The following is a 144179-nucleotide window of genomic DNA, read 5'->3' on the forward strand; positions in this document are numbered from 1 at the left end:
TATCTCTCCTTGCTATTCTTTGGAACTCTGCATTCAAATGGGTGTATCTTTCCCTTTGCTTTTCACGTCCCTTCTTTTCACAGCTATTTGTAAGGCCTCCCCAGACAGCCATTTTGCTTTTTTGCATTTCTTTTCCATGGGGATGGTCTTGATCCCTGTCTCCTGTACTCTGTCCATAGTTCATCAGGCACTCTGTCTATCAGATCTAGTCCCTTAAATCTATTTCTACTTCCACTGTATAATCATAAGGGATTTGATTTAAGTCATACCTGAATGGTCTAGTGGTTTTCTCCACTTTCTTCAATTTCAGTCTGAATTTGGCAATAAGGAGTTCATGATCTGAGCTACAGTCAGCTCCTGGTCTTGTTTTTGCTGACTGTATAGAGCTTCTCCATCTTTGACTGCAAAGAATGTAATCAATCTGATTTCAGTGTCGACTATCTGGTGATGTCCATGTGTAGAGTCTTCTCTTGTGTTGTTGGAAGGCACTATGACCAGTGTGTTCTCTTGGCTGAACTCTATTAGCCTTTGCCCTGCTTCATTCTGTACTCCAAGGCCAAAGTTGCCTGTTACTCCAGGTATTTCTTGACTTCCTACTTTTGCATTCCAGTCCCCTATAATGAAAAGGACATCTCTTTTGGGTGTTAGTTCTAGAAGGTCTTGTAGGTCTTCATAGAACTGTTCAACTTCAGCTTCTTCAGCGTTACTGGTCGCTGTGTAGTGGAGACACACTAGTGGAACTATCTGGAAATCTGCCCTCTGAAAGTTGCTGGAAATCTTTCTCTGAGGTGACTGGCAATGTTGTACATGAGCAAGTGTCTTACTAGAAACACTCTGATATAGTGGGTTTGCCAAAAAGTTCATCCAGGTTTTTCCATCATAGCTTACAGACAGAATCGAAGGAACTTTTTGGCCAACCCAAATAATACTGCCTGAGGGAAGTCTAAAGGAAGCTTCTGGCTATGGAGTGCTGTTGGCCACATTGCTCTGCACCAGTCGGGCCCTATAGAAGCCATGTGAGGGGCAGAGCCTGGCGCTGGAGAAGCCTGGTGCCCTGCACAAGATGGCTGTGCCCCCAACCCAGAACCAGAAGAGAATCTCTTGCTTTTTACTGTCTCTGGCGCTCTCCAGTGGTAAACTTTAGTAACAACTGCCACAGGGAAAAAATGGCAAGGGCCCAAAACATTTTCACAGAGCAGGACGAAAAGGGGAATTGGGAGCTTACAGGCAATTGAACCATCACACTTTATTGACAGTTTAAAAGAGGAAAGTCATAAGATTAGCCTAGTAAATGCAGACAGCACATGGGATGAGATGCAACAACTTATCATAAAGAAAAATTTGAAAGCATTTGCTAAGAAGGTTACACATCAGAAATCCATAGCATACTGTATTTCTATGTGAATAACTGGAAATATTCTTCTTAAGATAAAAAACAAGACAAGGATGCCCACCATCACCCCTTCCATTCACTGCAGGAGCTGCTATAAGGCACCTCTCAGTACTCTCATGCCCACTGATTAAAGTCAATGGAAACTGCTGCTGCTGCTGCTGCTGCTAAGTCGCTTCAGTCGTGTCCGACTCTGTGCGACCCATAGACAGCAGCCCACCAGGCTCCCCTGTCCCTGGGATTCTCCAGGCAAGAACACTGGAGTGGGTTGCCATTTCCTTCTCCAATGCATGAAAGTGAAAAGTGAAAGTGAAGTTGCTTAGTCGTGTCCGACTCTTCGCGATCCCATGGACTGCAGCCCACCAGGCTCCTCCGCCCATAGGATTTTCCAGGCAAGAGTACTGGAGTGGGGTGCCATTGCCTTCTCCGTGAATGGAAACTACACCACCCTAATTCATTTAGGAGCGCTAATGGCCATGAACCTCAAGAGTGAGAGGTTGGGTCACTTCATCATGGAAAGGACAATCACCAGGGAAAGGACTTGTGAGGGTAAGAAAATGTGGAACGGGATGTAGAAGTAACCACATAACCATATGCAGAAACAAGGACTGTAATGATTATGAGTATCATTTATTTTTGTATAAATCGACTCACATATACATTAACCAAATAATTTCTAACACAAGATGTGTTATTAGTTAATTTTATTTTTCAGTTTTTAAGGTACACAATATTAAACTGGGGTGTGAATCAGGTAAAGAATGAATAAGACTTAAAAGATATGACTTTGTGCCCTCTTTCAGAGATGTGTTAGTGTTCTCTTGGTTGTAGGTGGGAGAAATGTATCCGGTTAGGCAGAATCACGTCTTTGTTGTTTCTATTTAAAGATGAAGTATGGTTTAGAGAGATGTTCATAAGTAGTAAGATGACAAGAGGTGCCCGTTGTAAAGTGTCACTTTGGTTAGGTGACTCACATCACAGACACTTCTACTTCCTGCATGTTTTCGGTCAGAGGGTGCCACAGAGGGACTCTGGGAGGTTGGAGACTGTGGTGGAAGAGAAGCAGCCACCATTTTGCAGCTCCCACATCTTGTTGCTGATCTGCAGGTTCACCTTTTGGCATGAAGCAGCAGCTGGGTCTGCAATTTCTTTGTCTTCCCCCAGATTCACTCTCGGTATCTCTATCTTTTGGACCAGGTGTTTATGTTTAACTCCGTGAAGTAGAGCCTTGGTTTCTGCAGATATTTTGTCACCAGGATCAGAGGCCACAATAACGGAGATGTATTTGTCTGTCCTTACGTGGTTCTAGGTCATGTTTGTGGTTTTAGTTTTCCTCCCTACCTCTGTTGAGGTGACAGCACCCTTTTAGTTTTATTTTTTGATCATGCCGTGGCTTGCAGGATTTTAGTTACTTGACCAAGGATCAAACCTAGGACCCTGGCAGTGGAAGCATGGAATCCTAACCACTAGGCAGCCAGGAAATTCCCTAAAGTTTACCATTTTAAAATGTACAACTCAATGGCATAAAGTACCTTCACAATGCTGTGCAACCATTACAGAACTATCTTATCCTAAAACTGTTTTACTATTTTAAGACACAGATGAAAGAAATCAAAGATGACATAAACAAATGGAGAGATATTCCATGTTCCTGTGCTGAAAGAATCAATATTGTGAAAATGACTATACTACCAAAAGCAATCCACAGATTCAAGGCAATCCCTATCAAATTACTAATGGTATTTTTCACAGAACTAGAATAAAAAATTTCACAATTCATATGGAAACATAAAAGACCCTGAATAGCCAAAGCTATTTTGAGAAAGAAGAATGGAGTTGGAGGAATCAACCTTCCTGACTTCAGACTATACTACAAAGCTACAGTTATCAAGACAGTATGGTACTGGCACAAAAACAGAAATATAGACCAATGGAGCAAGATAGAAAGCCCAGAGATAAACCCACGCACCTATGGGCACCTTATCTTTGACAAAGGAGGCAAGACTATACAATGAAGAAAAGATAGTGTCTTTAATAAGTGGTACTGGGAAAACTGGACAGCTAAGTGTGAAAGAATTAAATTAGAACCCCTTCTAACACCATACACAAAGATAAACTCAAAATGGATGAACAGCCTAAATGTAGGACCATAAACTATATAACTCTTAGAGGAAAACATAGGCAGAACACTATATGACATAAATCACAGCAAGATCCTCTATGACCCACCTCCCAGAGTAATGGAAATAAAAACAAAAATAAAGTGGGACCTAATTAAACTTAAGAGCTTTTGCACAGCAAAGAAAACTATAAACAAGGTGAAAACAAATGAAACAGCTGACAAAGGATTAGTCTTCAAAATATACAAGCAGCTCATGTAACTCAATACCAGAAAAACAAACAACCCAATCAAAAAGTGGGCAGAAGACCTAAAAAGACATATCTCCAAAGAAGACATACAGATGACTAATAAACACATGAAAAGATGCTCAATATCACTCATTATTAAAGAAATGCAAATCAAAACTACAATGAGATATCACCTCACACCAGTCAGAATGGCTATCATCAAAAAGTCTACAAACAATAAATGCTGGAGAGGATGTGGAGAAAAGGGAATCCTCTTGCACTGTTGATGGGAATGTAAATTGATACAGCCACTATAGAGGACAGTGTGGAGATTCCTTAAAAAACTAGGAATAAAACTACCATAAGACCCAATGACTCCACTACTGGGCATATACCCTGAGAAAATCATAATTGAAAAAGACACATGTACACCAATGTTCACTCCAGCACTATTTGCAATAGCTAGGACATGTTAGCAAATTAGATGCCCATCGACAGATGAATGGATAAAGAAGCTGTGGTACATATATACAATGGAATATTAGCCATATAAAGGAACACATTCGAGTCAGTTCTAATGAGGTGAATGAACCTCGAGCTTATTATATAGAGTGAAGCAAGTCAGAAAGAGATAAACAAATATCACATATTAACTTATATATATGAAATCTAAGATGTGTATGTGCTCAGTCATGTCCAATTCTTTGTGACTCCATGAACTGTAGCCTGCCAGGCTCCTCTGTCCATGGAATTTTCCAGGCAAGAATACTGGAGTGGGTTACCATTTCCTACGCCAGTGGATCTTCCCAACCCAGGGCTCGAACCTGTGTCTCTTGCATCTCCTGCACTGGCAGGCAGATTCTTTACCACTAGTGCCAGGTGGGAAGAAAAGCTATGACAAACTCAGACAGCATATTAAAAAGCAGAGGCATCACTTTATTGACATAGATCCATATTGTCAAAGCTATGGTTTTTCCAGTAGTCATGTACCGATGTGAGAGTTGGACCATAAAGAAGGCTAAGTGCTGAAGAATTGGTGCTTTCTAATTGTGGTGCTGAAGAAGACCTCTAGAGAGTCCCTAGGACTGCAAGGAGATCAAACCAGTCAGTCCTGAAGGAAATCAACCCTGAATATTCTTGGAAGGTCTGATGCTGAAGTTGAAGCTCCAATACTTTGGCCACCTGATGTGAAGAGCTGACTCCTTGGAAAAGCCCCTGATGTTGGGAAAGATTGAGTGCAGGAAGAGAAGGGGACGACAGAGGATGAGATGGTTGGATGGCATCACCAACTCAGTGGACATGAGTTTGAGCAAACTCTGGGAGATAGTGAAGGACAAAGCAGCCTGGCATGCTGGAGGTCATGGGGTCGCAAAGAGTTGGACAAGACTTAGCAGCTGAACAAAAACCACCATCATGACTGAGGAACTAACACTTTACTTGCCATAAGCATCAGGAGCTTATTCACTTGCCTTTTTTCTTTTTTTTTTTTTTTTTAGGAGCATGTGCTCTAGGTACTCGGGCTTCAGTGGTTGTGGCTCCTGGGCTCTAGAGTGCTGGCTCAGTAGTTGTGGCACACGGATTTAGCTGCTCTGTGGCATGTGGACTTCTCCTGTACCGGGGACTGAATCCTTGTCCCCTGCATTAGCTGGTGGATTCCTAACCACTGGACCATCAGGGAAGCCCCTTACTTGCCTTTCAATGTTTTTGAGGAACAACCTTCACATAGCTGCTTCTCTACTATAACAGTTTATTTTTAAAGTTAAAAAAAAATTTTTTTTTGGCTGTACCACATGGCATGAGGGATCTTAGTTCCTGCATCAGGAATCAAACCTGTGTTCCTTGCAGTGGAAGTACAGTCTTAACCACTGGACTGCCAAGGAAGTCCTTATAAGAGAGTTTAGAGTTAGACAAAAGAAAAGCAATCAATCCCATTGGTCAGTCCTTCAGGGAGGCCTTTGGACAGGTTTAAACAAACACAATTCCTTGGGAATAAGGTCTATCCTCCTCCCTCTTGAGCCAGGAACCCTCAGTTGGAATGCAGGCTGACATCTTCAAGACCACTGTTATACTGGGGAGGAGAATGAGGCAAGAATAAGTTAAAATGCTACCAGATTCTCCTATCACATTTCAATGGGTCTTCTTCTGACTCAACATTCACTTGGTTGCTGTAAACCTCTATCTTCCAGAGTCCCAGTAAACTTGATTCCAATCATTTTCCCCAGTGTTTTCGGTGTTTCTGGAGTACCCCACTCCACCAGTTTCACCAGTATCAGTTCGGTGAGTGACATTTTGAAGTTTACATCATTCTGCTAACATCTTAATTACAGTGGGCATTTTTTTATGAAAGGAGTTACAAATCAGAAGAAAGACAAAACTAGAAATTTCTCAAGCGTCAATGACCTTGTGAAAAATCAATAAAATGATTTATTTTATATATGAAAAGTCAAAATCTCTTTGTACACTTAAATTTCTGCAAATACAAACATAACAATACTGCTCCATAAAAACTTTTGTATAAACATTAAAGGAAATATCTACATTATTTTTTTTTAGTGCTTCTGAAGCACAGAATGCACAAGTCCACCTGAAGCCTTTCTGGCATCACATGCAAGAACAAACGTCAGGGGTGGGGGTGGCCTCAGGCGTACTTTGTAATGTCTCTAGACAAAATAGAAGACAGTTGGAGGTAGATCATTTGGTGACTCTCCCTGCCCCCTCCCATGGAGAAATAAGTTACCCAAATAGCAGCTTTCTCACTCTTTGATCCAAACTGTCCTGAATATTGCATGGTTTTAAAGGCACAACTAGGAATTGTTGAAAACTTCGTTCAGAACACACACAATTAGCAGGTGGACTCTGAACCCCTCTTCTTTCTAAATGACATAGTAAGAGCATCAGGTAGTGCTCTGCCTGCAGGTGGCCCCTAGTCACTCTGGACATGCCCAGGATGACCGAACTCAAGAGTGAACCCTTGTCACTTGTGTGTGTTCACTGAACTTAACCTGCTGGATTAATCATATCACCTTCCTCAATTGGGAAAAGTAACAAAAAAAAAAAAAAAACAACTAGTTAGTACTTTCAAAGAAAACAGGGCAAAGCCAGCTTTTACTGCCAGAGAGTCAGAAAATGAAAGCTGTCATTGCTTTTTCTTAACCTCTGGAAGCCAGTTCCCTTGAGTAAAACATCCTGGGATGTTCAACAATATCCCGCTCTGTCCTACAACACAGAGAACTTGTTCTTTTCTCCTTCTTGGTCTCTGCGGTAATATCATGATCTGCTGTTGATGTGATTAACATTGTTGAGAAGGTGATAGGATTCTATTTTTTCTAGTACCTTCTCAAGGTACTGAATTAAGACTCGTCTTTTGAACCTAAAAAAGAAAGAGGAATTTTATTAACCAAAAGGTCCTTAAAGCACTGTGTGGGGTACCAGGTGGAACTGACAATCTACATGGGAAATAGAAAATGTATCTTCATGTAAAGATGGGGCTTAGCTAATACCAAGAGTACCAACTGAGAGCCCAAGCCCGCCTCAGACTGTGAAGAGTCCAGAAAGCTCCCATAGACTTGGGTGAATGAGTTGGACTCGGATAATAGCAATCTAAATGCCTCTGGAGATAGCTGTAACTATGCATGAAGGCCAGGGCTTACAAAAGAAAGGCAGGCTCAATCCCTCTGCCTGTCTTACATTGGGTCCTTACGCTCACAGAAACACGCAAGTGACTTCCCTGGTTGTCTAGTGGAATCTGCTCTGCAGTGCAGGGGACACAGGTTTGATCCCTGGTCCAAGAACTAAGATTCCACATGCCTCAGGGCAACTACGCCCACACACCCAAACTACTGAGCCTGTGCTCTAGAGCCCAGGAGCTGCAACTACTGAACCCAGATGCCGCAACTGCTGAAGCCTGCACACCCTAGAGCCCGTGCTCCACAACAAGAGAAGCTACTGAAATGACAAGCCTGTGTGCCGCAACTAGAGAAAGCCTGAGCACAGAAAGAAGACCCCGCGTAACCAAAAATAATTAAATAAACAAAAAACACAATGAAGAGTTCCTCTTCACACCCACCTTGCAGCTTCCTTGATGGTAAATTCAACAAATTGTTTCTTGACTGCAAGAGGTCCTTGTACTCCTTCAAGCAAAGTGAAAATTCTCTCATACTCTGAAGATATTAAAAATATTATTATTGTTAAAAATGTGGATGAAAAATAAAATGCAATATTTATACATCCTCAACAATCATCAAGACATCTGCACTATCTGCTAGGGAAACCTGTAAACACTAATCAAATGTGGTCAGCTGAATGATGCCCCACCCCTCAAGTTGTCCATGTCCTAATTCTCAGAAACTGTCAACATATTACCTTATCTTGCAAAAGAGACTCTACTTTGTAGATGGGATTAAGTTACGGATCTGGAGCTGGGGAGATTATCCAGGTTTATACATGGAGGCCCAATATAATCACAAATATCCTTAGGAAACGGAGGCAGTAGAGCTGGTCGGGGAGAAAAGATGTAAGGGTGGGGGCAGAGGTTAGAGAGGAGCTACATTGCTGGCTTAAGAAGGGGCTACATTGCTGGTTTAAGATGGAGGAAGAGGCCATGAGTCAAGGAACACAGGCAGCCTGTGGAAGCTGGAAGAGGTAAGGAAACAGACTCCCCCTGAGCATTCAGAAGGAATGCTAGCCTGCCAACACCTTCATGTTAGCCCAATGAAAAGAAGTTCAAATCTCACTTCCACAACTCTAAGAAAATTCAGTTTTGAGCTACAAAATTTGTGATAACTTGTTACAGCAGCAAAAGGAGATTATTACAATAAGTAAGGGGGGAAAACCAGAAAGGTGTGTTGAGTTGTTTAGGTAAAACAAGAGGAATCATTTTCAATTATGTGAAAGTCCAATATTTCCCAAAAATGCACCTTAAGAGTTATCCTGAATCTATTTTGAATCTTAAAATGAAAGGGATCTCCCCATTATATTACTGATAGATGTTCTTCTACTACTTACTTCGTCCAAATTTTCGAACTTCCTTCATTAACTGGTGCTTTATATCAGCATTGATTCCTTGTGCCATAGCAGGAGTTATCTGCAATGTACTTGGCACAGTCTCCAAAGCAGATGTTACTGAGACTTTCTGATCATCCACAGAGACGCTGCAGTTCTTGGTTTCTCCTGGAAGTGCATTACTCCCAGGTTTGTGCATCGGGCCATCTTCCCTGAGACTAGTGAAATCGTCAGATAGAGAATCCACTTGGTCAGGTGGGATACCATCTCCTGCCATATTCATAAGCTCTGGTGAAGCAGATTTTGACAAGAAGCCATCAGGTGAGATTTGACCATTTTCCATCTTCTCCTCATGAACATCGTGAGTGACAGTAACACCTGGAAACCAAAATGAGAAGTTGAGCTGTGGGGTAGGTGTGTTATAGTAACCCCAAAGGGATATCATGGGGCTCCTCAGTTTTGAGGAAATGGTTTCATAAAGCAAGAGGATGTACCAGAGGGAGCTCAAGACCCCTCAAGTTGAGCTCAGGAAGGTAATCTCCATGGCACCAAGAATATATATGGAAACAAGACAGAACAACTAATAAACAGTCTCAGATCCCTGGCACTGAGGGCTTAGCTGCAGCTTGTGCTTTCCAAGCTGAAAAGCAGCAAGTCTCACATGATGTCATGGTTTCTGTCATTTATATGAAATGAAATGAAATTTTATTTCATTATATGAAATGCCATGCTCTACTGAGCTTGACACCAGACTACGTGTGCCCCCCCCCCCTCAAACTCCATCCTCTCTTCCTTAAAAGTTCTGAGGAAACAGAGGTGGTGACCACTAGATCTGAAAGCTCTATATGTACTTCATCACCCCAATTCTCTGCCAGTACATGATTCTCCTCATTCATCTTTTCTGTCTCAGAAAAGTGAATTTCTTTTTCCTCCAGGTCTGACACCTCTCCTCCATTGACTCATCGTCCTCTGTGCTGGGCACCATGCCAGGAGCTGGGGGCAGCCTCCAACAGCACACATAGAAACAATCCCCACCCTAATGGAATGTCCGTGCTCATGGGAAGGCCAGGCAGGAAGTGTACTATGATCCAACAAAACAATTACAGTTCATATTCGTGTTTGGGGAGAAGCAAGCAGGGAGGGGACAGAGAGCAGGAGGGGGAGCCCCAGTGGATCACAAGGTCAGGCAGATCCCTTCTGAGCAGGTGTCCTTTGGGCAGAGGCTGGAGGAGGAGGGAGAGCCGGCCTGTGCCCATGCAGAGGACACATGTTAGGAGAGGATGGTGGGCCCAGGTCGTGCAGAGCCAGTGGACCAGAGTCAGGAGCTCATATTGTGCTCTGAGTGCCTAGGAAAGGTAATGAGGCATTTTCAGCATGGATGTGGTGTGATCTGATTTCTATGTTGATATGATCACTCTGGCTGCAGGTCAGAAAATGAGTTAGATGAGAAGGTTGGAAAGTAGAAAAATAAACTATTGGAGTATCTTGGTGACACGATGGCAGCATAGATCAGAGGAATGGAGAAGAATGGTGGGGTGTGGGATTTATACTTGGCACCATCCAGTGGAGTGGAGGAGGCTGGGCCAGACTGCGCTGGGCTGGAGTAAGGAGAGGAGATGAGCACACAGACAGCACCAGCCTTTACTGACCCAGTGCAGACCCAGCCATACTGAGCCCATTTGCTCCTACTGACTTCTGCAGCAACTCCAAATTGATGCACCTTCTTCAGCCTTGACTTGACAAAGTCAACAGGCACATCTTCCAACATTTCTCCATCTTGTGTTAACTACTATGTAAGTAGGGATCTTCCTCCCCTCATATAGATGGAGATCCTTGAAACAAGGTCTCTCCTCTCACAGGGTGCTTTGTACCTACCACATGGATGATTAAAAATAATGGCTTACTTAATGAACAAAAACTGAATACAAAAGAAATGAATATAAAAGAAAATTGTTTAGTGTCTTAGTCCTCTAGGGGCCATAAGGAAATCACAACCACTACTCTATACCTGTATATACAAGGGTGGGTTTTATGAGGTTTGAATAAGATGGGAACCACGAGGCTGAGGGTGGTCCCTTTCCGCCCACATGGTTAGTTACAGTAGGTGGTGTTTGTGGTTTCCTCAACAGCAGGGACATACTCCGCCTTCTCTTAGATGACAAAGCACTGTTGACTTCTCCAGGACGTTTCACTTTCTTTTGCGGCCCTGCTACAAACTCATCTGCTTCATCGATCATCATTCCCTAGAAAACATCAATGAACATATTCCATTAAAGAGAACACTGCACACACTCTTCACATGCATATATGATCATGCATTATGTCAACAATATAGATCTTAATCATGGGCCAAAGATTTGCCATGCCTCACATAGACTTTTCAGAAAACACTACTCAATTTTAATCCAGTCTAAGTGGAACAAGGAGGAAACTTGTTTTACGGTCAAACATAACACAATCATGATTAACCTGAAAGCCTGGGGAATAAGAAACTCTCATCAACCAAAATGGAAATTAACCCACAGTTACCCTTCTGAAGAAGCTACAAACCATTTTGCATCAACCCTTGGTAAGGAAATCATTCCCTTTTGTGTGATTTAAATGCATCCTTAAGAAATATTGATAATCACTATACAGAATGCTGCATGTAAATGGTGACAGATAGGTAGATGGAAAATGTCATTCCCTCAGTAGCAACCTCACAGAGATTTATATATATTCACCTTGGTGCTGGATACAAATGAAGGAGGGGGCTTTTTACCCCTGGGAATAAAAGATGAGAGACAGCAGTACAGAAGGTTAACTAAAAGCTGTTTTCATCCAAGGATAACCTAGGAAGATGCACTCCCATTATTTGAATAAAACCACGATAAATGACTTTTCCAAAGTATTCCCCATAGCAAAACAGTACAGAAAGAGGAAAACATATTCACTGAGCATGTACCACATGTCAGGTAATGTTCTAACTGATGTACAATTCTCCACAGAGCTCTATTAGTTAGATGTCATAGTTATCGCCAGTGCTACCAGTGACAAAAACCAAGACACAGAAGATTAAGAACTCTAGTTAACTGAGGATTCAGGTAAAGTAGAACACTTTTGGTCCAGTTTTGTTCCAGAAGACATTATTGCATGCTCTGCACCTTTGTAACAATGGTTTCTTCCATGATTGCAGATATAATTCTTATTTGTCTTCACGCTTATATCATCAAGTCAGCATATCTCTCACATACACACACAGTGATACATACACACACACACATGTGTGTGCACACACATCTCATGTTTATATCTCTTGTAGGACAAGCCAATAGAGCAACATCACTTAGTACTTCATATTTCAAGAAGAACACTTAATAACTATCTAGATAGAGCACTAAAGATCTGAATAATGTAAACAAAGGAAATAAATGGTGATTTCAATATTGAAGGAATTAGTGTGTGGAGCTGGGAGTAAATACAGACTCTGGAGCTGGAAAGATGGAGGTTCAAATCTTGGCTCTAACTGGCTATGTCACTCAGGGTGAATCATTTGACCACAGTGAGCTCTGATTTCTTCATATTATAGGGCAGACAGTTATACTCATCTGCAGAATGGTTGTGTGCATTCAATGTTATCATTTAAAACATCAGCTCCTACTACATATGCAGTAAATGCCAGCTACCATTTTTTAACCAACATACTCTTCCATCAGGAGGCTCCCACTTTCCATTCACAAAGAGCCCTGGAGACATATTTTATCTTTTAAACAAACAGAAGGCCTCTGACTTATATACACCTTGCCAAAAAGGAAGGAGTTATTCCAAGAATATCATGATTTATGCAGACATAGAACTGGGTATCCCACCTTCTTATCTTGTTTAAATGGATTGCCAAAAGTATGTAGTCTTTTTGGTTGATCTGGATCAATCTCTCGAAGTGGAGAAGCCAATGTCTTTAGATATTCTTGATAGTTACCCATTTGTGCGACTGGAACACTATGAAGAGAATCTGCAAAATCACCAGAAGACAAACAGATGCTCTATACATGTTCTATAGTTGAAGTGTGTGTGGTTCTTCTGAGAGGACATGATCATAGTCTGGTTTAGCATTGCATATCTCAGCAACCGATAGGCTAAAATCTTGAATCTAGCATTCTAGGATCTAAAATCATCTCTCTTCATCCCATTCATCACTCAGTCTAACATCACCACGGCCTACAAGCTCAAATCCCTAGACCAAGAACAACTCCCTCACTCTTCATCACAGGTTTGAGAATGGGCTGACATTCCCTATACCACATCCCAACTCAAAACCCAAAATTTTGTGTTTTGAAGAGCCTAGGCTCTCTGGCTTTCTCTTATCATCTAAAGAATCTTGGTTAGTGGGCCATACCCTTTTGGAAAACTTGATTAGATCTACAGGCTTTCTAAGCACCCCCCCAAAAAAAGATCTTACCCCCCACCTCAAAAAAAAATACTGACATAATTTCAGGAGGTTGGCCAGGCTAAGATTTGCTCATTTTAATGGACAAATGACACTGTTTAAAATGAACAAAATGGAATCAAGGGTAATTGTACATCACCATCAATTATCCTCGACAGTATCAGGTTCATTCTTTTCCTGTAAAGGAGGAATCTGGATTGAACTTATCAGAGCAGGCTAGGTGGTACAGTGTCAGGGTGTACAATTTCCGAATTCTGATAGACCTAGTTTCTGCTGCTTTCCAGCTCACTAGAACTGGGGAAGCTATTAAAACGCTCATTCTGAGTTCCAATGTCCATAAAAATGGGCATAAAAACAGTATCTGTCTCATGGGGTTGTTTTGAGACTTACAAGAGCTAAAGCATGTGTAGTGTAATATACATGCCAATTAATGCCCAGTTCCCCTTAAACCCAAGAACAATAAACTTGTGCTAGTAGATGAAGGGATTTAGAGAAAATAGGTATTATAAATATTAAAGTACTACAAAATAATGTATGCTTTATGCAATAAACACCTTCATGTTAGTCAGACTTGACATTTTATCAACAAAAAGTACTTCTTTGTTCACTTACCTTCATCTTGTCCAACAATAAACTTGTGTGTTTTCAGCAGATTGGATCGCATTCTGGTTAACTGGTCTAAAAGATCTCTACGTGGAATATCATAAGCATTTCTATATGTCTGAGGTTTCAAATCCTATTTGAAATGAAACAATTTCAGTTACTCCTGAGGCTTTTAATATAGAAATGTAATTCCTAATCCTCTTAAAATCTTAGCAAAGAGAGGGATATTCATTATAACTGACTTCAGTACAATTTTGCAGTGGAAAATTTGCCTTTGCTGGCCATGTTCTGAATTCTACTACATCCACGTAGCTTTAAAGCCATTGTGTACATCCTTTTTCAAGTATACCATTTAAAACATCAGATCCTGAGATCTGTGCCTGTGGCAGCCTTGCAGGCCCACTATTCATAATCTAGATGCCCTCCCCTGGCAGCCATGGAGAGGAGCTGATGGGATGTCCGTCCAGGAAGCAATGGCTGATCCACAAGGGGTATAGTGATCTGAGCACCTCCAGCCACAGTGCCTTCAGGATCTGGGGCAGCGCTGGGACAGAGGCTGTGCTCTTTCCAGACTGCCCCCAGCCAGTGACTGAGAATGACGGGGGATGTTCAGGCCTGGCCAGTTCTGCCAATATGGACCTCCTCTATGGGATCTTGTGGTGCCAGGGTTCCCTGTTGGGCTGGCCAAGACTTTCTACAAGCTATACTGATGCCTGAAGCTCTTTATACCCATTCCTCCTTCCTTTCCCCATCCTCTCACAAATGTTAGTTCAGCACTGTGATCTGAAGTTTAGCAGACATTTGGTCCTCCCCAAGGATCCTTGATATTTGGTTATACTTGGTGCTGTCCAAAATGTTCATAAGACATGTAGTACATACCAAGAGGTCCTTGATACTTGGTTCTGTCCATTTGGCATGAACCAAATATGATTGGACCAGATTCCAAGGGCCTTTTCATGTGGACTACATGTCATCCGGGTGCCCCCTTCTGATGTTCCATTTGGGCTTCCCTGGTGGCTCAGACGGTAAAGTGTATGCCTGCAATGCAGGGGACCCAGGTTCGATTCCTGGGTCGGGAAGATCCCCTGGAGAAGGAAATGGCAATACACTCCAGCACTCTTGCCTGGAAAATCCCATGGATGGAGGAGCCTGATAGGATACAGTCCATGGGGTCTCAAAGAGTCAGACACGACTGAGCGACTTCACTTTCACTTTCACATGTCTTATGGATATTTTGGATAGGACCAAAGGTTCTGCAAGGGATCTGAAAGCTCTCCTTGTTTGTTCCCATTCCTTCTCCCCTTTGTCTTTCACAGACCTTATTTTCCCCCCACCACTCCCAACAAGCTATTTATGTCACAATTTACCTTGTTTAAGAGTCCTACTTGGAAGCCGGCAAATTCTTTGGTGTTCAATTCTGTCAGTCTCGGTGCGGTATCCCCAATGATTTCTTTCAATAGTTTTCTAAAGTTTTTATTGTGAGTCAAGGAAACACCACCTCCAGAATGATTTTTCACTTTGATTCCAATTTCCTGGGGAGGTTTCTTCCCCACGGATGCTAGTATTCGTTCTGACTCTAGTTTGGTCTAAAATGAAAGTATATAGTATGTTATAAAAAGAGCTATATTATCACTGTTGTTTTTACTACTTAAGAAAGATGATACTTTAAGAACCCCACTGAACAAATTTAAATTACAAATCACAGAAAAACAGATAATTAAACATTTTCCTGTGCTTCTCTGTACTACCACAAAGAACAGAGGGGGCTAGAAAGACCAATAATACATTTTTTTCCTCTTCTCTATAGTGTCAAAATTATGACAGAATCATGGAAAGAATGAAAACAGTGGGTAAGAATTATATTCATAGATATTTAAAATCACATTTTGTTACTGTAAAATTTAGTCTAAGTCAACATACTCATTTCGAACCCAGTTATAAAAGGTAAAAGTCTGCATTTATAAAATTGCACTAGTGCTGAAATTCAGATTACATAGATTGGCACTATATCTGAAAAAACTTATAGTGTTTATTTCTAATATCAGACCACTCACAAAAATGTGATACTTAATTTAACAAATATTAACAAGTAAATAATTTATAATAGTACTCAAGTTTATAATTCACAACAAAAAATTCTCTTAATAGATACTATTATATCATTATTGATAAATATTGCTTGAGAGTGTATTATAGCAGTATATTGGGCATATTTTCTGATTTACATACATCTGAGATGGTTCAAAGAACACTGGTGACATAGAATTATTAAATTAGTAAGTAAATTAGTAATTAGAGCTAGTATAAATTAGTAATGATCTTTTTTTTTCTAAAAGGTAGAATTCCACCAATGTCTTATAAGCCCAAATTAATTCTGAATTTCTTGTGATTTGGTCGGAGATATTCATTAATTTTCTTTAATTATTAGAATGAGGTATATTTATTATCTGTTTAAAAATTTAGTCATGAAATAGGGGATAAGAGCAAATGAAGAGTCTGTTTCCACAAAGGGTCCTAAAAGCCCATTTGTAAAACTATACAAGCAATGTGTCCCAGAAGGTCCCAGAACTTGCATGAGTTTCAAGTCTGTTCACTATTCTTCCTTCTGGCCATACCTTGCTGACCCAGCCTTAAAGGCCTAAGGCAAACATCAAATAAAAAAATATAAATCAAGAGATCAATCAATAAATAACCAAAACAAAACATTAACACCACCAACAAAAATCTATTAGCAGAGAGGAACGGAGTTAAGGGGATGCTTGGTAGATCAGAAATCTGGGTTTGCTTTACTCTCTTTTGCATGTATAAGCACACTGGACTGGTAGGAGCTGGTAAACTCCAGACTATACTTAAGTTTTTGCCAGTTCCTAGCAAGGTGTGTCAGCATCCCAAACTGCAGAGTCATCTATGTTCTCTGGTGTCAGAAATCTGACACTTATTTACTTACTACTCTCTGTTTTCTAAAGGCCCAGCTTTGAAACATATCCAACTTGAAGTATTATTGTCACTGCAAATGCTACTACTAGTCCCTACCTGGGAATACATTTGTGCATAAGAACAAAGTTAAGCTGCTGCATTAATTTGTCATATAACATAACACATTTGTATGGCAGTAAAGCTCTAACTCAGTAGTTCTCAAGCATTTTCACCTTGCAAGAATGGGCTAAGTAGAGGTGAGAAGTATGATAAGTAGGGGTGAGTGGAGGATGAGGTACTAATAGAGAGGGGCAGGCAAGGGACAAGGTGAATAATGGTAAATGAGGTGGGGGTGTAAAGGAACAGAGGGAGGGCCTGCCACCCTCCAGTGTGAGGTACACTGGTCTCATCTCCCCCTCTCCAAGAAAAAGCATGCTGATATTTATTGCCTAAAAACGAAGTTCAGGCAAGTCATTTAATCACACCATGCCTCAGTGTGCTGACCTAAAACGGGGGATGCTCTAGCCCAATGTGATTTGAGGAGAAACTAGGTTGAGGATAGACAAAATGTGACCCATGAGATAAATCTATTAAGCCTCTGCCCCTCTTAGGCCACAAAGTATCAACCAGCTTGGGGTAAAACAAACTGGCAAGCAAAAGGAGAAATGGCACAGCATCCAATGATACTGACAGACCCTTAACTGCAGTTTAATGGTGAAGCCAGAAGCCATAGAGAATCACATTACTACTAATTCATAAAGTGTAGAAATATATACACATTTAATTTGAAAATTACAGTTACACTAAAGAATAAGGAAATGCACTTCTGAGGGCAAAGGATTTTTGTTTGTTTGTTTTTACCAATACTACCTGTTGGCTGAGTTTTTTAAGGTAAGAGATAACACTGTAACTAAGTCCACAATCTAAATTATCTGATATCAGATTTGGAGCTCCCATCATCCTTAGTGCTTTCTTTAATGGCTATAAGGAAACAAAATACACAACAGTAAGAATAGAATAAATCTTAAAATACTCAAAGTTCAGTTATAAGGGGCAAAGGGACATGATTCATTTCTTAGAAGTCAAGGTGCTGCACATAAAACCAAACATGGAACATTAAAAAGTGGCAATGAAAATAGCAGAGAGGTAAGGAGCAGAGAGCAAAAAAATCAGAAGAGAGTGGGATAAGAAGAGCAAGTAACAGCAAATTCAAACAGGCAAATTGCTTTCAGTCTTAATTTCCAAGTCATAAAATCATTTCACATTACATTTAATTGTGCACCCCGTTCCTGCCATGGTAAATAATAACACACCCCAATTTCTCCTCCCAGTGACACAAATGGTACCACTTGAGATTCTACCTTTTCACCTCTAGAAACTTGGCTTACAGTTGACCACATCCACCTCTGAAACGATTTTGATAATCTCGATTTAGATTATATGACCAGTTCAAAATCATTATGAATATTTTTCTCAAATTGTAAAAATCCAAATGACACCAAGTCACTTTTTACTTTTTTGGGATTCCCCTCAATCAGTGCATCTGTTTCATGCTGTGTCTAGGACACGTTTAACAAGCAATAAGTAAATATAATGTCGTCAGGTTTTGTTTTGTTTTTTCCAGAGGAAAACCCCATACTTCGAATTTCTAGAGTTAAAAAGGGAGGCTAATATAATACATGAATCCAATTCATTTTTCTTAAATTCCAAAATTATAATATCATAAAGTTAATTTTTATAAGAGAAATATAGATGTGTTTTATAACAATAACCATGGCAGTTAAAGGAAATAAAATAAGCAGTTCTCTTTTGTGCCGCCCTGACATCTCCAGGCTCTTAGGCATAATTTGAAAAGACAATGGCGACTCAAATTTATAAATTAAAGAAAATCTTATTTCAGGGGTGAAGTTTTTGATTCATTGACATTTTTTTGTGACAGGAATCATCATGGATAGAGTTAATACATATATATATACAGAAATACATACTAATAAGTAGTATGGAGGCAGAGTTTTTAAGTAGCTGTCAAAAGCCTGTCGCCACTTCAGATTTGGCTTAAGCTTGTGAACTTTAAACAAGTCATCTGCAAGAGAAAATCCAAGAAAATATTACATTATTCCAGTTCTAAATTCCAAGATCTAAATCAAGCAACACACATCTATTATACCATTCCCTAGAAATTTCTAGTTTCAACTACATTAGATGACTATTTCATTCGAGTTTATTTGATTTGGGGGGTATTGTGTACCAAAATTATATATAGTAATTTTCTAGAAAATGATATAAATTCTCAGGTTACATATTTATCTTTCATCTGTGAAGCCACATAGCATAATATTAAAACACTGACTCTGATTTATGTGAAATATTTCTCTGACCTCTTGTTGTTTAGTTGCCAAGTCGTGTCTGATTCTTTTGCAACCCCATGGACTGTAGCCCTCCATGCTCCTCTGTTCAGGGGTTTCCCAGGCAAAAATACTGGAGTGGGTTGCCATGCCCTCCTGCAGGGGATCCTTCCAATCCAGGGATCAAACCTGCATCTCATGCACTGGCAGGCAGATTCTTTATCACTGAGCCACCAGGGAAGCCCTTCTGGCCTCTTACGTATTGGTAATTCTACTGTAGTAATTTTCACCTAAGGATGAATCTATGGTCACTGGTTGCTAGAATATCTCTTTATTTTTTTAAAATAGAGAATGTTAAAACAACAACAAAACAAACTCATAGACACAGAGAACAGATTGGTGGTTGCCTGAGGTGAGGGGTGGAGGGGTTGAAATGTTTGAAGGGGTTTAAATACAGACTTCCAGTTATAAGAGAAATAAGTCATGGGGATGTAATGTACAGCATGATTATAGTTAACTACACTGTATTGCATATTTGAAAGTTACTAAGAGAGTAAATCTTAATTTTTTCATCACAAGAAAAAAACTGGAACTATGTACAGTGACAGATATTAAGTAGATTTATTGTGATGATCATTTTGCAATATATACAAATATCGCATCATTATTGCACATATATACAACTATTGCATCAATATTGCACACCTGAAGCTAACAGAATGTCAATTACACCTCAATAAATATGGTTCTTAAATATCATGTGCATTATTAATAGAACTAAAGATATTCTTTAAATAAGCAGATATTCCCTATATTTTCACACTCAAATTTAATAATTTAAATAACTTAAATGCATTATGTACACTACATGAAAAATTCCCAAAATGTCTCATTATTTCCTTCCAAGGGTAAGAAATTTTTAATATAATAATTCAAAGTTGATATTCCCAGACATCAACAAACATGAACCTGCTACACTTATTATAAATATTATAAATTCATTCTCTATATTGTTTCTTCAGGTTTATTGGCTTTTATCCAAAAAACAAATGCTTTACTTCTAGGAACAAAACCATTTCTATGCTGTATGCATAATTTCTCTACAAATAGGGGTATTCTTTGAAATTATGAATTACTCTGGTTAAGAAAGGCAACTACATATTTTCTTCCTTTTACTGCTATAGTAAATTATTCACTCCTGCTGAAGCTAATTTAAATGAATTTACAAAGCCATAAACCGTAGGTCTTTTCTTCTTTTGGTACAGGGTGGAAAGAACAAAGGGAAAAAGATCTGAAGAGATTTCTGGCTCATTGCAGCATGCAGGTCCTTAAAGACCATTCACATCTTGACAGAAAGGAATGATAGACCGTGGAAGTATCCTGTTATACCATGTCTTTGTGTGAAGTCTGTGGGGAATTTGGCAGATTTTGGAAACTGACAAATTTAAATACCACCAGACTGAAGAGACATTTAGTATAAATAGATTAGATAATGAGAGTCAATAATAGTCTTAATATTTCTAACAATGCCAATTACAATGATTCTACCCAGGAGCTAATTTAGTCTAGTTATTTCTTGTTGGATTTATTTTTTAATGGGGGTGAGAGGAAGAAAATCTTCCACTGACTAGGTCAAGGGTAGAGAGCAGTTAGGGTGACACTGCTTTTGTGACCCCATAGACTGTAGCCTACCAGGCTCTTCCGTCCATGGAATTTTCCAGGCAACAGTACTGGAGTGGGTTGCCATTTCCTTCTCCAGAGGATCTTCTTCCCAACCCAGGGGTCGAACCCGGTTCTCCCGCATTGCAGGCAGACGCTTTACCATCTGAGCCACCAGGGAAGCTTACACTGCTTTAGTCACTATCTTTGCTGCTCAGAAAATGATTTCCATGGTATTAGATTTCCATTCACTTGGAGTCTGCAGAGTGGTAAAGATACCATGAACAATTAGCTCATCCACATTCGAAAGATGAGGAGGTGAGAGTGTGGAAGAAGAGTAAAATGACACTGTCAGCACCTCAAAAACTACAGATATTTTCTCTTCCAGTTCCTTTCTCCCCATTTCCTGCTCCAAAAAGGTGGGGTTTGAGTCCAAGCTCAGACACATGCTATGTACTTAGCTCAGTGAGCTTCAGGAAATCACTTCACCATTTTGTGCCTCCATTTCATCCATAAAATGAGTTTAATGATCATCACCTTACCCCATAGGATTGTTCTGAGTAACTAGATTATGGATGTGAAAACAATATCCAAAATTTATAAATAGCATAAACTGAAAAGCACTGGATATATAGTGATAAATAAATATCAAATTATCCTTTTCCAATTATTCTCTTTTCCTCTTCCTAATAATAACTGGTCTTAAGATGGAGATGAACTTTATTCTTTACACAAGTTCCCAGTTCTTAATTTTTTCAAAATAAGTGACTGAATGTGGCATATTTAAGAAGGGGACAAAAAGACAAGTTGCTACAAATGCTTTAGTTAATGACCCTCAATAGAAAAAAAAATTCCTAATTTCTCAATTGAGAGAGAATCTTTCCATCTGTAATAATCCGGTTACCACCCTACTGACATGATTCTTATGGTAGCTCATTGATCCAATTAAGCCTCACCCAGGTAAATTTTGGTGCTTAAATAATTAAACTTTTCTTAAATACTTTTGATGAAAATCTTTAATTAATAAACAGGAAACAGGGGTCACTTTTATGGACAGTTATTGTACTCTGCAGAACCACAGGGATGTTCCAGACATCAAAGTGTACATGACTTAAATTCACGACTTTTTACTAAATGCCCTGGTGATGGAATCCCAGTTGAGCTATCTCAAATCCTAAAAGAAAGTGCTGTACTCAATACGTCAGCAAATTTGGAAAACCCAGCAGTGGCCACAGGACTGGAAAAGGTCAGTTTTCATTTTAATCCCAAGGAAAGGAAATGCCAAAAAATGCTTAAACTACTGCACAATTGCACTCATCTCACACGCTAGTAAAGTAACGCTCAAAATTCTCCAAGCCAGGCTTCAGCAATACGTGAACCGTAAACTTCCAGATGTTCAAGCTGGTTTTAGAAAAGGCAGAGGAACCAGAGATCAAATCGCCAACATCTGCTGGATCATGGAAAAAGCAAGAGAGTTCCGGAAAAACATCTATTTCTGCTTTATTGACTATGCCAAAGCCTTTGACTGTGTGGATCACAATCAACTGTGGAAAATTCTGAAAGAGATGGGAATACCAGACCACCTGATCTGCCTCTTGAGAAATCTGTATGCAGGTCAGGAAGCAACAGTCAGAACTGGACATGGAACAACAGGCTGGTTCCAAATAGGAAAAGGAGTACGTCAAAGCTGTATATTGTCACCCTGCTTATTTAACTCATATGCAGAGTACATCATGAGATACGCTGGGCTGGAAGAAACACAAGCTGGAATCAAGATTGCTGGGAGAAAGATCAATAACCTCAGATATGCAGATGACACCACCCTTATGGCAGAAAGTGAAGAGGAACTCAAAAGCCTCTTGATGAAAGTGAAAGAGGAGAGTGAAAAAGTTGGCTTAAAGTTCAACATTCAGAAAACTAAGATCATGGCATCCGGTCCCATCACTTCATGGGAAATAGGTGGGGAAACAGTGGAAACAGTGGCTGACTTTATTTTTTGGGGCTCCAAAATCACTGCAGATGGTGACTGCAGCCATGAAATTAAAAGACGCTTACTCCTTGGAAGAAAAGTTATGACCAACCTAGACAGCATAATCAGAGAAGGCGATGGCACCCCACTCCAGTACTCTTGCCTGGAAAATCCCATGGATGGAGGAGCCTGGTAGGCTGCAGTCCATGGGGTCGCAAAGAGTCGGACACGACTGCACGACTTCACTTTCACTTTTCACCTTCATGCACTGGAGAAGGAAATGGCAACCCACTCCAGTATTCTTGCCTGGAGAATCCCAGGGACGGGGGAGCCTGGTAGGCTGCCGTCTATGGGGTCGCACAGAGTCAGACACGACTGAAGTGACTTAGCAGCAGCAGTAGCAGACAGCATATTAAAAAGTAGAGACATTAATTTGCCAACAAAGGTCCGTCTCATCAAGGCTATGGTTTTTCCAGTAGTCATTTATGGATGTGAGAGTTGAACTATAAAGAAAGCTGAGCACCGAAGAATTGATGCTTTTGAAGTGTGGTGTTGGAGAAGACTCTTGAGAGTCCCTTGGACTGCGAGGAGATCCAACCAGTCCATTCTGAAGATCAGTCCTGGGTGTTCTTTGGAAGGACTGATGCTAAAGCTGAAACTCCAGTACTTTGGCCACCTCATGCGAAGAGCTGCCTCATTGGAAAAGACCCTGATGCTGGGAAAGATTGAGGGCAGGAGGACAAGAGGATGAGATGGTTGGATGGCATCACCAACTCAATGGACATGAATTTGAGTAAACTCTCGGAGTTGGTGATGGACAGAGAGGCCTGGTGTGCTGCAGTTCATGGGGTTGCAAAGAGTCGGACATGACCGCACGACTGAACTGAACTGAACTGCCTACTAAAACTACAAAACTGTTCTATATCTTTATATTATATCCTTATACATAATTAAAATATATAATTATATTATATGGAATATCAGGGACTTCAAGAGCTACTAAGATAACATAGATATTAATAATGAGAACAGTATTATTAATCAGACAATAATGACTGAAAGCATTATTGAACACTTACTTTTTGCCAGGTGAGTTCAATGCAATTTAACTGTATTAAGGGCTTCCCTGGTGGCTCAGACAGTAAAGAATCTGCCTGCAATGTGGGACACATGAATTCAATCCCTGGGTCAGGAAGGTCCCCTGGAGAAGGGAATGGCTACCCATTCCAGTGTTCTTGCCTGGAGAATTCCATGGACAGAGGAGCCTTGGCAGGCTATAGTCCATGGGATCGCAGAGAGTCAGACATGACTGAGCGACTAACACAATTCATTTAACACCAATGAAATCCCTTTCAGGTAGGTGCTATTATTATCCCCACTTTATAGATGAAATAGTTGAGGCACATAGAGGTTAAGTATCTTAACCAGGGTCATGAAGCTAACAAACAAACAGCAGAGCCAGGATTCATTATCAGGGCAGCTATACCCTACAGTTCAGACTCCAAATCTCTATGGAAACCACACAACCCAGAAAGCGAAGTAATGGCAGAAGTATGGCTGGAAACTATTGCAGAACCTCAACATGAAACCCAACTTAGGGATTCAAGGGCACAAGGACCTCAGCCTCAAAGGGTGTATGCTCCTTGGAAGACACAGGTTATAAAAAAGCCTGTGTCTTCAAATGGATATTTGAAGCCAAAGAGAAGAATACGAACTGAGTCAAGAATGAGGTGAAACTCAAATGGATGTGTGGGATCAGGGAAGGGGAAGAAATCAAAGATGCCTCTGGGGTTTCTGGTTTGGAATGTTTGCAAAGGGATAATGATGGTCTAGGCAGGGTTGGGGAGAAGGCAATAGCACCCCACTCCAGTACTCTTGCCTGGCAAATCCCATGGACGGAGGAGCCTGGTGGGCTGCAGTCCATGAGGTCGCTAAGAATCGGACACGACTGAGCGACTTCACTTTCACTTTTCACTTTCATGCATTGGAGAAGGAAATGGCAACCCACTCCAGTGTTCTTGCCTGGAGAATCCCAGGGACGGGGGAGCCTGGTGGGCTGCCGTCTATGGGGTCACACAGAGTTGGACACGACTGAAGTGACTTAGCAGCAGCAACAGCAGCAGCAGGCAGGGTTGGATAGAGCCCTCCCCCAAATGATCAGGTAGACGATTTGCATTTTTTTTTCCCATTTCATAGGTTTCCTTTTGCTCTCTACTGTATCCTTTGATCCACAAAAGTCTTTAAGTTTGATGTAGTCCCATGTGTTTATTTTCGCTTCTGTTGTCTGCACTTTTGGTGTTGTCTCTTTTTTATCATTTCTTACAATTGCATGTGAATCCACAATTATCTCAAAATAAAAAGTGTACTTAAAAAACAGAAAAATAATATTCTTAACAGTTTAAGTGAAGATTAGCTAGTTTGATCCTTCATTTTATAGATGTGAAAACCAGAGGTCATAAAGGTATATTTAATAAGACAGGGTAAATAAATAAACCCACAAAATACCTTTTATTGGTAGTATTATTAATATCAAAGACATAATCTATATTTTATATAAGTGACAATCACCTCTTAGAGGATATTTTTAGAGTAGACAAAGAAATAAAGTAAATAGGCTAGCCAAAACAATCATTTATGATGACCCACTCTTAATTTTCTTCATTTGCAACATTTAAAAGAACTGCTTTATCAGGACATTTGATACATAGACTATTTATAGCACTAAAAAATCTTACGCTTTTAATGACTATATTAAAACTTGGTAAAGGTTTGATCCTTTTTGCAAAAATTAAGAAACCTCAGCAACTAAAAATGTTCGTAACTTTACAAGGAGGAGGATACCGTGCGGTACTATATTACTCTAAACAGACGTGGCTCCTTAAATGAGAGGAAAAAAAATCTCCATACACATTTTCAGTGATGTCTGAGTAACAGCTTCTGGAGTTGTTCCTTTTAGAATTTTGCCATGGAAACCACAGCTTCTACAACTGCAGAAGTCACTATTGTATCTATTACTTTAACTTGCTACCTTGCTTAAAACAGATGCCTCAAGAGCGTTTCCTATTCTTTTGTAGAGGAACTAACTGCAATCCAGTAATGCCATGGAAGCCCTATTTTCTGAAAAAGCCATCAGATTCTTGAAGTGTCAACCACAATCAATTTTGGGGGTGCCCAAACTAGTTTACCAAAAGCCAAGTGCACTTAAAACCAGAGAAAAGTGGGAATTCCCTGGCCGTCCAGTGGTTAGGACTCTGTACTTCCGATGCAGGGGCCACAGGTTTGATCTTGCATGCCTTGTGGCATAGCCAAAAATAAAATAAATGTAAATAAATGAAACAAAAATAAAACAAGGAAGTGTGTACACACACATATTAAAAAAAAAAAAAAAGAAAAGGGGTGACAACACTAGAGCTTGCAAACCAAAGAGCAGCATAAGAATCACACCCCCACCCCCAGGAGAAGGGAACGGCAACCCACTCCAGTATTCTTGCCTGGAGAATCCCATGGACAGAAGAACCTGGTGGGCTACAGTCCATGGGGTCACAAAGAGTCGGACAGGACTAAGTGACTAATACTTCCACTTTCCCAGGTGAAGAGTCTTTTCTGTCTGATGCAAAAACAACAAAAGGAAAACGAACACAACAGAAAGCAGGATGCCAATTCTATCTTTCTTAATCAGTTTTTAGACTTTTATATATCCTGACACCCATTACTCTTTGGATACATTTAAAATGCTTAGTTCATCATCAACTTTTCTTTTTTGCTGTATTTTAAAGATGACTAAGGGCTTCCCTGGTGGCTCAGTGGTAAAGAATCTGCCTGCAATGCAGGAGGCCCGGCTTTAATCCCTGGGCAGGGAAGATCCCCTGGAGAAGGGAATGGCAACCCACTCCAGTATTCTTGCCTGGGAAATTCCATGGACAGAGGAGGTGGGTTATAGTCCCTAGGGTCACAAAGAGTCAGACCCAACTTAGCAACTAAACTACCACCACACTGAAAAGATGACTGAATGGCACATACTTGACTTACCTAAAAGAGGGAGTAAAACTGGGTAGTTGTACGGCATCACAAAGAGGTTTACACAAGTTAAAGTCGTACTGGCTTTTAAATAACCAAATGGATATCCAAGTTCATTGTATTTTCCACTGCTAGTAACAAATACCTGAGAAGATCATGAAGTAATGTACAGTTATGACAATAAGGATTTTATGTCAAACCAAACTCACAGCAACATGCTATACCAGCATCTCTGGCACAATTGTAATTTTAAAATGGGAATACTGCTTTCTCTATATTTATGTCAAAAAATAGAATGTTCAGATTGCAATTCTTTAATAACCATTTGGAGACCACAGGCTGCAACAACAATACCCAAATATTTACTTAGTTAGCACAATGGAAAATTAGGCTGAAATACCACTAAGTGATACCAGCCATTAAAACAAATTGACTACTCAAAAGAACAAGTGGTGACCAGAGTGGAGACTTTAGGAAAATGGAACATGGCCCCATGCCTAAAGCATGCAATTACAAAAACAAAGCCCATTTAAAGGATTATGCTAACACTCCTTATGTGAACTACTATTAAGTCTTGCTCTACTTCCCTTTGATGCCCCATTTCCCTACCCATTTATTCATTTTTCATCCAATAAATATTTATGAGGAGTCTATTACAAGCCAGGCACTGGTGCTAATTATTTTGAGACAATTATATTGAGCAAGGAGATGCTTTGGTTCAATCTGGAAGGCATTTTCTCTTGTAAATAATCCTGGTGGAACAAACATTCAATAAAAATGAGAACATTAATCTTTATTACATATGACTAGCATCTTATTCCTTATTCCTGACTTGATAGATATGATATTTTCAGGTCCCATTCACCTGATATGCTATTCTGGAGTCCTCTAGCTATCATGATTTCTCTGTGTTCCATGTTCACTCTTTGGCCAAATCAGGACATTAGTATATAATTTTATGGACCTAGACCTTTACCTTTTCTAACATCCTTCAGCAGGATATTTAAGACAGAAGTCACATCCTGATGGTGAACAGAACCCACTTACTTTGCTAATTCTTGTTCAACCAGCAACATCACCTACCAGTTCACTGAATTCTTTCTATACTAAGCTGTAGCTTAAAATAAATCTTTCCTATGTAATGGATGCCTCCACAAAACAATGGATTGTGTTAAAACATGACTCATCTACTAGATTTCATCTCTTAATTTGAACCTTAATAGAAACAGACAATTGTAATAAAACATGTTGGACCCAGGCTTCCCTGGTAGCTCAGCCGGTAAAGAATCTGCCTGCAATACAGGAGAACTGGGTTCCATCTCTGGGTTGGGAAGATCCCCTGGAGAAGGGAAAGGCTACCCACTCCAGTATTCTGGCTTGGAGAATTCCATGGACTGTACAGTCCATGGGGTCACAAAGAGTCGGACACGACTGAGCGACTTTCACCACATGTTGGATTTCCTCCTGTTTCCTAAGTGTGTATAATAGAAAGAGGGGAAATCATCACAAAGGATAAAAAAGTTACAGCCAGCAAGGATCATACCTATAACTCTTCTGAAAGGAGAAGCACTGTTTTTTTTGTTCCTTGCTCACTCTCTTTCTGTCTTTATTCCCTCCCTTCCCACCCTCATACCTTCCTTCCTTCCCGTAAGCCCATTGAGTTTTTCCAAATTCTTTATCACCTGCAGATTCACAGAATTTGGAGGTTCAAAGGGATCATTAGAGATCATCTAGTCTAGAGAAAGTGTCTGGTCCAAAAGCCACATAGTTGGTGGGAAAGCTGGGGTTAGAATCCAGTTTCCATTATGACTTTCCAAAATTTCCTGGCTCCTGGTTCATCTTATTCTTTTTCATTCCCACTAATTCATCACATTAAACTACTCTAAACCAAAGTAACATAAGATGCAAGAGAAAGACATATGGCAAATTTAAGCGGTGCTGCAAGGATTGAGGACAGGATTTCTTAAGTTCCTTTGGAGAAGATTTACAAGGAAGATGCTATATAGAATAAAGGGTTTATTTGGGGGGAAAACTGTAATTTGTAATTTTATATGCTTGTATTCCAAAATGTTTTTCAATTCATAAATTCAAGCTTTTACCTTGATTTTAACTTAGCATGCTCTCATCCCTATATCTACATTTCTAGCACATTTTGGTGTATTTTATTGAAATATAAACATACATTCAAAATTGCATGAATTATAAGTATACAGTTCAATGAATGCTCAAAAAATGAACGTATATGTGTCATCAGCACCTGGATCAAGAAATAGAACCTGACCAGAAAACCCTTCGTGTCTTTTTCTGGTCACCATTCTGTACCCCCAAGAGAAATCACTCTCCTGACTTTGAACAAAATAAAAGGCAATCTTACATCTTTTTGAACTATATAAAGTTGAATCATATGATATGTGATCTTTTATGTCTGGCTTCTTTCGCTCAGTATTATATTTATGAGATCACTCTGTTTCTTGCACTTTTACATCCTTGCTTTACACCTGTTTCTTTTTTGTCTACCCAATTTTAGCATCTTTGTAGAATTTAAGTAGTTTAAAGACAACTAGTAGCAATGATTTCACATTGTAGGTTGAAACAGATGGTGGTCTGAAAGTGTCCCTTGTGTAAGTAAAATGTAACAATTACTGATTGCTGTAGTTTAGAAATAGAACAAACATTCTTACAGTGTAGGACTTCCTTATTATATTCAAATAAAATAGCTGTGATTACCATATATGGATTTTCACAAATTAAAATCCAAAGGTGAGTCTATTAACAAATAAGCAAGCCCTCCTGGCTGAAGTGTACCTCTTGGAAGGGTCAGTGTTGTACATCTGCCTATGCATCTCCTTCATCCAAGGAAAATCCATACCACACACACCAGTGTGGTTTGTACTACAAGAAGAGCTTGATTACATTACACTAATACATAAAGTAATTTCAGGTTTATGTTTTTGTTTTGTTTTGTTTGTCAAAAATGTCTTGTACTGGGAATTCCCTGGCAGTCCAGTGGTTAGGGCTCTACATTTTTACTGCAGAGGGCGTGAGTTTGATCCCTGGTTGGGGAACTAAGATCCTGCAAGTCATGTGGTTTGACCAAAAAAAAAACCAAAACAAAAAAACCTTTGTCCAATCTGTTAAGTTCACAATAAGGACTGAGAACATTGCTTCAGCTGCAGAAGCCATAGCCATAGCCTTTAACCTGGGGTCCCTGGATAGGCTTCAGGGGAGTCCTCCAAATATGTAGGTTTCATCAGGTTCCTTAAATGGCAATGTGTATGGTAGGCTAACTTCAGCCTGAAGTTATTTGCTTAGCCATGTTGCTTACTTGATAGCATTTGTGAGAAACATTATTAATAGACTCAGCCCAACTATTCCCAGATTAACCTTTGAAAGTTCTTTAAACAATTCCCAGATCTCTGAGTGGTTCCAGACATTTGGCTAACAACAAAGGGGAAGTACCTGCCAGCAAGTATGGGGCGACTTTCGTTCCAGGATGTACTGAGTTAAGGGTGAAGGTTCAAGTTCATATTTGTCAAAGGGAAGTTTGTCTATTACCATTGGCTCACAATCTATACAGGAGAACCTCACAATAGGATGAGATGTTCGTGGAGGCTAAAAAACAAGAGGGGAAAATACAATCTGTTATCAAGACAGTTGATATATCTGACAACTCTGAAGCTCTTTTTAAGTCCTTGTTGGTCATTCATTTTTAAAAACAATTTTAATTGAAGGATAATTGCTTTACAGAATTTTGTGGTTTTCTGTCATACATCAACAAGAATCAGCCATAGTTACATGCAACTCTTTTATGTTTTGTTAAACCATCGCTGAGATATATAGATGGGCTGTTTTGCGAAAGATGGCTCTTGAGCTCTAAGTGTCATCAATGGCAGAGGGGACTCAGATTCTTTCGCTCTACCATCTACTTGGCATTGGGAAGAAGAAAGGTAAATTATAACACTCATAACTACAGTTTTAGGGAAGTAAAAAATAAAACTGCCTTGAATATTAAGAACCCGGAAATTCAGATCCACTTTGTGACATTCAAGGACTATCTTCCCTTCACTACTTTGTATATAAGGTTTCAGATAAGTCAGAAACTGCTAGGGAAGAGGAAATCCATGAAGCTTTCAAATGAGGTAATGACAGAGCTGGAGCCACTAACAAGCAAGATGAACAATTATAAAGGAATGGAAAAGGCAAGACAGAGACTGAAAATGAGCCCGTCACAACTCCAGGGCCTAGCTGAAATTTTCTTTGCAGCTGAATTTTTATAGCATTTCTCACACCCAAACACTTACTGAACAGCTAGAGATGGGGATGCTCTTGGCTGGGCTGAAAGGCCCGTGTACCTGGGGTACCAGAGCAGACTGATGGAGCAGTCATTTTATTAACGGGTTTAGCTTGTGAGGATGGAGAGCACCAGTGAGAGAAATGGTGGCAGCAAGGGCAAATGGAGAGAGAAAGAGACAGGACAAGTCACAAGGTCAAGAGTGAGACGTGGCTCTGTGTACTCTTGCTCAGAGATCTGTGAGGCTGATGTGAATATGATAAAACATCTCCTTTTCTTTATAAAAGGGAAAAACATGCTAATTTGCCTTTATGATTTACAAACCTACAAGATGTTTTGGGGACTGAGAAAAATAGCCTTCCAATGTGCTTTTAAAGCTGGAGAAATGGACTGCCCCTGGTGGTCGAGTGGTTGGGTCTCTGCGCTTCCAATGTGGAGGCCATGGGTTCGGTCCCTGGTTGGGGAACTAGGATCCCACACGCCCTGTCATGTGGCCAAAATTAAAAAAAAAAAAAAAAAAGAAAAAAAAAAACCTGGAGGAACAGTAACACAAGCTATGTGAGTTACCTGGAATTTCTTCAATTCTGTCTTTTTCCCTGATTTTAATTTTAATCAAACTTGTGAAATATTTCTGACTTATTAGATTGAAATCTATAAAAAGACATAAGTGAAACCCCATCACCAGCAATAATGATGCAGATTTGTAACTAAAACATTCACTCTGGGGTTTGAAGGAGCTGAGAGTAACTGGGCTCTGAGGTTTAACAAGCATGCCACCTCAGTGTCCTGAGGGACAGACAAGGAGATGGAGCCTCACCCACTGCAGGGACTGAGGATGGCTCTTCAGTCGTATATTCTGGCCTTCCATGGGCACCTCTGAAAAAAATGCAGGAACCTCAAAATAGCAATCAGGAGAAAAATCCAGTTCATGTCAGAAATGTCTAAAATTTAGATAGACTATAGATTGGCTGAATCTGGAAGGCAGTGGAAAAGCAGTGACCATTTTGTGCCTCTTTCTCCGCCCCACCCCCCACAAGGATTGTTGTTGCCGTTTAGTCACTAAGTCATGTACAACTCTGTGACTCCATGAACATGGAAGTCGGCCAGGCTTCCCTGTCCATGGTATTTTCCAGACAAGAATTCTGCAGTGGGTTGCCATTTCCTTCTCTGCGGGATCTTCTGAACCCAGAGACTGAACCCACGTTTCCTGCATTGGCAGGTGGATTCTTTGCCACCGAGACACCTGGATGCCCCAAGGATTGCTCTGGCCTTTTTATATTGGCTGGGAGGAGGGAGGAGGATGAAAAGGAGAATAGGTTTCACATGGAGCAACCACAATATCAAACCCTGTTCCACCAAATATGGTGAACAAAAAGATAAATCTTTGCTTAAAGATAATTTTTAAAATATTGCTTAATTACTCATCATTCAAAGACTCTTAAGAGTCCCTTGGACTGCAAGGAGATCCAACCAATCCATCCTAAAGGAGATCAGTCCTGAATATTCATTGGAAGGACTGATGCTGAAGCTGAAACTCCAATAACTTTGGCCACCTGATGAGAAGAACTGACTCACTGGAAAAGACCCTGATGCTGGGAAAGATTGAAGCGGGGAGAGAAAGGGACGACAGAGGATGAGATGGTTGGATTGCATCACAGACTCAATGGACATGAGTTTGAGTAAACTCTGGGAGTTGGTGATGGACAGGGAGGCCTGGCGTGCTGCAGTCCATGGGATTGCGAAGAGTCAGATACGACTGAGCAACTGAACTGAACTGAACCGAAAAGTACACTGCCAAGGAACTCAAGTCCACTGATTATAAAAATACTGAAAAGTAGGCCCACAAAGTCCCACTACATGTCCAATGGCTCCCTCAGAGAATGGATGAATCTCTGCTTTGAATACATTTCTAGAACCTATACACAGTGTAAACTAAGTTCTAATTTCCCAAGGATGTACATGAAAATCAGTGCCTGCCCTTTTCACGCATTGTGTTTACCACAGAAATTCAGTCGGCGGCTCTGAAATAAAAACCAAGCCACAGATTGCAACAGCATCAAAAACAACAATATTTTAAAATCTAAAGAGGGTAGATTAAGTGGCAAAGGCAACTGAGAGAAAGAATGCCCTAACAGAAAGGAAGTCCTCTCTTGCTTTCAGTACAAGCTAGACTTTCCAGTAAGTGATAGAAGGCACAGCTTAAAAGTTTCCAAGCTATTTTAAACAGTTCTCTGTAATCAGCTAATTGAAAATCCAGAATGATGTTTACCTTTTTGTTTTATGACACTTACTAGTGAAGGTAAATTCTGATCTGGCCAAAAAGATTCTGGAATTGGCCAATGCCCAACAGGAACACCAGTCTTAGAGTTAGGCCGCACATAAATGAGCTTATGACAACTATGCCATGGCTGAGCAGCAAATGAATTGCTTGGCCTGGATGAATCCATAAGTCCATCTGAAAATTAAACAAAAGACAGAATAAGGCATGAATTTCTTTGTACAGCCACTGATCTCCTTGTACAGATTTTTCAGTTGAAAGCAAAGTACAAAACAAGACCAAAACAGTGATTCATGAAAGACGGAAGAAAAAAAGTGACTCCACTAGACTTTCTAAATGTTTTCTCTGGCTACTCTTTTCTGTTTTTGTTTTTTTGTTTTGTTTTTATCATTACTTTTTTTATTGGAGTGCAGTTGCTTTACAATCGCAACTCTTTTCATCATCTAATCCAACTCCTCTAATCTGATATCCCATACCCTTCTTCCTTAACTATAACCGAAATAGGTAGTTATATGGAAAACTGTCATAAAGTTAGTTTTAAATTTTCTGAGGTTTGACACAAATTAAACACACTAAACCACAACAATTATTTTTTCAAATTAGGCGTATGAAAATTGTTCATTCCCTGGTATAGTTTCACTTTTTTGGAATCTGACAGAATAAGTCATAAAATCCATTTAGATTTTTTTTCTATTTTCAACTAGATTAAAAAAGTATTCTTTACTAAACAGTTAGACCCAATGACCACAAAGGCAAATTCACTGAAAGGTAGAAGGAACGATGACAATACAATCAATCTATGTATATAGTTGGGGAGGGAATACAAAGTGAATGCATCAAGTTTATATGGACTACTTCATTATAATTTCCTTCTTCACCCATATTAAAATCCCATGGAAACTGGGCATCATATAATGCTGAATAATATACCCTGAGTGTATTTTAATTATTTGAGCTAGTGTATTTCATTTGCCCCCTGAAAACAGGGCAAGGCAGAGTTACATAACCTTTAATGTTATGATTCATTAGTCTAAATTATAATTGTAAAAAATACGTGATAATGATTTGAGTCTCATGTTTTTCTTAAATTACATACCATTTGATTTACTTATTTAAGCATTACTTTAAACAAGTAATTACTTTAGAGCAGGGGATTTACTGAGGTCCATGAAACTATAGAGAATACATATAATGGCTTCAGGGAACCAAAAGATCCCCTCTGAAGTTGAGTTAGTTCACAGTTCTGGGGATGTGGTTTTTTTGAGGAGAAAATTCTTAGCTTTCATCAGAATCTCAAAGGTTAAGAACTCTGGACAAAGGGAAAATGGAGCTAGAAAGAATGTTTGAGCTATTTATATGGCACGATCTAACTGGTTTTCAGTAGGAAAGTTCCCAGCTCACGGGAAGGTAATGAACACAAAATTATGGACTTGAGTGGTCTATCATTACCAATGCAACATGTCCTTCCTTTACAATTAATTATTTTGAAATAGGCTGTGAGGCCTCAGTCTTCTATAGCAGGTGTTTCTTAAGGTATTTAACATTTATTATTTTATTTCTTAATGGACTTTAAAGTCATCTTTTATGTTTCCCAAAAATCCTGTTAAAAATTTTTAGATCAAAGTACATGAAATATATATGTGTATATATATGTATTTATATTTATTTGAGAAGCGATAACTTCACACTATCCATTCTTCCCAGTCAAGCACATGGTACCTCTCCATTTAATATAGACTTTTTTGTTTCTCTTGGTAGAGTTCTATAAATTTATTCATAGAAGTTCTAGGCCACCTCTACATATGTTTTTTAAAACTTATATTTTAATTGGAGGATAATTGCTTTACAATGCTGTATTTGTTTCTACTGTACAACAATGTGAAGCAGCCATAAGTATGCATATATTCCCTCCCTCTTGAACCTCTCTTCCACCCCCCGCCCCACCCCACCCCTCTAGGTCATCACGGAGCACTGAGCTGAGCTCCCTCTGCTATGCAGCAGCTTCCCCTTAGCTATGTATTTCATACATGGTAGTGTATATATGTCAATGCTACTCTCTCACTTCACCCCACCCTCCCCTTCCCACCCTGTGTCCCCAAGTCCATTATCTGTGTGTTTTTTAATTGGAGTCCAAGAACCCCTGAAATGAAATACAAAATTATGTGTGCATGTGTTGTCCATGTACTTTTTTCTGGAGAGAGGGGTCTCTATTTTTCCACTAGCTTCTTAAAGGGTTTTAGAGACTAAAAAGCAAAAAATTCAGGAATCATAGGATCCACTGCCTCAGCAAGAAATGTGTCTTTCTGCCCCTTTGCACTTACCCTTTTGCTTCTCCAGGCAGCTACCACTAATTGTGGCCACAACAATTAAAATGTATGAATCAGATCAGACAAGCACTGCGGTGATGATGGAGTCTAGGTACACACGGGTATGTGTGCTGTGCATGAACCGACAGGAATGAAGACAAGCTATGGCCTAGAACAGAGCTCTCAGTGAAGTCACTCAGTCGTGTCCAACTCTTTGTGACCCCTTGGACTGTAGCCTACCAGGCTCCTCAGTCCATGGAATTTTCCAGGCAAGAGTACTGGAGTGGGTTGCCATTTCCTTCTCCAGGGGATCTTCCCAACTCAGGGATCAAACCCAGGTCTCCCGCTTTACCGTCTGAGCCACCAGGGAAGACCAGAGCTCTGAGGGAGCCATGCAATGGGGTATGATTCCTTTTCCAATACAAAAGCAGCTCTGCTTTCATATTTTGAGATGTTGACGTTTCTATAAAATCTCATTTGAAGACAAAAGGTTCTGCAGTTAATAAATGGCCAAGAGAGACTTCCCTTGCAGTTCAGTGGTTAAGACTCTGCCCTTCCAGTGCAGGGGCCCAGGTTCCATCCCTGGTCAAGGAACTAAGATCCCACAAGCCACGTGGAGCCCTCCGTGACTTCCCCCCACCCCCCAGAAAAAGAACAGTGGCCAGGAAAATACTGGTGTAGGATCTTATAGAATACTAGCAGGTCCTGGCTAAACATTCACAACCTCTTGCTGATGTGTGGTAACAAATATAGATTTTATCAAGATAGTTTGACACATTGGCGCTCGCAAGACCAAAACCAGATGGCTGGCTAAGTGGCACTCTGTCGTGAATATCCAGCTATTTTATGACTAGAGAAGTGAAGAATTCAGTGTTATCCTAACACTAGGACCAGAAATATGAAATGGGCAGGGAAAGGGAAGAATGTTCTGAGGAAGAATTGACATTGAATTAAAGCTAGAAAGGTAGCCACAGGCAACGGATGAATGGCAGTTGTTTGGATGCATGTCTGTGACCACTTGAATGTGGGTGGCTAGTGAAGACAGTATTCTCTTGCGATTAGTTCAATGTTTTCTCAGTCTCAGATTGCTCTCCTATGTAAACACTTCAAGGTTAAAAGAAAAAAAGGTGATCTACTGTACCTTCTCCAATAGGAAGTGGATCTGGTCCTGTTTTTTCAAAGTTAATAACTACACCACTCTGAACTTTTTGAACTAAAGATTCTAAACATTGATTCAACATTCTTTGTGTTCTAACACAGTAGGAGCGACCTAAACCAGAAGGAAAAACAAAATAGTACAAGGTTGATCAAATAAAATACTACTTAACAATACAAGCATTTGAAATCCTAAAATACAACTCAAAATAATCAAAACTATGAGCCACCAGGGAAGCTCACACGGGGGGCAAACCTCACACTAATGATGAGCTTAAGCAGCAGAGTTAAAAGATACAGAAGGGAAAAAAGTAAAGCTAGGATATGGCATTTACGGAAAGTGGTACTCTGCTGCCCTGAATTCTTCGCTTTAGAAATAGCAAATATCCGCCAATACCTCCAGTGACTTCACACATCTGTGTGATGGCAGATTCATCAGTTGGTACACTCCCTATCTGCTCTGGTTCAGTAGAAGCCAATCCAGGCAAACGCAACACCAGGGCAAATAACCTTTGATCCCAACGAAAAGGTTCTTTAGTTAGTTCACTTCCAGGCAGAGGAGAATTCAAAGGCAGATGAAGCTGATAAGGCAAAATTGTAAAAGTTTCATCATAACAACTCATACAGAAATGAAGACAATTCAAGAGTTAAAGGGTTCACTTTTCTTTGATGTTGTCAATAAAATGAGGCAATCTTTCAAGGATTCCCAAGATGGAACGTTTGATTAAATTTATTCTTAACTGGGAATGTATGCCTCCCACATGCAGAAATAGCTGCATGTTCTCTGCCATTTAAACGAAATTAAAAAAAATGAAATCTCACCTCTTCTTGAACGCCAGAAGTACTTGTTAACTTGTTTCCATCTGTGATGGTAATTAAAATAGATGGTTCTAAAAAAAATGGATTTCGTCCCTAAAATACATTTAAAAAGTATTAGAGCCATGTAAAGTAATAAAATTATATTTCAATTTTTACATTTATCTTGCCTATGATCTCTCAAGTATGTGATAAAATTTGCCTGGATAAATAAGAAGGAAAAGATTAGGGACTGAAGTGGGTGGGGATCAAAATAACAATCTCTACAGAGGTAACATTCAGAATAAACTGAGGAATTCTTATAATTTGGGAACCTCTCAAACTATAACATCCAAATCCCCCCACCCTCTGCTTTCTAGGTAACCATGAAAGATATTAAAGACATTACAATGGCAGCATCAGCCACACCCATGATTCCATTCAGAATCTTGGCACAGAAAGGGGGATATAAGTGACTTACATCTGTAACCTGGACGGTGACTCTGGTTATTGTGAGCAGTTTTTACAGTAGAAAAGTGCAATGATCACTGCAGCAAACACTATTCTGCCTTCCTCTTATGATAGAGCTTTTTCATAACTTGGGAGGGATGAGGGACTTAAGGACTCTGAAAGTTTCTCTTCAATTGTCTTGTTCAATTTTTTCCGGCAATTTATTCATCCCATTATAACTGATGATCTGATGGGTAGGCAATTTTAACCATTTTATGGTCAAAGCACATAAAAGACTCTACCTAAAGGATTTTTGTTAAAGGATATATTTAAACTACACATGGACCTCCTTTTGGATGTTATGAAAAGGAGCAGAAAACTTGGCTGCCATGTTCAATTTTAAATTCTTACCCCAAGTCACCAAAATAAATTAGCTATACTCACTCAAAGAATTTTTTACCTGTCCATAATTGTCTATTCCAGATATTAATCTATTGAGATTTAACAAATCAAATGAGGATCTTAGAGCCTGACCAAGAGTAGTCAGTCCAGAAGCCTGAAGATTTTTTAGTTCACTCATGAATGTTGCGTGATTTTCCTTCCAACCAGCCTGAAAACCAAACATTTACAAAAAATTCCCAATTACACAATGAACAATATATAAAATGCAAACAACCACTAAATAACAAGTATCAAACCTCTAACAAATCAATAATTCCTTGTGTGCATGTGTGTGCTTAGTTGCTCAGTTGTCTGACTCTTTGCAACCCCATGGACTGTAGGCTCCCAGGCTCCTAAGTCCATAGAATTCTCCAGGCAAAAATACTGGAGTGGGTTGCCATTTCCTTCTCCAGGGGATCTTCCCAACCCAGGGACCAAACCCACATCTCCTGCACTGCAGGCAGATTCTTTACCCACTGAGCCATTGGGGAAGCCCAATAGTTCATTAAGTATATTATATATTCTATATATTGACTGATCAAGTGGAACTAAAGAAAGCAACCAGTTTGAGAAAGATCTGCCACCCTCGATGATCAAGACCAAAGATGCAAACAGTGAATTCAGTCCATTGTGGCTGGTGGGCTTTGGCTCAAGAAGTCTGCTAGTTTTCTATTCAGGCTCAATCAAACCTGCCAAAACACCACAGTATTTACTTTAGTTTGACACTGAGGATGAACAAGGAATAAGGGGGAAAGGAAGGAGTTATTTTTTTAAATGCATCATCCTTGATACAGACAATCAACTATTATGAGCATCTGACCTACCTGAGCTTTTCTAACCAAGATAATTTTTCCCAAACAATACTTTCACTTTAAACAAAAGTATAAGGAGAATTATAGGAATAAAGTCACAAGTATCTGGAGACAACCTGTCTGGCATCTTTAAGCATTCAGAAAGCCCCAAGTCTAGAGTAAGGGAGAAAGAAAAGAAACAAAAACATTTGGCAAAGAAGCAGCATAGCCTAGGTACCCTTAGCTGGTATGAACAGTAGCAAAGAACCAAAAACTCAAGGTCAACAGCCAATATGCTGTGGTTGAATGGTTTGTAGAATAGAAGGAAAGGACCACATTGACTGGTCAGCAATGCGGCTATAAAAACAAAGCAGCATGAAATGCCAAGAAGAGAAGCAAAAAGAAGATGGCAGCTAACAGGTCACAAAGGAGTAGACCAGCAAGGTAGAGGGCAGGCAGCACAGCCTGGCAACCTGGTGGGACAAACGGCAACTGCCCTAAGGGCAGTCGTGTAATATGCTGAAAGCTGAATCATGCCCACCACATCAGTACAGCTGGAGGTGGAAAGCCAGAGCAAATAATGCAAAGCTAAATGAAATGACTGAAGTTTCATATTTAGCTAAAGACCATTATCCATATAACTAGAGCAAACATTATCTTTTAGTTTTATAGCCTTCTAAACCAATCTGGGTCAGAATGACTGAGAGGCAGAAGAGATTGCCTGTACCCTACTATGAAGAATCTGCATAACCTTGAGCAAATTTGTTGGCTTTTAGGACCTACATTTCATTATCTGAAAATGAAGAGATTTAGGTAAACAGGGATACTGTGTGAGGCTGTATATGTTACAACCCTGTAGAGCCATTCACACGAGAATGGTGCCCCCTAGGTTTGAACAGCACCCAACCTTCATAACCATTCAAGGTGAAGGGGATCCTGATTTAAGATCTTTTCCAGTCCAACACTCTGGATTCTGTGAAGTTAAGAATGTGCATTGTATGTGTGTGTTTGCTAACATATACTATTAAGTCAAAGCATCTAAAGGTCAAATCCATGTATTCCTTTGGCCCAAGGAATATCTTATCAGTTTACTTAAAAGCAAGGATTATTATTTCAACTGTCCTCATCAAATACTTAGAAATATCAGATGATTATAAATCACACTGAATTAAAAACTAATTCTTTGAAGTAGAAGAGAAGGTCTACAGCTGGGGGTCTGGGAGAGAGATAGTATCAATTCTTTCCTTTATTTATCCAACCAATTTTTATGAACCAACTATGCTATGCTGGGCAGAATGCTACATGCTGGAGATGTTGAGAGGAATTAGCCCTTGATGAGTTCAAGCAGCAAAGGAATAAGAAATGCAGTTATGGGGACGGAAAGAACAAATAACCAGGGAGTTAGGGAAGCCTGTCGCAGAAGATTGGGCATTTGAAGAAGTCTAATGGCAGGAGACTTGGAAAGGAAATGGCAACCCACTCCAGTAGTCTTGCCTGGAGAATCCCATGGACAAAGGAGCCTGGTGGGCTACAGTCCATGGAGTCCCAAAGAGTTGGACACCAATGAGCGACTAACACACACACACACACACACAATGGCAGGAGAAGATGATCACGGGATCCCTACGCTGATGTGAGGAGTGGAGGGGGCAGTCCAAAGGAAGAGAATAGAGAGTTTATAAAAGGCTAGGGCTTCCTGAGGAGCCACAAGTAATTTGATTATCATCGCTCTGGGTACACGGTGGGAGGCAAAGCTGATAAGCTGGGCTCTGACTGTAATGTGCTTTGTACACTGTGCTCAGTACTTTGGATTTTATCTGTCGGCCCTAGGAATGACTTGAAGTTTTTAATTAGGGGAGTGGCATGATCATATCTGTATTTTAGCAAGATCATTCTCTTGGGAGTTGGAGAATAAATTGTGGGGTGGAGGGGAAGCTGAAGCTTGAGGTAGGGAAACTGGTTTGGGGAATGTTGCAATAACTTACAAGAAATGTGATGAAAGCCTGAGCGAGGGCAGTGGAGATGGAGAGGAGGCTGCAGATTAAAGAAGTATTTCAGAGGTGGGTGGAGTCAGAAGGATTTAGTAGCTAATTAGGGGGATGCGTGAGGGATAAAAAGGGTCATACATTAGGCTGAGTTTTCTGGCTTGGGCAAACCTGTGAATGGTGGTGTCTTTCACCCAGAAGGCACTTTATAGACTTTTTTTCCCCAGAATGACTTCATTTAGCAATCTAACTTCTACACTGCAATCTTAGTTCTTTCTGCAGTGAGTGTTGAACTCCTGAGACCCACCGGATAATTCAAGGCACAACTAAAGAAAAAAATAGTGAACTATTTAATCTGGTAAAGGGCTGGGATAAGGTTTGAGTACCATCTAAGCAAGCACCCTATAACTCATCAGTGTTTCAAATATTGTGTACAAATTGTCACTAATCCACCTGTCAGAATAATTGCTCCTTAAAACTTCCTTTATCATATGAGTTGAAAACGTTTTACAAATTGCTTCTACACCTGAATCACCAGCATTCAATTTTTAGGCCAATTCCAATCCTTTGCAATGAATTAGATAATACATGAGATTTGAATGCTAGGCCTATCTCAGTACTAAAAGTGTATGGGCTACATTTACTACCCAAAACAATAAATTTCCTGGTAGCAGTTTAGTTTCTTCTAGAGAAGAATTAATGCCCCTAAATCCAGTCCTCAAAATGCTGAAGGGGAAAAAAGGCCTAAAGAGGAATTTAAATATCTGTAGAGTCTTATTAATGTGAAAAATTCTTCCCAAAAGATAATTATTTAGAGCCAGTGGGAGAGAGTAGATGTTTATATTCTTCAGTCACTGCTTGTAGTTGATTTTTTCATAAATGAATTCAGGACAGCTCGTTGTTCTTAATAAAGTCTTTTATTTCAAATTACTCCAAAGATATCCTACTTTTATGTCAGTAAAATTTTTCTCTTTTAAAACTCCTTATTTTATATTGGAGTAGCTGAAACTCCAGTACTTTGGCCACCTCATGTGAAGAGTTAACTCATTGGAAAAGACTCTGATGCCGGGAGGGATTGGGGGCAAGAGGAGAAGGGGACGACAGAGGATGAGATGGCTAGATGGCATCACTGACTCGATGGATGTGAGTCTGAGTGAACTCCGGGAGTTGGTGATAGACAGGGAGGCCTGGCGTGCTGCGATTCATGGGGTCACAAAGAGTCGGACACGACTGAGCGACTGATCTGATCTGATAGCTGATTACCAATGTTGTGATAGTTTCAGGTGGACAGCAAAGAGACTCAGGCATACATATACATGTATCTATACATGTATCCAATCTCCCACAGTAAAGCCTTTACTTCTGACAGTAATTTTCATAGATTTTTATGGAGCATTACAGCTTACAAAGCGCTTTCACACTTCACATTTGCCTAAGACAATCCTATAAAATAAGCATGGTATTACCATCCCTATTTTGTTTTCATAAGCCAGGAGGAAGTAAGATGTGGGTATGTCTTGTTTGGAGAATGGGGACAGTCAGAGAGGAAGTCTGGAGTTGCACTATTCAGCCACATGGGGCCACTGAGAACTTGAAACATGGCCAGTCTGACTCGAGATTACTTTTTAATGTGGCTACTAGAAAATCTGAACTGTTGTGGATGGCTGGCATTATATACCTATTAGGTAGAGATGATCTAGAGGGAGCTGAAGGTCAGGCAGGAGAACTTGGCCTTGCATTGGCAGAAAATAGACTCATTACAGATTTCAGGGCAGGGGGAGACAGGATCAAACAGCATCTCAGGAAGGTCAGTCTGGCAGTGAATTATAGGATAGACTGGAGAAGAAGAAGCTGTAGCTAGGAAAAAGAAGCTAGGAGGTTTGAATAGGCATCCAGGTCTGAGGGAATCAGGGTCTGAATTAGGATAGAAATTAAGAGGAAGGGGTTAATTGAGAAACATTTGAACCACCAAAATAGGACTTGGTGACAGACAGACAATAGGCCTAAAGGAGACAGAGTAAAAGATGATTACAAAACTTCTAACCTGAGAGCACTGAAGAATAGATGTTCAGGACAAAGGAGTAAGCTGGGGTGGGGGGAATTCTAAACTAAGACTTTGCTGTCTTCACAGATCAAGTTTTTAAAGTCTCCCAGAAGTAAAATGAGGATAATGATATGATAACAAATAATAATCACAGGCAATATTTATCAGTGCCTATGTGTCAGGAACTCGCTTATGCTAAACAGAATATTTTATATGTATCCTTCTCATTTGAGCCTCATAACCACCCTACAAAGTGGGTACTATTATTATTTCCCATTTAATAGATGAGCACACTGAGGCTCAGAGAGGATAAGCATCTTGTCTCGGTCAAAACAACTAGTAAATGACACAGCCAGGATTTGAACCCAGGTAGCCTAACTGTGGGCTTCCTTGGTGGCTCAGATGGTAAAGAATCCACTTGCAATGTGGGAGACCTGGGTTCGATCCCTGGGTTGGGGAGATCCCTGGAGAAGGGAATGGCAACCACTCCAGTATTCTTGCCTGGAGAATTCCATGGACTAAGGAGCCTGGTGGGCTACAGTCCATGGGGTCACAAAGAGTTGGACACAACTGAGTGACTAAGCACAGCACACAGCACAGCCTAACTGGAGAACCCACCAATGTAAACCATTATACTAGAGATTCTTCTACATATTCCACATATTCAACGCATAGACATGTCTTGTTATACTAGCTTAAAGGTTCCTAAGTTTAATAGAATTTCCAAATTTCATTTAATTTAAGCCTACTTTCCCTGATGTCAGAACGCAGAACAGTTGGGTGTGGGGAGCAGTGAATTGGCATTTGGAAGACCCTGGTCCAATCCTGGCCATAATTAACTAGCAAAACAAGTGGTCCAGAGTAAACCGTTTACCCCTTACTGAGGCTGTTTCCTCATTTAAGCAATGAAAATATTGAAAACCAATTCTAAGGTCCTTTTCAGCCTTTATATTCTATTATTCCATACCTTGTATTTGTCCTTTATATAAATTTGACTTACAGGGACTTCCCTGATGGTCCAGTGGTTAAGACTCTGTGCTCCCAATGCAGGGGGCATGGGTTCAATCCCTGGTCAGGAAGTTAAGATCCCATACACTGCAGAGCACAGCCAAAAATAAATAAATAAATAAATAAAATAGCCCCCAGTCACTCTCTACTGGTGACCTTGTTAAAAAAAAAATCTGGCTTACAGAAAGAAAAATGCCTCATATGTTAATAAAAATGCTAATTCAGGCCTGGTTTACATGTGTATAGCCAACTAAAGACATCTTTGAATATCAGCAGAATTAGCATGGGCCTTTTAGTCTATCAGTGCCTTGGGTTCTCCCCACAGCTCTACAGACTAGCCCACTAGTTGTTTATTCCCCACTAATATCAGCACAGAAAGGAAAGAGTTTGTATTTCTTTCCTCAGAAAGGTAAAGCCTAAAAGAAATATTTTCTCTTACCCTCCGCACCCCTATTTCCATCTTCTTATCTGGTCTGTCCGCTGACGATAAACACAAGGTGCTTAAAGGGCAGGTTCTGCCCCTACAACAGACCTTAGTGGAGGTCTGTCAACACACTCGAACTATGTGGAAGCTTTTCATGAACACACATCTAGGCTCCACCCTCCAGTATAGCTTTTATCAGGAATAAGGCTGTTATTTAGAACACTGGCTGGTTCCTGTGTCTGCCTTATTTCTCCATTGGTTTCAATGGAGGAAGGAAAGGTAGGGACGTTATTTAATGGCTCCTCCAAACCTCAGTATCCTAACACTTGTCCTTTCTGACCTCCATCCCATTTCAGCAGGACCATTTCTCTGATTCACTGATGCTTGTTTTATTTTTATTTTTTAAAATAAAGACCCCTTTTCCTCCAAGGAAATTTTGCCAGGAAGCATAAACAAGAAAAAGAGAGAAAAAACAGATGAACTGTCCTTGAAGGGGACGTGGGAGTGGTGTTAGAGCTTGTTCTGTAAACCCTTGTTCTATCTCTAAAGGTCACCTGTAATCCTTTTCCAAATTATAAATGATCATGTTAGATTTAGTATATAGTGAAGATTTCATGAATGTGTTAGTGGTTTCTCCAGCCAAGGTAACTGAAAAACACTTTTTTAGGGCAGCTGTATCTAACTTTCCACAGGAGAAACGTCCCCTAAAAGACCTTACAAATGGAATATTTATAAATTTAAAAAGTTAAATAGCTAAAATTCTCTAGGGTGACAGCTTCTGAAAGGGAATGAATGGCAGTGAATCTTTTCAAACAGCAAAAATAATCCTTCTATATTACAGATTGTCACAAGCCAGGCTCTCTCTCACTGAAGGAGCATCACATGCTCTGTCCCTCTGACTGGGTGCTGAGCCACTGTGCAAACCCATTTTGGGCACATGTACCCAAAAGCCTATTTGGACCCTGCCCTGAAGAGCAGTTCAATTCAGTCCAAGGCTTCCTAGCTGATTAGCAAGTGCATCACAATGAATAAAAAGCCTCACTGGATTCCAGAGAGAAAATACATGTTTCCCTCTCTTTGACAAGACTTTTTAACTTTAATGAAAGGAAATGAAATCAGCCTGGTTATATGTGCCCTTCATAAACCCATACAGAGGACTATCCTGAACTTTGAGCTCTTCTTCTAGGTGGTACAAACAAGATGATGAACAGATTTGAGTATTTTCCCAGATGCTGCAAGTTAAGGCCAAAGAGTCTAAATTTAGCAGGGCCATCATTTCTCTCCTTTAAAGATAAACTATTTTCCTTTTTCCATCTGCTCTCCACAGTTTGGGAGAAACTTGTTCTGCAACATCCCAGACAATTTGAATAAATCAACTTCAACAGCATCTTTTCAACCAACTTAACCTTCTTCTCCAATTTACCATTCTATCATCTTTGTCATCACAAACTGTTCTTGTGTTGGTAAACTGATCAGTGGGACAGGATGACATGAAAAATAAAAAGCCCTGCTTTTCTAATCAACTCTGTCTCCTGAGAAGACAAATGACTTTTCCCTTGGTCTTTGCCCTTAGCCTTATATGGAATATTTGTGCAAGTTAAAAGTCTTCAACTTTGAGAATTATCTTCTAGCAACTAAAATGGACTCCAATTCTGATACATATAAGACGAGGTTTACTTACCCTCTTAGGTAAACAGAACATGTAAGCTGAAATCACTTTAATATGCTCAAATGTCGTTTAAAATCATGTTTACAGCTAGCACACCTATAAAGAAGGTTGTTAAACTTGTGAAATATACATTAGGAAGACACTGTATCATTTTAGGATTATCTTCCTTCTTGTATCAACTTTGAAAAACTCTCTATTTTGCATTCTATTTTCAGACCCTATCTGATACAATTTTTCCCCTTAATACTCTAGTAATTTGGTCTGATTTCACTGTTTTGTGTGAGTGTGGTTTTCTCACTTGACTCAAGGTACTGATACACTTCTAGGTTCAAAGGAGGCATTCTATTATTCTGTGTTTTATGTGTACCAATACAGCTTTCTGTTGTAAAATTACTTGTTTTAAGAACATCCAGTTTTCTTGGATCCCTTTTTGTCAAAGTTACTTCCCTAGGGGCACTCCTTAGTGTCTTGAACTTGGTAAAATGCCTGAAGTCCATTTTATTTGATTACATCAGTTCTCTCCCAGAGAACTCTGAATACTATCATTCTGTGCTTCGGTCCATGAATTTTCATCCACAAGCTTCAGGAAATACTACCAGCCAAGACCATGTAAAAGAAATCTGGCTTACTTGAGTCTTCTACTTTTTAAAGAAGTTCTTAGAAACTGATTTCCTAGTATATTGCAGAAATTTATTTGACAGACTGTGGCCTGCTGGATTTTTTTTTTTTTCAGCAGATGGTTAAAGACTCTCATAACCACAAATTTTTAAGTAAACCGGGCAAAGACATGATTCCATCCTTACAAAGTTTACCATTTTTGTGTCACTGGTCTCTTTAAGATACCTAGTTTGAGGGTTTTTTTGGTGGATTAACAATCATAGGGATTAGCCTAAAATATTTGCAAAATTCATTTATGACTTTTCAATTCTTACCCTGGAGAATTAAAATAAAACTATAAAGTAGCACACCTCTCAGAGAAAGCATAAGATCAAAAGAAACTTGATCTCCACCAGAGGATGCTAACGTGTAGAAAGCAAATTTTTTCCTCTGTCCAAGAAGCAATTGAACTGCTACTGAAAGAAAAATGCCATAGAGTTGCAAAGAATTTACCAAATGTGGTCAGATATAAATGTTAAGTTTCCTCTTTCACTCCCTATCCATTTCAACTGTACCTATTGACCAATAGCCATTATTAAAAAAAGAAAAAACCCAACCAAACCAAAAAAAAATGCATAGTGCAAGGCTCATGTTCAACTGTTTAGATTTGGGGTTCTGATAGGAGACATTTTTATGAACACACACACAAGATAAAAATCAACAAAAGTGGCCTTGGAAAAAAAAATACGCAGGGACAGGAATGAGATTAAGCCACCCAAACATTACAGCAAGTGTTTAACAAAGGAGAGAGCACAATGGCCATTCCTTACTTTCTAAAGATCTTATGGCATCTCTTTCCTCCAGACTAATTCTTTGTTTAAAATTCTTTCAAAAAATTTTATAAGCTGTTTTTCACATTATAAAAGTAACACACATTCATCATTAAAAATCCCAACAGAAGTACAAAGTTAGTCTATCTCTTCACCAAACTGTCAATTCCACTCTTTAGAGGTAACCATGGCTAGGAATCTGTCTTGAACTTTAAATTGTTTGGCAGCAAACAGAAATGACTCCAATAAAATGAAGTGACATTTACCAATAAGTTGGAGTGACTGATCTAACCAGTAGATATGTGATACAGCACATTAACCACTTACAGAAACTGTTTTCTAAAATTTGAAGCAAGTTTGAAATCACCCCAACTTCCCAGCCTGAATTATTCCACTTCTTGCCTTTCAGTTATACAATTCTCTCCTGGACTTTTTTCAGAAGGAATAGTGGAAATAATCTAGTCTAATCCCTTCATTTTACAGATAAGAAAACTGACACCTTAAAAGGTTAACTGACTTGTCTGGGGTCATGTATCTAATCAGTAGCAGACTGTGCCTAAAGAATCCTGGTCTCTACCTCCCAGTCCAAAGAGACATGACTTGCCAGACTTACTTGACTGTGGATGGTGAGATCTAACAGACAGGCTATCCTGTGACCACTTTTTCAAATCTAATTTTTATGAAAGTACCTAGAAAGACTTGAAATAAACTGCTAACATACAGCTTCACTAATGAAATGGGATTTACAAAGTCTAAACACATGTCAGCTTTTAAGAAAAATGGAGCACTGGGGCTCCAAACATGATGCATGTTCTTCTACAAGACATACAACAGGAAGGACCCCCAACTTTCCAATGTCGCGGCTGTATTAAAAGGCTAGATATTCTCCCTAGAATTCCATTATTCAATATCTAGTTGTGTGGGGCTTCTGATTAAACAGCAGGGCTTCCTGGCAACTGGAGGCCAATTTAAATCTAAACATCTTGGTCTGGTTCAGGCTACTCAACCACTAAAGGTCAGAATTCAGCTCTCTCCCCCTTCCTACTGCAAATTCTCATCATTACAACAGCATTTAAAGCATCTTCTGTCACATCCTCCTTCTCCTCAAGTCACAACCTTAACTGGCATGCTTTCAGTGCATTTTCTCTCCTCCCCTGGGCCTCTGGCTCCTCTGGCTCTCTATCTCTTCCCCCTCTGGTTAACTGATGGTCTAAGAGTTGGCATCAAGAATAAGGACACAAACTCAGGTGGTAGAAAGAGAGGTCTGGCTGAAGGGCAGGGCTCCTGTGGGGAAATGAGGGGAAATACGTTTATACAGATACATGGAGCAGGCCCTAGAGAGCTCAGAATGGCAGACTGAGCAATTTTGGCTTGATTCCATAGGCACTGGGGAGTCTCTGAAGGGTTGTGAGCAGGGGAGTGATAGGATGAAATCAGCTTTTTTAGAAAGTTAGCACTTGTTGTGGGTAGAGTAGGAATTTGGGAGGCACTTGGGAGACTCCACTACCGGGAAAGATTGAAGGCAGGAGGAGAAGGGGACAACAGAGGATGAGATGGTTGGATGGCATCACTGACTCGATGGACACGAGTTTGAGCAAGCTCTGGGAGTTGGTGATGGACAGGGAAGCCTGGCGTGCTACAGTCCATGGGGTCACAAAGAGTCGGACATGACTGAACGTCTGAACTGAACTCACTGGGAGATTCCAGAAGAAGGTTGTTACAGGCCAAAGCATAGAAGTCAGGACCTGGACTGAAGTGATGGCACCAGAAATTGAGTTGAAGGAACATATATAAGGGGGCTTTCCAGGTGGTGCTAGTGGTAAAGAACCTACACGCCAATGCAGGAGACATAAGAGATGCAGATTCAATCTCTGGGTCAGGAAGATCCCTTGGAGAAGGAAATGGCAACCCGCTCCAGTATTCTTGCCTAGAGAATCCCATGGCTAGAAGAGCTGGGTGGGCCACAGTCCGTGGGGTTGCAAAGAGTTGGACACTACTGAAGCAACTTAGCACTCATGGTACTGGATTTGGATGTTATTGAAAAGAAGTATCAAAACATGGAAGTCAGGACCTGGACTGAAGTGATGGCACCAGAAGTTGAGTTGAAGGAACATATATAAGGGATATTTCAAAGGCATGGGCCTTAGAAAATGGAAGGATAGGATCAAAGGTGAATAATCCCCAGCTTGCAATCCTGGGTGACTAAAAGATGGGGAACATAGAAGACAGGATAGTTTTAGAGCCATAAGGAGATCTGTTTGACATGCTGTGAGCTGATGGAAAGATAGGCAGAGACTTCCCTAGTGGTCCAGTGGTGAAGACTCTGCACTGCCAATGCAGGAGGTACACGTTCAGTCCCTGGTCGGGGAACTAAGATTCCACATGGCTGCAGCATGGCTAAAAGATAAACAAATTAAAATTAAAAGATAGTCAAGTGGAGATGTCCCATCATGAGCTTGAGATGCCCGGGTGAGAAGCTGAAGATGGAGAGTAAAAGGAATATTTGAAACCATGAATGATGTAGAATGCATTCACCAAGGGAAAGAATTTTGCAGATAGGGACACACTTATCAGAAAGAGGGGTGGAAAAACAGAATGGAGGAGGTGATAAGTTTCTGGAAGAAAGGAGCTTTTACAGTTTCAAATATAGGCAAGGACAAAAAGAATAAACATTAGTAAATTAGCCCAAGTAGCTATATAGTGGGCTTCCCAGGCAGCTCAGTGGTAAAGAATCACCCTACCAATGCAGGGGACACAGGAGACATGGGTTTGATCCCTGGGTCAGCAAGATCCCCTGAAGAAGGAAATGGCAACCTATTCCAGTATTCTTGCCTGGGAAATCCCATGGACAGAGGAGCCTAGTGGCCCACAGTCCACTGGGCCACAAAGAATCAGACACAACTGGGGAACTGAGCACACACACAATAAGTCTGAAGACCTTAATAAACTATATTTTACTTCCCTCAGTAGTACTACTCCTTAATTGCACAAATAAATGTTTTGAGTCTTCTGTTCAATAACACCCAAGTCCAGAGTACTCTTAGTACTAAGTTTACTGAACTGTGTCTTACAGAGCAGGATGTACCTAACAAAAGAGCAACTGCAATTTATCAGACATATGGTTGAAGATACAAAACTCTACTTTTTCTATGAACATCTGGCACATCAGCACAAATGTCTTGGTATAACTTTTCTCCTGTTAAGACCCCAGTGGCTTAGTTGGGTAGCACCTCCAATCTTCTGAAATTCACCTCTTACCAACCTAACTAAGCAGCGGGGGGATAAAGCTATCTGGCTATGGCAGAGGAGTGGCTTGAAGAGAATGGGAGATCTGGCTGAAATGAGGAGTGAACCAGGAGATGAGGCACTGACTGATAGATAAAACTCTGTGAAGGCAGTAGGGTGCATTCAGGCTTTTTACAAAACCACTTCTGCCTCTCCGGCAGGTTGTGGATTAAAGGCAACTAAATGGCTACTGTGTAGTACATCGGCTATCTTTTGTTCTCCTACAAGAAAAACATTTATCAGGAGACTGACAGAGTGAAGATGACATATCAGTTTCTGGAGACCACTAAATAGCCAAAGACCACCCTGTTGTTTTTTCAAGCCTATCATTCTTCCTACAGGACCTACTCAGCCTAGGCCCCAGTCCTCAACCTCTACTCCCAACTATCTCAAGCTCCATCAACTGAGAGTCCCAACAACTCCATATCTTTCCCTCAGTGGGGGCATAATCAAAGACCAAAGTGTTTCACAGAAAAATGTACCATGATATTCGCCTACATAGAGTCAGAGAAATAGTCAAAATGGTAACACTAGCAGTAATAATTTTCATTCATCGAGTACTTGCTCTAATATAAGGCTGGCCAAAAAGTTTGTTCGGGTTTCCACAAGATGTTACAGAAAAACCTGAACTATTTTTTTTGGCCAACCTCATACATTGTTATCAAAAACAGCTATAAACAATAGCATGATAATTTTGTCTAAAATACATGATTCTAGGACATATCCCACAATTAGAAAATATCACTGAGAAGTTATTAAAAGGAATATTCTACCATAATTGATAAAAAGTGAAGTGGCCCACTACTTAAGACTCTGGAATACACAGAGACCTAAGTTACTATTCAACCACGTTACTTAACCTCTCTGGGCCCCAGTTTCCTTATCTGCTAAGTGGGGATAACAGTAGTACCTATGATTTAGGTTAGTTGGGAAGATAAATGAAATAAGCACTGTACATTTATTGGCACATTGCCCTGTACATCAGCATTACTCAATAAATGTCAACAGCTATTATTAGAAAGATATTATATTATTGTTCATTATTACAAGGAAGTAGATATAAGTCAAGTCATATCTATGAAAGTCAGATAGCATCTTTGACTATAAGGTTTCAGGAGGATTTATAACTAGGGCTATAAATTGGCTCCACATCATATACATGTTGTGTGTTAGTCGCTCAGTCATGTTTGACTCTTTGCAACTCCATGGACTGTAGCCCACCAGGCTCCTCTGTTCATGGAATTCTCCAGGCAAGAATACTGGAGTGGGTTGCCATGCCTTTCTCCAATATACATGTTATTCATCAGCATATCTGTACTCTCACTCAGGCTCAGAATTAGATATTGGTATTTATTCCTTAAATGGGGCCCATTACAGTAACAAAAAATAACATTGTCACTTCTGTAACCCCCTTTAGGAATACTGAGCTTAGAGAAAGTAATAATTATGGGAACCCTCCATTGGCTTCACTTGACAACCCCCCTCCTTTTAATGCTACTGATGACTTCCCATGATACAAGACAAGAGCTTTGCTAGGGAACCTCAAGAAAGCCTTCAACAAGAGCATTGATACAAACCCTTCTTTGTTTCTTAGGTTTTACACTATGCCAACCTAAAGAATTTATCTTTTATCCTCTTTTTCTTGATGAATACTGTTCTTGGGAATTCTTGGGCCAAGTAGCTATGTAAATCTAGTAAGGGATATGTTACATATTTCTAATAACACTACAATCATGGAACATTTCGTGCCACTGGTGAGCACATATTACAAACAGAATTCTAAATTACTATAGTCATATTAGGAGTTCACATATATATTCTTTTGTACTTAGCCCAGGAAAAAAACTTCCAACCCAACCAGTTGGATCACCAACTACATCCAAAAGTCGAAGCAACCAAACTGGCTTTCAATACAAACAAGAATGGGATGCTTTCATACTTTTGCCCCAGGGCCAAGGGTTATCAACCCATCAACGCTGAACTGTATGATAACCTTTCATGCACAAATGACTCCATTATGGAAGTGCTCATTTAAAACAGAACTTTGAGAGAGAGGATCTTCGTTCAGAAACAATTTCTAGGACATGAATGTCATAAATATATGAAGAAAAAATAAAGACCAACAGTGCTGTCTAATAAAAATATAGGGTAAGCCACATATGTAGCCACATTTAAAAAATACAAGCAAGTGAGATAAATATTTAATTTAACAAAGTACATCAAAAATATTGTTTAAATTTGTGGTCAATATAAAAATTCTTAATGATATATTTTATACAATTTTGGTGCTAAATCTTCAAAATCTCACATTTAGTTTACACTTACAGAACATCTTGATTCCAACTAGCCACCTATTCAAGTGCTGAATAACCACATGTGGCTAGCGGATGCTGTCCTGAATGGTGCAAATACAACCAATCTCACGTGAATGACTGGTATATCTGAAGAGACATACCGGCCCTCACTGCCACCTCAGCTCTTGACCCTCATTGCTGGAGCTCTAACAGTGTCCCCACCCATCTCTGGGACCACTAGTCCACCTGGAGCTATGAGGAGGAAGAGGGGAAAGGATGTGTTTTTAACAAAGCAACTTGGAATCCCAACTCCATTTCCCAGTAGAAACAATAGCAAACACAATAGTTTAATGGATAAGTGGCATTAAGGGTTAATAGGCTTTCCTGGGGAGGAAGGTCTGGGAACCTAATCACCATTTAGAACACTGTATCCAGGAGATAGTGTGTTCCAAGCTTCCAATAGGCACACAAAGGGACTGCCTGGATCTCTCATCTACACTCTTGGTAAAAGGGTGCTGAAAGACATGTTTACAGAGACTTGCTTATTTAAGTACTTAAATTAAACCAATTGGTTCCCTTCTTCACCCTTGTCCTCTCTTCCCCACATATAGAGCGTCCTTCAATCCTGCCCTTCTCTAGAAAGCACATTTGTTCCTGAAATGTAGAAGACCTGTCATTTTGGAACACTCTGTGAAAGTGAGAACCCTGTATTCGGAGCAGTTGTCTTCCTGAAGCAAAGGCAAAATGTAAAGGACATATGTGCCCTTTCCATATGGTGCCCTGTCCTTCCGCAGTCCCTCCTACCCCCATCCCAACCTCAAAGTCAAAAGCTCTCAAGTGACTAGCATTCATGCAAAATGGGCAACTTCAACTACATATTTTAAATCTCTCCCACCTTTCATCCTCCCCTCTCCCCAGCCCATCTCAACACAGGCTTCTGCCTTATCATCAAACAAGCACACAATCCTTATCTTGCTGCTGCTGCTGCTAAGTTGCTTCAGTCGTGTCCGACTCTGTGCGACCCCATAGACGGCAGCCCACCAGGATCCCCTGTCCCTGGGATTCTCCAGGCAAGAGTACTGGAGTGGGTTGCCATTTCCTTCTCCGAATCCTTACCCTATTTGTCTTCAAATCCACCTCATAGCTCTTTCTTTCAGGAGAAATGTACAAACTCTAGCTTGTAGGTTTCAAAGCACTTTTGCATCCAATCTCAGCTAGTTGCAATCTTGACTGGATAAACTGAATTAACACTGTGTCTTGTCAATCTTCCCTCCCTTCCTTCCATTGGAATGAATGGACTCCAATCTGTTGGTTAAGAATCCACTGTTGTTGACATCCCCCATACCTTACTCCACATTTTCCAGTCACCTTCTTTCAGTGACTATTCTCAAGATCCTGAGGATTAAGACTATATCTTTTACTATTCCAATCTTCCCTTGGGCCAAGTTTTTCTTGGAGTCACCTTAGGCTCCAAGTACAGTATAGTATAGTCCACAGAGGGTGTTCATTGAACATATGGTTTATAAAAGCCTAGATTGCTGTAGTAGCAGTCCAGTGTCAGACTTCTCTTCCAGAAACACTATTTTGGTCATATCACCAAAATAGTGGTGAAAGTTAGACCAATGGCTACCTTCAGGGGAGGAAGTGATTGTAAGAAGCAAGCGGCATCTTCTGGACAGACGGTTACAGACGGTTAAGGGATCATAGTGGAAGTTGTTACACTGTTTGCAGTAGGAGTGGGCAGAGGGGCAGGATGACTTTTGAGAGTGTAGAATGAATAATTGAGGCACATCAGGCTAACCAAGCAGAGGGAACCACATAAGCAATGATACAGAAGCAAAAGGCATATTGAGTCTGAAGAAGATGGTCAAGTTCTTATTGTGGTTGAAGCCTGAGGTCCAAGAAAAAAGCGTGAGGAGACACTGTGGGCAAAGACAAACTAAGGAGCAGGGATTTTATTCTGAAATATAATGGGGAGTCAGTGAAGAATTTTTAGTGTGGGAATGAGTTTTTATTTTACTTTAAGAATGAGCAAGCTAGTGGCAATGAGGTCACAAGAATCAGAGGTGAGCAAGACCAGAAGTAGGGAGACCAAGTGAGTGGCTGCTGCCACAATGGTCCAGGTGAAGATTGTTGAAAGTTGAAACAAGAGAGGAGCAAATAAGAACGAATGGCTAGGGACTTCCCTGGTAGTCCAGTGGTTAAGAATCCACCTACTAATGCAGGAACACAAGTTTGATCTTATTCTCAGTAGTTGTGGTGTGGACTTAGTTGCTCTGAGCCTGTTTGCCTAGAGCCTGTGAGCTGCAACAAGAGAAGCCACTGCAATGAGAAACCGATGCACCATGACTAGAGAGTAGCCCTGCTCACCACAACCAGAGGAAGCCTGCACACAGCAACGAAGATCCAGCAGTCAAAATAAATAAATAAAATTAAATGAATGAAACAGAAACTTGTAAAAAAGAATAAATGGACAAAAGAGAGGCTTAGAATACAGAACAGACAGGACTCCCTAATTTTCTCAGCATTCCACAGTCATCCTCCAGCTTGAACCTAATCTGAAAATAGCAGTGCTAATTCCCTTGACCACAGAGCTAGTCTTCTACCAAAACTTCCCCACTTTTCTCTCTCTTCTTTAAAACAAGGAATATTTTATTCGCTGCAAAACTAAACAACAAACAAAAGTGCACATAAATACGGTGGTATACACATGACTGGTGGAGGGTTCTCTGTATAAGCTTTTACTCAAGTTCTAATGGCGGAAAGCAAAGAAGAACTAAAGAACCTCTTGATGAAAGTGAAGAGGAACTCAAAAGCCTCTTGATGAAAGTGAAAGAGGAGAGTGAAAAAGTTGGCTTAAAGCTCAATATTCAGAAAACGAAGATCATGGCACCTGGTCCCATCACTTCATGGCAAATAGATGGGGAAACAGTGGAAACAGTGGCTGACTTTATTTTTGGGGGCTCCAAAATCACTGCAGATGGTGATTGCAGCCATGAAATTAAAAGATGCTTGTTCCTTGAAAGAAAAGTTATGACTAACCTAGACAGCATGTTAAAAAGCAGAGACATTACTTTGCCAACAAAGGTCCATCTAGTCAAGGCTATGGTTTTTCCAGTAGTCATATATGGATGTGAGTTGGACTATAAAAAAACCTGAGCACCAAAGAATTGATGCTTTTGAACTGTGGTGTTGGAGAAGACTCTTGAGAGTCCCCTGGACCACAAGGAGATCCACCCAGTCCACCCTAAAGGAAATAAGTCCTGAATATTCACTGGAAGGACTGATGCTGAAGCTCCAATACTTTGGCCACCTGATGCAAAGAACTGACTCATTGGAAAAGACCCTGATGCTGGAAAAGATTGAAGGCGGGAGGAGGAGGGGACAACAGAGGATGAGATGGCATCCTCATCCATCCTGATGCCATCATGGATGGCATCACCAACTCAATGGACATGAGTTTGAGTAAACTCTGAGAATTGGTGATGGACAGGGAGGCCTGGTGTACTGCAGTCTATGGGGTCGCAAAGAGTCGGACACGACTGAGCAACTAAACTGACTGACTAAAAGTTCTAATTCCTCCATCCTTTACTCTTATATAAAGAAAAAATGCTATCAGTCAGAGTACTTCATTCCTAAAATTCCTTCGAGTAAAATATATTTAATTTATAGGCTGGATAAAAATCTGGAGGCATTCACCTTCTAGGTATGTATGTGTAATTGATATATAACACTGTATTCATTTAAGGTTTTCAACATAATTTGATATTTGTATACAGTGCAAAATGATCACAATAAATCTGGTTAATACTCATTGCCACACAAAGTTACAACATTTTTTCTTTTTTCTTATGAACTTCTAAGATTTACTTTCTTAGCAACTTTCAAATATACAATATTATTAACTATCATCACCATACTGTACATTACATCTCATGACTTTTTCATACCTGGAGGTTTGTACATTTTGACATCCTTCACCAACTTTCCCCACCTTCCACCTCTCACAACCACCAATCTGTTCTCTGTATCTATGAGCTTGTTCTTTTTTTGTTTTGTTTTCAATTCCACATTTAAGTGAGATCATATGGTATTTGTCTCTCTCTGTCTGACTTATTTCACTTGGCATAATGTCCTCAAGGTTCATTCATGTTGTCACAAATAGCAAGATTTCCTTCTGTTTTATGGCTGAATAATATTTCATTGTATGTATATACTACATTTTCTTTATTCACACATCAATGAACACTTAGGTTATTTCCATTTCTTGGTTATTGTAAATAAACTGCAATGAACATGGGGGTGCATATTCTTTTCAAGTTAATGTTTTCATTTTCTTCAGATAAATACCCAGAAGTAGAGTTGCTGGATCATAGGCTACTTCTAGCTTTAATCTTTTGAGGAACCTCCATACAGCTTTCCACAGTGGCTGCACAAATTTACATTCCCACCGACAGCAGAGGAGGGTTCCCTTTTCTCCAAATCCTTTCCAACACTTGTTATTTGTTGTCTTTTTGATAATAGCTACTCTAACAGGCCTGAGGTGGTATCCTATTGTGGTTTTATTTGCATTTCCCTGATGATTAGTGATGGTGAGCATCTTTTCATGAGCCTGCTGTCCATCTGTGTATCTTCTTTGAAAAACTGTCTATTCAGATCTTCTGCCCATTTTTAAAATCAGATTGTTTCGTTTTTTTTCTGCTATTGAGTTATGTGAGTTCTTGTAAGATTTTAGATAGTAACATCTTATCAGATATATAATTTGCAAAGATTTTCTCCCATTCAGCAGGTTGTCTTTTCATTTTGTTGATGATTTTTTTCCTTTCTTTCAATTTCAACATAATGCTTCAAATGGCTAGTGAGGAAGGTGAAAAGGAAACATGGTCAGGGAAGAAACAACTAATCATAAAAGTAGACGCACCACCTTTGTAGCATTTTGAGTTTTCGATGCAATTGCCTCTGATTGTTCTCACAGGCTACTTTACTGCTGTTTCACCCAAAAGCACTTTCTTAGCTTCCAACCACAGTGAAAGGCTCCCCTAGAAGTCACTCCTTTTCCAAATTAGGCCCACAAAATATACTCATGGGCATATGACAAAGTTAAGCCTTAGTTTAAAATACCAGTAAATATTTGCAACAAAGATCACTTAAAAAGCATAGGTTCACTTCCTAAATCTGTAAGCCAAAATGCTGCCTTTTGCTGATACATGTTGACAGAGGCACACAGATACCAGTAAGCAAGACTGGCTATAGGATGTGAAAAGCAACACTCAAGGGAAATTTTTACTTTTACAAATGCTCTCTGTTTCGAATTACAGACTTGGGATATTTCTTGGAAACATCTCTCCCTATTTATATTTAAAAAAAATATGTCTGTCTGCGATGTATACATGTGTTCCAGCTATTTCTAGAAAACTGACTCAGTTTTATGTTTAAAAAATAGTATTGCCTTCAATAAAAAGAAATCATTTTAAGAAAGTAGCTTCAAACATCAAACTATGTTGAATACTTATTATCTACTCCAGTCTCATGGCTCACTTTCTTCTTGACGCCCTCAATTTGCTCAGACTTAGTAGTAGTGACAAGCTTACCTCTGCTATTCACTGAATAAAAGGAAATTATGACTCATAGCAAAACAAAACATACAAGACAGCAGAACCTCAGCCAAATCTATTAAGAACTATTATACCAAAAAAAGAGAAAAGAAACCCACCCCACTTCTTAAAACCATGTATTAGTCTTATAAGGATACACTGGAAATTTTAAAATATTAAACAGCTTCAACCTAGCTATGTACACTAGAGATACCATTGTATAAATGTAGTGTTAACACTTGTGACACTATGTATAAAATGTGTCTACAAAGCAACACTTGAAGCAGATGTAGCACAAAATACTTGCATTTCGTATGCCTTTTATACGGTTCCCCAAATCAAACTTTCTTCCACCCATGTCAAGCTGACTGCAAGTAACAGGTATGACTAATTTTAAAAGAGCTATGCAGTAAGAAGCAACGAAGTCCTGGGTGAAATACTATATTCATATGCTTAACAGTACACTTTAGTGAAGAATTCCAGTCACAGTAACTTTTCACAACAAGATTTATTGTCAGAGCTTGTAAGTGGATATACTGGGAATAGTTCCACGCCTGTTAGGGAATAAACCTTCCAACCAAATGCACAACTCATGCCTGTTACACCACCAATACAATTGAATCTTCTACTAGGAAAAAAATCAGTTTTGCAGTGTTTACAGTTGGACATAACCAAGACCTGAGAAATAAGTAAGCAGTTTCTTTGACAAGAGATAAAGCCCTCCAACTGTAGAGAAACCCAAAAATACACTTCACGTTATTCTGCAGAAAAATAAGTTACAAATAAAACTTCATCTAACATTACTTTGCTGAAAGGACCTCAGACTCCTAGGGAAGAGTGAAGTTTTAAGTAGGAACTAAGACGCCTGCTGACAGTCAAATAAAGACCTATTTGATAATTGGTGTGACAGAAAACAGACATTTATGGCTCCCAGCTATCAGCAAGTGAAAGATTAGATTAAATTTTAAGAAAAATTCACCAGATGTTCTAAAATTTCAGACCTTCCAAAATGGCTAGGTCCTAGAAGCAGAAGAACAAATAGTTACCACATGCTGAGGGGAGGGATGGGGTGGGCTGCAAAAGAGTGACTGAAAGGGACTCAGAGAAAGAAAGTGCTACCAAAATATGGTATATCATTAGCAATTCAGTTATAGACAGCAAAATGACAAAAACATCACTAAAATCAGTAATTGTTCCCCAGCACATGTAGGTATCATATAAGATTAAAAAGAAAAAACCTGAATGACTTTGGAAAAGCGTAAGGAAGAGGATAGCTCATGATTAGCAATTGGAAGTGTTAATCAAAGTGTCTTCACATAGCTGTCCACATAAAAAAAAGATCAAAGCCAGCTTAGAAGAATGTTTTTTACTTCAGGATAAAATGTAGTGTACAAGATTGCAAGATAAAAAGCTGACAGATGAAATTTCCACTAAAAACAAAATTCAACTTTTCCCCTCTGCCCACAGAACTACCTGGAGCATCTAAAATACCATGGGTAAGTTACACGGCCACGAAAAATTTTAAGTATGAAGACTATGTGGCTACTGGGAATAATTCATAGAACAAAACAGATGGGAAAGGTAGAATTCAAAAGTAATATAGTACACTGATTACAATGCTAGGTTAAAAAAAAAAAGCTGTGATGATGGTTAAGAGGGGGGCCAGACTTTCTTTTTCCTTTCCAAAGATTCTGTAAATATTGCCATAAAAGCTTTATAGATCAAAAATAATTTTTCATCTATGAGTCTTGGTGTTCAGCAAAATGTTTTTAATTTTATTTTTTAACTTTACAATATTGTTCAGCAAAATGTTAACTAAATTACTCCTTAAAAGAAAAAAACGTCTACTGCTTTGTAATTTATCCTGTTTACTATTTCAAAATAAGGAGGATTTCAAATGGCCACAGTACAACAGTGGGTTCTTATCTGTATTAGTACTCCAAGGGTGTAGACTTTCATACTTAGGATGGACAAACATCTGCTTTTCTATGTGGAAAAAAAATGGTCACACCCTTGTAGGAAACTGACATGTTAAAAAACTTATGGCCTTCTTAAAGATGTCTACTTGCTCCATTTTTCTAAATAGATAAATCAAAAACAGAAAATAAAGCATTAAAACCAGAATGGTTTTCAGGGGAACCTAATAATCAAACTGTTAACCGAAGATACGAGTTACAAAAGTAAAGTCTCTCTTCGGTTTTACTTCTGAAGGAACGCTCTCTTTAGCCAACTATTCAGTTTGGTAGGTTCCATTCTTTTAAACACCTCACTCGGCTAAAACGGATTATAACACATTCAGTGCCTCCTCGGCTCTGTTAAGAGAATTTGAGAAAAAGAGGGCATCTAGCAATAGACGTCAAGGATTATGGTAATATATGTTTAAAATTTCAATATGCAAGCAGGACTCTTAAGCAGGTTGCATTAATAGTCTGAATTGTATTTTATCGGGCCACTGCAGGCAAAGCAGTTCTTTATCTCCGCACCATTAGGATGAGGTCTGGAAGGTGAAATGCTCCCTACTTCTCTCCTGCAGGTCAGAACCCCGTGGATCAAGTCATCGAATTTGGCTATTGTAACTGCGCACAGCGAGTCCTCCCCTTCCTTCCTTTCTCTTCCCTGGACAAATCCCTACGTGACTAACACAAACCTAATTTATGATGTCAGTAGGTAGGCCAGGTCCCCCAAAAGCTCTGTCCCCGCGGGTTCCGACTAGGCATCTCCCCGCCCCACCCCGTCGCGGCTTGGGTAGAATCTACAATGAAACACTAACAGTAGCTAAGGTAACAGACCCGGGGTTAACCGGACCGACACAGGAGAAGCAGTGAACAGGACTGTTTCTGCGGGCCGGGGGGTTGGGAGGCTGGCTCCGCGGACTGATTTTCCATTGGGTGGGGGTGGGTTAGAGACCACAGACGCACAAAAGCAGCAGTCTAATCTTTGAAGGCCGGCGGCCGGCTCTGCCACGCTCTCAGCAGGAAGGGGAGGGGAGCGGGAGGAAGAGAGGGAGGAGAAGCAGCGCAGGGCGGGAGGAGTGGGGAGGAGGGGCCGGGGGCGGAGCCCGGGCGCCAGGAAAACCCGCGCGCGAGTCCGCAGCACCTCGGGGCGGAGAAGCCGGCGCCGTTCGGCCCCTCGGCCTCCGCCGCGCGCGGTGCGACCCGAAGGGGCGGGCCCGTCCGCAGCCTCCCTTCGCGTCTCGGGCCCACCTTCTCCTCTCCTCCCTCCCCTCCCTCCTTTCCATCTCAGCAGCGCCCTCGGTCTCCCTCTCCGGTTCATACAAAAGCAAAATGTCCGCCATCTTCCGAGGCAGCTGTGCCCGTCGCCGCCACCAGCCCGGCTCTCCTGCGGTTTCTCCTCGGGGCCGCCCCTCCCCCGGCCGCCTTACCGACCCCAGGCGCCGCGGCTCCTCGGAAGCTGCGGAGTCACCACTCCCCCCGCCCTCGCCCCCACCCCACCCCGCCCTGCCCGCCCCGCCTGGCGACGCAGGACCGCCTCGGGCGGGGGCAGGGGGTCTCGACTGCCCAGGCCGACTGGCTCCTGCTTCCCGCCCGGCCCACCCCCTGGATGGCCCTTTACCTTGATGCAATACGGGGGTTCGTCGTAGGTGACCAGCATGTACCTGTCTCCGCGGCTGGCCGGATCCCGGGCACGCAGCTACAGGACGAGGGATGACGGAGGGGGCCGCGAAGGGAAGGGGGTGGAGGGGGCGATACCAGCGTTACAGAAGCACCTAAATCCACCACCAACCCCATCCTTCGGGAACTCTCCCCATCTCTCCCCTCCCCTCCCTTTACCTTCAAGAATAACTCCACAGCGCCTTTGGCAATATCCAAATAGGAGGTGCCCAGGTCAGTGCGCTGGTTCATAGAGGCGGACGTGTCTATGAGGAACAGCAGGATGGGCATCTTCCCCCACACCCCTGGCTCCGCTCCCCACTCTCTTGGCCCTCTTGCCCTCACTGCCGCGTACTGCCACCTGAACCCTCAACTCTCGCAGAGCCAGGGTGCAGGGAGCAAGAGGAAGACGGGACGGGACGGATGGAACTGCTCCTGGCCTCCTCTTTTTGCAGCCCCACCTCTTCTCCCAACAAGGGAACTTGAAAATGTGAGCGTGTGTAGCCCTCGGGGCCCTCCCCCTTCCTCTCTTCTGGCACCACTACTGCCGCTGCTGCTGCCGCAGAGACTACTACCCGAGCATCCGTCCACGCTCACTGAAGCGCTCGCCCCAGACTGAGAGCTGTCTCTGTTCACCGACACACAACTTCTGTCCGCTCACCTACCATGGGCACCATGTGACCAGAACCCACGCCATTGGCTGCCAATTATGTGGTATTTGCATATTCATTAGATGACAGGGCAAGGGGAGGGACTTGGGCGGACCTTGGGAGTTGAAGTTTGAACCCAGGCAGGGGGTAAGGGGAAATGTTAAGGACCCTCCTTTAGAGGACTTGGAAGCTGTTAGGATACTTAGGGTGGCTTGAATGGATTTTGCGCTTGCTCTTTAAAGATGATAATTCGAAAAGAAGAGTGAATTTGAGCAACAGTTGTGCAGAAGTACAGAAACAGATGCTTGGACAGGCTGCACAGAAAACTGCTTACTGCAATCGATCAATCCTGCCAGTGGCTAAGACCGAAACATTTCAGAAGCAGCAAACTTCTTTCCTGGCAAGACTTACTTGCATTCCTTCAGATCCCTCCCCACTCTTGGTCAGTATTTGTAAGTCTGTTGCTGGCCTTGCATTCCACGTATCTCTACTTAGAAAGGAAACTAAAGCACAGTTACCTAAACTGGCGTTTTGTGTGCACAAGCTTCTTCAGTTTCGTTGAGCACTTCAAAGTATTGGCCTGCCTGTGATGATTCTACCTACTGTTGTGTCTCTGCAGCCTTTACACACGGAAGGTTTGCCAACCTGGTTTCTGATTCAACTCACATTTATTGAGCACCTATGAAGTGTCAGCCATCCACATTAGTCTCGTTTAGTCTTTGAAATCATTGTGGTAGGTGGCATTATGTTCAATTTTCAGTAAAGGAAAGTACAGCTCAGGTAAATGAGGAAGCACTGAGGGATGTGCTCAGGTGTGGCTCTAGGGACAGACTCAATGAGTGGCCAGTCACGCTTGGCTGACTGCTTCATGTAACTCAGATTTTAAACATGAAGGTGTGTATTCCCAGCACTATGCTGCGCACAACATGGAGTCCTGAACTAAAGTGTGTTTATGACTTCATTTGCTATGTTCCCTTGTAATAGACATTTAAAAATACATATTCAATAACATTTTCATAAAAATAAGATTTCAGAAGAGGCCACATAAGCAATATATGAATCAGGGACAAAAGTAATACAAATAAAAGGTGAAGTAGGAGCAGTGGTCCAGTAGTCCAGAAGTTCAAGAGCTTTCCTAGATGAGGCACTGAGCGGGAAGGAATTGAACTCCTGCACTTTTGAACATAGTTTCTTCTTTTTTCTTCATGTCTCTACTCTTTTATTCCACTTGTACTCTCTAAATCAGTTGACTTTAATACTTCACCATAGTCCCTCATTCTAGACCTGTTTCTACCCTCATGTCTGAGGTTACCGGACATCTCTCAGGAAGGCATTCCTACAAAGCACTGCTCTCTTGGCCTTCATTCCCTTCACAACGAATGTTAGCATTCTTTGCCCATGTTTCCATTTCATGTGGCTGACTGTGGTGTGGTCCACTCCCATACAGCAGACTCTCTGTTTTGGTGAGAGTTGGTTTAATTTCTGACTTGCCAAAGATTTGTTACGTTTTGCCTTTAAGCAAGCCCTAATCACCACATCTTGACAAAAAGACCTTCCTTAACCTAATTACTATCCCCTCCCAAACTCTACCTTTCGTTGCTCAGAGAAGAGTAAAGTCTCACTGTCTGGTTTTCCACCATCTACTTCTTCCTCAAGGCCATGCCACCTGATTTCTCTCCCCAGCAATCTTTGGAAACTGCTCTGAGGATCCAGGGGCAAGTTCCTGGCCAAATCTAATTGTCTGTTTTATATTTTCTTTGTTGACTGTAGAGCCATTTGTCCCTTGCCTTTCTGAGCTCCCCCTGCACCTGCCACCTTGCCTTTCATCACTTGCCACTTCTCCCAGCATCTTCCTTACTGCTTGGACTATTTGCTTTCAACTTCTCTGAATCCTAAATTTAATTTCTGTCTCAGTCTGTGGCTACCGCTTTTCCTCCCACTGGTCCCACTAAGGACTTTGTTATTTCCACAATCTTTATTCATTTATCCATTCTTTCTTTTTTTTATTTAAAAATTTTTTTTAATTTATTTATTTTAATTAGAGGCTAATTACTTTACAATATTGTATTGGTTTCTTTATCCAAATATTCCTTGGGTGGATCTTCTATATGAGATGCAACAAGAATACATTGGTGAACAAGGGACACAGCATATTATAGCAGTGAAGAACTTGGATTTCGGGGTTCAAATCCCAACTCTGCCATTTACTAGCTATGTGACCTTGGGAAAATTAGTTAACTCTGTCTCAGCTTCATCATCTGCATAATGACAATAACAATAGTACCTCATAGAATTGTTATGAGAATTAAATGAATTAATGTTTACAAAATGTTTACAGAAGTGCTTAGTACAGAGTCAGTTCTATGTAAGTGTTAAATAAAAGAATAGATATAGTCCATGGGCACATAGGTAACATTCTAGTGGGGAAAAAAAGTGTAGATAAAATGCTATATTAAGTGCTATGAGAGAGGAATGCATAGTGCTCTGGGAGCACTGGAAAGAATGTATATTCTAGAAGAATTGGAGAGGTGAGGGGGATATACAGAGAACGTTTCCTGAAGGACATGACCTGCAGGAAATGTGAGAAGTAGCCTGGTGATAGAGAGCTAGCTGGTGGAAATGAGAACGGGGCCAGGGAGGAGGGAGAATGTTCTAGGTAGGCAATGGTGAGGTGGTCAGATGGTGAGACATTGAAAGAAACCCAGTGGAAAAAAGAAAGTTCTATATTGCTGGAATGTAGGGTAGCTGGGGGCGGGGGAACAGAATGGGGAGGGAGATGGCTAGAGATGGATGAGCTTGCAGAGGTGGGAAGAGTCAGGTCATGCAAGGCCTACCAGGCCCTGTTGAGGAGTTGGAATTTTAGCCTTGGAGCAATGAGGAACCATAGGATGATTCTGTCGATCGTGTTCAGCATGGTGAATGGGAGAGATGAGAGTAAAAACAGAATACAGAAGACAAGTGAAGAGTCTGTCTCTTTCATTTCAATCGGCCAAACCGTCGTGGTTACAAGAGGCTGGAGAGAATATTGAAAGTAAATGGTCAGTCTGCGTGGAAGGGCACAAGCTGACTGAGGAAAGCAGAAAAATAAGTCTCTCAGTAGGCACAAGCTGCCCCACTCTGGCAGATCTGGGGGAGGGGAATACACTAGAGTCATGAGTCCTTCATTTCTTAATCACAGTGTGCAAGGGTAAGCTGTCCTGTAAGGTAAGGCCTAGTCTTCTTCTTCCCATTTTGGCAAGGGGGGAAACAGATTCCTCAGCTGGTCAGCCGCCCAATGTAGCAGCTCAAGCTCCCCTCCCCTCAACTCTGCAGGAGTAACACCAGAATGAGAGGGATGTGTGGGATGCCCGAGAGCCCAGACACACATTCAGAGCAGCCCAGTGTGGAAGTAGCTCGCCAGCAGGGTGCAGAGTGGCCAGAAGAGAGAGGAGGGCTGGACGGAGTCCGTTAGCTTCAGGCAGCACCACAGGCCTGGAGACTGCTCTCTCATTCCCCAAAAGACTGGCCTTGGATAAGCCACCCTGTGGGATTGTGAGAGACCTGACTTCGCCATTATCTGCCTCCTGACACCTGTTGATTTTACCTGTGTTCAGGGAACCCTCTTTCTGAAGCCTGATTGGAGGAGAGCTGGTGAGGGGTGATGGCCATGGTGGGGTGCCCAGAGAATTGAGGGAAGTGCCCTATGGAGGTAACCTGGGGCACCAGAGATACAGGCGTATGCCAGTCGAGGGCAGTGAATTTTCCAGCACAAGGCCTAGCACAAGACTTTTTAGCTGCTCCCTTCTGCCCTGGCCCAGGCACAGCAAATCATATGGACATTTATAGACCTGGTGACACTGAGAAGCGGCATAGGCTAAAAATAAAAATAGCTGGTGATGAAACTTGGCCCAGGGCAGCCCCCAGACAAGCTCCCCAGGGCTTTTGCCACTTGGGTAACCTCTCGTCACCAGTCAGGGCATAGGAGCCTCTGGGTGGAGATTTTTTGTTTTTGTTTTCTTTGTATTTTTCAATTTATTCAATGGCACCAGGTCTTAGTCGTGGCACTCAGGATCTTCCATCTTCATTGTGGCATGATGGATCTTTAGTTGTGGCGTGTGGGATCTAGTTCCCTGACCAGGAATGGAACCCTGGCCCTCTGCATTGGGAGTTCGGAATTTTAGCCACTGGACCACCAGGGAAGTCCCTGGGTGGAGATCTTGGAACCTCCCTCTTTTTCTTTCAGATCTTTTGTGGTGTTCCCCTCCTTCTATCTCACCACCCTGAGACCACCACCCCATGTTACCTGTGGTACGAAACTTGTCAGGAACTCACAAGGCAAGTCTGTGGAGCTCCGCGGGGGACACATCACACATGGGGTTGGGGAGAGTGCCAGAACAGCGGTAGAGAAGGCAGTGCCCACCACTACCAGCCTCAGCCTCTCTGGCCTCCAACCACCTAGAGCCCTCTGCCCCCTCTTTCCCCACATGCACCAGGGCGTCAGGTACTGAGGAGTTTCACCTTGCAGGTATTAGTCAAATTCATCTCATTCCTTTTCCCTTGGTTTATGCCCTTTGCATCTTAGCTCTAGTTTCTTTTTTAACTTCTTGGGAGGCTTAATGCTGTAGAAAATTCTTCAACAGTTCTTGCACCAAGCTATTTCCACTCATAAAAAGGAGAAACATTTCTATTCCTGCTAAGGCACAGATTTCATAATTCTTCCCTCTCCTTCTTAAGGCTGTGGCATTACGGCATTTAAACCATGTTAGAACATATCTTTTACAATGTAACAATGCTGGAACTGTACTTGTACTTAGGTGTATCAAGAAACTCTACAGCTACTTTCCTTGTTGTAAATCACTTAATTTGTCCTAAATATTGCCAGGTTTTTCATCCCCCTTCCACATGGGGATGGAAGATATCTTTTGAGTAGAGCTGGTGGGCCTTGTACCACCACCCAGGAAGTTACTTACCTGGTGTTTGGTTATCAGAATATCTACTTCAGCCTCCTCTGCTTGGCACTCTGTTAAGTGCCTGGGGCAAAAAGATGAACAGGACATGGTTCCTGTTCATCTGAGCGTCTCCTCCACTGGGGAAGACTGGTTATATAAAGCAGATACTTTCAATACAATATGGTAGATACTAAGCTAGAGAGACAGTTGCAACCGGGTTTTGTGTGTGTGTGTGTGTGTGTGTGTATTTTTCAGAGTTAATTGTTTAAACATTTGCTACAATACTTAATAAGTGAAATTGTTTAGATTTTTAAAATCTTATATATTATAGCATAGGTCCAACCAGAAATAGTCAAATTAACATCCTAAGCACAATAATCGATAGGCAGTCCTGCCCCTATAATTCTTGTTTAGCTTTAATTAACACTTTTGAATTATTCCCTTTTCTCTAACTGGGAAGTATTTGTTTGAGGACATGTGTGGGGGAAAACATTGAAAGAATTTGTAACTGGATTTTATTTGAGCCAAGAAGGGTAGGCTGCAGTCAGCTAGTTATCAGGGAAAGCCTCCTGGAGGAGGTGATATCAGCGAAGAAAAGGAGAGGCAGTTTTATCTCAGGATAAAGGAGCTCTGAGGCCTTGAAACAGGTGAATGTGTGTTGTGGTCCCTGCTGGTGCCCGGCCCAGGTCCCCTTTTGTGAACATGGGCTGCTGCAGGCTCACAGCTGCTTCCCCTGCTCCAGAAAAGTCCCCTCAGGAGGGAGAGCCACCTGGGCCCAGAGGTAAGGCACCATGCCACATGGGCAGCCTGCCCAACTCCCCTCCCCTAAACTGCAGCCAGTGACACAGCCCCCTGGCCTCAGAATGGGATCACCCTGTGGTGTCATTCGTGCTTCACAGCCTTAGTGATCTGGCCAAAGCTGGACTCCAAATGAGACCACATTCTTGCTTAGCTCCATTCCCTGTCCTACCCTGCTTCTCCCTCGCCCTTCCTCTTGAGATAGCTCTTTCAGGGAACCTGACCTAGGAGAGTATGTTTGATGAACTTCTTGAAATTTGGCATACTCGATATTTTGACATACTTCATATTTAGGATGTGAATGAAGACATAATTGGAAGATTAAATCTAAGAATTAGGCAAGAACCAGATCATAGAGAATCTTGTGTGCCATATTAAAGACTTTGAGTCTTTTTAATTTTTATATTAAGTCTTTTGATAGTCTTTATGTTAAAGACAAAAATACTTTGAGTCATGCTCCCCACCTTTAATGATGTAGCCTCCTCACCTATAATGACTTATTCACTTAGGCTGGAGCGTGGGGGACTACTGGGGTTCTTAGTTACATACAAATCACTCTGAAAGTGATAATTCATTACTTAGAGCCATTAATATTAATAGTCTCATTCACTTTAAAATACAGTGGAGTATGAGAGATTGTATTTTCCAAAGATAGTCATACCTATTATTTATCTCACCTGCATGCTCTTACAATGTTACTAATATTCTTCCCACTGTGAGAGGAGGTCTGTGCTTCCTGCTGTTGAATCTGGGGATAGGGGTTTGTGACTGCACTGGTCAATGCCATGCAATGGAAGCAATGCTGGGAGATATACAAGGCAAGGTCATAAAAGACAATGGCTTTCACCTGGATGGATCCTCTTTCTCTCTGTTAGGGTGATTATCCTTGGAACTCAACTGCCATGTTGTGAGGAAGGCCACATGAAGAGGCCACATGTTGGTGTTCTGGCAAACACTGCCAGCTTGGCCCCCCAGCCGACACCAGCATCAATTGTCAGACATGTGAGCAAAAGAGCCATCAGATGATTCCAGCTCCTAGCAGATGTCATGGGGCAAAAAACAAGTTTTCCCTACTGTGTCTAGTCTGAAATCCCAACCCGCAGAAACCGTAGAGATAATACATGATTATTGTTATTTTATGCCACTAAATTTTGGAGCAGTAGATAACTAATATATCTGTCTAGACTCTGAAGTTATGATTTTCCCTTCAAAATCAGCTCCTCCAGTTTGCCTCCCCAGGTTAATGATATCTCCAAGTTTTTTCAGTGACAGAGCTATTTTTAACTCACAGTTATCTGTCTACTTACATATAATTAGTTGTCAGGTCCTATAGATTTTCCTTTCTACACTGTCTCTGCCATCCATCCTTTTCCTCAGTACTTGTCTCTCTCCACATTAAACCAAAGCCCAGCTCTAATCATTCTCATACCCCTGCTCTAAAACTGTCAACTTTCACAGAAATACACTTTTTAGGTGAATTCTAGAAATCCATCTAGAATATATATAATCTAGATACATACATATTCTGTCTACATATGTTTACAGAAATAATACTTTGCTTGTTCATTGTAACAAATTCTGATTTGTTACCATACAGACATGTGCAGAAACAGTGAATGTAGTTACTGTTAACATTTGCTATGTTACATTCAGACATTTTTCTAGGTAAATGTGTTTGTGTGTATTCTAGGGATGTATGGGAGTGTGTGTGTGTGAGACAGAAAGACAGAGAGAGAGAAAGAGACAGAGATAGAACTCCATGTTATGTAAACATACATGATAGATACTGGAGAAGGAAATGGCAACCCATTCCAGTGTCCTTGCCTGCAGAATCCCAGGGACAGTGGGGCCTGATGGGCTGCGTCTGTGGGGTTGCACAGAGTCGGACAGGACTGAAGCAACTTAGCAGCAGCAGCAGCATGATAGATACATTTAAGAAACATTGTTTATCAAAAATAGGATCACAACACACATCTTGTTCTCCAATTTTGTTTTTTACCTGATACGGCTTTCTGGTTATCTCCTCATGACAGCCCAATGCAGATCTACTTCATTTTAAAAGTTGCACAGTATTGCAACATAATTTATTTAACCATTTCCCTATTGAAAAACATTTGGTTGTTTCTACATTTTGCTTCAAATAGTGCTGCAATGAGTATTGCTGTGCAAATATCTTTATGGACTTGTGCCAATTCTGTAGATTAGAGTCTAGAAAATGCAACCACTGGATCACAGGGTATGGACAATTTATGAATTGATGAGGAACACTAAACTGTCCTTCTAATGTGGTTGTTGTACCTATTGTCACCCTCGTAACAGTGTGTCAGTGCCCATTTTCTCACAGTCTAGCCAAAACAGACGCTATTAATTATTTGTATTTGTTTCAAGCTAATAGGCAAACACACTTCTGCATTGTTTTTATTTGTATCTATTTAATTCATGGAGTTGAATAGTTTTTCAAGTTTATAGGCCACTTATATTTCCCTTCCCATGAACTGACTCATCCTTTATCCATTTTTCTACTGAATTTTCAATATTTCTTAATTCTTTCTATGTGCTTTTTATTCAGGATGACTCTTCATTCTGTTGCGTGTTGTCACTATTTGATCCAACCTGCCAATATGAGTTTTAACGTTGTTCATGGTGTCTGCTAAGTGTTATAACTTTTCTGCTGTCAAATTTGATTGACATATTCTTTATGACTTCTGGGTTTATTGTTGTGATTTAAGAAACTCTCTCTAATCCATGACTATGAAGAAAGTTCTATATTCTCTCCTAATACATTCATGATTTTATTTTTCAAGTGTTTAAATCTTTATTCCAAAGGCCAAAAAAGAAATCACATTAGCAACAAAACAGATTACAACTTAAGTCTCTAAAAAAGGTACTGATTAAGTAAACTATAATGTGTACATTCATACTAGATAGCCATCAAGATAGATAAGGTAGACAGCTTTAAAAAAAATTGTTTATCAAACTAAGTGAAAAGGACAGAAGGCGTAGTATGATTCTATCTTCTTATATATGCATAAAGTGTCTGAAAGTATATATACTACAGCTTTAATAGAAGTTCCTTCTAGGAAGTAAACACATCTGTGTAGAACTTTATAGTTAAAAAATTTGTTCTAATATTTACAGAAAAGAGGTATTTTTCATTCAGAAAAACACTGCATGAATGATGTGTTAACAGTGTGCTGCTGCTGCTGCTGCTGCTGCTAAGTCGCTTTAGTCGTGTCTGACTCTGTGCGACCCCATAGACGGTAGCCCACCAGGCTCCCCCATCCCTGGGATTCTCCAGGCAAGAACACTGGAGTGGGTTGCCATTTCCTTCTCCAATGCCTGAAAGTGAAAAGTGAAAGTGAAGTCGCTCAGTCATGTCTGACCCTCAGTGACCCCATGGACTGAAGCCTTCCAGGCTCCTCCATCCATGGGATTTTCTAGGCAAGAGTACTGGAGTGGGGTGCCATTGCCTTCTCTGAACAATGTGCTACACATGGATAAAAGAAAAAAGGAACATGATGGAGGAAACAATGAGAAAACAATTAAAAATCTACAGTTGACATCAATTCACATCTGTTAACTGTGGGAACTAACTACAGAGACATAATTAGACTTAACATCAACTGGACTTTACAAATACACAGACCATTCCCCATTGTTTAACATAGCTCAAATATAAGAACACTTCCTTGCTCTTTGGCAAACATCTGTAGTAAATAAAAATTCTGATTAAATTAACACTATTCAAAGAAGCTGCTGAAACAATCAGACATTTAAGAAAATAACATAATTTTCAATTAAAAGAGAAAAAAGAACCTTTAGTGACTCCCCATCACTTAAGACTGGGTTACCCAAACTTGTTTGAACGTCGAAATTACTCTAGGTATTGTTAAAAGAATAGATTTTCAGGCACCACCCAAGGCCCGAATCTGATTTTGACCCAGAAGCTAAATCCTCATTGAAGGGATCTGGAATTCTGTAATTTTAACAAGCTTTCAGGTGATTTTTCTAATTATATAAATTCAGAAAACTAAATTTGTGATCTATAGATATAAATACAAACCTTTTACCTGGACACTTAAAAACTCTCTGAGACTCCTGTCAGCATTTGCAACTTCATGTGAAGTACAATGCTTCCGGTTGTTGGAACATGTTAGATACTAACCAGTAGGATGTTTTTTTTTTTTTTAATTTTTATTTTTACTTTTTTAGGCCCCACTATCACAAGGCATGTGGGATCTTAGTCCCTGAGAATCAAACCTGAGCCCCTGCAGTAGGAAGTGCAGAGTCTTAACCACCGGACAACCAGGGAAGTCCCAGGAGGAATGCTTTTTAATTGAGATATAATACACATACCATAAAATTAATCCTTTTAAAAAGTACTATTCAGTGGCAGTTAGCGTATTCACGAGATAGTGCAATAATCGGCACTCTCTAAATCCAGAATATTTCATCATCCCCAAAAGGAAACCCCATGGCCATTAGCAGTCACTTCCCATTTCTTCCTAATTCCCCTGGCCCTGACAACCACTAATCTAAGTTCTGGCTCTATGGATTTGCCCATTCTGGATATTTCATATAAATGGAAGCATATAATATATAGCCCTTTGTATCTGACTTCTTTCACTTTACATAGTATTTTCAAGGTTCATCCATGTTGTAGTATGCGTCAGTACTTTATTCCTTTTCATTGCTGAATATTCTTCCATTGTATGGATGTAACACTTTTTTTTTTTACATTTTAATTACTAGTTGATACATACAAATTATGGAAAATTCTTAAAGAGATGGGAATACCAGACCACCTTACCTGTCTCCTGAGAATTCTGTATGCAGGTCAAGAAGCAACAGTTAGAACCAGACATGGAACAAGGGACTGGTTCCAAATTGGGAGAGGAGTACATCAAGGCTGTATGTTGTCACCCTGCCTATTTAACTTCTATGCAGAGTACATCAGGCAAAATGCTGGGTTGGATGAAACACAAGCTGGGTTTAAGACTGCCTGGAGAAATATCAGTAACCTCAGATATGCAGAAGACACCACCCTTATGGCAGGAGGCGAAGAGGAACTAAAGACCCTCTTGATGAAAGTGAAAGAGAAGAGTGAAAAAGCTGGCTTAATACTCAACATTCAAAAAATGAAGATCATGGCATCTGGTCCCATCACTTTATGGCAAAGACATGGGGAAACAATGAAAATAGTGACAGAGTTTATTTTCTTGGGCTCCAAAATCACTGTAGATGGTGACCACAGCCATGAAATTGAAAGACCCTGCTCCTTGGAAGAAAAGCTATGACCAACCTAGACAGCATATCAAAAAGCAGAGACATTACTTTGCCGACAAAGGTCTGTAAAGTCAAAGCTCTGGTGTTTCCAGTAGTCATGTATGGATGTGAGAGTTGGACCATAAAGAAAGCTGAGCACTGAAGAATTGATGCTTTTGAACTGTGGTGTTGGAGGAGACCCTTGAGAGTTCCTTGGACTGCAAGGAGATCCAACCAGTCCACCCTAAAGGAGATCAGTCCTGAATATTCATTGGAAGGACTGATGCTGAAGCTGAAGCTCTAATACTTTGGCCACCTGATGTGAAGTACTGACTCATTTGAAAAGACCCTGATTCTGGGAAAGATTGAAGGCAGGAGGAGAAGGCGACGACAGAGGATGAGATGGTTGGATGGCATCACTGACTTGATGGACATGAGTTTGAGCAAGCTCTGGGAGTTGGTGATGGACAAGGAAGTCTCATGTGCTGCAGTCCATGGGGTCACAAAGAGTCGAACATGACTGAGTGACTGTACTGACTGAACTGAACATACGTGGGTTATTTCCACCTTTTGGCTATTATGTTGCTGTGAACATTCATGTCTGGGAAGCTTTTAAAACTACTAAATTCTCAGTTCTTACCCCAGACCAATGGGATAAAAATACCTGAGAGGTGGGGGGATAGATGGTGACTGGACTTTTTTTTTTTAATTAAGCTTACCAAGCAATTTTAATGGGTAGCCAGAATTGACAATAATCAGGCTAGATACCCCTAAGGGAGTGGTCTTAAAATGTAGTCTTTGAACCAGTAGTATTGGCCAAGACTTCTTAGAAATTTAAATTTCCAAACCCTACCCCACATCACCCCTATCAGAATATCTAGAAGATGCACTCAGAAAACCATGCTTTAATAAGCTCTGATGAAAGTGAAAGTGGAGAGTGAAAAAGTTGGCTTAAAGCTCAACATTCAGAAAACGAAGATCATGACATCCGGTTCCACCACTTGATGGGAAATAGATGGGGAAACAGTGGAAACAGTGTCAGACTTTATTTTTCTGGGCTCCAAAATCACTACAGATGGTGACTGCAGCCATGAAATTAAAAGACGCTTACTCCTTGGAAGGAAAGTTATGACCAACCTAGATAGCATATTCAAAAGCAGAGACATTACTTTGCCAACAAAGGTCCGTCTAGTCAAGGCTATGGTTTTTCCTGTGGTCATGTATGGATGTGAGAGTTGGACTGTGAAGAAGGCTGAGCGCCGAAGAATTGACACTTTTGAACTGTGGTGTTGGAGAAGACTCTTGAGAGTCCCTTGGACTGCAAGCAGATCCAACCAGTCCATTCTGAAGGAGATCAGCCTTGGGATTTCTTTGGAAGGAATGATGCTAAAGCTGAAACTCCAGTACTTTGGCCACCTCATGTGAAGAGTTGACTCATTGGAAAGGACTCTGATGCTGGGAGGGATTGGGGGCAAGAGGAGAAGGGGACGACAGAGGATGAGATGGCTAGATGGCATCACTGACTCTATGGACGTGAGTCTCAGTGAACTCCAGGAGTTGGTGATGGACAGGGAGGCCTGGCGTGCTGCGCTTCATGGGGTCGCAAAGAGTTGGACATGACTGAGCGACTGATCTAATCTGATCTGATCTGGGTAATTCTGGTGCACACTGAAGTGTGAGAGCTACTATGCATCCAATCACTATCTTAAAATCCCCCCAAATCTGAATTTCAAAATAGATTTCCATAAAGATAGAGCAGATTTGCTTTCCTCTATTCCTCCCACAAAACAGCTAAAACCTCTGGATGTTTTATAAAAACAAACCCAAGAAGCTGTTCAGTTGCTCAGTTGTGTCCAACTCTTTGTGATCCCATGGACTCCAGCACATCAGGCTTCCCTCTCCCAGATTTTACTCAAGCTTATGTCCATTGAGTTGATGATGACATCCAACCATCTCATCCTCTGTCACCCACTTCTCCTCCTGCCCTCAATATTTCCCAGCATCAGGGCCTTTTCCAGTGAGCCAGCACTTTGCATCAGGTGACCAAAATTTTGGAGCTTCAACATCTGTCTTTTCAATGAATATTCAGGGTTGATTTCCTTTAGGATTGACCGGTTTGATCTCCTTGAAGTCCAAGGGACTCTCTAGAGTCTTCTCCAGCACATTCTGTAGGCATCAGTTCTTTGGCACTCAGCCTTCTTTATGGTCCAACCCTCACATACATTCATGACTACTGGAAAAACCATAACTTTGACTCTATGGACTAAGAAAGGGGAGGGATAAATTAGGAGTTTGGGATTAACAGCACACTCTGCTATATATAAAATAGATTACCTCCAAGGACCTACTGTAAAGCACAGGGAACTCTGCTCAGTACTCTGTAATAACCTAAATGAGAAAAGAATTTGAAACAGGATAGGGGTATATGTATAACTGAATCACTCTGCTGTACACCTGAAACTAATACAACATTGTAAATCAGCTATGCTTCAATACAAAGTAAAAATAAAATAACACACCCAAGAAGACGCTGAAAGGTGGAGAGAAAAAGGCAGGAGCAGGAACCTGGGGAATGCAAGGCTCTAGACAATGGTGGATTCTCTTGGTTTTCTTTTTGGCTCCTAGATCCTAGAGTGGGTGTTGGAGAAGCTGGAGACCCAGAATTCCAAAGGCACAGACAGAAAATCCCCAAGGAAAGCCTGCTCTCTCCAGCGAAAAGGCAAGCAGAGGGGTAGCCTAGCAAGACAAAAACCTTTTAGACAATAACCACTCTACTCCAGCCAAACCCCACAGAAATTACTGTGGCCCCAACCCACTATGCTAGGGAAGTCCTAGTGTAAACCTAGACATCCACCCTCAACAGGCCATAAGAAGTTACCCTAGTGCCCATGCTAGGGTGAAGTCAGAGGAAACCTAGTGAAGAGTCAGGACTTTACCACTGCCCAGTAGAAAATAGGTCACTCCACATCACTTACACCTCCGCGATGTCAGTAAAGGCCACGTGAGGAGCAGTAACAAGGCATTCTGACCTCTCCCAGCCAAACAGCTATCAGTAGAGACCATATGAGGAGGCAGAACTAGCATCCCTGCATAACAGTAATGAGGAGCCACCCCAGGTGTCAATTCAGGCAAAGCAGAGAACCTATTTCCCTCTACCTGTCCATTAGGAGGAACTGTCTTCCCTTCCCTTGCCAGAGCAGTGTTGGAAGAAACCAGCTAAAACAGAAGGTTTAAATAAAAGCCAGAGTCTCACAACATAATAAAAAATGTCCATGACAAAATAAAAATCACTTGTCATACAAAGAACCAGGAAGATATTCCACAAAGGAAAAAGATGCCAACACCAAGATGACAGAGATGTTAGAATTAGTCAGCCAAGAATTTAAAGGAGTCATCATAAAGATGCTTCAAGGAGCAATTATGGACACATTTGAAACAAATAGAAAATCCCAGAAAATAAATGAAATAGATAAAAAAGAAGCAAACTGAAATTTTAGAATTGAAAAATACAAAAGCAAAAATAAAATTGCAATTGATGGCCAATCACCAGAATGGGCGGGATAGAGGAAAGAAACACTGAAAATAGAGCAACAGAAATTTCCTTTTATTAAAAACTTGTAACAGAAACATGTAGGACTATAAAAAAGATCTAAAAATTATGTCAATAGAGTCTCAACAGAGAAGAGGGAGGAGCTGAAAAATTTCTTTATTTTAGAGGAAAAATTGCAAAAAAAATTTGGCAAAAGAAACAAACCTACAACTCTAAGAAGCTGCACAAACCCCACACAAGATAAATCCAAAGAAATTCAGGTGAAGATAAATCAAAATAAAAACTAAATACAGGGTTATTGTTACCATCTTTCTAAATTCCATATATATGCGTTAGTATACTGTATTGGTGTTTTTCTTTCTGGCTTACTTCACTCTGTATAATAGGCTCCAGTTTCATCCACCTCATTAGAACTGATTCCAATGTATCCTTTTTAATGGCTGAGTAATACTCCATTGTGTATATGTACCACAGCTTTATAATCCATTCATCTGCTGATGGACATCTAGGTTGCTTCCATGTCCTGGCTATTGTAAACAGTGCTTCGATGAACATTGGGGTACACGTGTCTCTTTCAGTTCCGGTTTCCTCAGTGTGTATGCCCAGCAGTGGGATTGCTGGGTCATAAGGTAACCTTATGACCTTATATAACCCTGTATACGAGACAGCAAAAGAGACACTAATGTATAGAACAGTCTTTTGGACTCTGTGGGAGAGGGAGAGGGTGGGATGATTTGGGAGAATGGCATTGAAACATGTATAATATCATATATGAAACGAGTCGCTAGTCCAGGTTTGATGCACGATCCTGGATGCTTGGGACTGGTGCACTGGGACGACCCAGAGGGATGGTATGGGGAAGGAGGATGGAGGAGGGTTCAGGATGGGGAACACGTGTATACCTGTGGCGGATTCATGTTGATGTATGGCAAAACCAATACAATATTGTTAAGTTAAAAAATAAAATTAAAAAAAATCTAAATACAATAGGAAATTTTTGAAACCAAAATGAGAGAAATTGCACCTAACAAATAGGGGAAAACCAATTCAAGGCAATTAAGGTTTCTCATCAGAAACCATGGAGGGCAGAAGGAAGTGACAACATTTTCAAGTGCTGAAAGAAAAGAACTGGCAGTTCAAAATTCTATATTCAGCAAAAATATCTTCCAGGAATGAAGAAGAAATCAAAACAGTGTTAGATGAAGATAAACTAAGAGAATGCTATGCCAGTGGAAAAGACGTTTATAGAAACTTTTATAAACAGACAGGAAATAATAAAAGGAGTTTCAGATTATTAGGAAGGAAGAATAATGGCATGAACAAAAAATATGGGTAAATACAATGGACTTTTTTCTCCTTTGGAGCTTTCTAAATTATGTTTAATGATTGGAGCAAAAAGTACAACACTACCTTGACCTGGTTGTCAATTGTTTAAAGCAATTATATTATAGATAGGGAAGTTAAAGGGACAGAAAGGGAAATGAAGTTTCTACACTCACCTGAACTGGTAACATGATACCAGTAGTCTGTGATAAGCTATGTATGTATAGCAAAATACTTAAAGCAGCCACTAGAAAAACTGTGAAAAGAGATGCACTGAAAACACTGTAGATAACTCAGAATTCTAAAAAATGTCTTAAAAACCTACAAGGAGGCAGGAACAATGAAACAGAAAAAAGTAGCAGGAAAAGAGGATTATTATATGATAAAGGGAAGATCCCCTGGAGAAGGAAATGGCAACCCACTCCAGTGTCCTTGCCTGGAAAATCCCATGGACAGAGGAGCCTGGTGGGCTGCAGTCCATGGGGTCGCAAAGAGTTGGACATGACTGAGTGACTAACACTTGTGACATGATAAAGGAGTCAATCCACTAAGAATCCCCGAAGTGTATGCACCAAATGGCAGAGCTGAGAAATTTGTGAAGCAACAAGAGAATAGAACTGAAAGAAAAAATAGATTCACAATTATAGTTGAAATTTCAACATTCCTCTCTCAACAATTGATAGAACCACCAGGCAGAAAATCTGCAAAGATATGGAAAAGCTCAATACTATCAACCAAAAGGATCGAATCAACATTTATTGACAACTGCATCCAACAACAACAGAATGCATGTACTTTTCAAGCACCCATGGGACATAATACCAAGATAGACCATAAGTGAAAGTGTTAGTTGTTCAGTCATGTCTGACTCTGCGACCCCATGGACTGTAGCCCTCCAGGCTCCTCTGTCCATGGGATTTCCCTGACAAGAATACTGGAGTGAGTTGCCATGGCCTTCTTCAGGGGATCTTCCTGACCCAAGGATCGAACCTGGGTCTCCTGCATTGGAGGACAGATCCTTTACCACAGAACCACCCGTGAAGCATCAAAATCAAAGAGATTGCAGACACAAAAACAAAAATTGTAGACCAATAACCTTCATGAACTTAGATGCAAACATACTCAAGAATATATTAGCAAACAGAATCTTGATATGTAACAATTCTATACCTTAACCAAATGACATTTTTTCCAAGGATGGGTCAATAATTTTTAAGAAATGACTGAACATAATCCACTATAATAATTGGCTAAAGAAGAAAGACCACATGATTGTATCAATCGATGCAGAAAAAACTTGACAAAATCCAATACCTATTTATAATTTTTAAAAAACTATCAAGACGTCTTTGGCAGTTCAGTGGTAAAGACTCCAAGCTGCCAATGCAGGGAGTGCAAACCTGATCCCTGGTCAGGGAATTAAGATCCCACATGCCCTGCAGCATGCCCAAAATATATATTTTTTTAAATTAAAACTATCAAAAAATAGAAATAGAGGGTAACTTCCTCAACTTGATAAAGAACATCTGCAAAAGCCTTCAGCTAGCATCATGCTTCACGGGGAAAGAATAAATATTTTCCCCTAAGATGGTGAACAAGGCAAGGATGTTTGCTCTTATCATGGCCATTCAACATAGTACTGGAAGTTCTCTATAATTCAATGAGGTTAGAAAAGGAAACAAGGCATATAGATCAGAAAGGAAGAGATAAAACTGTCTTTGTTTGCAGATGATAAAATCCTCTATGTAGAAAATCCCAAGGAATCTACCCAAAACCCTTAGAACTGATAAGTAAGTTCATCAAGTTCCCAGGATACAAGATAGGCATGTAAATTAATTGCATTTCTATATACTAGCAATGACTATGTAAGCACAAAAATTAAAAATACAGTACCATTTATGATTGCTCAAAAATGAAATAATTAAGTGTAACTCTAACAAAAGGACTGAAATTTGTAAATTGAAATTACGTAAGACTGATCAAGAAGTCAAAGACGATCTAAATAAGTGGAGAGAAATATTGTATTCATGGATTGGAAGACTCAACATAGTAAATATTTTAGGTCTCCTCAAATTGATGTATAGCTTTAACACAATTCAAAATCTTAGTAAGATTTTTTTTGCAAATATAAACAAGATTATTGTTAAATTTGTATGGAAAGAAAAATGAATCAGAATAGCCAAAATAATTTTGAAAAAGAAAAATAAAATGAGAGGAATTCTCTATCCAACTTCATGATATAAAATATTTACTTATGGCTGAATTCTATTTGCTAATATTTGTTGTGTGTGTTATGTTGTGTGCTCAATTTTGTTGGATTCTTTGTGGCCCCATGGACTGTAGCCCACCAGGCTCCTCTGGCCATGGAATTCTCCAGGCAGAAATACTGGGGTGGGGCGCCATTTCCTTGTCCAGGGGATCTTCCTGATCCAGGGATCGAACCCGAGCCTCCTGCATTGGCAGGCAGATTCTTTACCACTAGTGCCACGTGGGAAGAAGAGTATTTTGTTAAACTACACTAATAGAGCCTGAGTGGTGTTGACTGAGAGGTGGATCAGCAAAACAACGTAAAGAACCCCCAAATGGCCCTATGTTAAGTATAGCCTGCTGACTTTTTAAAAACAAATTTGCAAAAGCAATACAGTGGAGGAAGAATGGCCTTTTCAACAAATGGTAATAGTTCAGTCAGATACCCACAGGCAAACCATTAACCTTGATCTAAACCTCATACCTTATACAAATGTCAACTCATGACCCCCAAAACATGATTCATGATTCATAAAAGAAAAATAAATTGCACTTCATCAAAGAGAAAAATTTTTTCTCTGTGAAAGACCCTGTGAAGACAATGAAAAGACTAGCTACAGACTGAAAGAAAACATTTGCAAGGCACACATCTGACAGAGGACTAGTGTCTAGCATGTATAAAGAAATTTCAAAACTCAACAGTAAAAAAGCAAAAGCAAATAATTTAATTAGAAAGTGGGTAAAACACATGAAGAGACTTTTTGCTGAAGAGGATACACAGATGGAAAAACAAGTAAATAAAAAGATATTCAATATCATTAGCCATTCAGATCAGATCAGATCAGTCACTCAGTCATGTCTGACTCTTTGCGACCCCATGAATCGCAGCACACCAGGCCTCCCTGTCCATCACCAACTCCCGGAGTTCACTGCATTAGCCATTGGGAAAATACAAATTATAACAACAATGAAATGTCACCTGTAAGAATAGCTAAAATTGAAACAAAAAAGTTAACACCACCAAATGGTGACCAGGATGTAGAGAAACTGAATCACTTATGCATTGTGAATGAGAATGTAAAGTGCTACAGCCATTCTGGAAAATAGTTGGGAAATTTCTTAAAAACATAGACATGATATTACCCATGGTAAGTGCCACTCTTGGGTATTGAGACCCAGTGCACCAAATCAGAAAAGGGGGGTGGTGAGGATGTCTGGGTCTGCCTTTTCCAGCCCTATTTTGACCTATTAAAGTTTTGCCCATCTTTAAAATGTTTGAATATCAATTTCATGTTTTTCTACCTAAATATCTTTACTATGTCATCTCTAGACTTTCAGCTGTCCTTGCCCAGTTTTCCTCTCTTCTCCTAGGTTGTGAGGTCCTTAGTGTACTCTTTCTTTCTGTAATTCACCACATCACCTAAAACAGGACTTTGGACCCACAATTGGTAGGAGTGGTCTATCTCTAGGATCCAAGGTTCTTGGTTTGTAGTGCCTAAGAACCATGGAGAATGTTTGTTTCAATGCAGCCTCATGGCCTTCATCTCAAACTCTGTGTGTAGAATCTAGAAGTCTGTATTTAACAAGTTCTCTAGCAGATTCAGGCACTCAGAGTACTGCACATGGAGAACTTCTGGTTAGGGTTGAAATTCGGGCAAGGGGGAGGGCTTATTAAAAATCGCAGCTACAGGCCTTACTGTGTCTTGCAGTAGTCTCTCTAATGAGGTATCTCAATCTTGCCTACACATTAGAATCACCTTGGAAAATCTAAAAAGTCCACATAACCCAAATCACACGCCAGAGAAGGTCTGAGGGAGGAGAGCCCAGAATGTCAGTATTTTTAAGAGCTCCCTAAACAATCTTGTTGTGCAGTCATGGTTGGGATACACAGTGAAAACAGAAAGGGAAATGACCTGGTCAGGAATTAGTCTAAAATAGTGAGAAAGCAGAGAGAAGCAACATGATCAGGCCAGGGTGGTATTCTCAGTCCTTGCTTGGCTTTTAATTGCAGGAGTGGAGATGGAGGGGAAAGGACTACCGTAACAACTTGAGCACATTGTATTAGACAGTCAGTTGCTCACTAGAATGTGAACTCCTTGAGGGGAATGACTATCATCTAGTTCTTTGCTGTTCCCCCAGCTGCTGCTGCTGCCTGCTGCTGTCGCTTCAGTTGTGTCCGACTCTGTGCGACCCCAGAGACGGCAGCCCACCAGGCTCCCCCGTCCCTGGGATTCTCCAGGCAAGGACACTGGAGTGGGTTTGCCATTTCCTTCTCCAGTGCATAAAAGTGAAAAGTGAAAGTGAAGTCGATCAGTCGTGTCCGACCCTCAGCGACCCCATGGACTGCAGCCCACCAGGCTCCTCTGTCCATGGGATTTTCCAGGCAAGAGTACTGGAGTAGGTTGTCATTGCCTTCTCTCCAGCACCCAGTGCTAATTACATGTTAATTATGTGTTAACACACATTAACTAAAGAATGAGACCTGGGACTTCCCTGGTGGTCCTAGTGGTTAAGACTCCAACAACAAGATTGAAGATCCCACGTTCTGCAGCTAAGACCTGACTCAGCCAAATAAATATTTAAAAAATAATAACGACAGTGTAAGAGGGTTCCCTTTTCTCCACATCTTCTCCAGCATTTATTATTTGTAGACTTTTGGATCGCAGCCATTCTGACTGGTGTGAAATGGTACCTCATAGTGGTTTTGATTTGCATTTCTCTGATAATGAGTGATGTTGAGCATCTTTTCATGTGTTTGTTAGCCATCTGTATGTCTTCTTTGGAGAAATGTCTATTTAGTTCTTTGGCCCATTTTTTAATTGGGTCATTTATTTTTCTGAGTTGAGCTGTAGGAGTTGCTTGTATATTTTTGAGATTAGTTGTTTGTCAGTTGCTTCATTTGCTATTATTTTCTCCCATTCTGAAGGCTGTCCTTTCACCTTGCTAATAGTTTCCTTTGATGTGCAGAAGCTTTTAAGGTTAATTAGGTCCCATTTGTTTATTTTTGCTTTTACTTCCAATATTCTGAGAGGTGGGTCATAGAGGATCCTGCTGTGATGTATGTCAGAGAGTGTTTTGCCTATATGCAAACTAGTACAGCCACTATGGAGAACAGTGTGGAGATTCCTTAAAAAACTGGAAATAGAACTGCCTTATGATCCAGCAACCCCACTGCTGGGCATACACACTGAGGAAACCAGAAGGGAAAGAGACACGTGTACCCCAGTGTTCATCACAGCACTGTTTATAATAGCCAGGACATGGAAGCAACCTAGATGTCCATCAGCAGATGAATGGATAAGAAAGCTATGGTACATATACACAATGGAGTATTACTCAGCCATTAAAAAGAATACATTTGAATCAGTTCTAATGAGGTGGATGAAACTGGAGCCTATTATACAGAGTGAAGTAAGCCAGAAAGACAAACACCAATACGGTATACTAACACATATATATGGAATTTAGAAAGAGGGTAACAATAACCCTGTGTACGAGACAGCAAAAGAGACACTGATGTATAGAACAGTCTTATGGACTCTGTGGGAGAGGGAGAGGGTGGGAAGATTTGAGAGAATGGCATTGAAACATGTAAAATATCATGTATGAAATGAGTTGCCAGTCCAGGTTCGATGCACGATACTGGATGCTTGGGGCTAGTGCACTGGGACGACCCAGAGGGATGGTATAGGGAGGGAGGAGGGAGGAGGGTTCAGGATGGGGAACAGATGTATACTTGTGGTGGATTCATTTTGATATTTGGCAAAACTAATACAATTATGTAAAGTTTAAAAATAAAATAAAATAAAATAAAAATAACAAGTCCCAGTTTAGGATCATCTGCTTCAGAATCAGTCATTGAAACAATGGATGTCCTTCCCTATTGCACGATTGCTCTTTCTACTCTGTCCAGAGTAGTTCTACTAATGTTCTCTTGTCCTTTTCATTAATCCAGTCTTCATAACCACCCTCCAAAGTGCTCCATGATGAAACACTTTCAAGGTAGTTAGCAGGATGAAAGCATTCATTCATTCATTCACCAAGTTTTTACTGATGAATAATCAATAGACCCTGAAGAAACAACATTCTAATAGGTAATACATACAATAAACAAATGAACACACAATAAATATATAACTATAAATATTGAGAAGTTCTGTGAAAGAAAAGAATGCAATATGCTGTAAGGATGACTAACAGGAAACACTAACAGACTGGAGAATCAGGGAAGGCATCTCTGAGGAAGCAACATTCCAGCAGATTTGCAAACTGTTCGAGAGTTTGTCAGTTGAAGAGGGGCAGAGAAGAGCTTTCTAGGCAGAAGAAATAGCTCCTGTGAGTGTTCAGAGTTAGGAAGAACAATGGTGCTTTTTAACTGAAAGAAGGGCAGTAGAGCTGGAACACAGTAACACATGGTGGAGTGGCTAATGAGGAGGACAGGGGCAGTTCAGGCAGGGCTTTGCAGGAGACAGGAAGGAGCTTGGTTTCTTCCTAAATGTGGTGGGAAGCCAGTGGAAGGTCTGCGAGAGGAGCGGGGCAAGGGAATGGCGTAATCTGATTGGTGCAGCTGCTGTGTAAACCAACATCGTAGCAAGGCAGGATGGGAAGCAGGGGCTCCCATGGGAGGTTCCTAGTGCACCCTGGTGGGGTAGTGAAGATGGGGAGAAATAGAGGATTTGGGATGTTTTTGCTAGAAAAAGACTAGTCTTTTCCCCCACTCTGACCCTCTCTCTACTCTGAGAATGAGAAATGGTGTAAAGCTCCATGTTAGAACACAGGGATACATGAACATAAGGCTAGAAATACTCTAGGATGGGGGTAGGGATTGTCTTCAGCACACAAGAGCACAGCATGGGGTGACAGCTTTGCTTCAACCATTTCAGTTGGAAAGAAACTAGCATCTTAGGTGAAATCAGTGACAGATCCTTTTTTTCCCCAATTAATTTTTAATTGAAGGATAATTGTTTTACAGTATTCTGTTGGTTTCTACCAAACATCAACATGAATCAGCCATAGGTTTACTGGGTTTATTACCTTATTTTCATTTTTTATTGATGTATAATTTTATTCATTTAAAGACATAGACCTTAAGTGTGCAGTCTTATGACCTTTGAAAAATGTAAATATCCTTGTTACTATTACCCAAGTAACCCCTGAAAATCCCCTTGTGCCTCCTTCAGGGCATACCACCTCATAAATAGGTACTCACTGTCCTGAATCATATCACCATCAATTATTTCTGTCTGTTCTTTGTGTGCTGTGTCCAACTCTTTGCGACCCTATGGACTGTAGCCCCTCAGGCTTCTCTGTCCATGGGATTCTCCAGGCAAGAATACTGGAGTGGGTCGCCATTTCCTTTTCCAAGGGAGCTTCCCAACCCAGGGATCAAACCCAGGTATCCAGAATTGCAGGCAGATTCTTTACCATCTGAGCGACCAACTGTGGATTGCTATTTCCTTCTTCAGGGGATCTTCCTGACCCAGGGGTCGAAGCCACTTCTCTTATGTCTCCTGCATTGGCAGGTGGGTTCTTTACCACTAGTGCCACCTGGGAAGCTTTATGTAAATGGAGTCACACTGTATATATTTTTTTGTGTCTAGCCTGTTTCACTCATCACAATGTTGTGGAGAGTCATTCTTTCTGTTGCTGAACAGTGTTCCATCACATGAATGTGCTACAATTTGTCACCCATCATCATGTGAATGAAACTTTGAGTGATTTCTCATTAGTTAACTTTCAGCCTGTCTCCAGTTTCATTAGTAGACCAAGATCCAGCTTCAATTCACTATCTTATCATTTCCTACTTCAAATTCCACATCTTATTACCCTTCTATGTATCAATTCCTTTCCATAAAATCTTTTAACCTTTTCTATGGGAATCCTCTTCTGTTTTTATCCCAAGCAGTTACATTTTCCAGGAAGCCTCATATTCTCATTCCAGTTGTGTCTATCCCTAGAAAACAGATGATAAAAGCCAACTAGAGTCTTATTTAGGATATCTTTCCTCCTGGAATGATGATTCCTAGATGTGATTGATAGTAATCCAGGTAGGCAGCGAGGGCTGTGTCTCATTTGCAATTTTAATTTCATATAGGTATTTTTCAAAACTGGTAAAATGAATTTTTAAAAGTTACATTTTCCAAAATAAAAAATAGAGAGAAAAGTGACATTGTTGTGCATTTTTGAAAATCTCTTTAACGTCTGGTAGTGCCTCCAAGCTGGCTTAGTGGTAAAGAATTTGCCGGCCAATGCAGGGGACTCAGGTTCGATCCCTGAGTTAGGAAGATCCCCTGGAGAAGGAAATGACAATCAACTCCAGTATTCTTGCCTGGGAAATCCCATGGACAGAGGAGCCTGGCAGGCTATGGTCCATGGAGTAACAAAGAGTCGTACGTGACTTAGTAACTAAACAACAATAATAATAAAAGACAACTAGATTCTCATATCTGTTTCTGTGTTCAGTCAGTTGTTTTGGTTACATTATGGGAAAATACTCAGAATTTATATCAACACAAAGTTGGGGAAAAGAGGAAGATTTTAATAACTTTCTCAGATAATTCTGAATATTCTTTGATACTACATCATATGCCAAGTGTTCTGATAGCTCTGGGAACTTTGGAAGATTGGAGTGGTGGGCCTGGTATAATCCAATTGTGGAGGCATTGAAGGAGCTCTATACCTTCCTATAGATGTTAGTCCAGGGTTTTCAACCTTGCTTCTCTTGATATTTTGCACTGGATCATTCTTTGTTGTGTGTGGGCAGGAGGCATACTGTGCCTTGTAGGATGTTTAGCCGCATCCCTGACCTTAACCCACTAGATAGCACCTCCCCAACCCATGCCAACAAAAGATGTCTCCAGACAGTGCCAGATATCATCTGGTGGGGCAAAGTCATCCCTGATTAAGAGCCACTGAACAGACATTCTGGAAAGACCCTTTTGGCTGGACTGAACAATTCAGGATGAAAGTTGTGTGAGGAATATGGATGTGTAGGTAACTTTACTTAAATTGAAAATACAAATGACAACAACAGCTATCATTTACTAAGCCTTATTAGGCACTTTGTAAACACGAGCTAATTTCATCCTCACATCAAGACTAGGAGGTAGATATTAATATTCCCGTCTTACCGATGAGGATATGAAAACACAGAAAAGTTAAGTCACATGCCTAATAGAATAGCAGAACTGGGATCAGTATCTTCATTTAATTGATGCCTAAGCTCTGCTCTATGCACCGTAGTATAAGTTTTGTTAGAAATGTAGTGTCTTCTGCAGGGTATTAATATCTGGTGCACATTGTATAATCCTGTCTGATGACCTTATTGGGATCAAAGAATCATGCATGATTTTATATGGAAAATAGAATAGGGGGTGACTTCTTGACCTAGTACCTGAAATAGCTTTGGATAAAAATAACTGAAGCATTACTTTGATGGATTACAGAAACTTCTAAGGTAAGATCAAAGAGACATGTATAAGGCCTCGAGGCACCAAATCACCTCATCTCATTGGTTCTAGAAGCCATGGCAATAATGAATCAAGTAGGCTTGTGAAGGTGCTGGCAGGACTCTTTCTGATACCTTTGATTATCTCCCTCAAGGGGGACCAGTACCACCTCTGACTGACCCCAGGCCTGGCTGTTAAGTCCTTTGCTTTAGTTGAGAGGAATTATGTTTGGGGGAATGTAGACTATGCACTCTAACCTCTAACTCAGTGTTCTCCCAAGTGCCCATAACAACCCTTCAGGGGTCAGGAAATCAATTTAGTGGATCCTGAGCAACATTAGAAAACAAGCAGAGGAGACCCAAACAGCAAGTATCACAAGGCCTCACACATTATAAGGAAGACTGGTGACAGAATTTGCAAAGCAAAATGGCAATGTGGGAGTTCTTGATCAAAAAGTAGGAAAAAAATGTGGTTAAAGGTATTCAAATAGAAATTTTTTTCCTTTTTTCACTTATTTTAGTATTTTTCCGTTTGCTACTGATTATCATCCTAAATCAAAAACTGTTTTTCATTATTAACATGAATTTTACCTTCCATCTTTATGTCTTGCAAGACCTTTGTGTCTTCAATGTCTTAAAATGCAAATGTCAATACTCTGTAATGACCTATTTATTAAAGTTTAGTTATATACATATACATTTATAACTGACTCACTGTGCTGTACAGCAGAAGCTCCCACAACATTTTAAATCAACTATACTCCAATCAATATTAAAGAATAAAATAAACACAAATGTAAGAGCATCTAACTTACATGCAAAATCACCAAAATCATGTCATTCTTCAGCTCATACAAGCATGTATATTATGTATGTTGTTCTTACCAGAACAGTGGGCATGCTGCACAAAAGTAATTCAACCGTATTTTATTTCACTGCTTCACACACAAGACTTCTACCCACACTCTCCTTTTAGCTGACTGATGAGTAAAGGACGATGAGAGGAAACGGCTTGGCTTATTGTCCCCTTTCCTTCTCTGTCATCGTTTTCAGCACAAGAGGTTAGCTAATACAGGGAAGTAACACAATAGGAGGTGATACGATTCCCTGGCCTTCATGTTTCTCAGACCCTATTGCATTCTTTCTGCACTGGAAACAAGTTCTGGTTGGAGAGGCAAGGAGGACGTCTTTGGTTTGTTACCACCACTGCTCCCCCGCCCCGGCCCAGCCTCCCTCAGAACACTGACCTTGGCCTTCCTTTCAGTCTTGCTGAACTCCCACACAATGTGGGCCCAGGCAATTCCTGGCTCACGGGGCATCATGAACACTGTGTGCCAATGGGGCAGCAAGAGATAGCAGCATATACATGCACTACCCGGAGGGCATCTGCTCACAGTCACGCTCCACTGTTCTGTCTGACTTCACTTGCAAAGCACAAGTTCAAACACACACAGTGACAGCAGAATATAAAACTAAGTGTGGGCCCAAGTACAGAGCCCTGTGCTGCTTGAGAGGCCACATGCCTAGGTAGCCAGCCCTGATTATAAGGTATTGTCTGTGCCTTGAAAACAAAAACAAACTTATGGTGACCAAAGGGGGAAGGGCCTTGGGGGGGACAGATTAGGAGTGTGAGAGTAACATATACACACTGCATGTGTGAATGCTAAGTCACTTCAGTCATGTCCGACTCTTTGCAACCCTATGGACTGTAGCCTGCCAGGCTCCTCTGTCTGTGGGATTCTCCAGACAAGAATACTGGAGTTGGCAGCCATTCCCTTCTCCAGGGGATCTTCCTGAACCAGGGATTGAATCCTCATCTTACATCCCCTGCATTGGCAGGTGGGCTGTTTACCACTAGTGCCACCTAGGAAGCCCCCAACATATACATACTGCTATATATAAAATAGATAATCAACAAAGACCTACTGTATAGCGCATGGAACCACACTCAGTATTTTGTAATAATCTATAAGGGAAAATAATTTAATAAAGAATGGTGGTGGTTTAGTAGTTAACTCGTGTCTGACTCTTGCAATCCCATGGACTGTAGCCTGCCAGGCTCTTCTGTCCATGGGATTCTCCAAGAAAGAATACTGGAGTGGGTTGCCATTTCCTTCTCCAGGGGATTTTCCAGACCCAGGAATCGAACCTGGGTCTCCTGCATAGCAGGCAGATTCTTTACTGACTGAGCTATGAGGGAAGATTGAAAAAGTGTGTGTGTGTGTGTGTGTGTGTGTGTGTGTCTGTGTGTGTGTGTGTGTGTGTGTGTGTGTGTATAACTGAATCAATATGTTGTACACTTGAAACTGTTAATAACATGACATTCTAAATGGACTACACTTCAGTTTTTTAAAGTGGAAAAAAGAAGGTATTATCTTTGGACATTTTGTTTCAGGTGTGTGAATGAGTTTGTCCTATGTGTGTCCTGGAATTGTAATCAAACTTTGAGAGGCCCTGCTTCTCCCCTCTCCCTCCTCTACTAGGGGCTGGAGCTTTTTCTGGGAGGAATAAAGTTATTTTAGAATAGAAGTGAAGCCAGCTTTTCAGTGTGGAGTAAGTTATCTCCATGTTATCCCTTAACCCCTGCATCTCCTGGGCAGTTATGACATGAAAGGCCAGGATCACCTCCTGTTACGAGCAGGCACCTTCGACTTTGCCCAAAGAGGAAAGCAGTATGGGCCAAGCAGAAAATGGTAGGCCTGGGCTCCAAAAACAATGTAGATGGTGATGCAGCCATGAAATTAAATGACGCTTGATCCTTGGAAGAAAAGCTATGACCAACCTAGATAACAAATTAAAAAGCAGAGACATCACTTTGCCAACAAAGGTCTGTTATAGTCAAAGCTATGGTTTTTCCAGCAATCATATACAGATGTGACAGTTGGACCATAAAGAAGACTGAGCGCTGAAGAATTGATGCTTTCAAACTGTGGTATTGAAGAAGACTCTTGGGAGTCTCTTGGAAAGCAAAGAGATCAAACTAGTCAATTCTAAAGGAAATCAACCCTGATTATTCATTGGAAGGACTGATGCTGAAGCTTTGGCCATCTAATGCAAAGAGCCAACTCATTGGAAAAGGCGCTGATGCTGGGAAAGATCAGAGGCAAAAAGAGAAGGGGGCAGCAGAGAATGAGATGGTTAGATAGTATCACTGACTCAATGGACATGAATTTGAGCAAACTCTGGTAGCTAGTGAAGGACAGAGGAGCCTGGCATGCTGTTGTCCATAGGGTCAGAAAGAGTAGGACGTGACTTAGCAGCTGAACAACAGCACAACCTTAGTTCTGCTGAGGCCTACTTTTGGCCTAAATTCCTTTAATCTCAACGGACAAAACTGCCCTTTTCACCTCACACATAATGCAGGTCAGTTTAGAAGAATACATAACTATTCAGTAATTCAGTACTGAGTAGGCTCTTTCCTGGACCCTTTGCTGATTATATTCTTCCTACTCTTAGGAATCTGTGGGAATTGGGCAGCAAGATGAACTTCAGGGATACATAGAACTTTAACCATACCTGCCTTTTCCAATCTTAACATAATTGACCTTGGCATAAATTTTACTTTTTATTGTAAAAGTTCTACAAGCTCTGTAGAGAATTGAGAAGATACAGAAAATTATACAGAAGAAAATAAAAATTGCTTATCACCTGTCATTTCATCATAACTGCTATTAACCTATTTTTATATTTTCTGCCAGTCATTTTTCTATGAGCATAAACTGCAATAAAGCACAATGGACTATTTTGTGTATAGAAGTTGAAATCTGTTTTTTTTTCACTTCAGCCAGTTCAGTCACTCAGTCATGTCCAACTCTTTGTGACCCAAGGACTTCAGCATGCTACATTTCCCTGTCTATCACCAACTTCCAGAGCTTGCTCAAACTCATGTCCATTGAGTCAGTGATGCCATCCAACCATCTCATCCTCTGTTGTCGCCTTCTCCTCCTGCCTTCAATCTTTCCCAGCAGCAGGGTCTTTTCCAATGAGTCAGTTCTTGGCATCAGGTGGCCAAAGTATTAGAGTTTCAGTACCAATCGTTCCAGTGAATATTCAGGACTGATTTCCTTTATGGTGGACTGGTTGGATCTCCTTGCATTCCAAGGGACTCTGAAGAGTCTTCTCCAACATCACAGTTTGAAAGCATCAATTCTTCAGCACTCAGCTTTCTTTACGGTCCAACACTCACATCCATACATGACTACTGGAAAAACCATAGCTTTGACTTTACAGATCTTTGTCAGCGAAGTAATTTCTCTGCTTTTTAATATGCTGTCTAAGCTGGTCATAGATTTTCTTCCAAGGAACAAGTGTCTTAATTTCATGGCTGCAGTCACCATTTGCAGTGATTTTGGAGCCTAAGAAAATAAAATCTGTCACTGTTTCCATTATTTCCCCATCTATTTGCCATGAAGTGATGGGACCAAATGCCATGTTCTTCGTTTTTTGAATGCTGAGTTTTAAGCTAACTTTTTCACTCTCCTCTTTCACTCTCATCAAGAGGCTCTTTAGTTCTTCTTCGCTTTCTGCCATAAGGGTGGTGTCATATGCATATCTGAGGTGATTGATATTTCTCCCAGCAATCTTGAATCCAGTTTGTGCTTCATCCAGCCTGGCATTTCTCATGATGTACTCTGCATATAGGTTAAATAAGCTAGGTGACCATAAACACCCTTGACGTATCCCTTCCCCAATTTGGAACCAGTCTGTTGTTCCATGTATGGTTCTAACTGTAACTTCCTGACCTGCATGCAGATTTCTCAGGAGGCAGGTAAGGTGGTCTGGTATTCCCATCTCTTTAAGAATTTTCCACAGTTTGTTGTGATCTACACAGTCAAAGGCTTTAGTGTAGTCAATGAAGTGGAAGTAGATGTTTTTCTGGAACTCTCTTGCTTTTTCAGTGATCCAGTGGATGTTGGCATTTTGACCTCTGGTTCCCCTGCCTTTTCTAAATCCAGCTTGAACATCTGGAAGTTCTCGGTTCATGTGCTGTTGAAGCCTAGCTTGGAGAATTTTGAGTATTACTTTGCTAGCGTGTGAGATGAGTGCAATTGTGTGGTAGTTTGAATGTTCTTTGGCATTGCCTTTCTTTGGGATTGAAATGAAGACTGACCTTTTCCAGTCCTGTGGGCCACAGTTGAGTTTTCCAAATTTGCTAGCATATTGAGTTTTTTCACTTAATATTATGAGATTCAGTCTCTCTCTCTCTTATTGCTGCACACGTAGCAAAAATATCCCCCTCTCTCTCCTGCTATCATCTATAAAGACACTTTTCTTCAGATGAATTAAGGTCATTGATTCAGTTAAAGTTTAAGCAGATTGCTTTATAACTAGGAAGAATTTTTTTCCACCTGTTAGTTTCCCTGTCAGAGGAGATCCTTACACCAAATTTCATCAAAGGTGAGGATTCTCCCTTGGAGCTACAATCAGATTTCTACACTAGTTCAACTTTTTGTCAAAAGAACATATCTTTTTATGTTATTTTCACATATTTTTTGATATTGATTTCTAACATAATTCCATAGTGATAAGAGAACAGACTATATAATTTCAATACCTTTAGACCATGAAATTTTTGTAGCTTGTTTTATGTGTCTGGATATGTTCCAGTGTCTCTGGTTTATAATCTATGGGAACTTGAATAGAATTTGTATCCTGTTGCTGTGTGAAAATTATATAAATCTTAGTTATGTTGAATTGGTTCATAGTGCTTTTCAGGTCTACTATATCCCTCTACTTCCCTGTCTACTCATTCTATTAAGTTTTGAGAGTTTGATATTAAAACTTCCCCTAAAAATCTTAATTTATCTATTTTAAAATAATTGCAATATATACTGGAACCATATGTAACTTTGTTCTGTATTTTCCAAGTCTCTTGTAAATGTGTTATCAAGCTTTCATAATTTAAAAAATTAAAATTAAAAAAGAATATATCCCTTTATGACAACTTTATAAACACCAAAACGGTTTTTTTAAATTAATTTACTTATTTTATTTGGAGGCTAATTACTTTACAATATTGTAGTGGTTTTTGCCAAACATTGACATGAATCAGCCACGGGAGCACATGTGTTTGCCATCCAGAACCCTCCATCCCATCTCTCTCCCCATCCCATCCCCCAGGATCATCCCAGTGCACCAGCCCTGAGCACCCTGTGTCATACATTGAACCTGGACTGGTAATCTGCTTCACATATGATAATATACACATTTCAACGCTACCCTCTCAAATCATCTCACCCTCACCTTCTCGCACAGAGTCCAAAAGACTGTTCTTTACACCTGTGTCTCTTTTGCTGTCTTGCATATAGGGTCATTGTTACCATCTTTCTAAATTCCATATATATGCGCTAGTATACTGTATTGGTGTTTTTCTTTCTGACTTACTTCACTCTGTATAACAGGCACCAGTTTCATCCACCTCATTAGAACTGATTCAAATGCATTCTTTTTAATGGCTGCATAATATTCCATTGTGTATATGTACCACAGCTTTCTTATTCATTCGTCTGCTGATGGACATCTAAGTTGCTTCCATGTCCTGGCTATTGTAAACAGTGCTGCGATGAACATTGGGGTACACGTATCTCTTTCAATTCTGGTTTCCTCGGTGTGTATGCCCAGCAGTGGGATTGCTGGGTCATAAGGCAGTTCTATTTCCAGTTTTTTAAGGAATTTCCACACTGTTCTCCATAGTGGCTGTACTAGTGTGCATTCCCACCAACAGTGTAAGAGGGTTCCTTTTCCTCTGCACCCTCTCCAGCATTTATTGTTTGTAGACTTTTTGATAGCAGCCATTCTGACTGGTGTGAGATGGTTTTATGGTTTTGATTTGCATTTCTCTGATAATGAGGGATGTTGAGCATCTTTTCATGTGTTTGTTAGCCATATGTATGTCCGTAAACTTCCTGATGTTCAAGCTGGTTTTAGAAAAGGCATAGGAGCCAGAGATCAAATTGCCAACATCGGCTGGATCATGGAAAAAGCAAGAGAGTTCCAGAAAAGCATCTATTTCTGCTTTATTGACTATGCCAAAGCCTTTGACTGTGTGGATCACAATAAACTGTGGAAAATTCTGAAAGAGATGGGAATACCAGACCACCTGACCTGCCTCTTGAGAAATGTGTATGCAGGTCAGGAAGCAACAGTTAGAACTGGACATGGAACAACAGACTGGTTCCAAATAGGAAAAGGAGTTCATCAAGGCTGTATATTGTCACCCTGTTTATTTAACTTCTATGCAGAGTACATCATGAGAAATGCTGGACTGGAAGAAACACAAGCTGGAATCAAGATTGCCGGGAGAAATCTCAATAACCTCAGATATGCAGATGACACCACCCTTATGGCAGAAAGTGAAGAGGAACTAAAAAGCCTCTTGATGAAAGTGAAAGAGGAGAGTGAAAAAGTTGGCTTAAAGCTCAACATTCAGAAAATGAAGATCATGGCATCTGGTCCCATCACTTCATGGGAAATAGGTGGGGAAACAGTGGAAACAGTGTCAGACGTTACTTTTCTGGGCCCCAAAATCACTACAGATGGTGACTGCAGCCATGAAACTAAGATGCTTACTCCTTGCAAGGAAAGTTATGACCAACCTAGATAGCATATTCAAAAGCAGAGACATTACTTTGCCAACAAAGGTCTGTCTAGTCAAGGCTATGGTTTTTCCTGTGGTCGTGTATGGATGTGAGAGTTGGACTGTGAAGAAGGCTGAGCAGCAAAGAATTGATGCTTTTGAACTGTGGTGTTGGAGAAGACTCTTGAGAGTCCCTTGGACTGCAAGCAGATCCAACCAGTCCATTCTGAAGGAGATCAGTCCTAGGATTTCTTTGGAAGGAATGATGCTAAAGCTGAAACTCCAGTACTTTGGCCACCTCATGTGAAGAGTTGACTCATTGGAAAAGACTCTGATGCTGGGAGGGATTGGGGGCAAGAGGAGAAGGGGACGACAGAGGATGAGATGGCTGGATGGCGTCACTGACTCGATGGATGTGAGTCTCAGTGAACTCCAGGAGTTGGTGATGGTCAGGGAGGCCTGGCATGCTGTGATTCATGGGGTCACAAAGAGTTGGACACGACTGAGCAACTGATCTGATCTGATCTGATGTCTTCTTTGGAGAAATGTCTGTTTAGTTCTTTGGCCCATTTTTTGATTGGGTGGTTTGTTTTTCTGGAATTGAGCTTCAGGAGCTGCTTGTATATATATATATATATATATATATATATATATATTTTTTTTTTTTTTAAAGATTTTGGCGTGGCGGCGCCGTCCAGCCGGTCCTGGCCGAGTGTCGCCGGCGGCAGCAGCTGGAGGAGGAAGAGAAGAAGGCCGAGGCCCTGGGGCCAGTGCGAGAGGCTGTCCGCTGCTCCTGCTTGTATATTTTTGAGATTAATTCTTTGTCAGTTGCCTCTTTTGCTATTATTTTCTCCCATTCTGAAGGCTGTCTTTTCACCTTGCTTATCGTTTCCTTCATTGTGCAAAAGCTTTTAAGTTTAATTAGGTCCCATTTGTTTATTTTTGCTTTTATTTCCATTACCCTGGGAGGTGGGTCATAGACGATCCTGCTGTGATTTATGTTAGAGAGTGTTTTGCCCATGTTTTCCTCTAGGAGTTTTATAGTTTCTGGTCTTACATTTAGATCTTTATTCCATTTTGAATTTATTTTTGTAAACACCAAAACTTTAAATGTAGCGCCCATTAAATCTGTTAACCAAATGTAAAACCTTACTTATATACATTTTTTGGTAACTTAATAGCCCTTTATCCTTTCTTGTCTTTAAAACCTGACCTAAACAATAAGAATTTTTCTTCTCCTTATGGCTACCTGCACTTTCCTCCACCTCCTGTCTATGTGCTGACTGGGAAGGCAAAAACAGTGTTTTATTGATATAGAACTGTGGTTTTTAAAAGATGTAAATAGATGAATTATAATAGTAGTGACAAGAAGTAACTACACCTTTCTCCCCAAATCTGATTTTTGAAACACAGTATACAGAAGAAAAACAGTTTTGAAATAAATACAAGAGTCCCTTTCCACTATTAGAGGCTTTGACTCACTCCATGGTTCTCGAAATGAGTTTCCTCCCCTCATGTTCCTCTTTCCCCCACTTCTAAGGATCACTACCCAGTTTCCTCCTAAGAGTTAACACTAGTCAAAGATTCAGGATGATCAGGCCCTTGTGTAGCCCATTATATCCAAACAAGGCAAGAGTATTTGGATAGGACTTCTAAGGAAATGCCTCTGACCATATTGTTATCACAAGAACATTTTAGAATAGATTAGAAATAATGGTGGCAACCATCCAAGGATCTCATAACTCTAGTTATCTTTAGTTTGCAGAGTATGAAAATCATAGAATGTCAGACTATGGAAATCATCCCATCCTACTACTTCATTCTGAAGATACACGGAAACAGATCCAGGAAGTGAAGGAACAGATTTGAAGGTCACATATAGTTAGTGACAGATCTGGAGCTAAAATATCAGGTTATATGACTCTGAGTTCAGAATTTTTATCTCTGCCAAACTATCTTAAACTGAGATTTGGTCCACTTGCAGAGTGATTTTAGGCGCTGATGACCAGCAGTATGCTGAACGGCTCAAGAGCCAAAGAAGAATACTGCCACCTGCTGGTAGCACATATGAATGATCGGGCCGTTGTTAAAAGGGAAATTGGTTCCTTCAGTTATTCATTTAATTCCATGAATATTTGCTATCACGCTGGCATGTGTCAAGACCATCCCCATGGAAAAGAAATGCAAAAAAGCAAAATGGCTGTCTGGGGAGGCCTTACAAATAGCTGTGAAAAGAAGAGAAGCCAAAAGCAAAGGAGAAAAGGAAAGATAAACATCTGAATGCAGAGTACCAAAGAATAGCAAGAAGAGATAAGAAAGCCTTCTTCAGCGATCAATACAAAGAAATAGAGGAAAACAACAGAATGGGAAAGACTAGAGATCTCTTCAAGAAAATCAGAGATACCAAAGGAAAATTTCATGCAAAGATGGGCTCGATAAAGGACAGAAATGGTATGGACCTAACAGAAGCAGAAGACATTAAGAAGAGATGGCAAGAATACACAGAAGAACTGTACAAAAAAAATCTTCACGACCCAGATAATCACGATGGTGTGATCACTGACCTAGACCCAGACATCCTGCAATGTGAAGTCAAGTGGGCCTTAGAAAGCATCACTACGAACAAAGCTAGTGGAGGTGATGGAATTCCAGTTGAGCTATTCCAAATCCTGAAAGATGATGCTGTGAAAGTGCTGCACTCAATATGCCAGCACATTTGGAAAACTCAGCAGTGGCCACAGGACTGGAAAAGGTCAGTCTTCATTCCAATCCCAAAGAAAGGCAATGCCAAAGAACGCTCAAACTACCACACAATTGCACTCATCTCACACGCTAGTAAAGTAATGCTCAAAATTCTCCAAGCCAGGCTTCAACAATATGTGAACCGTGAACTTCCTGATGTTCAAGCTGGTTTTAGAAAAGGCAGAGGAACCAGAGATCAAATTGCCAACATCTGCTGGATCATGGAAAAAGCAAGAGAGTTCCAGCAAAACATCTATTTATGCTTTATTGACTATGCCAAAGCCTTTGACTGTGTGGATCACAATAAACTGTGGAAAATTCTGAAAGAGATGGGAATACCAGACCACCTGACCTGCCTCTTGAGAAATGTGTATACAGGTCAGGAAGCAACAGTTAGAACTGGACATGGAACAACAGACTGGTTCCAAATAGGAAAAGGAGTTCATCAAGGCTGTATCTTGTCACCCTGTTTATTTAACTTCTATGCAGAGTACATCATGAGAAATGCTGGACTGGAAGAAACACAAGCTGGAATCAAGATTGCCGGGAGAAATCTCAGTAACCTCAGATATGCAGATGACACCACCCTTATGGCAGAAAGTGAAGAGGAACTCAAAAGCCTCTTGATGAAAGTGAAAGAGGAGAGTGAAAACGTTGGCTTAAAGCTCAACATTCAGAAAACGAAGATCATGGCATCTGGTCCCATCACTTCATGGGAAATAGGTGGGGAAACAGTGTCAAACTTTATTTTTCTGGGCTCCAAAATCACTACAGATGGTGACTGCAGCCATGAAATTAAAAGATGCTTACTGCTTGGAAGGAAAGTTATGACCAACCTGGATAGCATATTGAAAAGCAGAGACATTACTTTGCCAACAAAGGTTCGTCTAGTCAAGGCTATGGTTTTTCCTGTGGTCATGTATGGATGTGAGAGTTGGGACTATGAAGAAGGCTGAGCACTGAAGAATTGACACTTTTGAACTGTGGTGTTGGAGAAGACTCTTGAGAGTCCCTTGGACTGCAAGGAGATCCAACCAGTCCATTCTGAAGGAGATCAGCCCTGAGATTTCTTTGGAAGGAATGATGCTAAAGCTGAAACTCCAGTACTTTGGCCACCTCATGCGAAGAGTTGACTCATTGGAAAAGACTCTGATGCTGGGAGGGATTGGGGGCAAGAGGAGAAGGGGACGACAGAGGATGAGATGGCTGGATGGCATCACTGACTCGATGGATGTGAGTCTCAGTGAACTCCGGGAGTTGGTGTTGGACAGGGAGGCCTGGCGTGCTGCGATTCATGGGGTTGCAAAGAGTCGGACACGACTGAGCGACTGTCTGATCTGATCTGATCTGGCATGTGTAAGCAATATGCTGGGCACTCTGGGGCTTACCTTCACGGGGCTGACTTTTTTAGGGAGGTCATTACAAGAAGCTACTCTGTAAGATAGTGTAAGTGTATGCCGTGAAAGCAGTATAGATACAGCTATTGCAGTTTAGGAGAAAAACAAATGGTTTCTGATGGGAATCTGGAAAGGGCAGGGTATGGAGAAAGGACAGGTGGACTTGGTTTTTAAAGACAAATGGTTTAGGTTTTGAGATGGAGATGAGTCAGAAAATTCAGTCCTAGATCTGACTAAATATCTAAATCCTGGATTCTTAAACATTATGCTGTATAAGTCCTTTGCCTGGGCTGGAAACTTCAGGCTGTGAAATAGCATAGGGCCTTGAATGCCATGTTAAGTGATTTGGTTTAGTCTGTAGGCAACTGGTAGCATGGACTGTTTTAAAGAAGGTGGTCTCATGTGAACTGTGCTCTCAATCCCAAGGGCCTAAGTGCTTAGACCATTAGGCCCTGAGAGCAGATCAAAGACAACAGTGCAAAGGCCTGGGTTCCATCAGAAGCTCTGATGGCCGGTAGTTATTCTGAAGCTTTAATTGCTCAGAGCCTTTTGCTAAACTCCACCCTGTTACACTTGGCTGATCAAGTTAAGAGCTGTCAAATCTATTTCCTGAGCTGTAGAGTAAACCAGGAATTTCTCAGAGTTAGCTTTTCTTCAAAGAATGTTGTTTTATGTTTTCTCAGAGAAAAGCTTTATATTGTTTTTTAAATTAGAAAAAAATTTAATGTCATTTCCTGGTTCCAAAATTTTTTAGCATTACAGAACTATACAAGTATTCTAGAAAGTGAAAGTGTCCTCTATTCTCTAAATATTTTTCTTGTATGTATAACAGTGCTTATTAAGGTAAAACAATTTTTAGATAAGCTACTCATACTATTTTTCTCATTTAATATAATATTATGTTTATTATTAATATTATTTTATTTATTTTGATTGGAGGCTAATTACAATATGGTGGTGGTTTTTGCTGTACATTGACATGAATCAGACATGGCTGTACATATGTTCCTTATCCTGAAACCCCTCCCACCTCCCTCCCCATCCCATCCCTCAGGGTCATCCCTGTGCACCAGCCCTGAGCACCATCTCATGCATCGAACTTGGAGTGGCAATCTGTTTCACATATGGTAATATACATGTTTCATTGCTATTCTTTCGAATCATCCCACCCTCGCCTTCTCCCACAGAGTCCAACAGTCTGTTCTTTACATCTGTGTCTCCTTTGCTGTCTCTCATATAGGGTCATTGTTACCATCTTTCTAAACTCCATATATATGTATTAGTATACTGTATTGGTGTTTTTCTTTCTGGCTTACTTCACTCTGTATAATAGGCTCTGGTCTCATCCACCTCATTAGAACTGATTCAAATGCATTCTTTTTAATGGCTGAGTAATATTCCATTGTATATATGTACCATAGCTTTCTTATCTTTCTTATGCCTTAAGTGTAGAGTTAGGTTATTTATTTGATTTATCTCCTATGTCTTGTATTTCTATGAACCTTCCCCCTTAGCACTGCTTTTACTGAATCCCATAGGTTTTGGGTTGTTGTGTTTTCATTTTCATTCATTTCTATGCATATTTTGATTTCTTTTTTTATTTCTTATGTGATTTGTTGGTTATTCAGAAGTGTGTTGTTTAGCCTCCATATGTTAACATTTTTAATAGTTTTTTTTTTCCCCTATAGTTGACATCTAATCTTACTGCATTTTGATCAGAAAAGATGCTTGAGATGATTTCAATTTTTTTTGAACTTTCCAAGGCTAGATTTATGGCCCAGGATGTGATATATCCTGCAGAAGGTTCCATGTGCACTTGAGAAAAAGGTGAAATTCATTGTTTTGGGGTGAAATGTCCTATAGATATCAATTAGGCCTAACTGTTCCATTGTATCATTTAAAGTTTGTTTTCCTTGCTTATTTTCTGTTTAGTTGATCTATCCATAGATGTGAATGGGGTATTAAAGTCTCCCACTATTATTATGTTATTGTTAATTTCCCCTTTCATACTTGTTAGCATTTGCCTTATATATTGCAGTGCCCCTATGTTGGGTGCATCTATATTTATAATTGTTATATCTTCTTCTTGGATTGATCCTTTGATCATTATGTAGTGTCCTTCTTTGTCTCTTTTCATGGCCTTTACTTCAAAGTCTATTTTATCTGATATGAGTATTGCTACTCCTGCTTTCTTTTGGTCTCAATTTGCATGAAATATCTTTTTCCAGCCCTTCACTTTCAGTCTGTATGTGTCCCTAGGTTTGAGGTGGGTCTCTTGTAGACAGCATATATAGGGGTCTTGTTTTTGTATCCATTCAGCCAGTCTTTGTCTTTTGGTTGGGGCATTCAATCCATTTACGTTTAAGGTAATTATTGATAAGTATGATCCCGTTGCCATTTACTTTATTGTTTTGGTTTCAAGTTTATACACCCTTTTTGTGTTTCCTGTCTAGAGAAGATCCTTTAGCATTTGTTGGAGAGCTGGTTTGGTGGTGCTGAATTCTCTCAGCTTTTGCTTGTCTGTAAAGCTTTTGATTTCTCCTTCATATTTGAATGAGATCCTTGTTGGGTACAATAATCTGGGTTGTAGATTTTTCCCTTTCATTATTTTAAGTATGTCCTGCCATTCCCTTCTGGCTTGAAGAGTTTCTATTGAAAGATCAGCTGTTATGCTTATGGGAATCCCCTTGTGAGTTATTTGTTGTTTTTCCCTTGCAGCTTTTAATATTTGTTCTTTGTGTTTGATCTTCATTAATTTGATTAATATGTGTTTTGGGCTGTTTCACCTTGGGTTTATCCTGTTTGAGACTGTCTGGGTTTCTTGGACTTGGGTGGCTATTTCCTTCCCCTTTTTAGGGAAGTTTTCAACTATTATCTCCTCAAGTATTTTCTCATGGCCTTTCTTTTTGTCTTCTTCTTCTGGGACTCCTATGATTTGAATGTTGGGGCATTTAACATTGTCCCAGAGGTCTCTGAGGTTGTCCTCATTTCTTTTAATTATTTTTTCTTTTTTCCTCTCTGCTTCATTTATTTCCATCATTCTATCTTCCATCTCACTTATCCTATCTTCTGATTCAGTTATTCTACTGTTGGTTCCCTCCAGAGTGCTTTTCATCTCAGTTATTGCATTATTCATTATTAATTGACTTTTTTATTTCTTCTAGGTCCTTGTTAAACTTTTCTTGCATCTTCTTAATCCTTGTCTCCAGACTATTTATCTGTAACTCTATTTTGTTTTCAAGATTTTGAAGCATTTTTACTATCATTATTCTGAATTCTTTTTCAGGTAGACTCTCTATCTCCTCCTCTTTTGTTTGGTTTGGTGGGCTTTTATCATGTTACTTTACCTGCTGAATATTTCTCTGCCTTTTCATCTTGTTTAGGTTGCTGTGTTTGGGGTGGCCTTTCTGTATGCTGGAAGTTTGTGATTCCTCTTTATTGTGGAGGTTCCTCCCTGTGGGTGGGTTTGGACAGGTGTCTTGTCAAGGTTTCCTGGCTAGGGAAGCTTGGGTCGGTGTTCTGGTGGGTGGAGCTGGATCTCTTCTCTCTGGAGTGCAATGAAGTGTCCAGTAGTGAGTTTTGAGGTGTCTACGGGTTTGGTGTGACTTTTGGCCGCCTGTATTTTTGTGCTCAGAGTTATGTTCCTGTGTTGTTGGAGAATTAGCTAGGTATGTCTTGCTCTGAAACTTGTTGGCTTTTTGGTGGAGCTTGGTTTCAGTTTAGGTATCGAGACTTTTGTATGAGCTTTTGTCGATGAATGTTCCCTGGAGTCAGGAGTTTTCTGGTGTTCTCAAGTTTTGGATTTAAGCCTCCTGACTCTGGCTTTCAGTCTTATTCTTACAGTAGCCTCAAGACTTCTCCATCCATACAGCACCAATGATAAAACATTTAGGCTAATGGAGAAAAGATTCTCCACAGTGAGGGACACCCAGAAAGATTCACAGAGTTACATGGAGAAGAGAAGAGGGAAAAGGGAGATAGAGGTGACTGGGAGGAGAAGAGGGGGAATCAAAAGGGGAGAGAGCAGTCTAGCCAGTAATCAATTTCCTATTTGCTCTCCACAGTCTGGAACACTCAGAGAGGTTCACAGAGTTCCATAGAGAAGAGAAGAGGGAGGAAGGAGATAGAGATGACCAGGAGGAGAGGAGGGGGAGTCAAAAGGAGAGAGCCCAATCTAGTCAGTGATCAGTTCCCTAAGTATTCTCCACAGCCTGGAACACCCAAAGAGATTCACAGGGTTAAGTAGAGAAGACAAGGCAGAGGGAGGAGATAGAGGTGACCTGGGGGAGAAAAAGGAGAGTCAAACGGGGAAAGTGCAATCAAGCCAGTAATCACACTCCTAAGTAAAAATGGGTACTGAAGATTGGATTATTAAAGGTACAAAGTTGATAACAAATACCAAAAAGCAAAGATTAAAAATCTAGAGTAGAGGTTAGACTCTCAAAAATACAATATTAAAAAAAAATCTCAGAAGATATAAAAAAATATGAAATTTGCTTTAAAAATAGGATCTTTTTTTTGCATGTAATGGTAGGTTTTAAAAATGAAAATTAAAGGAGCAATAAAGAATTTTAAAATTAAAAAATGTTAATAGTAAAATATATCTAGAAATTTCTCTGGAGCTGTTGAGGGTAATGTGGGGTCAGTTCAGTTTCAGATAGTTCCTTGTTCCAGCTTATACTTCTTCTCAAGGTCTATAGGTCCCTTCCAATGTAGTCAATGCCAACTACAGGGTTTTAATCTGTTGTACCTGTAACTTCCAAAGTGGTTCCCTATTCTTTGTTTATTTTGGCTTCCTCTGTTTGCAAGTCTCTTCAGTATCTAACTTCTGCCCTGACACAAGGGAGTGAAGATGGTCATATATTTAGGCTCACTTGTTCAATTGTGCTGTGGGGAGGGAGGAACATTGGAAAAAAATATCACTGGCGTGTGTGGGGAGTGCTCGCAATGTCTGGGCCACACTGGATTTGCCCCCACTCACAGCGTGTGTGCTTTCCTGGTCTACACTGCTCAGGCTCCAGGTTGCTCTGCAGGGGAACTGTCTAAAGCAGGCCCTGGGTTGTATGCACTTCCCAGGTCTAAGCTGCTCAGGTTCAGGTTCTTGCTGCTGCTGCTAAGTCACTTCAGTCGTGGCCGACTCTGTGTGACCCCATAGATGGCAGCCCACCAGGCTCCCCCATCCCTGAGATTCTCCAGGCAAGAACACTGGAGTGGATTGCCATTTCCTTCTCCAGTGCATGAAAGTGAAAAGTGAAAGTGAAGTTGTGTCCAACTCTTTGAGACCCCATGGACTGCAGCCCACCAGGCTCCTCCATCCATGGGATTTTCCAGGTAAGAGTACTGGAGTGGGGTGCCATCGCCTTCTCCATCAGGTTCTTGGGTACTCCACAAAGGCACAGACTAGGTTGGGCCTGCGTTTTGTGCGCTTCCCAGGTCCGAGCAGCTCAGGCAACCAGGTGCTTGGCGAGCACACTCTCCCCAGGTGGGGCAGTGCATCTTATCACCTCCTTGGTCCTGGCCATTTGGTTTCCCAGGTGTGCAGCAGGAGCACCATCTGAGGTGTGCTGTGTATCTCTTCTGGGGAGCTGATCTCTGGCTGCAACCCTCCTGGCAGATGTCAACCATCCAGGATCCCAGGAAGACTTGGTTAGCAACTGGAAGCCTGCTCTCAGTTTGGTAGAGGATGCTGTCTCTGGGGCCGAGTTTTCCCCTTGCCTCCCAGCCCTGGCTGTCACCCACCTGCTTCCTTGCCTCCAGCGGGGGATGGGCCAGTCTGCCGCCGGCTAGCTCTCCTCTAGTATTCGCTCAGTCCTTTGTTCTGTGAGTGGGCACGGTAGTGCCTTAGGTTAGAGCTTTTCGCGAGAAAGTTCTCTCTCTCTCTTTCTTCTTCTTTTTTTTCCTCTCTCTCTCTGGCTATCCCACATTTTGGGTTGCTATCTCTCGTTAGCTCCCCAGATTGCCCTCAGGGCAATCAGGCCCAGTCTTTACCCTAAGCAATGCAGCCTGCGCCTCCCTGTTCAGCCCCTGCTTGTTGGTGGCGGACACGAGCATCTGGACTACTTCTCCGCTAGGAGTTGCAGTTATGTGCGTAATCTGTGGGTTTTATTTATTTATATTTTCCTCCCTGTTATGCTGTCCTCTAAGATTCCAAAACTCCCCACAGACCTGCCAGTGAGAGGGTTTCCTGGTGTTTGGAAACTTCTCCTCTTTTATGACTCCCTCCCCGGGACGGGTCTCCATTCCTAACTATTTTGCCTCTTTTTTTATCTTTTATATTTTGTCCTACCTCCTTTCGAAGACAATGGACTGCCTTTCTGGGTGCCTGGTGTCCTCCACTAGTTTTCAGAAGTTGTTTTGTGGTATTTGCTCAGCGTTCAAATGATCTTTTGATGAATTTGTGGGAGAGAAAGTGGTCTCCCTGTCCTATTCCTCCGCCATCTTAGGACCACCCCCATTCATACTATTTTTAAACTTTTTTCACTTATCTGTACAACATGGGCCATATGAGTACATGTAGATTTATCTAGTTTTTTTTAAAATAATGCACTGTTGTATATTTTCTCAGTTGCTTTATGATAGACATTTGGACTGTCTCTATTTTTTCTAATGTGAACAGTACTGCAATAAACACCTTTGTACATAAATCTTTATGCATTTGTAACAATGTTTCTATAGGATAAATTTCTAGCACTGGAAATGTTGGATCATAGGATCTGAAAATTTATTTTTTAATAGATATTATCAAATTGCCCTTGGAAAATGTTATTCCAATTTTCACTTTCAGCAAGTGTGTTGGCTTATCCACATCTTCTTTGATGTTATCAAACATTTAATCTTTCCTACTCTGATGGACAAAAAAGATATCTTATTGTGCCTAAAATCAATGCATATATGGTAAGAATCCATATTTAGGTGGTGCTGGAGAAGACTCTTGAGAGTCCTTTGGACAGCAGGGAGATCAAACCAGTCGATCCTAAAGGAAATCAACCCTGAATATTCATTGGAAGGACTGATGCTGAAGCTGAAGCTCCAATACTTTGGCCACTTGATACAAAGAGCCGACCATTGAAAAAGACACTGATGCTGAGAAGGATTCAGGACAGGAGAAGGGGACGACAGAGGATGAGATGTTTGGATGGCATCACTGACTCAATGGACATGAGTTTGAGCAAACTCCAGGAGATGGTGAAGGACAGGGAAGCTTGGCCTGCTTCAGTTCATGGGATCTCAAAGAGTTGAATATGACTGAGTGACTGAACAACAACAAGGAAGCTAGTGTTTACTAGCCTGTGTCAGTCTTCCACATAAGTTGCAAATATCTTCACAAAGTACCAAGGGCCATTTTTCCAGGACCTGGCACATTAGGTACACACTCTGGGACCACACATCAGACATATGTCTTGTATATATTACTTCATAGAGTTTGTATATAGGAATTTTAGATAGAAATGGATAATAGGCATGACTTAGATTACATACTAGGTTGATCCAAGGAAACAAATTGCCCATCAAAAATCATAGATAAGAAGACCTAGTGAGTATAGTGGATCTGTCCTGGATCTGCCACTTAGCTCTTTGTCTTGTTTCATTAATATCATGTACAAATCATGTACAAATCACATTTTCCAAATGGTGACAGCACTTCACTAATACTGTGGCTCAAGTAATGTAATCACTTCGCCAAATGGCCTAGCATTGTTGGCTCAAACCCAAGATGAAGGCATAGATTCCAGCCAGAAAATGTAACAACTGTAACAAAACCATCTAAGCCCAAACATTTGGATACTTGACTCCCTGAACACAATAAGCCAATGGACTCACTTAGCACACAATAATCCTAAGTAATATGTTTAAGAGAAGTCTCGAACTCACCTAGCCAGTATTAGTCTAGCCACTGTTAGTCTAGCAGGGTCCTTTCATCTTTTGAGCACTTTGGAAGATTCCATTTCTCTTTTCCCCTTTGCCAATGAGAGGGACCATGTCACTCACTCTGGCCAATAACTTGTGAGATGAAGTGCTATTTCGTGACATATTTCAGTTTTTGCTGTGGGTCCTTCTATTTTCCCTTCCCCCTTTCATAGTGATTGTGGAAGTGTAGGAGAGATACATACATGTATATCTGTGAGTCTATTTCTGTTTTATAAATAAGTTCATTTTATATTTTAGATTTCACATGAGTAATATCGTATGATACTTTGTTTTTGTCTCACTACATTTATGATAATCTCTAGGTCCATCCATGTTGCTGTAAATGGCATTATTTCATGCTTTTCATGGCTGAGTAGTATTCTGTTGTATATATATATACCATATCTTCTTTATCCATTCATCTGCTGATGGACATTTGGCTTACATCCATGTCTTGGCTATATTCACAGCTAGTCATAATAGCCATTGCTCTTTAAATACAAATGGAAGGTTTCAATTTCTTTACTGGTGGTAGTATTTTCTCAACTGGTGAGATGGCCAACCATCACAGTATATGATGATGGAAATAATTAGGACAAGAATCCAGAGAGAAGAGTCTCCACTGAAGTATGGAAGACCGAGAGCTTTCATCGCACTCGCCTATGATTTTTATAATTGACTGGATAATAAAGCTTTCTTAAGTGAACAATGCAAAGAAATAGAGGAAAACAACAGAATGTGAAAGACTAGAGATAGCTTCAAGAAGATTGGAGATACCAAGGGAACATTACATGCAAAGATGGGCACAATAAAGGGCAGAGATGGTATGGACCTAACAGAAGCAGAAGATATTAAGAAGTGGCAAACATACACAGAAGAACTATACAAAAAATGTCATAATAATCCAGATGACCACAATGGTGTGATCACTCACCTATTGCCAGACATCCTGGAGTCCAAAGTCAAGTGGGCCTTAGGAAGCATCACTACGAACAAAGCCAGTGGAGGTGATGGAATTCCAGCTGAGCTATTTCAAATCCTAAAAGATGGCATTGTGAAAGTGCTGCACTCAATATGCCAGCCAATTTGGAAAACTCAGCAGTGGCCATAGGACTGGAAAAGGTCAGTTTTCATTCCAATCCCAAAGAAAGGCAATGCCAAAGAATGCTCAAACTACCATACAATTGCACTCCTTTCACATGCTAACAAGGTAATGCTCAAAATCCTTCAAGCCAGGCTTCAGCAGTATGTAAACCAAGAAACTTCCAGATGTCCAAGATGGATTTAGAAAAGGCAGAGGAACCAGAGATCAAACTGCCAACATCCATTGGATCATAGAAAAAGCAAGGGAATTCCAGAAAACATCTACTTCCGCTTCACTGACTACACTAAAGCCTTTGACTATGTGGATCACAACAAACTGTGGAAAATTCTTAAGGAGATGGGAATCTGAATACCCAGTCAAGACACAACAGTTAGAACCAGACATGGAAAGACAGACTTCTTCAAAATTGGGCAAGGAGTACAACATCAAAGCTGTATATTTTCACCCTTCTTATTTAACTTCTATGCAGAGTACATCATGTGAAATGCCAGGCTGGATGAATCACAAGCTTGAATCAAGATTGCCTGAGAAATAACAACACCACATATGTAGATGATACCACTCTAATGGAAGAAAGTGAAGAGGCATTAAAGAGCCTCTTGATGAAGGTGAAAGACAAGAATTAAAAAGCTGGCTTAAAGCTCAACATTCAAAAAACTAAGATCATAGCATCTGGTCCCATCACTTCATGGTAAATACATGGGGAAAAAGTGGTAACAGTTGCAGACTTCATATTCTTGGGCTCCAAAATCGCTGTGGATGGTGACTTCAGGCATGAAATTAAAAGATGCTTGCTCCTTGGAAGAAAAGTTATGACAAACCTAGACAGCATGTTAAAAAGCAGAGACATTACTTTGCTGATAATGGTCAATGTTAAAACTATGGTTTTTCCAGTAGTCATGTATGGATATGAGAGTTGGACCATAAGGAAGGTTGAGTGCCAAAGAATTGGTGCTTTAGAATTATGGTGCTGGAGAAGACTCTTGAGAGTTCCTTGGACTGCAAGGAGATCAAACCCGTCAATTCTAAAGGAAATCAACCCTGAATATTCATTGGAAGGACTGATGCTAAGCTGAAGCTCCAATACTTTGGCTGCCTAATGTGAAGAGCTAACTCATTGGAAAAGACCCTGATGTTGGGAAAGATGAAGGCAGGAGGAGAAGGGGGCAACAGAGGATGAGATGGTTGAATGGCATCACGGACTCAGTGGACATGAATTTGAGCAAACTCTGGGAGATAGTGAAGGACAGGGAAGCCTGGCGTGCTGGAGTCCATGGGGTCACAAAGAGTCAGACATGACTTAGCAACTGAACAACAACAACAAGTACTGGCTACATTGGTATTCCCTGCTGGCCCAGTGGTAAAGAATCCACTGAGCATTCTTTACCCCTGTGCTTTACCTCACTGCTTTCTTTACCTCAGGGGTAAAGAATGCAGGAGATGTGAGTTTGATCCCTGGGTCTGGAAGATCTTATGGAGAAGGAAATGGCAACCCATTCTAGTATTCTTGCTTGGGAAATCCCACGGACAGAGCAGCCTGGTATGCTACAGTCCATGGGGTTGCAAAAGTCAGACACGACTTAGTGACTAAACAACAACTGGCTGCCTTCTATAACAAGCTAGTGTACTTTGTTTTTATTTATTTGATTTTAATTAGAGGCTAATTACTTTACAATATTGTGGTGGTTTTTGCCATACATTCACATGAATCAGCTATGGGTGTACATGTGTTCCCCATCCTGACCCTCCCTCCCACCTCCCTCCCCATCCCATCCCTCAGGGTCATCCCAGTGCATCAGCCCTGGGCAACCTATCTCATGCATTGAACCTGGACTGGTGATCTATTTCACATATGGTAATATACATGTTTCAATGCTATTCTCTCAAATCATCCCACCCTCACCTTCTCCCACAGAGTCCAACAGTCTATTCTTAACATCTGTGTTTCCTTCACTGTCTCGCATATAGGGTCATCATTACCGTTTTTCTAAACTGCATATATTTGCGTTAATATACTGTATTGGTGTTTTCCTTTCTGACTTACTTCACTCTGTATAATAGGCTTCAGTTTCATCCACCTCATTAGAATTGATTCAAATGAATTCTTTTTAATGGCTGTGTAATATTCCATTGTGTATATGTACCACAGCTTTCTTATTCATTTGTCTGCCAATGGACATCTAGGTTGCTTCCATGTAATGGCTACTGTAAACAGTGTTGTGATGAACATTGGGGTACACGTGTCTCTTTCGATTCTGGTTAACTCAGTGTGGATGCCCAGCAGTGGGATTGCTGGGTCTTATGCCAGTTCTGTAACTCTCTTGCTTTTTCCATGATCCAGCGGATGTTGGCAATTTGATCTCTGGTTCCTCTCCCTTTGCTAAAACCAGCTTGAACATCTGGAAGTTCATGGTTCATGTATTGCTGAAGCCTGGCTTGGAGAATTTTGAGCATTACTTTACTAGCGTGTGAGATGAGTGCAATTGTGCGGTAGTTTGAGCATTCTTTGGCATTGCCTTTCTTTGGGATTGGAATTAAAACTGACCTTTTCCAGTCCTGTGGCCACTGCTGAGTTTTCCAAATTTGCTGGCATACTGAGTGCAGCACTTTCACAGAATCCTCTTTTAGGATTTGAAATAGCTCAACTGGAATTCCATCACCTCCACTAGCTTTGTTCATAGTGATGCTTCCTAAGCACACTTGACTTCTCATTCCAGAATGTCCGGCTCTAGGTGAGTGATCACACCATCGCAGTTATCTGGGTCGTGAAGATCTTTTTTGTACCGTTCTTCTGTGTATTCTTGCCACCCCTTCTTAATATCTTCTGCTTCTGTTAGGTCCATACCATTTCTGTCCTTTATTGAGCCCATCTTTGCATGAAATCTGGTATCTCTAATTTTCTTGAAGAGATCTCTAGTCTTTCCCATTCTGTTGTTTTCCTCTATTTCTTTGCATTGATCACCGAGGAAGGCTTTCTTATCTCTCCTTGCTATTCATTGGAATTCTGCATTCAGATGCTTATATCTTTCCTTTTCTCCTTTGCTTTTCTCTTCTCTTCTTTTCACAGCTATTTGTAAGGCCTCCTCAGACAGCCATTTGCTTTTTTGCATTTCTTCTTCTTGGGGATGGTCTTGATCCCTGTCTCCTGTACAATGTCACGAACCTCCATCCATAGTTCATCAGGCACTCTGTCTATCAGATCTAGTCCCTTAAATCTATTTCTCACTTCCACTGTATAATTATAAGGGATTTGATTTAGGTCATACTTGAATGGTCTAGTGATTTTCCCTAATTTCAATTTAAGTCTGAATTTGGCAATAAGCACTTCATGATCTGAGCCACAGTCAGCTCCTGGTCTTGTTTTTGCTGACTGTATAGAGCTTCTCCATCTTTTGCTGCAAAGAATATAATCAGTCTGATTTCTGTGTTGACCATCTGGTGATGTCCACGTGTAGAGTCTTCTCTTGTGTTGTTGGAAGAGGGTGTTTGCTATGACCAGTGTGTTCTCTTGGCAAAATGCTATTCACCTTTGCCCTGCTTCATTCTGCACTCCAAGGCCAAATTTGCCCGTTACTCAAGCAAGAGAGTTCCAGAAAAAACATCTATTTCTGCTTTATTGACTATGCCAAAGCCTTTGATTGTGTGGATCACAATAAACTGTGGAAAATTCTGAAAGAGATGGGAATACTAGACCACCTGACCTGCCTGTTGAGAAACCTATATGCAGGTCAGGAAGCAACAGTTAGAAGTGGACATGAAACAAGAGACTGGTTCCAAATAGGAAAAGGAGTATGTCAAGGCTGTATATTGTCACCCTGCTTATTTAACTTCTATGCAGAGTACATCATGAGAAACGCTGGGCTGGAAGAAACACAAGCTGGAATCAAGATTGCCGGGAGAAATCTCAATAACCTCAGATATGCAGATGACACCACCCTTATGGCAGAAAGTGAAGAGGAACTAAAGAGCCTCTTGATGAAAGTGAAAGAGGAGAGTGAAAAAGTTGGCTTAAAGCTCAACATTCAGAAAACTAAGATCATGGCATCTGGTCCCATCTCTTCATGGGAAATAGATGGGGAAACAGTGGAAACAGTGTCAGACTTTATTTTTCCGGGCTCCAAAATCACTGCAGATGGTGACTGCAGCCATGAAATTAAAAGACTCTCACTCCTTGGAAGGAAAGTTATGACCAACCTAGATAGCATATTCAAAAGCAGAGATATTACTTTGCCAACAAAGGTCCGTCTAGTCAAAGCTATGGTTTTTCCAGTGGTCATGTATGGATGTGAGAGTTCGACTGTGAAGAAAGCTGAGCACCGAAGAATTGATGCTTTTGATCTGTGGTGTTGGAGAAGACTCTTGAGAGTCCCTTGGACAGCAAGGAGATCCAACCAGTCCATTCTAAAGGAGATCAGTCCTGGGTGTTCATTGGAAGGACTGATGCTGAAGCTGAAACTCCAATACTTTGGCCACCTCATACGAAGAGTTGACTCACTGGAAAAGACCCTGATGCCAGGAGGGATTGGGGGCAGGAGGAGAAGGGGACGACAGAGGATGAGATGACTGGATGGCATCACCGACTCTATGGACATGAGTTTGAGTAAACTCCGGGAGTTGGTGATGAACAGGGAGGCCTGGCGTGCTGTGATTCATGGGATCACAAAGAGTCGGACACGACTGAGTGACTGAACTGAACTGAAATGAACTGATGGCAGTTCTATTTCCAGCTTTTCAAGGAATCTCCACACTGTTCTTCGTAGTGACTGTACTAGTTTGCATTCCCACCAAAAGTGTAAGAGGGTTCCTTTTTCTCCGCACCGTCTCCAACATTTATTGTTTGTAGACTGTTTGATAGCAGCCATTGTGACTGGCGTGAGATGGTACCTCATTGTGCTTTTGATTTGCATTTCTCTGATAATGAGTGATGTTGAGCATCTTTTCATGTGTTTGTTAGCCGTCTGTATGACTTCTTTGGAGAAATGTCTGTTTAGTTCTTTGGCCCATTTTTTGATTGGGTCGCTTATCTTTCTGGAATTGAGCTTCAGGAGTTGCTTGTATATTTTTGAGATTAATTCTTTTTCAGTTGCTTCATCTGCTATTATTTTCTCCCATTCTGTAGGCTGTCTTGTCACTTGCTTATAGTTTCCTTCGTTATGCAAAAGCTTTTAAGTTTAATTAGGTCCCATTTGTTTATTTTTGCTTTTATTTCCATTATTCTTGGAGGTGGGTCATAGACGATCCTGCTATGATTTATGTCGGAGAGTGTTTTGCCTGTGTTTTCCTCTAGGAGTTTTATAGTTTCTGGTCTTACATTTAGATTTTTAATCCATTTTGAGTTTATTTTTGTGTATGGTGTTAGAAAGTGTTCTAGTTCCATTTTTTACAAGTGGTTGACCAGTTTTCCCAGCACCACTTATTAAAGATACTGTCTTTTCTCCATTGTATATTCTTGCCTCCTTTGTCAAAGACAAGATGTCCATACTGCTGCTGCTAAGTCACTTCAGTCATGTCTGACTCTGTGCGACCCCATAGATGGCAGCCCACCAGGCTCCCGTCCCTGGGATTCTCCAGGCAACAATACTGGAGTGGGTTGCCATTTTCTTCTCCAGTGCATCAACGTGAAAAGTGAAAATGAAGTCGCTCAGTCGAGTCCGACTCTTCGTGACCCCATGGACTGTAGCCTACCAGGCTCCTCTGTCCATGGGATTTCCCAGGCAGGAGTACTGGAGTGGGTTGCCATTGCCTTCTCCAAGGTGTCCATAGGTGTGTGGATTTATCTCTGGGCTTTCTATTTTGTTCCACTGATCTATATTTCTGTTTTTGTGCCCATGCCATACTGTCTTGATGACTGTGGCTTTGTAGTAGAGCATAAAGTCAGGCACATTGATCCCTCCAGTTCCATTCTTCTTTCTCAAGATTGCTTTGGCTTTTCAAGGTTTTTTGTATTTCCATACAAATTGTGAAATTATTTGTTCTAGTTCTCTGAAAAATACCGTTGGTAGCTTGAGAGGGATTGCATTGAATCTATAGTTCGTTTTGGGTAGTGTACTCATTTTCACTATTTTGATTCTTCTGATCCATGAAGTTGGTATATTTCTCCATCTATTTGTGTCATCTTTGATTTCTTTCACTGGTGTTTTATAGTTTTCTATATATAGGTCTTTTCTTTCTTTAGGTAGATTTATTCCTAAGTATTTTATTCTTTTCATTGCAATGGGGAATGGAATTGTTTCCTTAATTTATCTGTTTTCTCATTGTTAGTGTATAGGAATGCAAGGGATTTCTGTGTGTTAATTTTATATCCTGCAACTTTACTATATTCATTGATTAGCTCTAGTAATTTTCTGGTGGAGTCTTTAGGGTTTTCTATGTAGAGGATCATGTCATCTGCAAACAGTGAGAGTTTTACTTCTTCTTTTCCAATCTGGATTCCTTTTATTTCTTTTTCTGCTCTGATTGCTGTGGCCAAAACTTCTAAAACCATGTTGGAATAGTAGTGGTGAGAGTGGGCACCCTTGTTTTGCTCCTGACTTTAGGGGAAATGCTTTCAATGTTTTACCATTGAGGATAATGTTTGCTGTGTGTTTATCATATGTGGCTATTATTATGTTGAGGTATGTTCCTTCTATGCCTACTTTCTGGAGGGTTTTTATCATGAATGGATGTTGAATTTTGTCAAAGGCTTTCTCTGCATCTATTGAGATAATCATATGGTTTTTATCTTTTAATTTGTTAATATGGTATATCACATTGATTGATTTGCAAATATTGAAGAATCCTTGCATCCCTGGGATAAAGCCCACTTGGTCATGATGTACGGTCTTTTTCATATGTTAACTACCTAGTGTACTTTGAAAAAGCTATGCATATAATAAAGCTTCTATGAATCTGACAATGAAATTTTGTTAAAAAGCTTTTCTATCTCAATAATCCATCTTCTTGTTTAAAAATATTCATTTTTATTTATTTATTTGACTGAACCAGTTCTTACTGTGGCATGTGGGATCTAGTTCCCTGGCCAGGGAACAAACTGGGGACCCCTGCACTGGAAGTGTGGAGTTTTAGCCACCAGACCACCAGGGAAGTCTCAATAATCCATTTTCTCATTGCATCCCAAAACTTAGAGTCCCTAAGTGTGTGCATGCTAAGCCTCTTCAGTTGTGTCCAATTCTGTGACCCCAAGGACTATAGTCCACCAGGCTTCTCTGTTCATGGAATTCTCCAATCAAGAATACTGGAGTGGGTTGCCATGCCCTCCTTCAGGGGTCGAACTTGAGTCTCCTGCATTGGCAGGTGGGTTCTTTACCACTAACGCCACCTGGGAAGCCCAGAGTCCCTAAGAAGCTTTCATTAAGAGAGTCATTTAATTTTACTGTAGTTTAGTTTTAACAGTGTAGACTCTGAAACCAGACTAAATGGAGTCAAATACTGGACATACTAGATGATAGCTCTGTTTTCTTAGGCAAGTGATGTAACCTCTATGTGCCTTGATTTCCTCATTTGTAAAATGACCACAATAATAGTACCTTCATCATAGGATTCTTTGGGTATTAAATGAGAACATTTCTATGCTGCTTTGTATTATTACCTTTCTATCTACATGGTCTGTCTCCCCAACTAGGTTGTAGCACATAACATTGAGGGCAGGAACTGTGCCCTATTTATCTTTGGAGTCGATGTCCAATAGACATTTGTTGTTGATTATCAGGAAACCTGAAGTAGTATTTTTCTTTCATACATCGATTTTGAAAGACAGATCTCTGCAAGTGACATGAAATGGGTTTCAGTTGACACTTTCAATTTAGACTGAAAGTAGGTCAATGAAATGGGTCATCTGCCATCTTCACTTTACAAAACAAAACCAGACACTCTTCATACAATAATGAGTGTCTTAACAACACATGTAACCCAGTATATGGCATGAAATTTTGGCCTTAATCCTGAAGAAACTTCAAAGGATGAAAGTGTATTTAGCCAAGTAAAGGATTTCTGCTTTGGGTATAGTCTTGTACAGAACTGGTAGGTTTGCTTCCTAAAGAAAGTATCTTTTTGTGACAAACATCTAATTAGTTACAGACAAATCCATCTTGATTTGTTGCCTAGTGACGGCGAAAGGAAGTCACCCTCTGGTGAACTGAAAGTCTGTTTGCCATTACAGTTTCACACAAAAAGTCTTGAAGCCATGTTTGGTGAGAGCAAGAGAGGCTTCATTTGATCCCCAAATTGTTGCCTTGGGGAAGTCCTTTATTCTGAACCCCTAGCTTTCTCTGGGGGTGCCCTACAACCACCAGAAAAAGTTGGGTTGACATAAGAAAGAGTCTAGTGGCTTAGTGAAGCCCCTAGTTACCTGGCATAACTCTTTATAAATCTGGGGTATTTTTTTGAAACTTCAGGGTAAGTGATCATTCTGTACACCCCCTCAAAGGTGGATTCTTAACCATTGGGCCACCAGGGAAGTCCCCAGTCCATCTTTAGCTATTGGCCTTTTTTCTTCCTTCAAGATCATGCTCCTCAAAAAAATTGTCTGTATTTGCTGCCTTCATATCTGACTTATTTACTCCTCAACTACTTCAATCTGACTTTTACTCCCCATCATTCTATTGATATAGCTTTGATAATACTGTCTTTTTTACTGGTCATCTCTCTAGTATTGGACATTGTTGATTGCGGTCCTCCTCTGCTCCACTCTCAAAATTATCTTTCAGGCACGACTTCTTACTGAGCCTGAACAGCAAGATCCAACCCTTCAATTATTTTCTTGCTACTATCACTTTCTGGCTTCCTTTACCCTTCAGTGCTACATAGTTGGAAAACTCCATCACGCTTCTTTTACTGAAAAACCTCATTGTTTCTCCCTGTGGTTCATCTGTCCTCACTGCAAAACGAGTAGAAAACACAACTTATTTTGACTGCAGATGTGCTCCTGGTGATCATTGCCAGAAGGGCACACTTTCAAGTTACCCAAATATTGGAGCATAAGAAGCACTGATAGGCATCAGAAAGACTAAAACTGAAGCATGGAAAACGTCCACTCCTTCACCTCCATATCATGACCCAGCATTACTTAATACCCATTCAGTTGAATTTACCACAAGAACACAGCAATTAGATTTTCCTGTCATAGGCAACTAAAGGATTCCTATGCAGAAACTGGTCCCTAGTAGGGTCTGGCAAAGGAGCAAGTCAAATAATGTAGGATTGTCTAAGCCTCAGTTCAGTTCAGTTGCTCAGTCGTGCCCGACTCTTTGTGACCCCATGAATCACAGCATGCCAGGCCTCCCTGTCCATCAGCAACTCCTGGAGTTCACTCAGACTCATGTCCATCGAGTCAGTGATGCCATCCAGCCATCTCATCCTCTGTCATCCCCTTCTCCTCCTGCCCCCAATCCCTCCTGGCATCAGGGTCTTTTCCAATGAGTCAACTCTTCACATGAGGTGGCCAAAGTATTGGAGTTTCAGCTTCAGCATCAGTCCTTCCAATGAACACCCAGGACTGATCTCCTTTAGAATGGCCTGGTTGGATCTCCTTGCAGTCCAAGGGACTCTCAAGAGTCTTCTCCAACACCACAGTTCAAAAGCATCAATTCTTTGGCGCTCAGCTTTCTTCACAGTCCAACTCTCACATCCCACACATGACCACTGGAAAAACCATAGCCTTGACTAGATGGACCTTTGTTGGCAAAGTAATGTCTCTGCTTTTGAATATACTATCTAGGTTGGTCATAACTTTCCTTCCAAGGAGTAAGCGTCTTTTAATTTCAAGGCTGCAGTCACCATCTGCAGTGATTTTGGAGCCCAGAAAAATAAAATCTGACACTGTTTCCACTGTTTCCCCATCTATTTCCCATGAAGAGATGGGACCAGATGCCATGATCTTAGTTTTCTGAATGTTGAGCTTTAAGCCAACTTTTTCACTCTCCTCTTTCACTTTCATCAAGAGGCTCTTTAGTTCCTCTTCACTTTCTGCCATAAGGGTGGTGTCATCTGCATATCTGAGGTTATTGAGATTTCTCCCGGCAATCTTGATTCCAGCTTGTGCTTCTTCCAGCCCAGCGTTTCTCATGATGTACTCTGCATAGAAGTTAAATAAGCAGGGTGACAATATACAGCCTTGACATACTCCTTTTCCTATTTGGAACCAGTCTGTTGTTCCATGTCCAGTTCTAACTGTTGCTTTCTGACCTGCATATAGGTTTCTCAAGAGGCAGGTTAGGTGGTCAGTCTAAGTCTAGGTTGGCTAAATGAGAGTGAAAGCCCTCTTTCTTGAGTTGCGAAATGGGCAAACCAGTTATGTGACTTCAAGGAGATCATTTTTTGTTAACTTTGTGTCTAGTAAGGTTAGGGCTTTATGGGATTTTGTACAGAATTGAGATACTGGTGTTGTTTTAGTTTCTCCTTGTGGCATTCAAAAAGGTGCTACAAGCAAGAGGCAAGTTTTGGGTGGTGAAGCTGATCCGTCTGAAAGCAGAGACGGAAGAAAATACAGCTCTCCTAATAGAAGCCCTGCAGTCGACACTCCAAGTTGGCTGAGTCAGACAATTGTGCACAATGGACAAAGCCCAATGTATCTGCCCCAAGGTGAAGATAGGACTAGTAAAGGCAGAGACAGAGGCCTTGGAGGAGCCAGAACCTGATCCTTTCAGCTTTTACCAAACACCTTAGGCTGGACATCCCCAGCCTGGGAAAGACAACAATTACCCTCCTGCAGCCCCTCCATCCCAGGGTATTTCTGTGAATCATCCTAAAGCATAAACCAAGGAAGTCATTAAAATCAGAAACAGGGAATGGGCTTAGCCAACAAGTACTTATGCTACGAGACAAAATCACCTAGTCTGGAATCTAGTGTTTGGTAAATGTCTGCTTTAGTCATCAGTCTATAGAATTGACTAGAAGAAAAGAGGTGTCTTGAAAAGAAGCTGCCTTTACTTTCTTGGGCTCCAAAATCACTGCAGATGGTGACTGCAGCCATGAAATTAAAAGACACTTGTTCCTTGGAAGAAAAGCTATGACAAACCTAGACAGCATATTAAAAAGCAGAGACAGTACTTTGCTGACAAAGGTCCATATAGTCAAAGCTATAGTTTTCCCAGTAGTCATGTATGGATGTGAGTTGGACCATAAAGAAGGCTGAGCACTGAAGAATTGGTGCTTTTGGACTGCGGTGTTGGAGAAGATTCTTGAGAGTCCTTTGGACTTCAAGGAGATCAAACCAGTCAATCCTAAAGGAAATCAACCCTGAATATTCATGGGAAGGACTGATGCTGAAGCTGAAGCTCCAGTACTTTGGCCATCTGATGCAAAGAGCCAACTCATTGGAAAAGTTGATGCTGGAAAAGACTGAAGGCAGGAGGAGAAGGGGATGACAGCAGATGAGATGGTTGGATGGCAGGACCAACTCAATAGACATGAGTTTGAGCAAACTCTGGGAGATGGTGAAAGATGGGGAAACCTGGCACACTGCAGTCCATGGGTCATAAAGAGTCAGACAGGACTGAGTGACTGAACAACAACAACAAAGAGATGTCTAATCTCCTCAGTAGATAAAGGGATCATCTTGCTGGAGAAACCTCCAGCCTCACCATCAAGGACCTGTGAGAGCTTACCCCACCACACATGTAGCCTACCAACAAATGGGCTGCTACATCCCGGAAGGGACTCCTTCCCCATGCCTTCCTCAGATGTGGCCATAACAAAAATGGACAAGGATGATCTTTTGAGAGAACAGAAGCCAGGGGCAACAGAAATGTAGCCCAAGTAACTCATGCCTTCTTCAGGGAGCCCCTCCTTCTCTTCTCCAGCAGAACATGAGGTCTGTGAGAATTTGGGGACCATCATGGATGGAGGAGCCTGGTAGGCTACAGTCCATGGGGTCGCTAAGAGTCAGACATGACTGAGCGACTTCCCTTTCACTTTCACTTTCATGCATTGGAAAAGGAAATGGCAACCCACTCCAGTGTTCTTGCCTGGAGAATCCCAGGGACAGGGGAGCCTGATGGGCTGCCGTCTATGGGGTTGCACAGAGTTGGACACGACTGAAGCGACTTAGCAGCAGCAGCAAGGGTGGTTTCTCCCTTCCTCCTTTCTAAATGGGTATTGAATTGCACATATTCTGTTATCTTATTCTCACCTTGTATTGAGACTATTGGGGATGTTTAATGTCATCCTTAACACTAGGTCTTTAAATTATGAGGTGTCATGTTCAGAAAGAAACAAGAAGTATCATCATCCAGAGGTACTGCAGCTGAAGCTTGATGTAAAACAAGGATGAGACTTTGGGTTATTTCCTTTGGGAAGGGGGTGAGTGCCCTTGGCATAACGTGGGTGACCTGGGCTTCCCAGGTGGCGCTAGAGGTAAAGAATCCACCTGCCAATGAAGGAGATGCAAGAGACACAAGTTTGATCCCTGGGCTGGGAAGATCCTCTGGAGTAGGAAATGGCTACTTGCTCCAGTATTCTTACCTGGAAAATTCCATGGACAGAGGAGCCTGGCGGGCTACAGTCTATGGGGCCACAAAGAGTCAGAAACAACTGAGCACAACAACAACAACAAGGTGACACAGTGATGTTATGATGAGGAGAATTTCTGCAAGTAAATGAATGAAAAGAAGAGGACACATGGGGATGCTAGGCAGCTGCTGGAGGCTGGGGGTGTGGGGAGAGGTTAGAAGACAGTGAGCATCAGTTATTTCACATAATTTGTGCATCATTTCCCCATATTCTGGTAGGAGCAATGGCACCTTGATGACGGTCTGTGCACAATGAATTTTCAATCATTTGGATCATTTCTTTAGGATGGTATCCAAAATGGGAATTTTAGAAGGTACAAAGAGTTTCATGAAAGTGAAAGTGAAGTCGCTCAGTCATGTCCAACTCTTTGCGACCCCGTGGACTGTAGCCCACCAGGCTCCTCCGTCCATGGGATTCTCCAGGCAAGAATACTGGAGTGGGGTGCCATTTCCTTCTTCAGGGGATCTTCCCAACCCAGGGATCGAACCCAGGTCTCCTGCATTGCAGGCAGACGCTTTAACCTCTGAGCCACCAGGGAAGCCCCTAAAGAGTTTCATGGCTCTTACTAAATATTTGAAAACTGTTTCCAAAAAGGATTATAGCAATTGATATTCCTACCAATAATATACAAGAATGTTCCCATATATTTTATCAACTACTTCTGAAGTTTAACACTCCATAGATACAGCCTTCAGCTTTGAGGGAACAGGTGATCCTCTGTGGTTATTCTCTACATAGACTAAGAATCATCCCTTCAAGATGGATCTTCTCCCAGTTTCCCTTAGATCAATTTTGCTGCTTCTGCCAGAGGGACTAATGGATCTAGTTCTTTTCAGGCAGTGATTTTTGGAGCATCACTTCACTTCTTGCCTTTTACTCTTGGTATCTCATTCAAATCTCTACACTCTAAGATAGAAATTGAAACATTAAGGTCTACTCTAGTGTGATGTGAGGCATCTCAGGGTGCCAGGTAGACACTCTTTATAGGTGATACCTCAGTCACATCTTGCTTTGTTTCAAATTAGCTTCTAAGTCAGGCTTTCCCATTGGAGAAGGAAATGGCAACCCACTCCAGTGTTCTTGCCTGGAGAATCCCAGGGACAGGGGAGCCTGGTGGGCTGCCGTCTCTGGGGTCGCACAGAGTCGGACACGACTGAAGTGACTTAGCAGTAGCAATAGCAGGCTTTCCCAAGTTTGGGAAACATAAACAAAACTTAAAATTCCAAACTCAAAATGATACATGCTTGTGCCATTGGTCCAAAAATCAGTCTGCTGAGAAGGAAATGAGATCTCCAAAGGTTAAGAGTCTTGCCCAAGTGCATGCAATTAGAAAAGGACTCAGATTTCTGGACTGGGTCTATGATGGTGCCTAACATGTCAGTCATTACTCATTACCTGATCCTCATATCCAGGAAAATCCAGCTTCCCTCTACTCTTGGCTCCACAAGCTGGCTAAGACTGGGGCTACTCTCAAAGTTGGAAGAGATCTTTCTCCCTGAAGACCCTTTCAGTTTAGGAGCTTGCAAACACCCTTCTGCCATCATCAGATTTTGCTGCCTCCAGCCATCCCATCAGTGCTTCCATCCTCTGCCTGGATAATGTCAAAGAAACTTCAGATACATGGACAACCCCAGGCTCAAAGCTGTCTTTGAAGAATTGGGGGGAAGTAGGGGTGAAGGAATATCTTTCATCAGCTTGCTACTTCAGAGTCTCAATCCAGGAAACCTTTAGATCAGTGGATCTTATATTTCTTTTGACCACAGGCCACCTTAGGAAACTGATGAAAGTGACAGACACTCTCTCAAATTCACATTAGCACAAAATTGTACCTACAATTTCAGGGCCATGAAAGACCATCTGAATCCCATCCATGGTGAACAGGTAATTGTAAGAGATTTGATCACTGGCTACATCCTGGTCTTAAGCAGAGATACTTTCTAATAATCATGGGAAGAATTTGAACCCTGAGGGTTACTTCCTCATCTCAAACAAAACATGGATAATTGTTGTGTCTGGAGTGGAAGGTGGGGGATTTTTTCCTGGTAGATTTTTTTCCCCTAGGCTCATTCACACAACCAGCCTCCTACAGAATTGTGAGGATGTTATCACAATGAACAGCCATCTAAAGTCTTCTTGCTAGTGTACCTCTTGAGCACAAGATGCATTATTCTGCACTGATTGTCAAAAATATTTTCAGGCTTCAGGAGGGGCTTTAACATTGGGAACAGAAAGCTGCTTATAATTGCTTTTTGATTAGCTTGTAAGGTTATAGCTGAGTTGGGACTTCCCTGGCAGTCCAGTGGTTAAGACGCCAAGCTTCCGCTGCAGGTTGCAAAGGTTTGATCCCCGGTCAGTGAACTGGGATCCCACATGCTGTTTGGCATGGCCAAAAAATAACCACCACAACAAAAACTTGCCCCCCCAAAGATTATAGCTGAGTTAACTCATAGTTATTTTTGCAAAGAGTAGTAAAGTAAGCTTTCCAGAAAAAGCCCAATGCCTCTTCACTATTTGCTATGTTTATGCTCCTGAAAACCATCATGGTAAGAGAATTTACAGTTGGCAAACTTAGAACTTCACAGGGAAAAGTAGAATCAGGAAGCAAAGGTCAAATGTATTCTTATAAAAGCTCTTAGAGAAAGGGAGAATTGAATTGAATCTAAAAGTGGAAGGATCTTAGTTCCCTGACCAGGGATGGAGCCCATTAAAAAAAAAAAAAAAGCTCTTAGAAAGATTTTTGGCTTTCACTAAAATGAAATGCTAAAGATGGCACATTGAATAAAAAGAACGTTGATGTTGTATATGTTGTTGTTCAGTCACCAAGTCATGTCTGACTCTCTGCAACCCCATGAACAGCAGCACACCAGGCTTCCCTGTCCTTCACTATCCCCCTGAGTTTGCTCAAACTCATGTCCATTGAGTCAGTGATGCCATTCAACCATCTTATCCTCTGTCGCCCCCTTCTACTCTTACCCTCAATCTTTCCCAGCATCAGGATCTTTTCCAGGATCTCTTTGTATCAGGTGGCCAAAGTATTGTTTTATATAGGTTTTAAATTAGAAACAGCATGAATAGTTCTGTACAATTTTCATCTACCATTCCTTAATCATTAGAGCATTTTTAGGAACCGTCTCTTGCTCTGTTTTATCTTTATCACTGCTATTTATTTTTAAAGTAGCTCTATTAACAGTTTACTTGTATAGAAGTGCTGTAAAGTAAAAAAGCAAGTCTCTCAATCTCACTCCCCAGTCATAGTCACTAGAAATGGAAGGACAATTGGGCTGTTTCCAATTTGGGCTTCTTTTGGTTCATTTTTCAGGTTGATTTTTTTTTTTATAGCTACTGTGATTTCAAGGCTGCTGAATTTTAAGGGTTCTGTGAAGCTGGAGAGAAGTGGATGGGAATCAGTTAAGTTCAGTCGCTCAGTCGTGTCTGACTCTTTGTGACCCCATGAATCGCAGCACGCCAGGCCTCCCTGTCCATCACCAAATCCTGGAGTTCACTCAGACTCACGTCCATCGAGTCAGTGATGCCATCCAGCCATCTCATCCTCTGTCATCCCCTTCTCCTCCTGCCCCCAATCCCTCCCAGCATCAGAGTCTTTTCCAATGAGTCAACTCTAGCCCAAGTTAAAAAGCCACCAACCCTGCTGTTCTTACTGGTCTTATAATATTCAGCAGTTTTGCTTGAATGAAAGCATCTCAGAGTGTTGCAAGCCTTTGGTTAATTTTCAGAGTTCTGAACAAGTGGACTTTGACCATTTCTGCCAGCATTTCTTTGGCTTTATAGAGATATTCACCCTGCCATTCAAGACTTCCCATCACTACCCAAGCCTTTAAAATTTCTCTCTTTCAAAAAAATATGGAGGCCACTTGGCAAGGAACTGTGGGAAGCCTCAAGGAGCTAAGAGTGACCCCCAGCAAGAAAGTCGTAAAACCACAAAGAAAGGCATTCTATTAACAGCCAGGGATCCTGGAAGAGGACCCTGAGGCTCAGATGAAACTTGCAGCTTTGTTTATATCCATGGCAGAGAACCCAGCTAACCTATTCCCAAGCTCCTGACTCTTGCCCTATTTTCCTTGGCCTACCCCTTTCTTTGCCAAGGCCCCAGTTAAGAACAGATACCCTGCTTCCAGGACCATTAAGGGGCTTTGCATTAATGGAATTTTTCACAAATATCTTCAAGGATCCACAGAAATCAGAAGTCTTTCATTCTTGGAAGTTGTGGGAAAGTGGCCAGGCTGTGAGGAAAGAATTTATTTTTCAGAGTAGCACTTATTACTTACCCCTTCAAATACTAGTGGCCCTACATAATTTACAGAGGCCTGGAAAAATTACTTTAGTTAAGGGATCATTGTTCCTCAGCTTCATCAAGGGCAGTATAGATTTCAACAAGCACTTCCCTGTTATTCTCATAAACTGATAGAGACATTAAGGGACACAAAGAACTCTGAGCACTTCATGTCCCCAGTCACCATCTGCTTTGCATGCTGAAATTCAGCAGGAACCCCTGAGATATCTCAAATTATTCAAATTCTTCAGACCTCACTAGTCAGATGAAAGCTGCTTCTGCTGATCAGTGGCCGTAGGTGACTATAACCCACCCCAGCTAATCTCACAAGCATAAGTACCATTGCCTTCCTTCCCAGCAGAGGAATGCATTTTACATTCATAGATACTGTACATGAAACAGCCACATTCTCATCTGGAAAGGTATAGGAAAAAACCATGAACAATCAAATGTTGCCAGACTTCCACAATTGGACACAGTGCATGGACTTGAACTTTGGAAAAACTCACAACAGTTCTTTAACATAAATCTATCAACTTCAGCAAATCATGTCCAGAGAAGCTTTAAGTCATTTCAAAATGTAGGATGCTTCTCTCCTGATCCATGCATGCGTCAGTGCTTGGCATTCTCCAGGCAAGAATACTGGAGTAGGTTGCCATGCCCTCCTCCAAGAGATGTTCCCAACCTAGGGATCCAACCCACATGTCTTATGTCTCCAGCATTGGCAGGCGAGTTCTTTACCACTAGCACTATCTGGGAAGGCCCCCTTGATTTATACCCACATCCTATTCATGTTGAGAAAAATGTACTTTAGTACTTGATAGAAGACTCCCCTGCTCTTCCAGCATTTCCCTCTATTCCACTGGAAAAACCATCAGTGAAATGTTTAGCTTTCATTGAATAAAGCCCAGGAGGAGGGGAGAAGTCCTGGGGTTTGTTTTCTTCCCTCCTTATCACAATCTTTGGGTTCAGTTCATTTCAGTTGCTCAGTCATGTCCAACTCTTTGTGACCCCATGGACTCCAGCACGCCAGGCTTCCCTGTCCATCATCAGCTCCCAGAGCATGTTCAAACTCATGTCCATCGAGTCAGTGATGCCATGTAACCATCTCATCCTCTGTCATCCCCTTCTCCTCCTGCCTTCAATCTTTCCCAACATCAGAGTCTTTCCCAGTGAGTCAGTACTTCCCATCAGGTGGCCACAGTGTTGGAGCTTCAGCTTCAGCTTCAGCATCAGTCCTTCCAATGAATATTCAGGACTGATTTCCATTAGGATTGACCGGTTTGATCTCCTTGCAGTCCAAGGGACTCTCAAGAGTCTTCTCCAACACCACAGTTCAAAAGCATCAATTCTTCGGCACTCAGCTTTCTTTATAGTCCAACTCTCACATCCATACATGACCACCGGAAAAACCATAGCCTTGACTAGACAGACCTTTGTTGGCAAAGTAATGTCTCTGCTTTTTAATACGCTGTCTAGGTTGGTCATAGCTTTTCTTCCAAGGAACAAGCATCTTTTAATTTCCTGGCTGCAGTCACCATCTTAAGTGGTTTTGGAGCCCAAGAAAATAAAGTCTGTCACTGTTTTCATTGTTTCCTGTCTATTTGCCATGAAGTGATGGGACCAGATGTCATGATCTTAGTTTTTTGAATGTTGAGTTTTAAGCCAGATTTTTCACTCTCCTATTTCAAGTTCATCAAGAGGCTCTTTAGTTCCTCTTTGCTTTCTGCCATAAGGGTGGTGTCATCTGCATATCTGGGGTTATTGATATTTCCCCCAGCAATCTTGAATCCAGCTTGTGCTACATCCAGCCTGGCATTTTGCATGAGTTATTCTGCATAGAAGTTAAATAAGCAGAGTGACAATATAAAGGTTATGTACTCCTTTCCCAATTTGGAACCAGTCCATTGATATATGTCTGGTTCTGTTACTTTTTGACCTGCATACAGATTTCTCAGGAGACAGGTAAGGTGGTCTGGTATTCCCATCTCTTTAAGAATTTTCCACAGTTTGTTGTGATCTACATAGTCAAAGGCTTTAGTGTAGTCAATGAAGCAGAAGTAGATGTTTTTCTGGAACTCTCTCACTTTTGTGATAGCCAATGGATGTTGGCAATTTGATCTCTGGTTCCTCTCCCTTTGCTAAATCCAGCTTGGACATCTGGAAGTTCTTGTTTCATGTACTGTTGAAACATAGCTTGGAGAATTTTGAGCATTACTTTGCTAGCATGTGACGTGAGTGCAATTGTGTGGCAGTTTGAGCATTCCTTGGCATTGCCTTTCTTTGGGATCGGAATGAAAACTGACCTTTTCCAGTCCTGTAGCCACTGATGAATTTTCCAAATTGGCTGGCATATTGAGTGCAGCACTTTCACAGCATTCTTTCAGGGTTTGAAATAACTCAGCTGGAATTCCATCACTAGCTTTGTTCATAGTGATGTTTCCTAAGGCCCACTTGACTTTGGACTCCAGGATGTCTGGCAGTAGGTGAGTGATCACAGCACTGTGGTTATCTGGCTTATTAACATATTTTTTGTATAGTTCTTCTGTGTTTGCTTTCCACCTCTTAATATCTTCTGCTTCTGTTAGGTCCATACTGTCTCTGTCCCTTTTGTGCCCATCTTTGCATGAAATGTTCCCTTGCTATCTCTAATTTTTCTTGAAGCTATCTCTAGTCTTTCCTATTCTATTGTTTTCCTCTATTTCTTTGCACTGATCACTTAGGAAGGCTTTCTTATCTCTCCTTGCAATTCTTTGGAACTCTGCATTCAAATGGGTATATCTTTCCTTGCCTCCTTTGCCTTTCACTTCTCTTCTTTTCTCAGCTATTTGTAAGGCCTCCTCAGACAACTATTTTGCCTTTTTGCATTTCTTTTTCTTGGGGGTGGTTTTGATCACAGCCTCCTGTACAGTGTTATGAACCTCTGTCCATAGTTCTTCAGGCACTCTATCTATCAGATCTAATCCCTTGACTCTATTTGTCACTTCTACTGTATAATTGTAAGGGATTTGATTTAGGTCATACCTGAATGGTCTAGTGGTTTTCCCTACTTTCTTCAATTTAAGTCTGAATTTTGCAATAAGGAGTTCACGACCTGAGCCACAGTCAGCTCCCAGTCTTGTTTTTGCTGATTGTATAGAGCTTCTCCATCCTCGGCTGCAAGGAATATAATCAATCTGATTTTGATAGTGACCATCTGGTGATGTCCATGTGTAAAGAGTCTCTTATGTTGTTGGAAGAGGGTGTTTGCTATGACTAATGCATTCTTTTGGAAAAACTGTTAACGTGCTTCATTTTGTACTCCAAGGTCAAACTTTCTTGTTACTCCAGATATCTCTTGACTTCCTACTTTTGCATTCCAGTCCCCTATGATGGAAAGCACATCTTTTTTTATGGTGTTAGTTCTAGAAGGTCTTTTAGGTCTTCATAGACCATTGAAATTCAGCTTCTTCAGCATTAGTGGTTGGGGCATAGACTCAGATTACTGTGATATTGAATGTTTTGCCTTGGAAATGAACAGGATCATTCTGTCGTTTTTGAGATTGCACCAAGTACTGCATTTCGGACTCTTTTGCTGACTATGAGGGAAACTCCATTTCTTCTGAGGGATTCTTGCCCACAGTAGTAGATGTAATGGTCATATGAATTAAATTCACCCATTCCAGTCCATTTTAGTTCACTGATTCCTAAAATGTCGATGTTCACTCTTGCCATCTCCTATTTGACCACTTCCTATTTACCTTGATTCATGGACCTAACATTCCAGGTTCCTAAGCAATATTGTTCTTTACAGCATCAGACTTTACATCCATCACCACATCCACAACTGGGCCTTGTTTTTGTTTTGGCTCAGCCTCTTCAATCTTTCTGAAACTATTTCTCCACTCTTCTCTAGTATCATATTGGACACCTATCGACCTGGGGAGTTAATCTTTCAGTGTCATATCTTTTTGCCTTTTCATGTTCTTCTCAAGGCAAGAATACTGAAGTTATTTGCCATTTCCTTCCCCAGTGGACCATGTTTTGTAAGAGCTTTCTGCTATGACCCATCCATCTTGGGTGGCCCTGTATGGCATGACTCATACTTTCTTTGAGTTAGACAAGGCTGTGGTCCATGTGCTCAGTTTGATTAGTTTCCTGTGATTGTGGTTTTCATTGTGTCTGCCCTCTGATAGATAAGGATAAGAGGCTTGTGGATTCTCCCTGATGGGAGGGACTGTCTATGGGAGAATCCGGGTCTTTCTCTGATTGGGGGGCATGCTCAGTAAATGTTTAATCAATTTTCTGTTGATGGGTGGGTCTGTGTTCCCTCCCTGTAGTTTCGCCTCAGCCCAAAATATGGTAGGGATAATGGCAGTAATGGGGACCTCCTTCAAAAGGACTTATGCCTGCACCTCCCAAAGCTCCCAGGAGTGTTGTATTCTGTGCCCCTGAGCCTGCAGCAGGCCACTGTCAACCCACGTGTCCAGCAGAGACTCCTGGACCCTCACGGGCAAGTCTGGGTCAGTCTCTTGTGGGGTCACTGCTCCTTTCGCCTGGGTCCTGGTGTGCACAAGGTTTTGTCTGTGCCCTCCAACAGTCTGTTTCCCCAGTCCTGTGGAAGTTCTGTAATCAAATCCCTCTGGCCTTCAAAGTCAAATTCCCTTTGCTGGATCCCCAGGTTGGGGAATCTGTTGTGGGCCCTAGAACTTTTGCAACAGTGCAAGAACTTCTTTGCTATAATTGTTCTCCAGTTTGTGGGTCATCTGCTTGGTGGCTCTGTGGCAGGGATAATGGTGACTTCTTCCAAGAGAACTTATGCCACATGCAATACCTCCCAGGTCTGTTGCAGCCAGAGGCCCTGTCCCCTTGGCAGGCCACTGCTGACCAGTGCCTCCACAGGAGACACTCACACACAAAGGCAGGTCTGGATAAGTCTCTCGTGGGATTCTCTGTGTCTGGGTCATCTTCTGGTAGACTGTTGCAATTCAAATGAGTATATGATGAGTCTAATTAAATAAATGTTGCCAGCCTGCTTACAACTGGTCCTAGGGTCCAAGGGCTTTCCAGACGAATCCATTCTTTGAGTCCTGGGCCAGGACACACCAAAACCACCATGATACCCTGCTCCTTGTTTTCCCCATGTCAGTGTGGCCCCATGACAAGAACTACACCAAGCATTCCTCATCTCAGTGGGAGTGTTTCTGGGATCAGGAATCAAGAAGCATGACATTGGATGCTTGGGGCTGGTGCACTGGGACGACCCAGAGGGATGGTATGGGGAGGAAGGGAGGAGGGGAGTTCAGGATGTAAAGTAATTAACCTCCAATTAAAATAAATAAATTTATATTTAAAAAAAGAAACTAAGTCCTTCTATTTAAGAATGTTTTGGTCTATCCAGATACAGAGAATAAACTAGTGGTTACTAGTGGGGAGGGATAGGGAAAAGGCAAGATAGAGGTAGGGGATTAAGAGGTACAAATTACAATGTATAAAATAAATGAGCAACAAGGATATATTGTACAGCAGAATGAATATAGCCAACATTTTATAATAACTCTAGATGGAGTATAGTCTATAAAAACATTGAATCACTATATTGTATATCCAAAACTAATATCATAAATCAACAATAATTTTAAAAATTAAAGACAAAATTATTTTATTAGGCTTAATTTAAAAAATAGATTTTTGGTATATCCATTATATTTTAAATTCACCTTTCGAAGGAACAAGGCTGAAATGTTTACTGTATGTGGCAACTGTCCTGCCTAACAGCAGAAGCAGAAGTAATTGGTGATCTCATGTCCAAAGAATTGGACAGAAGTCCACACATGGCTCATCCCAGTCCTTGCCAGAAGGTGGAATCCTAGCGTTGAACTTCCACCAGCTTAGTGATATCACAACAACGAATGCCTGCCCTCTTAGACATATTCCCATTAGGCTACAAGACTCACCAAAGACAGTTTCTAGAAAGGACTGCAGTAAGGGATATTTTAGGAGAGGGGAATGGTAAGGATCTGGTTTGACCTCAGTTCTGGAGAGTTTTGGTGTTAGGTAAGGTAGTAAGTCATGTCCTTTTTTAAAGATTTTGTTTTTGATGTTGACCATTTAAAGTCTTTGTTGAATTTGTTAGTGTATTGTTTGTTTTGGATTTTGATTGAGAGGAATGTGGGATCCTATCTTTCCAACCAGGGATCGAATCCCCAATCTCTGTACTGGAAACCAAAGTCTTTATTTTTTTAATTAAATTTATTTATTTTAATTAGAGGCTAATTACTTTTTAATTTTTAAAAAGATTTGTTTATTTCTTGTTGGCTTCACCAGGCCTTTGTTGCTTTGGTCAGGCTTTCCCTAATCCTGGTAAGCAGGGCCTACTCTTTGTTGCAGTGCCTGGGCTACTCACTGCTGTGGCTTCTCTTGTTTTGGAGCACAGGCCCTAGGGTGCAAGGGCTTCAAAAGTTGTGGTGCCCTGGCTTCGCTGCTCCATAGCATGTGGGATCTTCCCAGACAAGGATCGAACCCATGTCCCTTGCACTGGCAGGTGGATTCTCAACCACCAGACCACCACAGAAGCCCTGGAAGGTGAAGTCTTAACTACTGAGCCACCAGGGAAGTTCCACAAGTCATGGATTTAGATGCAAAAACATATGACAGGGCGTTTCGTCTCAAAAACAAAGCATGAACTTGTCCTCTGTGGCCAGAGAGGAATCTGCCACGGGGTACAACAGACTAGAATAGTGCAGAAACACCTGAGCTGAAAGTGAGGCAATTTAGTTGCTAACTTTGGATCTTCCACCCCTTATTTGTGTGGATTTGGGTACATCATTGTGAGTCTTCTAGGTTCATTTGTAAAATATAGTTCAATTATGTCAAATTCTTGGTCCCCAAGGTACCAAGGAGTTTTGCTTTGCTAAGTCACTTCAGTCATGTCTGACTCTGTGTGACCCCATAGACGACAGCCCACCAGGCTCCCCTGTCCCTGGGATTCTCCAGGCAAGAACACTGGAGTGGGTTGCCATTTCCTTCTCCAATGCATGAAAGTGAAAAGTGAAAGTGAAGTTGCTCAGTCGTGTCCGACCCTCAGCGACCCCATGGACTGCAGCCTTCCAGGCTCCTCCATCCATGGGATTTTCCAGGCAGGAGTACTGGAGTGGGGTGCCATTGCCTTATCCGACCAAGGAGTAGTATTTTTCAAACTCTAATGTGCACTGGAATCACCAGGAATATTATGAAAGTGCAAGTCCTGATTCAGTAGGTCTGTGGTGGAGGCCTCAGAGTCACAAGTTCCCAGGTGATGCTAATGCTGCTGGTCCCTGGACCACACTTTAAGTAGCAAGCAGGCATAAACTACATAAGTGGTTCAGGGCCTCTCACTGCTGCTGAGGATGAAAGGACAAAGGTAGGCCTCTAGTCACCATTCAGTTTCAGTCAGAGATGCCCACCTTTTGAGGTCCTGAGACTGAGCAGCTTGACTGACCAGCTCTAAATCAAGCTGATCACTAACAAAGACGGGTCCTCGTGTACAGACTGTGTCCATAGGTCAGCCACCATGTTTGGTGTTCACTGAATGATGTGGAGTGGGTTGCCAACACAATGTCACCAGGGCTTTCTGATGTAGTTCAAGAAATCCACCTGCAAATGGCTCTGCTTCACTAGGTTTTTGAAGTATAAAAGGCTGTGCAGCCTCACATTGACATTTACTACCCCCACTCCTTTCCTGTGTCCCAAGACTTCTCTTTCTTCTCTTGTCCATATCAAAACTGGCTGTGCACAGCTGACTGTCCCTGTCATTGAAGGCCTTGGCAACACAACTACGGCAGGGATTTGTGATGTAGTTCAAGGAATTGTCCAGCAGAGGGCGCTGCTCCAGTAGGTTTTCGAATTATGTGAGACTACACAATACATGTAGTCAAGGCTATGGCTTCGCTGGTGGCTCAGAGGGTAAAGCGTCTGCCTGCGATGCAGGAGACCTGGGTGCGATCCCTGGGTTGGGAAGATCCCCTGGAGAAGGAAATGGCAACCCACTCCAGTACTCTTGCCTGGAAAATCCCATGGACGAAGGAGCCTGGTAGGCTAGAGTCCATGGGGTCGCAAAGAGTCAGACTCGACTAAACGACTTCGCTTCACACAATACATGCAGGTCAGGAAGCAACAGTTAGAACTGGACATGGAACAACAGACTGGTTCCAAATAGGAAAAGGAGTACGTCAAGGCTGTATATTGTCACCCTGCTAATTTAACTTATATGCAGAGTACATCATGAGAAACGCTGGGCTGGAAGAAGCACAAGCTGGAATCAAGATTGCTGGGAGAAATATCAATATCCTCAGATATGCAGATGACACCACCCTTATGGCAGAAAGTGAAGAGGAACTAAAAGGCCTTTTGATGAAAGTGAAAGAGGTGAATGAAAAAGTTGGCTTAAAGCTCAACATTCAGAAAACTAAGATCATGGCATCTGGTCCCATCACTTCATGGGAAACAGTGGAAACAGTGTCAGACTTTATTTTTGGGGGCTCCAAAATCACTGCAGACGGTGACTTCAGCCATTAAATTAAAAGACGCTTACTCCTTGGAAGGAAAGTTATGACCAACCTAGATAGCATATTGAAAAGCAGAGACATTAGTTTGCCAACAAAGGTCCGTCTAGTCAAGGCTTTGGTTTTTCCAGTGGTCATGTATGGATGTGAGAGTTGGACTGTGAAGAAAGCTGAGCACCGAAGAATTGATGCTTTTGAACTGTGGTGTTGGAGAAGACTCTTGAGAGTCCCTTGGACTGCAAGGAGATCCAACCAGTCCATTATGAAGGAGATCAGTCCTGGGTGTTCTTTGGAAGGAATGATGCTAAAGCTGAAACTCCAGTACTTTAGCTACCTCATGTGAAGAGTTGACTCATTGGAACAGACTGATGCTGGGAGGGATTGGGGGCAGGAGGAAAAGGGGACGACAGAGGATGAGATGGCTGGATGGCATCACTGACTCGATGGACATGAGTCTGAGTGAACTCCGGGAGTTGGTGATGGACAGGAGGCCTGGCGTGCTGCGATTCATGGGGTCGCAAAGAGTCGGACACGACTGAGCGACTGACCTGAACTGAACTGACACAATCCCATTGACATCTACATCCCCCACTCAATTCATGTGCACCAATAACTGTCTTCTTTTTCTTTCTTTGCGCTTCACACAACTGGCTGTGCTTGGGTGAATGTCCACGTAGATGAAGGTCTTGGTAACATCTCTTCCCCAGTGCTCTCTGCTGCAGTACAAGGAATCCAGCCTAAATGGCACTTCTCCACTAGGTTTTTCTGATGATAACAGTCTCAAACACCTCACATTGACATCTGGGCTACCTGCTCCCTCCCTGTGCTACAAGACCTCGTTTCCCGTTTTTCTCTTGCTTATATTATAACTGGCTGTGCACGCGTGAGTCTCCATGTCACTGAGTGACATGGTAACACAACACCTCCAAGCTTGTTGAGATAGTGGAACTAATCCACCAGGAGATGACACAGCTGCATTAAATTTTCGAGTTCTGTGAGGCACTATAGACTCACATTGCCATTTTCTCCTCCCACTCCCTGCTTGTGCTCAAGACCTACGTTTCTCTCTTCCCTTCCTCATAAAAAAACTGTCGATGCTGTATGACTATCCCTGTGGCTGAAATGCTAGGCAAAATAACACTCGAGGGCTTTTTGATGTAGTTCCAGGAATCCACCAGCAGATGGCGCTGATTCACTACGTTTTAGAGTTATGGGATTCTCTCCACCCTTCCACTGACATCTACTGACCCCACTCCCTTCCTGTGCGCCGAGCCCTCTCTTATCTATTTTTTCTTGTCCATATCAAAACTGACTATGGACGGGATATTGTCTGTCCTTGCCATTGAATGCCTTGAAAAAACAACTTCCCGTGAGATTTCTGCTGAATTTCATGAAATTCACTGGTAGATGGTGCAACTCCACTAAGTTCTCAAATAATACAAGGTCCTAAACATTCCCATTAACATCTACTAAACTACCTCTTTCCTGTGCCCCAAGATCTCTACTCTTTTTCCCTTAACAAAACTGGCTGTGCTTGGGTGACTTTCCAGCTGCTGAATGCCTTGACAATACATCTTTCCCAGGGCTTTCTGCTGTACTTCAAGTAATCTACCAGCATTGGCTCTGCTTCACCAGGTTTTCAAGTTGTGTGAGACTCTACGTGTTCCAACTGATATCTACTCCCCTCGCTCCATTTCTATGCCCCAATGCATCTCTTCTATTCCTTTCTTTGCCCTTAACACAACTAGCTGTACATGGTGAATGACCACACTGATGAAATTCTTGGCAATACCTCTTCCCAAATGCTTTCTGCTGCAGTTCAAGGAATTCAGCCTAGGTAGCACTGTTTCACTACGTGTTCTGGTGATAACAGTATCTATCACCTCATATTGACATCTGGCCTACCCGATCAGTCCCTGTGACACAAGACTTCATTTCCTGTTTTTCTCTTGCCCATATTATAGCTGACTGTGTGAGGGTGAGTCCCCATGTCCCTGAATGACATGGCAACACAATGCCTCCATGGCTGGTTGAGGTGGTGGATGTAATCCAACAGGAGAAGGCGCTGCTGCATTAATTTTTCGAGTTCTATGAGTCACTACAGCCTCATATTGGCATCTTCTCTTCCCATGTCCTGCTTGTACTCAAGACCTACCGTTTCTTTCTTCTCTTCCTCATATCAAAACTGCCGGTGCTGGATGACTTTCCTTGTGGCTGAAATGCTAGGTAAAATAACATTCTAGGGCTTTCTGATGTAGTTCCAGGAAATCACCAGCATGTGGAGCTACTCCACTATGTTTTTGAGTTATGGGATGCTCTACCCTCCCACTGACATCTACTACTGACACTCCCTTCCTGTCCACCGAGACCTCACTTATCTATCTTTCCTTGTCAATATTAAAACTGGCTATGCACTGTTTACGATAGCCAGGACATGGAAGCAACCTAGATGTCCATCAGCAGATGAAAGAATAAGAAAGCTGTGGTACATATACACAAAACAGTTCAGTTCAGTTGCTCAGTCATGTCCGACTCTTTGCAACCCCATGAATCACAGCACACCAGGCCTCCCTGTCCATCACCAATTACCGGAGTTCACTCAAACTCATGTCCATCGAGTCAGTGATGCCATCCAGCCATCTCATTCTCTGTTGTCCCCTTCTCCTCCTGTCCCCAATCCCTCCCAGCATCAGAGTCTTTTCCAATGAGTCAACTCTTCACATGAGGTGGCCAAAGTATTGGAGTTTCAGCTTTAGCATCAGTCCTTCCAAAGAACACCCAGGACTGATCTCCTTCATAATGGACTGGTTGGATCTCCTTGCAGTCCAAGGGACTCTCAAGAGTCTTCTCCAACACCACAGTTCAAAAGCATCAATTCTTTGGCGCTCAGCCTTCTTCACAGTCCAACTCTCACATCCATACATGACCACTGGAAAAACCAAAACCTTGACTAGACGGACCTTTGTTGGCAAACTAATGTCTCTGCTTTTCAATATGCTATCTAGGTTGGTCATATCTTTCCTTCCAAGGAGTAAGCATCTTTTAATTTCATGGCTGCAGTCACAATCTGCGGTGATTTTGGAGCCCAAAAAAATAAAGTCTGACACTGTTTCCACTGTTTCCCCATCTATTTCCCATGAAGTGATGGGACCGGATGCCATGATCTTCGTTTTCTGAATGTTGAGCTTTAAGCCAACTTTTTCACTCTCCTCTTTCACTTTCATCAAGAGGCTTTTTAGTTCCTCTTCACTTTCTGCCATAAGGGTGGTGTCATCTGCATATCTGAGGATATTGATATTTCTCCCAGCAATCTTGATTCCAGCTTGTGCTTCTTCCAGCCCAGCGTTTCTCATGATGTACTCTGCATATAAGTTAAATTAGCAGGGTGACAATATACAGCCTTGACGTACTCCTTTTCCTATTTGGAACCAGTCTGTTGTTTCAAGTCCAGTTCTAACTGTTGTTTCTTGACCTGCATACAGGTTTCTCAAGAGGCAGGTCAGGTGGTCTGATATTCCCATCTCTTTCAGAATTCTCCACAGTTTATTGTGATCCACACAGTCAAAGGTTTTGGCATAGTCAATAAAGCAGAAGTTACTCAACCATTAAAAAGAATGTATTTGAATCAGTTCTAATGAGGTGGATGAAACTGGACCCTATTATATAGAGTGAAGTAAGTCAGAAAGAAAAACACCAATACAGTATACTAACGCATATATATGGAGTTTAGAAAGATGGTAATGATGACCCTATGTGTGAGACAGCAAAAGAGATACAGATGTAAAGAACAGTCTTTTGGACTCTGTGGGAGAAGACAAGGGTGGGATGATTTGAGAGGGTAGCAATGAAACATGTATATTATCATATGTGAAATAGATTGCCAGTCCAGGTTTGATGCATGAGACAGGGTGCTCAGAGCTGGTGCACTGGGATGACCCTGAGGGATGGGATGGGGAAGGAGGTGGGAAGGAGGGTCAGGATGGGGAACACATGTGCACTCATGGCTGATTCGTGTTAATATATGGCAAAAGCCACTACAATATTGTAAAGTAATTAGCCTTCAATTAAATAACCCAAGCAAAGTGGCTCAGAGGGTAAAGCATCTGCCTGCAGTGCAGGTAGACCTGGGTTTGATCCCTGGGTCAGGAAGACCCTATGGAGAAGGAAATGGCAACCCACTCCAGTACCTTTGCCCGGAAAATCCCATGGACGGAGGAACCCGACAGGCTGTAGTCCATGGGGTTGCAAAGAGCTGGACACGACTGAGCAACTTCACTTTCACTTAAAATAAATAAATTTAAAATAAATAAATAAATCCAGCTTGTAAAAAAAAACAAAAACAAACTGGCTGTTATTGTCCCTGCCATTGAATGCCTTGGAAACACACCTTCCCATGTTATTTCTGATGAATTTCAAGGGATTCACTAGTCAATGGTGTCGCTCCAATATTTTCTTAAGTAGTACAAGGTTCCAAAGGTTTCCATGACATTTACTGCCCTGCATCCTTCTTGTGCCCTAGGTCTCCATACTCTTCTTTCCCTAAACAAAAATGGGCTGTGCTGGGTGCCAGTCCAAGTCACTGAACGACTCAACAACATATTTTTTGCCAGAGTTTTCTGCTGTAGTTCAAGGAATCCACCAGCAGATAGCTCTGCTCCAGTAGGTTTCTGAGTTATGTGAGCCTCTACACATTCCCACTGAGATCCACTTCCACCACCCTGTGCCCAAATACCTCTCTACCTTTTCTTTATTTGTCCTTCACAAACCAGGCTGTGCTTGACTGAATGTCCCCGTCAGTGAAGGTCTTGGCAACACCTCTTCCCAAATGCTTTCTGTTGCAGTTCAAGGAATCCAGCCTAGGTGTCACTGCTCCACTAGGTTTTATGGTAATAACAGTCGTGACTACCTCACATTGAAATCTGGTCTACCTGATCCCTCCCTGTACCACAAGACCTCGTTTCCTATTTTTATTTTGCCCATATTATAAATGGCTGTGCACAGGTGAGTCTCCATGTTGCTGAATGACCTAGTAAAACAACACCTTCAAGGCTTGCTGAGGTAGTGGAATTGATCCACCAGGAGATGCTGCTGCTCCATTTAATTTTTGAGTTCTATGAGGCACTACAGCCTCACATTGACATCTTCTCCTCCCACTCCCTGCTTGCGCTCAAGACTCACGTTCTCTTTCTTCTCTTTCTCATATTAAAAATGTGCATTCTGTATGACTATCCCTGTGGCTGAAGTGCTAGGCCAAAAAACTCTTGAGGGCTTTCTGATGTAGTTTGAGAAATCTACCAGCAGATGGCCCTGCTCCACTACTTTTTTGAGTTGTGGGATGCTCTACACCCTCACATTGACATAGATTACTTTCACTCTCTTCCTGTGCACTGAGCCTTCTCTTATCTATTTTTTCTTGTCCATATTAAAACTGGCTGTGGATGGGTGATTGTCCCTGCTGATGAATGCCTTTGAAACACAACTTCACATGGAATTTCTGCTAAGATTAAAGGAATTCACCAGTAGATGGTGTTGCTTCACTAAGTTCTTGAGTAATACAAGGTTCTAAATGATCCCTTTGGCATCTACTACTCTACACCCTTCCTGTACCCCAAGATCTCTATTCTCTTATTTCCCCTAACAAAATGGACTGTGCTTCGGTGCTGTCCAAGTCGCTGAACACCTTGACAACACATCTTTTCCAAGGCTTTGAGCTCTAACTCAAGTAATCCACCAGCATTGCGTCTTCTCCACTAGGTTTTCGAGTTATGTGAGACTCTACGTGCTTCCAATGACATCTAGGTCCCAACTTCCTTCCTGTGCCCACACCTCTCTTCTTTTTCCTTCTCTGACCTTCACACAACTGGTTGTGCTTGGGTAAATCCAGGTTGATGAAGGTCTTGGTAACACCTCTCCCAAAATGCTTTCTGCTGCAGTTCAAGGAATCCGTCCTAGATGGCGCTGTTCCAATACAGTTTTTGGTGATCACAGACTAAAGTGTCACATTGACATCTGGTGTGCCCACTCCCTCCCTATGTCAGGAGACCTCGTTTCTTGTTTTTCTTTTGCCAATATTATAACTGGCTAAGCATGGATGAGTCTCTGTGTCGATGTATGATATGACAACACAACACCTCCATGGCTTGTTGTTGAAGTAATCCACCAGAAGATGACCCAGCTCCATTAAATTTTAAAGTTCTATGGGTCACTAGAGCCTTATACTGACATCTTCACCCCCGGTTCCCTGCTTGTGCTGAAGACCAACCTTCTCTTTCTTCTCTTCCTCATAAAAAAACTGTCAGTGCTGGATGACTGTAACTGGCTAAAATGCTAGGCAAAAAAAAAAAAAAAAAAATTGCAAGGGCTTTCTGATGTGGTTCTAGGAACCCAACAGAAGGTGGCGCTGCTCCACTACTTTTTCGAGGTTCAGGATGCTCTACACCCTTTCATTGACTTCTACAACCCCACTCCCTTCCTGTGGACCAAGCCCTCTTTTATCTGTTTTTTTCTTCTCCATATAAAAATGGCTGTGGACTGGTGACTGTCACTGCTGGTGAAAGATTTGGAAAAATATATTCCCGTGAGATTTCTGCTGAGTTTCAAGGAATCCACAAGTAGATATCACAGCTCTATTATGTTCATGTGTAAGTACAAGGTTCTAAATGTTCCCATGACATCTACAGCCATACTTCCTTCCTGTGCCCCAAGATATCCATTCTCTTATTTCCTTTAACAAAACATGCTGTGCTTGGGTGACTGTCCAAGTCACTGAACGCCTTGGTTACACATCTTTCCCAGGGCTTTCTGCTGTAATTCAAGTAATCCACCAGCAGATGCCTCTGCTTCACTAGATTTTCCAGATATGGGATACTCTACACTTTGCTTTTGACATCTACTTCCACCACTCTCTTCCTGTGACCCAATAACTCTCTTCTTTTCCTTTCTTTGCCCATCGCATGCTGGTTTTGCTTGTGTAAATGTCCACTTCGATGGTCTTGGCAACACTTCTTCCCAAATGTTTTCTGCTGCAGTTCAAGCAATCCAGCCTAGGTGTTTCTGCTGCACTAGGTTTTTTGGTGATAACACGCCTTACTGCCTCATGTAGATGTCTTGTCTGCCCACTCCATCCCTGTGCCACAAGACATAGTTTCCTGTTGTTCTCTTGCCGATATTATAACTAGCTGGGCACGGGTAAGTCTCCATGTTGCTGAATGACATGGCAACACATTTCCATTCCTTGTTGACTGGAAGTAATCCACCAGGAAATGACGCTGCTCCACTAAATTTCCGAGTTCTATGAGGCACTACAGCCTCACACTGACAGCTTGTCCTCCCACTCCCTGCTTATGCTCAACACCTACCTTCTCTTTCTTCCCTTCATCGTATCAAAACTGTCCACGCTGAATGACTAAACCTGGGAGTGAAAAGTTACATTAAAAAAACTCTCGAAGGGCTTTTTGGTGTAGTTCCAAAATCCACTAGCATATGGCGCTGCTCCTCCTCCACCCTCCCACTGACATCAACTACCCCCACTACTTTCCTGTGCACCGAGCCCTTTCTTATCTATTTTACCTTGTCCCTATCAAAACGGAATGGGACATGTGATTGACCCTGCCTCAAATGGTTTGGAAACACATCTTCCGATGAGATTTCTTCTGAGTGTCAAGCAATTCACTGGTAGATGGCGCCGATCCACTAAATACTCAAGTTCTGGGAGGTTCTAAATGTTCACATTGACATGTATTACTTTACGTCCTTCCTGTACCCCCAAGAGTTCCATTCTCTTCACTCTTTTCACAAAAGGAGTTGTGCTTGGTTTACTGCCAAAGTCTCTGAATGGTTTGAAAACATATTTTTCCAAGGGTGTCCTGATGCTGTTCAAGTAATCTTACAGTAATGGCTCTTTTCCAACAGGCTTTCGAGTTATGTGAGACTCTACACGTTCTCATTGACATCTACTTCCCCAACTTCCTTCCTGTGCCCCAACAGTTCTGTTCTTTTTCTTCCTTTCCCTTTACACAATGAGGTGTTTTGGGGTGAAGGTTTTAGCAAAAAGTCTTCCCAAATGCTTTCTATTGCAGTTCAAGGAATCCAGCCTAGGTGGCGCTGCTCCAATAGGTTTTCCGCTGATACCAGTATCTACCGCCTCACATTGACTTGTCTACCCGCTCCCTCCCTGTGCCACAAGGCCTAATTTTCTGTTGTTCTCTTACCCATAGTAAAACTGGCTGTGTCTGAGTGAGTCTCAGTGTCACTGAATGACATGGCAACACAACACTTCCGTGGTTTGTTGAAGTAGTGGAAGTAACACACCAGGCAATGATGCTGCTCCATTAAATTTTAGACTTCTATGAGGCACTAGACTGTCACACTGACATCTTATTCTCTTAGCCCTGCTTGTAATCAAGATCTTTCTTGTCTCTCTTCTCTTGCTAGTATCAAAAGTGTGCACGTTGGGTAACTATTTCTGTGGCTGAAATGCGAGGCAAAAAAATATACTCAAAGAACTTTCTGATGTAGTTCTGGAATCCACCCGTAGAAGACAGTGCTACACTACGTTTTCGAGTTATGGGAAGTTCTCAGTTCAATTCAGTTCAGTTGCTCAGTCCTGTCAAGGCTCTTTGTGACCCATGGACTCCAGCATGCCAGACTTCCCTGTCCATTACCAACTCCCAGAGCTTGTCCAAACTCATTTCCATCAAGTTAGTGATGCCATCCAACCATCTCATCATCTCATCCCCTTCTCCCCCTGCCTTCAATCTTTCCCAACATCAGGGTCTTTTCCAATGAGTCAGTTCTTCTCATCAGGTGGTCAAAGTATTGGGACTTCACCTTCAGCATCAGTGCTTTCAATGAATATTCAGGAATGATTTCCTTTTGGATTGACTGGTTTGATCTACTTGCACTCCAAGGGACTCTCAAAAGTCTTCTCCAACATCACAGTGCAAAAGTATCAATTCTTCAGCGCTCAGCTTTCTTTACGGTCCAACTATCACATCCATACATGACTACTGGAAAAACCACAGCTTTGACTAGAAGGACCTTTGTCAGCAAAGTAATGTCTCTGCTTTTTAATATGCTGTCTAGGTTGGCCATAGCTTTTCTTCCAAGGAGCAAGCATCTCTTAATTTGATGGCTTCAGTCACCATCTTCAGTGATATTGGAGACCATAAAAATAAAGTCTTTCACCATTTCCATTGCTTCCCCATCTATTTGCCATGAAGTGATGGGACTGGATGCCATGTTCTTTGGCTTTTGAATGTTGAGTTTCAAGCCAGCTTTTTCACTCTCCTCTTTCACTTTCATCAAGAGGCTCCTCAGTTACTCTTCACTTTTGCTGTAAGGGTGGTGTCATCTGCATATCTGAAGTTATAGATATTTCTCCCAGTAATCTTGATTCCAG

At 41.2% G+C, this 144179-nt stretch overlaps 1 protein-coding gene across 6 annotated transcripts; it reads right to left on the minus strand.

The window, feature by feature from the left end:
• Positions 1–4435: 4435 nt before the first annotated feature.
• INTS6L (integrator complex subunit 6 like) lies at positions 4436–63190 on the minus strand. Of its 6 annotated transcripts, none has more exons than XM_070365482.1 (18): positions 62704–63183; positions 62486–62563; positions 38411–38560; positions 37528–37617; positions 37103–37286; positions 36692–36820; positions 33258–33421; positions 30135–30287; positions 26688–26820; positions 18674–18768; positions 17556–17666; positions 15137–15355; positions 13779–13902; positions 12589–12731; positions 10749–10983; positions 8744–9118; positions 7806–7899; positions 4436–7109 (listed from the first exon to the last, which is right to left on the minus strand). In XM_070365482.1, the coding sequence occupies exons 1-18, from the start codon at positions 62812–62814 to the stop codon at positions 7007–7009; spliced, it is 2691 nt and encodes an 896-aa protein (XP_070221583.1). In that variant the 5' UTR covers positions 62815–63183; the 3' UTR covers positions 4436–7006. The 6 variants fall into 6 exon arrangements, 5 of the variants coding, with proteins under 5 accessions (XP_070221583.1, XP_005904116.1, XP_070221584.1 ...); XM_070365483.1 differs by having other exon boundaries at positions 4437–7109; positions 10881–10983; positions 62704–63181; XM_005904054.3 differs by lacking the exon at positions 17556–17666 and having other exon boundaries at positions 62704–63182.
• Between the last annotated feature and the right edge of the window lie 80989 nt (positions 63191–144179).

Source organism: Bos mutus, chromosome X, assembly GCF_027580195.1.
Source record: "Bos mutus isolate GX-2022 chromosome X, NWIPB_WYAK_1.1, whole genome shotgun sequence".
Lineage (NCBI taxonomy): Eukaryota > Metazoa > Chordata > Mammalia > Artiodactyla > Bovidae > Bos > Bos mutus.

Bases quoted from the DNA above. Each gene is read 5' to 3' on its own strand.
- INTS6L (XM_070365482.1), bottom strand. From the start codon at position 62,814: ATGCCCATCCTGCTGTTCCTCATAGACACGTCCGCCTCTATGAACCAG. The intron at 38,561-62,485 runs GTAAAGGGCCAT...TTTGGTTTTCAG, and splicing joins AACCCCCGTATTGCATCAAG to GCTGGTTGGAAGGAAAATCA. The intron at 18,769-26,687 runs GTAAGTCAAGTA...TTTCTCTTGCAG, and splicing joins AGTTTTACTCCCTCTTTTAG to ATGACTTGTTTAAAGTTCAC.